The sequence below is a fragment of the Sipha flava genome, unplaced genomic scaffold, assembly GCF_003268045.1.
Source record: "Sipha flava isolate LNK unplaced genomic scaffold, YSA_version1 213_pilon_pilon, whole genome shotgun sequence".
NCBI classification, from domain to species: domain Eukaryota; kingdom Metazoa; phylum Arthropoda; class Insecta; order Hemiptera; family Aphididae; genus Sipha; species Sipha flava.
In genome coordinates, this window is record NW_020272828.1 from 1 (window position 1) to 133,469 (window position 133,469).

At 33.2% G+C, this 133,469-nt stretch overlaps 6 protein-coding genes and 1 non-coding gene across 12 annotated transcripts in view; 3 read left to right on the forward strand and 4 right to left on the reverse strand.

The window, feature by feature from the left end:
- Positions 1-1,875: 1,875 nt before the first annotated feature.
- Positions 1,876-17,496, reverse strand: LOC112682873. Its single transcript, XM_025553633.1, has 6 exons — positions 17,050-17,496; positions 9,187-9,266; positions 4,768-4,855; positions 3,617-3,738; positions 2,724-2,856; positions 1,876-2,657 (listed from the first exon to the last, which is right to left on the reverse strand). Exons 2-6 carry the CDS (start codon positions 9,259-9,261, stop codon positions 2,299-2,301), a joined length of 777 nt encoding a protein of 258 aa, XP_025409418.1. The 5' UTR covers positions 9,262-9,266; positions 17,050-17,496; the 3' UTR covers positions 1,876-2,298.
- A 71-nt stretch (positions 17,497-17,567) lies between these two features.
- LOC112682872 (deoxyribose-phosphate aldolase) lies at positions 17,568-20,753 on the forward strand. 3 transcript variants are annotated; one of them, XM_025553632.1, is made up of 7 exons: positions 17,926-18,128; positions 18,204-18,398; positions 18,457-18,653; positions 19,130-19,319; positions 19,380-19,676; positions 20,323-20,408; positions 20,486-20,753. In XM_025553632.1, the coding sequence occupies exons 3-7, from the start codon at positions 18,591-18,593 to the stop codon at positions 20,666-20,668; spliced, it is 819 nt and encodes a 272-aa protein (XP_025409417.1). In that variant the 5' UTR covers positions 17,926-18,128; positions 18,204-18,398; positions 18,457-18,590; the 3' UTR covers positions 20,669-20,753. The 3 variants fall into 3 exon arrangements, with proteins under 3 accessions (XP_025409415.1, XP_025409417.1, XP_025409416.1); XM_025553630.1 differs by lacking the exons at positions 17,926-18,128; positions 18,204-18,398 and adding an exon at positions 17,568-17,913; XM_025553631.1 differs by having other exon boundaries at positions 17,926-18,398.
- Positions 20,754-24,330: 3,577 nt separating this feature from the next.
- On the reverse strand, positions 24,331-33,299 carry LOC112682871 (probable serine/threonine-protein kinase clkA). 2 transcript variants are annotated; one of them, XM_025553628.1, is made up of 7 exons: positions 33,116-33,297; positions 30,039-30,515; positions 29,055-29,318; positions 26,471-26,506; positions 25,102-25,228; positions 24,938-25,005; positions 24,331-24,533 (listed from the first exon to the last, which is right to left on the reverse strand). In XM_025553628.1, the coding sequence occupies exons 1-7, from the start codon at positions 33,206-33,208 to the stop codon at positions 24,441-24,443; spliced, it is 1,158 nt and encodes a 385-aa protein (XP_025409413.1). In that variant the 5' UTR covers positions 33,209-33,297; the 3' UTR covers positions 24,331-24,440. The 2 variants fall into 2 exon arrangements, with proteins under 2 accessions (XP_025409413.1, XP_025409414.1); XM_025553629.1 differs by lacking the exon at positions 26,471-26,506 and having other exon boundaries at positions 33,116-33,299.
- Positions 33,300-35,868: 2,569 nt separating this feature from the next.
- LOC112682883 lies at positions 35,869-64,679 on the reverse strand. Its single transcript, XM_025553644.1, has 5 exons — positions 64,516-64,679; positions 41,041-42,447; positions 40,487-40,549; positions 37,045-37,172; positions 35,869-36,251 (listed from the first exon to the last, which is right to left on the reverse strand). Exons 1-5 carry the CDS (start codon positions 64,531-64,533, stop codon positions 36,092-36,094), a joined length of 1,776 nt encoding a protein of 591 aa, XP_025409429.1. The 5' UTR covers positions 64,534-64,679; the 3' UTR covers positions 35,869-36,091.
- Positions 64,680-71,675: 6,996 nt separating this feature from the next.
- LOC112682892 lies at positions 71,676-73,906 on the forward strand. 2 transcript variants are annotated; one of them, XR_003148555.1, is made up of 3 exons: positions 71,676-72,461; positions 72,523-72,895; positions 73,213-73,906. XR_003148555.1 is itself a non-coding variant. In XM_025553657.1 (2 exons), exons 1-2 carry the CDS (start codon positions 72,861-72,863, stop codon positions 73,610-73,612), a joined length of 435 nt encoding a protein of 144 aa, XP_025409442.1. In that variant the 5' UTR covers positions 71,676-72,860; the 3' UTR covers positions 73,613-73,906. The 2 variants fall into 2 exon arrangements, 1 of the variants encoding a protein (XP_025409442.1); XM_025553657.1 differs by having other exon boundaries at positions 71,676-72,895.
- A 4,438-nt stretch (positions 73,907-78,344) lies between these two features.
- LOC112682869 overlaps positions 78,345-133,469 on the reverse strand; it is a 131,191-nt gene continuing 76,066 nt past the window's right edge. For both annotated transcript variants that reach the window (XM_025553625.1, XM_025553624.1), the window contains 5 exons: positions 116,261-116,486; positions 111,184-111,552; positions 92,970-93,155; positions 89,796-90,062; positions 78,345-78,659 (listed from right to left, as the gene is read on the reverse strand). In XM_025553625.1, the coding sequence (XP_025409410.1) occupies positions 78,462-78,659; positions 89,796-90,062; positions 92,970-93,155; positions 111,184-111,552; positions 116,261-116,486 (1,246 nt within the window). In that variant the 3' untranslated portion in view covers positions 78,345-78,461. The remainder of the gene's footprint in view (positions 78,660-89,795; positions 90,063-92,969; positions 93,156-111,183; positions 111,553-116,260; positions 116,487-133,469) is intronic.
- Trnae-uuc lies at positions 107,203-107,274 on the forward strand. Its single transcript has one exon. It is a non-coding gene; the product is annotated as a tRNA-Glu (tRNA).

Below are 133,469 nucleotides of genomic sequence, written 5' to 3' on the forward strand. Positions count from 1 at the left end.
AAAAAAAGGCCTAGGGGGATATGATCTCCACATCATCCCCGTTGTATAGGCCACTGATCCTCTTAATATATAAAAGGTTTTATAATAAGTCTATTACTCAATATTGTGTTAGTGTTGCCCCGGTTTCGCTTTATAAATATATGGCAACCCTACATGTAACAATCGGTAACAGTACATATTTAAGTACATTTATAACAAATGAAATACTATGGTATAGTAAAATAAATACAATATTTAACAGGTTTAAGTACTTTACAGCACGACTACGATTAATAACAATAAGTATAGGTTTATAACATAGTGGGGAAAGGGGATTTCTTAGGTTGCCTAATGGTAAATATAACCATGGGTAGGTGCCTTAGTACATTCCGAGTAAATATTTTATTTTAATTATTTCTAAATGACATGATAAATAAGCTAATCAAATATAATTTTTGTAATCTTTAGATAAATGTAAGAGCTATACTCAATGTGAAAAAAGAACATTAGTTTTTAAATCATAACTGGATTTCAATCAATTAATAATTTAAGAGGTAGATTTCCAATGACAACCAACAAATGAACACAATACTATTACGAGAGAAAAATGGTTTAAATTTTTTATTATTATGAGCGTGTAAATATAATACGTTATATCTAATTCCATGAAATACACTCAATAACATAATACTTTGCATTCATCCAAAAACGGCAATTTATATTATATAAAGTAATAGTATATTTAATAATTGAAAAAAAGTATCATAGCAAGAAGAGTCAATTTAATATAGATATTATATAACACCCAGACAAATTATATTAAGTGAATACAAATTTCAAGTAAACCAAAACAGAAATACCATAGGTATATTAAATTATTGGAATTTACTTAAGTTATATAAGATGAGATTTCCATAAAAAACATTTTAGATGACACAAGTAAGTCTGACTATCAGAACAGATTAAATATTATTATAAATATTGTATGATATTATGATCACTTCATGGAATATACATTTACTCAGGCCCGTATTTAGAGGGGGGAGTGTGGCACAGGTAGGCATATGCCCGGGGTCAAAATATATTAGTAAAATTAATTTTAAATATGATGTAACTAATGAAAAAAAAGAAATATAATAGTACATTTTATTATATTATAATTTGTTAATTAAAAAAAGTATTAAACGATTTTCATTTAAAAGTTATATTTTAATATTAAAGATTATGGACAAAATAAGAATTATATTATTATTAATTTGGGAAGGGGCATAAATTATATGCCCAGGGGCATATAATTTTTAAATATGGGCTTGCATTTATTATTGCATAAATAACAAATAATTGCTATTTTTCTTCTGATAATGCATTCAAGTATTTAGGTAAAATTATATCTGTTCTTTAAACAGACTCATAACAATTGACAATGTGTCTAACACACAAATGCAGTAGAGTAAATTTTCCATTTAACATGTGAGTAAATCGATGATTGCAGAAATGTCACAAGTTACATATTTTATGAAATTAAGATATTAATAAAATTGTGTACTAGTCATGTTTCTATGCATTGAGTGAAAAAACATCATTAGTTATACATTTTTGTCTTATAAAAAAATAAAATACTTAGTATATGAGAAGTGTATACAGTGGTTGACTAATATTTATTAAGATTATTTTGAGACTATGAATAATTTTTATTGATTAAATATATTTATATTTTTTGTATATATAATACAAAAAAAAAAAAAAAAAAATAAATAAAAAAAAATATTACAATTTAGTTCTTAGACAGTCTTATACAACACATTGATTTACATTGTCATAAGATTAATATATTTTAAAAAAATACAGTCTTAAATTGATTTGACAAATAAGTATAAAAAAGTTTAAAAATATAACTACTGTGACACATCAAACTAACTTTATTTTCTTCCAAATTTTTTTTTTTTATAATTTTCTGAAAATTATCTTAAGAATAGCATAATATAATTTAAAATATAGCCCTTAATTTCAATAGTAAAAACTAATCTAAATATCATATTACTGTACAATTAACAATGTTCTTTTAAGCATGAATGAGATTAATATGTATAAGTATTGAAGTGACAATAAGTAACACACACAATACTTAACATAGTTCATTAAATTTAAATAAATAGAAAATAATATGTAAACATACGATAAACAATTTGTACTTTCCATCCACTATATGTACAAATTATAGTTATCTTGTAAACACACTATAATAAAATAAGTCTGGGATCATATTTTTAAGATAAGATACATTGGAAAATAGTATTATTTAATGTCATTATTTTTTGATTACTGTTTGGCTGAAAAACCTTCATGCATATTATAAGCAGGTGAATATGGCGGAGGGTTACAGTATTCTTGGGGGGCACGTTGATCTGGTTGAGATTGGGATGATGGCTGCTGTGTTTCATACTGATACGTTTGTTGAGGATAAGATGCTTGCATCACAGGATGAGGCCCTTGTTGCATAACATACGGTCCAGCTTGTACAGGATAGAGGGGAGGGGCCTGAACACTTTGATTGGTTATAGACACAATTGGTGCACATTGTATTGTAGAATGAGCTGCATTTCTAGCAGAAATGGCTAAGAACTTGACCTCGTCATCATAAAAACATTTTACCACATAAATTTGGTATATAACAACAACTAAAAACAATGACAAATAGTTAATATACTCGTATAATACATGTAAATAATGTTTTTGTTACTTACTACTGATAGGAATGGCAATAGGAATAAAATTTGAAGTTCCATTCTTGAGAGTAATAAAGCCAATAGTAAGGAGGAAGAATACAAAAAATATTGAATTGGTTACCAACCACTGGTTGATAATTTGAGCATTATGCTAAAAAATAAAAATACAATCGTACACTAAAAATTATTAAAATTTTAACTTGGACTAGAAGATTTAAAATAATAATTGTATTATTACTACATTCAACATACTTTTACTATTATTATGAATTATTAATCTAGACATATTTCAATCACTTGAATTATGCGAACATTTTTTTTTTTTTTAATTTTAGATCAAAGTTTATAGGTTATATAACAAATAATATAATTTATAAAAATGTATTATTCTCAGAGTGCACTTGCACTCACACTCACACTTGCAGTTATCAGTATAATAATAATTAATAACATTTGCCTTATGAGTCACAAATAATCATAAATTAACAATAATATTTAATTTATACTTTAATTATTTATAATTTCAATTATGACATTAATAACAATGATAATTGTTATTATTAAAACACTATTAGTATTAATATTTAATTTCAATAATGTTATTCATTGTTACTTGTTCCTTAACTTATAATCTGTGTTTGAAATATATAAATTTGCTATAATGCTGCAAGGCAAAAGCAAATAAAATAATAAATAATAACTACAATGTTAGGTTTAAATTAATTTAAAAATTCTTGATAAAAAAGTGTTTACCTTTATGTAGATAAATATGAATTAAGTTAGTTTTTAATTTTGATCTGTATACATTTATGACGCATTAAATTTCTCTAGATAAAATATAACTCATCTAATTTGACCACTGGCTATAAGTTTATGTATTTAAAACATTTAAGTATATACTTTTAACTTACTATATATGTTGCATTTTTCAGATTCAAGTTGAGATAAAAAAAATAGAATAATACACATAATTGATTAAATATGAGAAAATCATAATCCATGGGTGAAATATAATCCACAGTGACAACATCACCTAAAACAAATAAAATAGATTAGATACAATTCTTGAGAAAAAATGTAAAATTGTAGCAAATAAGTTGAATATTTTTTTTTAATTTTTTTATTTTTGGAACTAAAGAAAGTACATTATAGTTTAATACTAAATCATTTAATATTTATTAAACAACTATATTCAAAAAAATAATTTGTTTTATGCAGTAAAGGTTTTAATAAAATACATTTTAATAATTTATATTACAAATATTTTTCTGTTATTCTTATTTGTTAACATATATATTAATTTATCGAGAGAAAAGGAATTGTTAATTAAAAGCTATATAATATAATTCCATAATATTTGGTACATAAAATATATATATAATTTTTATAAAATTATTGATTGTGTAAGTTAATTAAGAATACACAATTTGAGAACAGAAACAAATTTAATATTTCTCTCAAATTGTAGTTTTCTATAATAATAGTAATATTATGATAAAGATAACAATAAAAAATATCTATCTAATAAATATCATTTTGAAGACTGAAGCAAACATTATAAATATCATGTTTAAAAATGTCAAGGAATCAAGGAAATGTAAAATTTTGATAACAGAAAGCTAATATTAAAAATGCACAAATGTATTCACTGACATATGGGTACAATTGAAGCCTTAATGTTATGTTCCCATATATATTTAACCTTTCTAAAAGTTTTAATCATAGTTCAACATTATGCTATTTAAATAAAATTATTTTATATGTTTCTTTAGTTTAAAATGATCTCAGAATATTTCTTTCTATTATAAGTTTTGTTACTCAATTAATTTGTAAATACTTGTACTATCAGTGTATACTAAAATTTTAAATTAAAAATGGTCTTATAACTAGTATACAAATATAAATATTTTAACATAGTAAAGAGCGCAATCAATATTTTATACTACATAGTATCTAAGTATTTGGAGCATTTTATAATATGTATCTTCTAGTTTATAAACATTTATTCTGTAATGTTAAAACAATAATAAGAGTAAAAAAAAAAAAAATTGTCAATCCTTACAATTTGAAGAATGGTAATTTGATTTGAAAGGATATGGTGAAACACTCAACCGTGAAAGAGTAGCTACAGCCAAAAATGAACATATCAACTGAAATGAAAAATTAATTACAAAATTAATCGTAGGTACACCACTAAAATTTGTATTGGTTTGTATTAACTCATCACCTATAATAATACATAATAAATATCATACATGCATACAAATCTGAGGGGAAAGTTATAATAAACCAGTACCCAAAAATGATTCTACATTCAATCTCCAACAATGATAATTATAAAATGGTTACATAGAGTTTCTGTACATTTTAATTGGTTTTGACTTACTAATTTGCACATTACACAAGAACATGATAAAATGTGTTATATGGTTCATGCATTGTAGTGCATAATAAAACACTTGAAAATCATGTTTATTAGATCTAATAATATTTAAATCCCTGGCGTTTTAACATTTTTTTAAACATAAATTCAAATTCAAAAATAATATAACATTGTATCTTAATACACTATTAATAAGTAAGCTTAATGTATGCAATTCAAATAAAAAGAAAAACCAGAATTTAAAAAAAATATAAACAAAATGTGTAATATACTTCGAAGTTAGAAATCAATATTTTTCTCAAAGTTTACTCATGACAAAATTAATTGGTTAGGTTAGTATTAGGTTACTTTTTAATAATATTTTAACAAGTTCTAATTATTAATAGAAAACTATAAAATAATGTTATCAACGAGATATAAAATGTAAGTAATTACATATACAGTTTAAACACAAGTTTTAAATTTTGAATAATTTATATATAAAGTGAGTTGTAGTAAATTATTTAGAAGGGAACTGATAATTTAATGCATTTATAATTACTAGAAAATTTTAGGTAGACAGTAATACAAAAAGTTGCCAATACGATAAGACTCGATAACACTATAATTAAAAACATCAACTTGTTCTCGCACACCTACAATGTTAATTTTTTAAGTGGACCATATTTTTGTTACCTACAGTCATTCGTAATCTAAAAACAAAAACTAATGGTTTATTTTCATATACATTTCGTAAAATTATTAATTGCAAGATAATATGAAACTGCAGTCTATAAATCTAAAAGAGTGAAAGTAAAAAATGAATACGAATATTGAATAATACATAGATAGGGAATGAAAAATAAACCCGACAAGTGTTGTGCATGTGAATCATGACATAACTATTATGATGATCACGTGCATGGAATTGAATATAAAGTGCGACATTATTGCTATACTTATTATAATTATACAAGTATTGAATTGGACCTATCTAACGATTAATCCAATAGATTACTAATGGATGAAGTGAAAACAATATTAACGATTTATTCACATATCGAATGTTTTAAAAATTTAGGCTTTGTACTTGAATTATTTTGTAAGGACTTAGGCTATAAATGCAGTCAAATGTAAAAAATAAAAATAGGTAAGCTGTTTAAAACCATAATTTGGGTAAACGTGGCAAAAAGAAGAATAAATAAATGTATTCACATACATAAATGTAATTCACACCAGATAAATTATGATAGTTTAATAATTACGTATAGCTAACATAGTTAATAGTTACCTATATTACCAAAATAAATTTTATAAAATTGTTATGGGTAAAACAAATTTCCCATTTACTGAGAAACTCCAAAATGCTTAATAAAATGGTATACAACCGGAAGAAAATCATGTTTCAAGTTAATTATACATTTTAATATTATTAAGAAATGAGGATTCTAAATTCTAAAAAAAAAGAAGTTTTAAATAAGATAAAATTACCAATAATGGAGAAAATTAAAAATATCCCACAAAATCAAACGATCGATCACAATTTACAATTTTTAGCAGTTGAAGATTAAGAATAATCAAGACGGTTTAAGAGGATGTCAGCGTTGCTATAATTCGGTATAAAAACATGTTTTTGAAAAATAGATTTTACTCCGAAAGTATTATACTTAGTGTAGTAAAACCTAATATACATATTAAAGATAACAACATTATCCAGGGAATGACATCCATTTCGGATTTTTATACGTTTTTAACAGAAATACGATCTCTTTAAGTTGTCGAAAATTGTAATTTTTTATTTATAAATAACTACCGTTTCAGTTGTCTACAAATGGATATGTCATAACCTAGATAATATTGTATTCTTTAATTTTTATTATAAAATATTTTTCTTTAAAAACACTAAACATTTGTACTAGCCATTTTTCGTAGATATGTTTTTTGTGGTCGAATTTAATTAATGGGTATTAATCGATTCAGTTAACTATACATAATTTTGTTAAATCGGTTGGAACATTATTATTACATTGCTTAATGTAACATCCTTAATTATTATCTATGTTAATACCAAATGTAACCAAATTTACGAGACAAGACTCTAGAGGTTTGCGATGAAAAATTGAGCATACAGAGGTCCGACATATCACAAATTTATTTTCAAGGGTGTTATTAACTAGAATAAGGGTTAGAACCATTAGCAGTAATAAAGGAAACTTAACAAGGCAGTACCGTTAAGTACGGTAAATTTGGATTATGCATACGTTGAAATGTCTAATATCGTGTGGGCATGGTGTGATATTTATAAATTATTTAAATTTCTCTAATTTTACTTTATTCATTCATCGGTGTATGCTTAATACATTTTAATTGTGGAATAACTATTTATTAATATTGCATTATTCTAAGTGTTTTAAATCAGACATAAGATTATTTATTATTTTTATAACTATTGTCTTAAATGTTATTAATGTATTTGTCTAAAATACAAATTGTAGTGTGTTATGTCTATGAGTATACTATTTATTAGATTTAAAATATACTAAACCGATTGTTAAATTAGTAATAATACCTACCTGGTAGTCAACAATTCAAAATATTTTAACTATTTCGAGATAAAAGCAATGATTGAATATACATTGTTATCATTTTATATATATTTTATCAATGTCTAGAGAACAACAGAACAATTAATTTCGAAATATTCATAATGAACAACGAGTTTCGTATATGAATAGCATGTGATTCAATAAATTATATTAATAGGTTAATCCAGTGGCCAATAGTACTGGCCCAGCACCGACCAAAATCAAACCCACTTGTATTTATAATATAATTTCTAACTAAGGATAAATAGACCATTAAGCGGCTCTCACACAACTATTAATGCTAACAGTATAATTATTTACTGTATTTACATCATTGACGGTGTACTCCTCATATGGTTAGCATAGATTATTATCAATACTCTGTTGGGTATTTGACCGGTGAAGGTGCACATTTCAATGAATAGCAGTGTCACGTGTCTTTATTTATTAAAAAAAAAGTTATTTTATTAAAATGGACGAAAGCGTGCGTAGCAATTATTTTAGCATTCTTTATTCCAATTAAACGGATTACTAATCGGAAGCAATGGGTAAAAGAATGAATTACCAAATGTTAGAAGTACTATAATTTAAATATTTTAAAATAAATTCAGCTTTCAAACCAAAAAGACTACCACAATTATTTTCGAATGAACATTATATTTATAATAAACTATTGGCATGTTTAACATGGTAGATGAGCGCTTAGACATTCATCGCTGTATTAATAATAATGAAAAACTGTCATTATCCACCTCACACGATCAATATTATAAGTAAATAATTACTGACGACTGATATCCAATTTTTCAATTAATCATCAGTAGTTTTACTATACTGACAGCACATTAATATTCACATCGCAAGATCGATATGTGTGAAGACCGTTTTAATCAGATTATTAATAGCCAAACAATTTTATAATAATAATATAATGATACATCTGTACAATCTATGCATTAGAAAGTGATTAGAGATTGTTAGTTATATATTTTAATCATTGATTAATATTAATCTATTGGTCCAAATTATTCGTTTGTGCTCATCACTAGTAGTCAAGCGTCTTGAAATAATTATAAATGATACAATTAATATTTATAGTCAAATATGATACAAATTCATATTAAAATATAGGTATATAACTATATCATCCAATACTAAATTGTTGGTGTTTTAAGTAAGTACTTAAATATTAATACCACGATTCATTTAAATTGTGTAAAATGTTCGTTGATTCGTTAGGAAAACATCGGGTATGCGTCGAACCACTTTTCTGGTAATATGAAAAGCGTAAACGATCAAAATTTTATTTTAATAAGTTATCCAGTAATGATGAACAACGGTAAACCGATTTTACCCCACTACCATTTGCATTTCGATATTACTGTTTTCAGATGAATAATTCAATCGTATCAACAGTGACAGATACTCCTTTGTACTTATAATATTTATTTATTAAACCGTCAAATGAACATAAAAAGTACACAACATTTAAAATTTTATTCAACTATCGGTAAATTACATTAAATTCACTCACCATGTCAAAAATAGATATGACCCACGTGCCGTTTCGCACGTTCGAACAACCAAAACAGCATTTGGAGTCTGCCATTGGGCCTGTAAAATCAACGACAACAATACGTTTAAATATCAAATGATCACGGACTCGATATTTATGCGAGAAAATCAAAAATAACACGAGTAGCTGGATGGATATAAATCGTATGTGATGACAAACAACGGACGACAACGAAGTATAGTAAGCAACGGACCGAACGCAAATGTGAAATGAGCAGTGAGCGTATTACGATAATAAAACGACGGTCGTCAGGTATAGCACGCGCAACTTCGTGTTATCTGCTGGTGTTGATGGTTGTACAAACATAAAACCGTAATAAGGTTTTCTAAATTTAATCATAGGTTTTCTAGTCTTTTAATTCCGCTCCGATGATTGTTGTTTATCATCAATACGGGGACGTAAATCGGTTCCTGGGAACAGTTGAATCTAGTTGATTATTTTTAGATAATAATATTTTCTATAGGTACTGATTGGTTATCAGCATAAGTGACACTTGGGGGGGGGGCTTGGCCCCGTTAAATATTTTCATAAACCTACCCCCAGATTAAAAATAATGAATTCCAGAATTTTGTGTTTGAGAATGAAATAAAAACTAATCTACTATGTCTATAATTTCAACACACATTATCAGGGCTCGGAAATTATGGCACTAAAAATGTTACTTTTAGCTTTTAAATATGCACATAAAAACGAAAATATGCGCTATAAATAGTACGAAAATCAAAAAATATGCATTTAACTTGAAAAAAATGTAATTTTACAAATTGTTGGGTTTATTAGACACAGTCTGGACTGATTGAATTATAAACTGTTAACAAAAACGTTAAATTACTTGAATATATTTGTAAAAATGTACTTATTATTAAATTATTTTATATATTTACCTTAGAAATTATTCTAGATTATTAAAATGTTTGATAATCTAATGCAATGATATAATAAGGGAATAACAATGACGTCACTAACTATTAATACGTTAAATTGTCGATGAAAACATAAAATAATATTTGATGAGGTCTATTTATTTCCAATAATTAAAATATTTTAAAAAACCTAACCAAGTAAATACAATTATTATCAATAAAATGTGATTATACCTACATTATGTAAAAATATACCGAAAAATAGCACTATAAACTCTAAATTAGCAAAATAGCAATAAAACCTGTAAATATACAAAAAATAGCAAAATTAAATTTTGTGTATGATAACCGTGAAGTGAGAAACATATTTGTATCTTATTTTTAATGTTATAAGATGAATCAAGAAAAATATGTATTTGCTAGAACTCTGAACCCTGCACATTATAATTATTGAATTTGACAGTATTACATTTTTCAATAATATTTTTCTAATAGAAATTTATTGTAGTATTACTTTTTTTTTTTTTTTGGGATGTTTTAATAATATATATTCATGGTTTAAAATCAGAAATTACTGTAGCAAGAAACTACATGAAAATTATTAAACTTGGTTTACATATAAATTATATTAGTAATATATATATATATATATATATAGATAGGTTGATCTCAATTTTTATAAGATGTTACATGTAGTAATAAGTATTTCCATAAGCACCTGTAAAAATCATTTTACAAATATCGAGAGGGATTTTTAAATTCGTTAAATAATGAAGATACTTTAGAAATGTACTGTACTTAAGACAAAACATTTGAACCTATTAAAATAAAATTTTAATCTTAGAGTTGAATTTGTATACATGTATTTTGCCTTTATGTAAATTAGTAGATTGGGGCGTGAGGGGCATAAACCCTGCGGATCTGTGTTATCTTGGCACTTATAACCTCCTCCCTCCATATGTAAGCTCTAGTTGCGCTTATGGTTATATGGTAATCTGCTAATAAAAATGTTTTCGCCTAATTAATAAGTGTTTATATTCAAAGAACTAAAACAATGTTTGCTAATGAATAATGATAGTCCACGTTTGGGAGGTGTTGGCAAATACATTTTTCATTTCATAGGTATCATGATAGTATTTATTTTATAATTAATTATGAATGGGAAATCTGATGAACATGATTAATTATTTTTCTCTTCGAATCCGTTTCGCGTATTATAATAAATATAATTTTATTATGAAGTCTGTAAGTGGTCACGTCATTTAGGAATGGACTGTTTAGAATTATAGAAGGGTACTAATTCCACACCTATTATTTACTACGAGCGAGTACAACGAAAAATCTAATTTTTAGGACTTGAAAATTTCTTGGATAATTCTGAGTGGAGTAGTGAGTAGGGGATCAACTGATTCTAAATAATTTACTTATCATTAGAAATACAATCATTTTTGTAAAGATATTATACGATATTGTATTTTTAGTGTTATTAAATTATTAAAGTAAAATAAAGAACTACATTGATTAATCATCATACACGAAAATAAAAGTTTAGATAGTGTTAGATTTGTTTACGATAACGTAATTTGTTTCAACGACCCACAAAGTAAAACAATTGGGGATATTTTTAAACATTAAAATAAACCGAAATGAGGCCATCGGATTTTTAACTTTTTAAGTGTTTTGTTATCAGTATTCATAAATATGAAATAAGAGTAATTAATAAATATGCATATGTATACATAGTAATAATTCACGTTTAATCTCCGGGCGCGTTTTGCGGGTGATCGCGATTATTATTATATTATTACTGTTAATAAACAGTACACGACTACTGTGTAGAAAACAAATTACAATTTGGCGGCAGTTAAGGTATGCATGAGACGATTGCTCGTTGCGTCGTATCATTTCTGCAGAGATGGCGCCGGCCTTAGACGCAGTTATTATTCATTATATAATAAAATTAACAGTCCATGATTTGACTGAACAAAAATTTGGCATTCAAAGGCAGTGTGCATTGAATGTGGAGTTTGGATATTAGTTTTAAAGGGATTTCGAAATATTTTAATTTTATATTATTTGAGTCTAAACGTTTTTTAATATTCAAACAGCTTACCGTTGCATTAGCAAAAAAAAAAAATCATTTTTTTAATTTTTATTTTTAATTTAAACAAATCATTTTCATCATTTAATAACATTGGATACGTAATCACTAGTTATATTTCATATTAACGCCACGTGTTTTTTTAATTTTTATTATATGACATGAAACGAGTTTCGAAAAAGTATTAGAGTGAAAAACAATTCGGTGGATTGGTATGCTGACAATTTAAAACTAATTTAATTGTGCTGTACAAATGTACAAAATATCAAAATTAGTGATTACTGAATGCAAACAAAATGATTTCTATGAATATTGTTAAAACTGATTATTATGCGTAAATCAAACTCACTACTAACAATTATTTAAAATAAATCGTTTGGTTAATGCAAAGTATAAGTTATATATTAGTATAATATTAATTAAAAAAAAATCGTTAAACTTTAGTTCTCAGTGTTACATAATTTATATAGGTTAAAGGTTTACAGAGGAAAATTTGATATATTTGCTGAATTTTTTGTCTTATCTTTTAAAAAGGAAGTAAATAAATAAATGTTAAATATGCAACTTCGTATAGTTTACAAGTTTGCTAATTTTTATTTACCATATTACAGTGCGATAACATTTTATAAATATTTGTACAGCATATACCTAGTAAAAATTGTAGTAATTAAATGATTTGCCAAAAGTACAGTCAAAACGAGACTTAAATAATAAGTTTTTAATGCAAAAATAAAATTCATCATAAAAATATTATATTATATTCCAAGATTTCGTTTACAAATAATGACTAATGACTAAACAATGTATAAACACATTTAAAACAGTAGTACATAGCTATATACTTATACAAAATATATTTACACAAATGTGCTTAAATAAACTAAATCGGAATGAAAGAAATACAATTGATTATAAAATACTACGTTTCATAATGCAAAATGATTACTTAATAATAAATACCCTGTGATATAGTAGCTGATATGGTACACCAGAATAATCAGAAACAATTTAACTTAACAATTTTTTTTTTATTTTGAGGTTATGGTGAAAGTAAATATTATATTCCGAATATAAATACAGAACAAAATGGAATATTTTGAAATAAACGGAAACATAATTGATAATATTTGAATATGTGGAACTTTTAAAAAAATAACATAATATCATCGGATGACAAATATTTATCATTATACATTTTGATAAATAAATGGTCAAGTATTAGGTACTTCAATATTTTATAATAATGACAAATAAAAGATAATTTTTGTATTCATATGAAGTTGTTCATGTATTTTTGACAGACACGTATAAGTATTTATAATTTATGTAGGTACTTGAAATAGTCTCTACTAGTGTTCTATAACAGTCTGGTTTTTTTCAATTGAACGTAGTCCGACCCCTTTTCTAAGAAAAAAAAAATTAATCCAGTCCGTTCGCTTCAATTCAATATAATAATAATGGCTTAATTTTTAACAACAATTTAATATGATTTTACATATATACATACTATTATTTATTATAGAATAAAGGTCCACAAATAGATTTGGAGTTAATGGTTGTGAATTGTCTTATCTGACATCTGTATTATTTCTAAATGTATTCAATATATATATTGTGAACAATTTTATAATTATAGGTATATGGTTTTATATTTTATTTTGAACATTTTATATCCGTCTTGATGTCGTGAATGAAAATTTAAGATTTGGTAAGCAATTATTTTAAATTATATATTCTCAATCCATAGGAGAAAATATACAATCTAGTACAGCGTTTCTCAAACTGTGGGTCACGAGTCAATTTTTTGTTGGTCGCGAGAAGTTTTATTAATTATACAGATTGTAAGAAATTTATGTTTTTTTAAATTCTATAGACTATAGACTATAGAACTAATAGAAAATATTTAAATATTTAAATATTAATAATAAAAAATACTTTATTATTATTATTATGATAAAGTAGTAAATAAGTAATAAAATAGAAAAATTTGTTTTTTGGAATTATTTTTATTGATTTTGTAAATGTAAAACCATGGGGTCGCGATAGATTTTTGGAAGAAACTTTGGATCGCTGCCCAAAAAAGATAGAGAACCACTGATCTAGTAGTTAGTACCTACTTAAAAAATTATTTTCAATAACTTATTGAGCATTAGTTTGATTTTTATAACGTCATAAAAAAATAGTATATAATTTAGCCTTTTAAAATTAATATATTAAATATAATAATTTATTTAGAGACTTAAAATACTTCAAATCTTGTTACAGTTTTATCTATAAAAAATTATTGTTTTATTTTAATTAAAATATAAAACAGTCTGTGCTTTGTGTAAATTATTATTTTACCAGATTTAGTCTTATCTAATCTTTTTTAACTGTCTAATTTAAAATTTGTTCTACATTAGTCTTATACAAAATATGTAAACAGTTTGGTTTATTTTCATTTTTTAACATTGTTAAGTCAGATCAATATTATCAATATTACCATAAATTAATATAAACTAATGCATTAACGTACATGTACATTGATTAAATATACAACATAGTTTATTTAATCAGTGCTTTAATCAAAATGTATAAAATACACATAAGTTATAAGTTGAATGAGAGTAGATTTTTAAATTGGTCAATAAATTGTAATTAATTTTTGCAAACCCCCCCCCCCCCCCCCCCCCGATAATAAGAGCTAAGTGCCGCCATTGCGTGCAGAGCTCTGTAGTCTTCATATATATCTAAAGTGTATTGTTTATAGTAAAAAAAACTTTTCATAATATAATCCAATAAAATAAATCTGTCAAAATTCATACAAAATGTTTGATTTTTATAACATTTAATACAATGAAATATAAATGTATTATTATTCTTTTTAAATTAATAAACAGCCATTGTTAAATGACAATAAAATTTGCAATAATTACATGACAAAGTGCAAATACTAAGTGTTGGAGGTGAACATTAAATTTTGTAGAAATGTAAAAATTTGAATTCACTTCTTGTTTGAGAAAAAATCATTGATGAAAATTAATTTTTAACTTTTTGTGATAAAAGCAAGAAACACTTGAATACATTGATATAGTAAATACAATATTTTGACAGTACTATCTACATGAAAAAAGTACTAAAAGGCTATTATTCTCTATAGCGTAATATCTGTGTAGATGATGTTATGACTTGTGGATTATTATGTTTATGCATAGTCCTATAATATTGTTATTCCAATGTTGGAAAATGAATTTTTTAATTAGTTTATTTAAATAACAATTATAATAGTTCAGTTGATGCGATTAGCAGAACCTACTGTGAAATTGGTTCAATAGATATTATATAATAATTTTATTTGATGTTGTACAAGGTACTTGTAAATTTGGTTTAATTTCAAAATACTTACAAAAGTTTATTATTTATTATTTCATTAGTAATTATTGTAAGTCTACATGTTATTGTGCCAATAAATATAAATATTAATAATACTAATTTTAATTTATCATTATATAAATAATATAATTAATAACTGATTACTAAAAGAGTAATTATTCTATGCTTTTTCGTTTAAAATTAAGTTAGATATGTGATTTAACTTTAACAAATTATAAATGTGTAAATATATGTATACTACAATTCATTTTTTAGAATAACAATAACATTAATAATATATATAATTTAGCATACAATAATCATGAAAGCTGTCAAAAAGAGGAATGTATTAGGTTTTACAGCATAAGCAAACATTAGGTAAAAAGAAAACAAATTACAGTTTGGAAACCACTGATATAGGGAATATATCTCTATATTTCATAGTTATATTGCTTTTTTATTTTGCTTTTAACACAGTTTTGGACAATAAATCTGTATCAAAACTTTAATACAGAAATTTAATAGGACAAAAATTGGTAGTTTTTAGATTTTCTTAGTACTTATAGGAGAAGCTGAAAATAATTAACTTTTGAGCTACATAACATAACTACCTACATAACATTTTTTAACACAATAATTTATATTTTTGATAAAACAAAAAGATATCATAATAGGTAATATTCAATAATACTATTGGATAATACCTCATGATTATTTTTAAGGTTTAAAGAAAAATTAATATATTTACAAAGATTAATTTTTTTTAACAGTCTAGTACTTATGTATTTTTTTTAAAAGATTATTAAAAAATTATTGCTAAACATAAACATATTTAGTGTGGAATACTAACTGAATAAAAGAAAAAATTTCTGAGTATGGTCAGGGCCGTGTTAAGGGGGGGGTCAAAGGGGGCAATTGCCCCCGGGCCTTGTAGTTTTTTATAAGTAAGAGAGCGCCCTTATCTGTACTTAATATGCTACCTGTGCCCAGTGGCCCTGGAGCACTAAAATGTTTGATACAGCTCTGAGTATGGTAGTAGAATTAAAAATGTATGATCAATTAAGGGTAATAAAAGTCAACCATATTTAACATTGACAACACAGATTTATACAGATCACTATATCAGTGTAATATTAAAGAGGCTTACGAAGCTTATAGATTTAATGTAAAGTAAACTAATGAACAAAAAGCTGAACTAATAATAGTATACCAGGTTAAAACTATCTTTGACCTGTAACTAATTTTTAGTTGATAAATCAAAAAAAGAATTCCAAATATAGATCAAGCTGGTAGAGGATAGGTCAAAATTGAAACTACTTCAACATCCAGAATGATTTTTGTAAAGGATAAAGGACTAAGGTCTTTTTATCTACTCTCTGTACAGTCATAGCGTTTGTAACATAATGATAAATGTTTAATATAACGATAAACAAATTTACAATTGATATACAAATATTAAACATGAACTTAACGTATGGTAGGTTAGCAGATGGTACTCTTACTTACCTGAACTGTTGATAAATCTACTATATATCTTGCTATTAAATAGCTAGTGAATTCGTTCTGTCTTCAGATAAATGAATATTCGTACGAACACTATGTCTTGTGAAAATTAAACGAATTTTCAAATCGGTCTCTGGCATAGAAGTTGGGGAGAAGCAAATGGCACAACGATTAAAACGAATAAGAGATTTGAAAGGCGTTCGGTGATTGATAAACGGTCTTAAGTAAGCGAACGGTAACGATTATATCAGGAACGTAGTGTTCAGACAATCGTTGTGATGGTACGTCGTTAACGCGAGGTAAGTTACTAGCTACGTACGTTATGGAACGACATGATCCTAGAAAAAACTAAATGACCATTATAATGATAGTGAAATGTAAATTAATACTTGGGATAAGACCCGAAGTCCTGAGTAAAAAATAACTGCGAGCGAACAAACACTATCACGATTATAATCAGTAGCAGTTCAGCTCGCGTATAGATAATGACTCGACGATGTCCGAACGGCTATTTCGGTTGTCGTCGTACCTAGAGCGTTATCGCTGTCACGTGACAACTATTGTTGTTGATAATAATTCGAATTTGGACTTGGGACATTGAAACGGCGAAGACGACCAAGTTCTAAGGTTCCCGAATTGCACAATCTTTCATTTCCTCTGCTTTCCTTCACGTTCTTGTCTTAGCTCCCTCACCCCGTGACGACCGATTCATCCTCAACGAACTATTGGAGTTGCAACAGCCTTGTCTTCAGTTCGGAGTGACACCAAACCTGTTTGAGAGCACTTATTTTCGTACTCAACTTCGTTGATACCATAGAAGCGCGACAAATCAACAGTTTGCAATGTCCAATCCGGGAATATTGTTCGGTAGAGTATAATTGTTCAATTATTGAAGCCGGTTCGGTAACTGGAGTGGAACACTGATGTCTTTAATAAAAATCATTTACGAAAAAAGAAATGCCATCTCGTTTTGGTTATACCATTACACTTAGAACATATGTTCAGAAGCGTAATATTGCTGCAGTGTAATCTCCAACCATGGCTGTTTATTTTATAATTATGTTTCAAAATAACTGCAAGAAGTATATCATAATAAGAATAAAGCTTATAACCATTTAGTTGAATTCATTTTAATATTTTTCTAACTCATTTCATAGCATTATTTTTCCAATTTTTACTGAGTGAGTATACACATTGATTATAAGACATTTTTACCTTGACTCGCTATAAACTCTGAAAACATGTTTGTTCTTGACAAAATATAATTTGGTAATGATTGAAAAATTGTGTTTTGATTGATAATTTATGTGTATCTAAATACATTATATGAAGAATTAAACGTTATACAAAATGTAATAGTCTAGTGCCTTTATTAATTTAATGAAATAATAGAATTTATGTTATTTTTAGATGATTCACTGTTGACGGGTCTAGATGTAGAAAAATCTGACATTGAATCAGTTGTTGATGACTGTGATAGATGCACCAAAGTTGGATTTTTACCAGAAATCGAAGCTTCTTATTTGGGACTTATATTGCATGTTATGGATCTTACTTCACTCAATTCTACAGATAATAAACAAACCATTGAAGCTCTTGTAGACAAAGTATTAACAAATTTAATTGAATTAAAAATAATAATAATTACTGTTGGTTTAACAAAATATTTCTGTTTATCTTTAAATTTTATTTTGTCATATTACTTTTTGAGAAGTGTTATATATTGACCAATTATACATAAAAAATAGAAGTGCAGATTATATAAAAAATCTAAATGAAACATCTGTGATTTTTAATAACTATTTGTAAGTTTCAACATTGATTATATAATTATGAATACAGTTGAATTATATTTAGTTAGCAACACTAAATACATTTGATTACTTAATAGTTTTAACACAGAATAGATAAATCTATACAGTGGTTTTGACAATGTGCAATAATCATAAATTATTAATATTTTCAAATATCAGTTATAATTTGGTGAAAAATTTTATTTATCTAAATAATATAGAAATATACCACTATAATGTACTGGTTTTATTGATTAGATATATAATTAACTTGTATATATTTGTTTTAGGCTTTTCTATATGCCAAAGAACTGTTAAAATCTGATATTGAAAAAATGGCGAACACTCATTCTTGTGAACTTCGTAATTACTTCACAACTAGTACATTAACTCCACAAACAGTTTGTGTATCTTCTGTGCGTATTTATGATGTTGTACAGAGATTAAGATTTTTAAAACAACACATAGACATTGCTTCTGGTGAGTACACATATAATTAACATTTTCTCATATTGTTTTTAAACTTATATTTCATTTTAGTTGCTGGAGGTTTTCCTATGGGCCAAGTTCCATTGAGTTGTCGAATAACTGAAGTGGAGTATGCTATTTCACATGGAGCTGCAGAAATCGACATTGTCATTGATCGTGGACTAGCCATTAGTGGCAATTTTGAAGAATTATATTATGATTTGCGTGCAATAAAAAGTCTATGCATTAAAGGAAATATTACGCTTAAAACAATTTTGTCAGTTTCTGAATTAGACTCTAATCAGACTGTGTATAAAGCAGCCATGACAGCTATGATGGCTGGATCAGATTTTATTAAAACATCTACTGGTATGTTTAATAAAATGCAAGTGTAATCGTATTCAACTAATTTTCTGCTAAAAAAAGGTTGTGAATTTATATTTATAATAAATATTGGTTATATTAGCTTAGGTACAAGGAATAAATTGATAATAAAATAAATACACATATGTGTATTCATATTATGCAATAACATGTACCTTTGTACAATGTATTACTCTATTACAATAACACTTAGTTTTTGAAACATTGACAAGCCAACAGGAATCATGTAATAATTTTTTTTATCTTTCAAGCAACTTCTACTTATCTTTTTTATTTATCCTTTTCTAGGGGGTTCTCTAATTTAGCTGATTCATTAATAGTTTTGATATCTTTTTTCATTAACAACATTAAATGAATCCTGTTTTCTCTAGCCAACTGTTACTTTCAAAACCTTCCTGTTACTTATTCCTGAATACATTTTTCACCATTGTGTTCATTAATTTTTCATCAACTCACCACACATGGTGTATTGCATAGTTGTTTTAGATCTACATTTTCTATCCTTTTATATTCGTCTGTATTAATATTATTTATGGGTTCATTGTTCTTATTTGATATTATGTGTTATATATTCATGTTAATATTTATTCTTTTTTATGTTTGATATAATTTTATTTTCTTATGTGCACAGGAAAAGAAGCTAAGAATGCTACTTTATTTCATGGTATGGTAATGTGTCAAGCTATCAAACATTATCATGAAAAAACAAGTTACAAGGTAGATAATATGCTTATCATCATATTTAGTCAAATTTAGTAATTTTTCAGTTTATTAAATAATATTTTTCTCAATAGGTGGGCATAAAAGCAGCTGGAGGAATTAAATTCAATGAACAAGCACTTAGTTGGCTAGTGTTAGTAAAAAACATTTTGGGAAATGATTGGTTACAGGCAAGTCTTTTCCGCATTGGTGCTTCCAGTCTACTAGAAGATGTAGTTAAAAGATTAAGTATAGTTTTGAAGAAATTTCATCAATAATCAGTTGAAACTATTAATTGTAATTTAATTTGAAACCATGTAATGAATATTTTATATGTTCAATAAATCGATAATATAATTGTGATGATAATAGTAAAAATATTTAAAATCAAGTCTATAAAATAAAATTATTTTTTTACATTTTATGTATTAGTATAATAGTTAAAAAGGTGTAGAAAGTTTCACATTTCAGTTTTCAAAATTTTTTAAAAAACAAATTAGATACCCAATTAAAATTCTATATTTTAATAAATTAATATATTATAATAAATCTATATTTTATTTGATTTGAACAAATTTAGATTATATATGTGTGTATGTGTGTGTATATATATATATACATAAATAAAAATTATTTATAATGATATTAAAACCTAAAATGTCCTGTTAAATGTACTTAATTATAAATTTTTTACTTATACATAAATATGTATTCTTTGATTGTTTTAAATTCTTAAATGAATAGATAACCAGTTAAAGAAATCTAATAATTTAATAACACATTTGAATTCTCATAGATTCTTAAAGGGATCATATAATTATACTGTGCCCTACTTAAAAAAAAAAAAAAAAATAATTTTATTTAAAGAGTATTGATATGTGGTATAAAAATTTAATATTCAATTTTAAATAAAATAAAGACTTATGTAACTATTTAATGCTTGGGGATTTTAATATATATTATTCATGGTTGCTACCTCCATATTAGTAATATTTCTTTGGATACAGTATTTATTTAAAATATTTAGTATTTGATTACTTAAAATTAGTAAATAGCCAATTATTTTAACTGAAAGAGTTTTTTAATTATATAGTTTGGTAAAATATAATGAGTATCAATATTATAGTAACATATTTCAGTTTTAGATATTCAAAAATGAAATATGATCATAAGAGTTAATTTAGGATGGAATATGGTTGTACATTTGTTACATTTGTACAAGTTGATTATATAATTATAATATATATAAATTTATAAATAAGGTATAGTTAAAAAATAATATATTTCAATGTAGGTTGACAATAAGAACAATAAGTTTGTAATTTAATATAGTTTATACAATAAATTGTAACCATAATCAAAAAATACCTATTAAGATTGTTGTGTAACAAAAATAAGTACAATAGTTTGTATAATATTAGTTGATAAAATTATTGAAATGAGAATAGTTAGGATATTTACTTTAATTTTGTATGTATTTAATGAAAATTGTTTATAAAAAAAAATAGACTTACTATGAATATATATCAGTGGCGCACGCAGAAGGGGGTTAAGGGGTTATAACCCCCCCACTCCTCGAAATTTTCTCCGATGTCTAGGTTAAATTAACAAATTTTACAAGTTTGAAAAATGAAGAGCTAGTTTTGAATACCTAGTATCATTGATTATAGAATAGTCTATTCTGTTATAAATGCTATTATTTAAGTCAAAATATATAAAGGATTTGCATAATTTTGTTAATTGTAAAATGTGTTATATTTTTACCTTGACCTTCCCGAAAAAAAATCCTGTGTGCCCCACTGATATATATGAAATAGGTATACCATATTATATGTTTTTATTGTCAATGTTATATTTATATTTTAACGCCCAGAAGGCAATAGTACAGAGTTTTACAAGTACCAAGTTTACAAATGTTAAAGTTTACAATCTACTAATTATAACAACAGTAATTTTTTTAATTTATACATATTATCAAAGAAAAAAATCAAAATTTTTCACTTCATTACAATTCATTAACATTCTATTGATAGGTCCATAATAACTGTAGTTTTGAGTGTGATGACTTAGATAAAATAGATCATAGTTTCTAGAATTAAAGGTTGGAACATTAATTTTCAGTATGGCTTCCAGTAAATATATATATATATATATATATTGAAGTACCTAAAATATTAATATTATAATACTACTTATATTTATAAAAATACACCGATTTAACATGTATATCTATTTAATTTTTTAATGGTTAAGAAAGTACAGATATTTTCAACTCTAGTTTCCCTTTTAATGAGTGGTGGCAAAGTTGGTCAGATCTTTAACGCTCTGTTTTCTAAATATGGTCATAACTCCAAACTAATAAAAATATCCATATTATATGATTTGTAGAAATGTTAGTTTTATTACCGACATTGATTAAATATACATTTATATATGTATATTTAATCAATGTTACCGATGAAAAAGTGTAAAATCTTTTTTATCTTAATTCAATTAATTTAGCTTGGTTAAATTGTAATTTAACAAAGTTAAAGAAATATATTGGTTAATTTTTAACTTAAATTAGTTAAATTTTTCTTAGATTAATTTAAATAGTTAAAAACAAATCTTTGACCTGGACAGTCTTGAATATATTACGCCCGATTATCTTTTAAATAGGTAAGTATCTATATTGTTATCTGAAACGAGTGGCAATAAAATGAAAGGTTTTGCTTTGATATACTGTAGTCTGCGTTATTTTTTTTCTTATAAATAATTAAAATAAAACAATAATATTATAATATCATAACTTTTTGACAACCCCGAGTTGATCGAGAAATTTTAATGTCGACGATTCTGAAGGAATTTTCGTCTACATTCTAATACAACTATAATAATTATAAAAAAATAATTATATAAAAATAATTTGATAAAGTTATCTTCGTTAATTATTTATACACCTATAGACCAATTTTCTAAGAACAATGGGTATAAAGTAGAAAATATATTCGTGTAAAGTGGGTTATCATTCCTCGAAAAGATTCTGTTTAAAATTATATAATTTTCGCTTTACGGCAATAATGTAGAAATGACCTAGGTACTTGAAAATGTTTAATTATTATATTCAGTATTGAGCATTATCTAGATGAATTATCTTAGATGAATTCTTGAGTTATATATCATAATTTATCTAGATAAATAAGAGTATGTTTATTAAAAAAGTTCGAAAAATGAAACTTGAAAGTTAAAAACTAATAAAAATTTAAAATTAATGAAATATTTTAAATATTATTGATTTATTAACTATATAATTAATTACTATTATTTTAAAAGTTGTGTTACTGTAATATATATTTAGTTATATTATTTAAATTGTGCCTATAAGTATTATTTTTAAGAATTGTTTACATAGGTATGTAATAAAGACAATTAAATTTGTACTTTCTAGTAACTTTTACACTATTTGATTCTCAAGAAAGATAATTATGTCACAGATTAAATTAACTTTTTATATTTTAACCATAAATATTACTCCATAATTTAGTATTATATAAATTGTAATGAATTGTTGTATAAAATTATAATATTCCTACAAATAATGTAATTCTTTTAAAATTAAATAGGTACTTATTGTTTATTACTTATTTCCCATACATGAATGTACATAATATAAATATTTTTTTTTCATTATTTATATTGGAAGGACTTATTAAATCAAAGTTATATTAATTAAAATTTAATTTAATTTTTTTAAGTATAAATGAATAAAAAAAAGTATAAATAAATTAATAAATTTAAAAAAAATGTCTTTTTTTTTATTCAGATAAATAGTCTTTATCTAGATAATTTAAATTTGAACTATCTTTTATTATTATCTAGATAAATGTTTAGTTATCTTTGCGCAACATTGATTATATTTGGTGTGTAATAGAGTGTGAAGCTTCTAAAAGTTGAGCGTCCATCTGAAGGAAAATCGCTTTATTAAATCAAAGCAATCTTGTAGACATAAATGTTTAATAAATAAATAGTTTAAATAATTTAATCAATCGCATTAAGATTGCAGAAACTTTTTCAATATCCTTTTTTTTTGTCTTGTTGGTTGTTTCCGTCTTGGGCGGAATTGAATCTGCTCGAAGAGGCGCTTTCATCCCAGTCGTCGCAGTTCTGAGATAGAAAAATAATAAGAATGACATTATTTTATTTAATAAATGCATATTATATACCTACTCAATGATATACAATATACCAGAGGCGGCCAAACTTTTTTCAGCCACGATCTACTAAAAATATACTTTACCTTTGAAGATCAACTTTCTTGGAAAATTTTTTTATAAACCAGAATAAAAGATAAAAACTATACAGATAAAATTTATCGACAGTTTATTCATAACCACCACGATTAATTTTCGTGCACGTGGCCTAAAAATAAATTTTAACATAATCGACTCTGAAATCGTCCGCGATCGACCGTTTGGCCACCCCTGTAATATATTAATATAAATAGATACCTACAACTGTTTTATACCATAATGCCTATTATAAACCATAATTTATTACAGTATATTTACCCTTTGCGCTTTATTCTCCATACACATCGCAAAGTTTTTAGAAAATTCACATTTATTATTATGAACGTCTATACAAAAATAAAGTCAATTTCAATAAATAGGATGTAAAAAAAAGTATTTGAATTTTCAACAGCTACTGTGATGTCATATTAATTAGAATTTACCGAGTTCGAGAGTGTCAAAGCATTCATCAATAGAGTCCTGCAAGAATTCTTTTAGTTCGACATCTTTTATTTGATTGGTCATAATGTTCACTATTGACGGTTTGTCTGGACGAGAATTTGAGTTCAGCTGTCAAACAGAATAAAACAATTTCTAAATAAATTACTGCTAAATGGATATTAATAATCGTCGGATTTTCAAAAATAATTAACTTAATGTTTTATCAGTAGGTATAATTTTTGCAGTTATCTCCATCAGCAAAAAGTTTAAAAAAAATGTAATAGCCCTTTATGTTTTTCTTACACGAGTGTCATTTTTTTGGGGGAGTGAAGGGTAAAAGTCTCAACGCCATCCTTAATTTCAAAATTTTAAAAATTCGTCTTTCAATTTGTGTTTCAATGTGACAGTGCACCGTTTATAGTTGACCTATTGATCATGTATCTATTTATAATAATTATTGAACTATATTAATATGTATTAATATTATTAAATTTTTAACAAATGTTTGGCTTGTTAGTATATTCAACTGAATCATTGTATTTCTAAAAACCGATTAGAGCAAGAGCCATTTAGGATTATGAAAAGCAAACATATTGGTCTATCTAAGAACTCAAACTTGCTGAAAAAATGAAAATTATACCACTGAATAGTGTACAGCTATACGTGAGCATTTTGATAAATGTATATATTGTGTATTAAATATTATTACAATGAAATATTAGCTGTTATATATGAAACTAATGATATTAAGTTGGAATTTTAATTAAATTTAATACTCACCACTAGATAGTATATATATGGGATGTATGGGGAATGTAGTAGCACTAAATAAGGACGAAAAACATTTTTAATAAAACGCTGAAAATATAATATAACGAACAATAATTTTATTAATTAAGTGTTTTTTTTTATCGCTATAGAATTCAGATGTTAAAAAAAAAAACGTTAATGATTTTTCGGCTATTCTCTTTACTTTTTTTTTTTTTGTAAATGAGTACTTTTGTAAAAAAATAATCAATGACAAAATTAATTTATGTTACGTTTTACATAAAAAAAATTCAGTTTTTAAATTCTTGCTATTCTATATAAAAATTATGAAAAACCATATTATGCCTCCTATCTAAATATAATTAAAATCGACGAGTCATGGTTGAGAGACCTTAAACAGCAATATATTATGTTATCAATATGAAAATAATATTTTTCTACATCTGTATTTCTATATGATAATATTATTTGAGCCGAGATATCAATGTATCATACTATCATAAACACTAACAAGACTAACACCAACCAGAACATATTTGGGTAGGTACATATATTTATAATTTAATTTAGACAAATAACCGATAGTTAAATTTATTAACTTACCATTTCTAATTGATTGAATACGCAGTGAATTGTGCACTGGAAAATTACACACATAGGAAATTAATTCAAAATAGGCAAACATTTAGTAGACATAACACATAGTAGAAAACAAATATTTTCGAGAGCAACAGCCAATTAATAATGGAATCATAAAAAATTAAATATATATATATTTCATATTAATATCTGTAGTTCTATTATTAATTGCATGGTTCGAGACAAAAATGTAGATGCTGGTCTTTTAGATATGTTCATAATATATTTCATAATTTATTAATATAGTATAGTTTATGTATGGTAGTTTTATACGTTAAAATATATTACAAAACATAATAATAATGTGTCTTGGATAACTATTGAATTAGTAGTGATATAGTATGGTTTCAAAATGCCTAGTGTGAAAAGACAGAAAATACATCATAAAGGCTTATTATTTAAATTATCGAGAAATTATTCGACCTTAAATTTTTGTCGTACGTATGTTGTGTATAAATTTTACATGTTAGTCAATGGGCAATGGCTATCAAAAAATAAAATATTATTGGTAATAAAATATTTTATTATTTTTAAACAATTATTATGAACAATTTGTAAATTCTAATATTATGATATTGCACATATAATATATGCGCATGATGTACTTATCGTATAAATAAATACATGTATATATATATTTTTTTTTTTTTGAGAAGTTTTTATTGATATATAAAGTCGTCGTCTTAGGTATACAGCCAGTGTACATGGGTTTATATGAAACGACGTGATGTCTAGAGAATCATATAATATATCCATTCGCTATACTATTATGTCAAATTCGGAACATAAATATTGCGCTGAGTAGGGTATATATGCTTAAAAAAGGGAAAAAAGCCGATTTCGACAAACTGAAAAGAACTGATGCATATTATTGTGCGTAATATAGGCACTATATGGGTATTCAAAATGTATATTTGTACCGTGGATCGAAAACGAAAAATGATTACCAAAATCGCACTATCTAAATGGCCGATATTCGTGTACGCACAAATCTACTACATAGATGGAAGATATGAAATAACAAAATCACCTATATATTTACTATTGTATTATAGATTTTATTGTTTATACATTTTTGTTAAAAAAAAAAAAAAAAGAAAAGAGAAACAAACATACAAAATATAAAACAAATCATAAATCCAATTGATGAACACTATTTATTAAAAACGGTATTATTATTATAATGCGGATAGAATTTTTTTATTTTCAATAAAAATTAATTATTTTAATTTGAAAAAAAATGAACGATGGTCGATTATAATAGTGATGATTTCGAGGATTAATAATTGTGATACAATCAAATTTAGTTGAGTTTGCGTATACGAACGAATTTATAATTCATAAACAAACTTGTACTGAGTTGATAAATAATGCCAAATGTAAAATTGTGAAAGCTTGTAACTGCAATAAAACGCATGAATGAATGCGGTCAATCACTCATACGATTAGTATAAATTATTTAATTTTCGAAAAAATGTTATTTATTTTTGTCTAAGATAACGAATATATAAAAATTATTGATTATTATATTAATATTTATTCGTTTCAGTTCTATTTTTGACGAAATTAATTAAATTAAAAGATGGTGAGGAGTTACAATTCAGTCGTGAGTTCTCTTCAATAAAAATTATATTCAGTTTTGTTTTACTCTTAAAAGTTTTAAATTATACAATTTAAATTTTTATTTATAGAACATTAAATTATTTATTATTATTAAATTCCATATTGGACAGTCTTAATAAATAATCCTTCGTTAAATTCAACATAAAATGTTACTATTAATGTTGATTATGGGATTGTTCAGTGATATTATAATTAAATGGAAAAATAAGAAATTTCAAGACTAATTTCATTCAAAATAGAGAACTTTTAGATCAATAAATATAATTTTTATCGTTCTTCTGATTATGCAGTTCAATAAAATTAAATTATATATATATATATATATACATGAATTTGAAGTTAATAATTAGTTTATATCATAGGCGTAGCCAGACTTCATGTTTAGGGTATGCAAGAAAGCTATAGAATATATATACAAAAGTGAACTTAGAAAGAAAAATAGTAGTCTTCAAAACAGTAGAAAATAAATAGTTATTTTCACTAGTGGATCCCTGGCTATGTCTATTGCTTTTATACTTATAGCAAGGAGAATGTACACGATTGATTATAATAGTTATAATTATAATAATAAATTATATTACTCCGAATACATCAAAAACTAATTATTTTAACTTTGGTATTTTTATGGTAATAAATGTTATCTCATTTTTATATTCATTGAGGAATTGGTTTAAAAAATTAATGGGTACGAAAAAGATGATCCCGAATAAGGTAAAAAAGATAAATGTAATTTTAAAATGTTAAAAATATTAAACAAATTATGTACAGCTATTCACCATTTTTGAATGATAAAATATTGAACCCTACGGGGACGTGTCCACTACTTTTCTAATCCAAGCTCGCATAGGACGCGTAATATTTTCTATATTCTATAAACACTCTTATTAAACAGCCTTCGAATAATATAATAAACAATACCACTTACGGCATCCATTTTGTCGAGGATTGATCCTCTTCCCTGGTCCACTCCGTTTTTTGTCACGTTTCTGAAACGATTGTTTCCCAAAAGTCTGTTACTGCTCGTTGCCGCCTTTATGCGACGGTTACTATTTTTATTGGCATGCCTACGATTCCGTCTCGTCCATTGATTATAGTTGGAATTCGATTGTCTCGCGTCGTAATCTACACTCGGATAATATGGACTTCCCTGTCGATAGTTGTTCTGTCGGTCTCCGTAATTTCCCTGTGCCTAAGTAAGGAATATAAATAAAGCTCATCAATATGTGTATTTTTTTCCAATGTCCATTTCCCGTTACAACAATGGGATTCGATAAACACGGCGATTATTTCTTCTCTTTTTCACCGTCAGTGTAGATTACTCGAGTTTCATTGATTCTTATCTTAACTAGGCTTAACTCTCCATTACTCTCCAATGTGTACAATAATCTAATATAGTCACATAGATCACAAAAAAAAAAAAAAAAAAACGCCAAATACATAACACCAGCTATATGTGTTTTCGTCGGATCGATTTGTTCGAACGTTTGTTAACCGAATCAGCACCCGACCACTAGCGCGGGTTACCATGAAATTCTGATCAAATACACCGCAGTCGAATGATTTTTTTTTCAATACAATTGCATAGTTCTGTAATATATGTAGTAGTTTCGCGTTTGGCGGGTACAGTTTGTAAACCGTTCTGTAGGCCACACTCTATACATATATTTTTAATTGCACGGTACGTTTCACACACACATGTATATACAATAAGATATGTTTACCAATGTTAAAATACGAATCCAATTTTTAATTGCTCAAGTTCGGCGAGAAGTGACGTAATTATGTTTCGGTACATTACGATTTAGCGGTCGCGTGAAAAAAAAAACATCCAAAACGAAATCGGACGACAAACGGATTATAATAATACTTAATTATAATTATGTGCGATCAAAGGCATACGCGCACTTACGGGATACTGTTGCGGCTGAAAGTCACACGACGTAGAGCCGCGGTCGCCGCCACTACCGCGATTGTAGCCAACACCGCGGTTGTAGCCATCACCGCGGTTGTAGACATCACCGCGGTTGTAGCCATCACCGCGGTTATAATTATTGTTACCACTTTCCTCGCGGTTGCCGTTACCGCTGAAGTCCTGTCGAGTCACGCTGAATTCCCGATTGTTGTTTCTGCGGACCTCACCACTTCTCCTGCCTCCCTCACCGTTTCTCCTGCCCTCGTCGTTTCTCTTGTCCTCATCGTTTCTCCTGCTTGTGTCCCTTCTGTTGCTGTCGCCGCCTCCGACTCCACCGCCCCCGGACTGCGACGAAGAGTAATCATTGCCCATCGTCCGGTCACCGCCTTTCGAAGTCATATTGTTACACTGTTCCGCCAAGTCGATAAACTCTCCTTGGCGGTTCGAATGATCCGTCGTCCTGCACTTCAATCCCTGTAACATTGTCGTACCAATAATAGTACAGTACCGTTTTCGGTCCCATCGAGGAAATGCGGATACACCGTTTTCAGTTTTTCACGAAAATCCTCTTTGTTCACCACCACACGCGTAAAGATTAATTTTCATTTGAATATTAAAGTTAAAAAAAATCATATCATTTATCGATTAGGTTTCGCAAATCGTTCTGATAAAATCCGAGTAAGACGAAGTGATAATATTTTCAGACGATTATACCCTAACGTTGATGATTGTATAAGACAAAAGAAGAATAGTGTCTAAGGTATATAGTTACCATAGGCGTGCGCAGATTTCTGCTTCAGGTGTGGTTTTTATTTTTTTGATCACCCACCCCTTATAAAACTCCGCCTTAAAAAAAATAGATATACAAAAAAGAGTAAGTAGAAATAAAGTTTATTAGAAAAATTGATGTACAATCCAATATTCAACAGTCTCAGTGCTCAGGATCAATATAATACTAGTGTATAATCAATATAATAATATGTGTTTGAGTTCATGTACTACTCTACTGTAGTGGTTCCTAATTGGTAATCTGCGGACCTCCAGGGTTTGTGTAGATCACGATTATGTATTACTGTAATGGTTTTTTTTATTTTATTTTAATGACATTTTTAACTTTGTAGTCGTTTGAAATTCCAGATAATTTTGGAATATTGAAACTCGATAATTGTAATCGTCAAATTAAAATAAATAGTTTTTTTTCATTAATTTTTTCATTAATTAAACAAAATTGAAAAGCAAGTATTTACAAAAAAAAGGGTCCTCGAAATAATTTAAGTTATAGCTAGGGGTCGGTGATTTCACACTAATTGGAAACCACTGCTGTAGAGTATACGAGAATTTACGTAATAGTTATTATATTATTACTCGTAGAATGTGGGGATTACATCACTGAAAGTACAAGATGTTCGTTTTTTTTACGATTTCTAATTAAAAAAAAAGCCAAGTTATTAAAAAATTAGCATCTGGCTGGTATACGTACATAAAAGTATAATATACTTATTATATATATATAAGTATTATGTAGGTACACCAGCATAGTGTGCATGAAAGCCATATTATTCTCCGGGAACAGTGAAAAACAAGTCCTTGGCGAAATTTTATCCTTAAATAATATAGTAACGGTTCATTGTTAATTCGGAAAAACTCGAAAATCTAACAACTGATCTGTTGAGATTCTCTATCGTTTTGTTGGGAAAAAAAGTATTTGTTCGCATACAAATGTATATATAAATACATTTTTTTTTTTTTTAGTTTTTTGTTTTTATGTAAATACTATACACGGATATTAACTTTATGCAGCACATTTTACGGGTTTCAGCGCGTTCCATACGAGGCTGTACCGACGAGGCTTGTGTACCCATTATAGTGTACGATGTATACTGACTCGGGATTCGTGGAAATTATTTTTTAAACGATTTAATGTTTATGAGGGTGTAGATCACGTATGCAATGTATATTGCAAGGGTGCGCACCACAGATTATATTTTCGACGTATGTTCTCGGTAAATATGCGTAGAAGGGTTTATAAGATGGTTATTATCGATGTTCGCGCGTAAAATCGTCTATTTTAATACGAAAAAACAAAACAAAACAAAATAAAAACTATTGAAATATTACGGCCGCGACGCGTTTCGTTGGCGTATAGAACGACGTGTGAAAAATATCATTCTTCAGATAGAAAGAAAGAGAGAAAAGAGAAAGAGAGTGGGAAAAATGTTCCTGGAAAAGGTTTGGTAAAAAAAAAAATATAAAAACCATAGAAAAAAAATAGATGATAAACCCTCGTCAAACACAGTAATAATAATAATTTCACGGAGGATACGCCGAGTGACGTAGCTAGGGTATGGCGAACTGTGCCTTACGCCAGGGGCTCGAATAGTAAAGGGTTATTTTCATATTACCCTTCAAAGCGACATTTCTTCATTATACTTTTTGAAATATGTATATTTTGTCTAATTGAATACGTGTGGATTGAATGATGAAATTATGAAAATAGTACAAGATAATTCACATAGAAAACTTTATATGAAGAAATTATAGATGAATACGCATGTCTTAAAGCGAGAACAGCAAATTTTCTAATTTAAAATCTATATTGTAATAATAACTTAAGAATATACATTGGGTTCTAAAAAATTAGTAAAATTAAAGGCAAAAAAAAAAATATCATCACATAACATTTTTAATCGGTTAAAATTAATTTTCATCCAAGTTTTCCAGGGGTGCTGGCGAGTCTTCCTACGCCGTTGGATACGCCGATGGACGGAGTGGGTGGCGATAAGTCTTATCCATATGTTAAAGCATGCATTGAGCACCTATATATCGCGCTATGCATATGTATCGTAACAATTAGGGCGGTTGGAATTTGCATAAAATTATTTTTTTTCGCGCGCAAAAGGGTATCTCGGTCGGAGGGAGATGAGTTTTAGCCTTCAGCTGACGATCGAGCATTTTGAAACGCAGTATTTATTTCGAATTTGTATCTTTAGTCGTCATTCCGACTTTCAGGTGTTGTCCGAGACGTTTGTACGCGTTTTACTAAGACGATTCCGATAGTTAACAAACATACTCACATGGACCTCTCCGGCGGTGCTGAACAGCATTGCGACGGTGATGATCGATACGATCGTCGTATGGCGATTGCGAAGCGCAAAATCTGGCCACATGATGCGCGTGTGTTTTTCCGTGTGCGAATACGGCCGTTGGTCGACGACCGCTCGTGTTTTATACCCTCGCGGCGGAAAACCGTCCTCGAAAAAAATTACATTTATTACTAATAACCGTTGATCTGCGCATCGGAACGTTGAAATATAAAATATGAATAAAAAGAAGCAAAATAATTAACAAAACAGCGGTAGCGGGGGGGGGGGGGGGGGGGGGGGGGGGGGGGGGGGGGGGCGGGCAAATGACCGAATCGGGTTCACACGCGTTTCCCAAAACTCCGCGACCGCCCGTCGTTAGAGGTGGGAGTAAAGGACCATTGCACCGGTCGGTAGTGGCTCGCACGGTGACACGCACGCCGGTCGATTTACCACATTGTATGTTATATTGTATACTATATTACCATTTACCATATTATATTGTCAGTACGACCACGCGGCGGAAGGAACGATCAAAAAATCGTATTGTTCCCGTGCCGCGTACTTTGACCGTGGGCGCTGCGAACTCCGTGTTTTCGCGCTCGACGGTCCAGGACGAATGCCGTTACGCCGCGGCAGTTCAATCCATACGGCCCCAACGCGGACAGTTGCCAGTCTTGTCCCTCGACCGACCGAATCGAGCACGTGCAGGAGATAACAATGCAACCGTATAAACTGTCCAACGGCAAATCGATTCGTAGTCAAACAAATGCATTTTAACGTGGCGTATGAGTTTTCGTTGCCGTCGAAATCGATCTTACGACAGCGGTAATTTCACTGAACCGAGTACTGTTAAGACGGTCATTTTGAAATTCCGATTCATTTATTCTATTTGTTCTTTTTTTGTTCATCGACCTTTACATAGAAAAATGATTTGCAATGATCCGTGATTTCAATGTATAGAAGCGACAATCATACCGTTCGGAGGCAGCGGATTGGTGGATAAACGGTATTGGAAATCGTCACAGCAGAAGAAAATAATAATTTTAAAAAAAATATACAATACACAGCAACAGCAGGTTGTATGATTTAGAGTTGCTTCGCGTCATGCGTCTCCACGGGCGCGATGACGACGACGCAAAAAAATGTCTGTTGATTCACGGAGTTCATCATCTTCACTTGTCCATCGATGCAAAACGTTTTCGCCGTAAACCGTAATGCTATGGCCGTGACAGATGAATATCAGCGCGTGCTGCACCGTGCACACGTCACACGTAGAAAGTTTCGAAACCGTCCTTTTGCGGGTATAATATAATCTATTTTATCGAGTTTGTAATACGTAATATATACTAGCTGCTGACCCTTTGCTATAGCTGTGTTTCAACGTATAACTTACGCATATTTATTTACCTTTAACTAACTAACTGACCAACTACCACGGTACTACTATTATTTTTTTTAAATGGTTACCGCATTCCCGATTTTTGTTTCGTACCAAAAAAAAAAAAAAAAAAAATACAACCTCACAAAACTTGATACATAACAATAAAATAACTGTAATAACGGTACGGATAATTTATTTTTATCCGTGTTAATAAGGTTTAAAAAATACCTAAGCCTTGATTTTTTTTGACCGGGATAGGGTAAGTAGTAGGGCTATCGAAGGCTCTCAGTGGATATAAACCTTTTCCGAACAACGCATATCGTTTTGCTAAAATATACATAAAAACTGGCCCAGTAGTTTTTGAATCTCGGTGGCGCCTATGGAGAGATTAATGTGTTTCATTGAAACAGGTATATTTGTGGTGGAGTGACCTCAGATTAAGTTGGAAAATTAAAAAAATTAGTTCTCTAATTTCAGATATATCAACATCCACTTACATACACACACAGTGCAACGGTTATTGAGATTATATATTTTGATGTGCACTGAATATCGGTTATTGTTGTCTAGATACCGTATGATATTATCTGTGGAATTAATTCAGGGCCGTCAACGTTTCCGAGATGCGCTGAGTAATAAGATGTGTTCGGGGGACCTTTTCAGAGGACTACGTCAGCGGCATGCGTATCCTATTGTTTGACATCCCTTTTGTGTATACATTGTATTATTATTTACTATTATTATCGCGTTATTCACGTTGCACGCAACAGTGTATATTATGCAAGTAGAATTCATGTAAAACTGTCGTGAAGTGATGGTACTTTTTGGGTGAAATCAATTGTTGTTGTTTTTTGAGATCGAAGAGCACGCGGTTCAAGTTTACGCAGCAAGCTTAAAAAAATTATGTTACTCGTATATTTTTAAGAACCTATTACGTGTCAGCGATACACTCATCGTCAGGTGTAATGTTGGTTTTCTTCTTTTGTACCTGTATTCCCAAAGCCGTATGGTGATCTTTCTACGTCCGGTACGCGACATACAGGTGCGAGTGAAACACGTCTCCTCGAAGTCCTGTCAATCGTTGTCCAGCGCGTAATTTGGTACACGATCACGCCGGAAATACGGTGGTAAGAGAAAAAGCACTTAATTCGAATGGGTCGCGTACTACGCGGTTCGATGTATACCGTTTAAGGTGTGCAATCGAACGTGGTTTGAAATGTATTGGAATGTTCGCGGAGATATTGTAAACATTTCGGGTACACAAAGCTGACGTTTCTATTACGAATCTCGTTTATTATCAATCTATTATATATTTATATGTACTCGTATATATATATATATATATATATATATGATATCGTATTTACAATAATATTAATAATTAATAATAATAATAATAATAATAATAATTATAATAATAATTACACGGGTATATTACGATTGTCTTTGGATCGACCAAGACATGCATACGATTCGCTCTTTAAGCTCTCGCTGTACGATATTTTACATTATGACGTGTTACACTTCGGATATTGTATTGCATCGAACAATACGCGGTCCATATGTACGCGTGTAATATGTTTTATTCACGCCTCGGGGGTTTCGGCCTTTTCCGAGTGAAAACCGAGTTCCGGATGCGAACCGTAGTTGTACACTTGCATTTTCCCGTCGTTGTCTAGGTACCCGTAATGGCCGTGGACGTTTCCACTGGAGTCCCTTTCCTCGTATCTGAACTGCCTGTTCGTCCTGTTACGATAATATCACACGCACACATACACATTTAATACATTCCGTCGTAATTATAATAATTAATATTATTACTAGCGAGTTCGCCGCGCGTTGTTATTATTGTAATCATCATCTCTCCGTCTGCGTCGCGTTGCGTAATAATAATAACGCGAGTGTAATTGATGATCGCCGCGAACAATGCGATAGGCGATGTGAGGGCGAGACGCGATCAGACGTGCATTGTACGCGTCGCGCAGGTATTGTGCACACGGTGCATTATTATAACGTGTACCTACACCCGCTAAACTATTCCGGTGAAAACGAACGTTTTCGATATGATTGATGTTACCGGGACCGGCGGCTGTCGATAGAAGAGTTTTTCGCGGTCGCGACGCGCGCGCGTCTTCACGGAAAATTAATGTTGGCAGAAAAAAAAAATAAATAAATAAAAAATTTTGAACGAATAATACACCAATCGAGTACGAACGCGATACGTAGTCGATTTACTAATAGGCACTGTTCAAGGGGCGAGGGAACGATGTCTGGTATTGACCACGACCGGTCGCTCGTAGTTCTGCCGTACATACATTTATATATACAGCGGATCTTATACCGATGAATGATTTCACGTCGGCGACACGACGCCAGAACGGATATACTTAGTTGAAGTATTTTCGAGAGCTCGGGCGAATCGTTTTTAATGATTTTCCAAACGCGTTCATAATCTTAGATTTCATCCCGTACGAGGCAAGTATGAGATGAAAAACGGTTTTATCGCAGCGAAATGCTATCAAATAATTTTATTACTTACCCTTTACCGGTGTCGAATCCGAATTTATACGAATCGGGACCGCCTAAGCCGTGCAGTTGGAACTCAACCCTCTCTCCGCCGGCTTCGTCGAAGGTCAAATCACCACCGAATTGTTCGCTGAGTTGAGACTGAAATATTGCACACGGATCGAGATTTGAAATACATTATATTAAATTGTAAACGCACATTATTAACCGCATACTGTGGCACATGCGATGCCTTAGTCTCAATTTATTTCAAGAGCAAACCCAAGCTTAAGATAGGTGAATTCTATCCTCTGCACGCTGTCCCAAAACAATTTTGGGTAACCGCAAAATGTATTGTACTTGTTATAAAAGTCTACCTTAAAAGTTAGACAAAGTGTAATTCCTTATATCGATTATGAATATTTTGAAGAATAATTTCAAAATACGAAGGATAAAAATAGTTGAGCGAGTTCCTCGAAGAAAATTTTAACGATATGCTAAGATATTGAATTCCGTGAATAACTAAAATCATATAAATAGTAAATAATTGTTAGCATATATCTGCTGTACAATGTATATTGTACAACGATCCTAGTGTTATAATTTCACGGACGAAAAATCAAATGTTGTCTTGAGCCACAGAGATGGCGTTCAATACATTAAAAATCGATTGAGTGCTTCAAATGTAGCACTTAAAAATATAGTCCTTCGCCGAACCCTACGGAACGGGGAATGATTCCATTTCGGTCTTTATACACGTGCAAAATGGCTGTGCAATAATACTGTTATGATTCAGTGCGATACCATGATAAAATATTATGTGTACGATCATCAAATAACACGGTCTATGTGCGACTACGGTTTGTTTATTTGAACGACGACGGGTGTACCACTCTGCAGTCAGAGCGTAAATTAAACAATAAATTAGAATGTGCACACCGTAACATCAGATCGTCCGTACAGACGTCGTTGCACGCACTACAAGTGTTTCACCCGAATTATCATAAAGAAAAATGATGTGTCTAGTTATAAATCGGAAAATACGTTAAAAAAGCCAAATCTAAGAGAAAATACAGAATACACGATTGATCGTCGGTCGACTGAACAAGTTGCACGCGACGATGAGAGTTAATCAGAAAATAGAAAAATGTCAATTATTTTTTTATAATTAGCTTCGTGAGACACTATGTTGTTTATTAAGGCTTGTATATTATTATAGAACATCAAAACCCGAGTTTATCTGGATATTGGTGACGCGATGGGGCGACGATTAAGAAAAAAAAAAAATTGCTAAGGAGGTATTGCTCTCTGATATTTTTTACTAGCTGCAGATGGAACCATCGTTTCGCTTCCATACGACGGTTTAATGACGAGCTTGAAATTTGAACCGACTAACGTAACGAAAGAGAAAAGTTTAAAATTCACCGTACAGATTGTAGTGTAGATACACAAAAATTGTTTAAAAACGTTCGGGTCTGATGTATTGTTGAGCATGTTAAAAATCCATAAACATGATTTCATAACGCAGAAGTATATAGACTTAAACGTATGGTTTTAATACAATTTATATCAATAAAACAAGCATGGACATTTTAAAACTAAATAAAAAATTCATAAATTTATTCTTGCAGTATATTTTTAAAATAACCGTACTATTAATTTTGATATAAATCAAGTCAAGACTTAAAAATATTGAAAAATCAAAACAATATTTGGATTAATTCTATATTGGAATTCATGTATCATAATATATATATTAGCTACGAAGAAGCTGATATAGAAGCTGCGAAGGGCCTAAATGGCGCGTGAAACAAAAAAATAAAAAAAAAATTATATATACATAAGTATAACGAAATCAGGTAAAATTAACATTAATCACAAACTTTTCACGAAATCATACCACTGGGACACGTGTTTCTTTTAGTTTATTCGAAAATTGATTAATTTTGAACTGCTATTTAAAATATAATTTTGAAAACGATTTTCTCTGAAAACCATCGACAAAGAACAGTTTCGTTTGGCAATGGCTAATTTAGCGGATTTGCGTTTATACCGAGAAATCATAATCTCGCAACCCTTGAAAAAATCCAAACATCATCATGTTTAACAAACAAATTATGCATAGCTAAAGTGCCGTTCTTAGTCCGCATAGTTAATAAACGAAATGCGTTGAGTTTTAAATCGGAGTGTAGGGATTTAAGACAGTGTATGGTCGTCAAGGGATGCTTATTATAGAGAGGGTGGTTCGTGTGTAATATTTATTTTGTTCGACGCGTGTCGCACCGATAATCGATGTACCGCATTGAAACGAAACACGTTCTATGAACGCTACGCTTCCGAGTGCCGTACTCGTGTTTGGCAATGCCCGTGAGACCCACGGACGTATATGGAAACGGAAGAAGAAACGAGGAATGAAAAAAAACAATCTACGGCTGAAGAAATGCAACGTTTTCGTTACCAGTGTAATTTATTACGATCAGTATGGGTCGTGTAATTTTAATTTTGTCAGATACGCAAAACTGAAGTAGGGCGAAACGTGAATTACAAGTGTCCACGATACCCATTCAAACAAAACCTTATTATATTTTGGCTATTGTTCAGAAATAATTACGGTAAGTTATGGCCAACGTCATTTAGACATGTATGTGTAGCGTTTGTACGTTTGAGTATTCCATCATACAGATTTTTAGCACTTGATACTTGGTACTTCATATTCAGTAAGTATAAAATTTCAGTAATACTATTGTAGTTAAATAATAAAAGAAAAATTATCATAACCATTGTATGTTATTATAATTTAAAGGTTTAATCCATCAAAGCCTCATATTTTAATATATTTAAAATATAAGCATCTTTTGATGAAGTGTAGAAAATAATTTGAATAAGAATTTTTAGCAACTTATGAATAAATACATAGTATATGAAAATAATGATTACACAATTTAAAGTAATAAAACATTTGGAAATGTTCTAACATGTATACGTATTTTTATTTTTTTTTCAAATGTATTTCATATTATTATTAATTCACGTATTTTACAATATTTAAATTTACAGGTGCTACAGATTTTGCTAAACGATGAGGTTATTCATAACACTTATAATTATTTAAAAGTTAAAACAATAGAAAGTATTCCACACATTTCGTAAACGCTATGCGTTTTATAATATTATATTTATGTAACACATTAGATGATCAGAAACCGCAAATTCGATAACGGATATAATAACAAATGTATCCCAGTGGCGTCCTTAAACCTTTTTACAGTGGGGGAGAACTTTATACATGTATTCATATTCTTAATGTGATATAAATAATAAATAACAAACATTTGAAGAAAATGGAGGTCACGGGATAGGACCACACCATTCCCCTCCCCTGAAGACGACTCTGTTGTAACCTATGGTACAACAGAGACCATTGAGTACTTCAAACTACAAGTTCACTCCCGGTACGGTGCATAAAATAATCTTACCGGTCCGTCTACTTCATTTGGCGAATCGGCCTCGGTCTCGTGAACGACGGTGCCTTCGGGTAGCTGAAAAAACATTCGGACAACGGTCATAAGTTATGATTCATTATAATTGGAGGTCAGTAAATGTAAAAGTTCTTTGGGCTCGGAATATGTTTATTTGATACGTACACAGACGTACTAAAACAAACCCAAAAGTTTCATCTAGAAAAAACGTATACGATTTGTGATGAAAATAAACCACCCGAGTCAACGTTTTTATAAGTAGAACAAAAATATATATATATATATTATTAGGTAATTATGAATAAACTGGTATATTTTTAATATATAATATCCGATAGTTGTACAAATTGATTTTTAAAATCTTTCTGAGAAATAAAATTATTGTAGAAACTATAGAAAATTGGGTCTTTTCAACTCGAAAAAAAAAAATGTTTTTAAGGAAGGTCGATAAGTATATATTCGCAGACGCGAACAAAACTAGTTTGTAATTTTATATTGATGACGCAGCCTAGATATTATGTCCTAATAATTGATAAATACAACGTATATACCTTTTCGCTGGTGTGCACGTTCTGCGACTCTTGTTCCTCGGATACGGGCTGCTCGTCCTCGATCCGCTCGTCGTCCTGTTGCTGGTGCTGCTTTCGTTGCTGATGCTTGTCCCTGTCGTCCTCCTCTTCCGGGTCCTCCTCGACGGGCGCCGGCGGCACCGGAGTGGTGGACGGCCGCTTCTTCTTCTTCTTCTTCTTCTTCCTCTTGGCCTTCTTCGCTGGCCGCGTGGTCGTTTCCTCGTCGTCGTCGTCGTCCACGGCTGTCCCGTCGTCTAGCCGGTCGTCCCGCTCGCGTTCCTTGAGCAATCGGTTGAATCGGGTGACCAGGTCGTACTCGGACGGGGCGTACGGTCGTTGAGCCGGTGGTGGCGGCAGGTTGTACAGGAACGGCACTTGGGTGTACCGCGGCACTTGCGTGCCGCCGCCGCTGCCGCCACCGTAAGCCGCATACCGGTGACGTTGGTGCGGCGGCGGAGCGTGGTGCAGCAGGCGGTGGGGATGCGACGGCAACGGCATGGGTTGGTGCGACAGCCTCTGGTGCTGGTGGTGATGGGGCGGCGGGGGTTGCGGCGGCTGGTAGAGCTGGTGAAGCGCGGCCGCGCCGCCGGCGGTCGCGACCGACTGCGGCTGCTTGACCACCTGGTGCTGTTGCAGCGCGTATTGCTGGTGCGCGGCGGTCGCGACCGGTGCGGTGGGCGGCGGTGGCGGCTTACCCGTGGCCGCGTGCTGCAGCGCGAACTGGAGCGCGGGCAGGTTGTCCAGCAGCGTCCGGTCGCTGGTCTCGGCCGCTATGAACGGCAACTGGTGGTACGTCACGGGCGGCGGTTCCGTGTACTTGATCAGCCTGGCCACCGGCTGCGGCCGCTGTTGCCTCTGCTTGAGCGGCGCGTACCGCGCGGTTGACGGGTCCTCGTACGCGGCCATCAGCGGATTCATCAGTAACGGACCGGCCGCGCCACCGCCGCCGGCCACGCCGTCCTGCATCAACGCGGCCGTCGGCTCGCCCCACGCCGCCGGCCGCCCGTGATGGCGCAGCTGATGGTACGCGGCCGCCGGCTGGCGGTGCGCGTACTGCTGATGGTGGTGGTGACGCTGGTGCTGGTGGTGCAGCTGCCGGCCGAACATGTCGACGGCCGCGCCGTGTATGACGGGCGGCGAGTAGAACTGCACCCCGTAGTAGTTGGCCTTCGACGACATGCTCTTGCTGCTGTCCGCGTACCGGCGGCCGGTCATCTCGTCCGCGGCCGTGGCCGTCGTGCCCATGGTCTCGTCGTCGTCCGCCTTCGATGACTCCTCCTCCGACGACGCGTTCGCGGCCGTGGCCATCGCCGTGTCGTTTCGCGGTGGTCGGGAGTACACGATCAACGGTTCGGCTCCGCGCGCGCACAGCAACAACACCTGCGCATACTTGAAAGAAAACCATAGGTGTTTTATTAGAAATGGTTTTTTTTTTTTTTTTAAATTTTTTACTATGTACGTCTCATGGTTTTTCTCGTTTCTCGAAGTCCACCTCATGAACAATACATAACCTACCCATGAGCCATCCGGGTACTGCCAAACCGGAAAAGGAGGGTGGAAAATCAATAACGATAGAACCAATATGTACGTAGAAGCATTAAATCATTTCGTTGGAAATTTCAATGATCACAATCGAATTGCGCACATTAAAACCCTTTACGGGCCGTGATATGCACATATTATTTACACTCTATTATACAAGACAGTTCCGACTACTTTGTGATGTCAGTACATCTGCAGCGATGTATTATTATGTTCAATTGGATTTTTCGTCAAAGACAATAATTTTGAGTTTTACCACAGGTTAGTTCAAAACTGTTCAAAACGTTGCTGGAATAAAAATCAAAACTATCGCTTACAGTCTTTCGCTGTATTTCTAGTATCTCCCGAATCTCTAAAAATTACAATGCCAAAGTACAATATTTGTTCAACAAAAATACATGTACATACAGATGGATTTCAAGTAGAAATCGTTGAATGTTTTCACGATTCGAAAAAATGTTTTCCGGTAGAAAAGAAAACACACATCACCTTAAAACCTATAAATTCTACATGTCCACTGAAACCATTTGATATAGTTTTAACAGAATGGCTAGCTCATATTATATGTTTAGTTTCTCGTGGGTTGATTCAGAAATGGTTAAATTTACGTTCACACCAATGATCATTTGTATTGTGATATGTAATCTAATCGGTTTCCGTGTGATTTGCATCATGAATTTTATACCTTCGTTCTGTGTTGCATATGATTATAGTAGTATCGATGGACAAGTCATAGAACATATATAAGTTATTTCGATCATGATTAAACCAAAAATACATAGAATACTAGAGTCAATGTCTCTAAATCGGTTCGCGCCGGTAATTATTGTAATGGCGGAAAACGTTTGAAAATTGAATTATAAAAGTTATAATAAAATCGTATAAAGGTCCAAAAGATGTAATACATTAATAATACCTTGTCAGCTTAAAATATTTTTAAACCAAAAATAAAAGTTATTATCTATTGTATTATCCGTGCATGAATGATAAAATATACGATTATGGTAATGAAAGAATAATTAATTATTACGTTCGAGCAAATAATGATGGGTCCGGGGGTCTGGATAATATAATATGTGTACGAATCGATAAGTATCACCATAAAGGTTCGGGGCAAAGTTCCAGGTAAAGTAAATTACTTTCAAAATGCAAATGTTGTAAACCCGGGAATAATTTTTTTTCGTAAAAAATTAACAAATTTAAAATAAAATAAAAATATAAAGGTTAGTTTGGTTTCATTAACATGTTCTATGTTCTCCGTATACGCGTTGTGCGATCCGGTAAATTGTTTTGAAGGAGGTTGGTCAAGAGCAATCACGACACGATTCTACACGGGACCGCGTTTAAAACATAATAAAGTATTAACAGCATAATCCCGGTGGTGTGAAACGTATAACAAAAAAAAAAAAAAATGGGGAATCATTGGCAGGACAAGTACCTAGTAGAAGTGCAGCCCATTTTTTCTCGACTGCTTGTATATCGACGACGTCGTACACGACAGTACGATGGAAAGGTCGAACAGTACACGACGAATAACATAGTTTTAATCAGGGATGGAAAACGTTTTTGAAAACGTTTATAATAAAACGTTATTAAGCGAAAAAAAAATGAAAAATGAAAACGAAAAAAATATAATAACAAAATCAATCAATTAATAAAACGAAAAAAAAAAAATAAAATATTATAACGAAATCAAAAACGAAAATAAATTGTAGTATTATATTATTATAATTTATTACGAAAAAAAATATATATACCTGTTATCAAAAAGTTAATAATTCTGATTACTAATAGGTAATTGTTGACAAATAAAATATATTAATAGCATAGCACAATAATTAATTATAGTCCACATGTCATATACACATTGCGACGGTAAAATTCTATTATTTTTCACGATGGCGGTCATGGATCGTAGTGTAATAATCTATAACATGGTTGCTGCTTCAATTATTATAATATGATTATATTATTATCAGTGGCGGATTTAGCGTTTTGGCGCTCCTAGGCTTAATCATTCTGCCCCCCCCCCCCTTATCACTCTACTAAGGAACCAACAATATTTGGTCTAAACCCTTCTCTTCATATTTTATTCAGTTTTTTTTATTAAAAAAAAAAAAATATTTAATATTAAATATTTAAAACAGAAAACTTCTAAAAATATAATATTTCATGTCTATTATTTTACTTCAGATACCATTATTACCAGTACAAATAAACAATACTTATATAGTTACATAACGGAAATATAAATAGCCAGATATGAAAATACCTATACTCGGATAGTCGGATGTTCCCAATAAGTACATAAGTACAGTGGAGCGTCGATTATCCGTACTAATTGGGACCGAAGGGGGTGCGAATAATCGATTTGTGCGGATAATCAAACAACCATTGAAAATTGTAATATAAGTTAAAAAGTAATTTACTAGATATAATACTAAATATAATATTCATACAAAATATAAAAAATTACATATATATATATATATATATATATATATATATATATATATATATATATATATTTATATATAATATAACAATATAGTACACGATATAACATAACGAATGATAAAACTAAATTAAATTAAACTAAAAATAAATTTGTACTCAAACATTTTGTAGTGCGGATAATTGACATGCGGATAATCGACGCTCCACTGTACTAATAAGTTATTAATAAGTAATAACTAGTAACTATCTGTATTATTTTATTACAAATGAAATATTTTCAAATTGTAATAATAATTGTAATATTCTTATTATAGCCTATAAGTATGCATCATACAATGTACATATTAATATATTATTATAACTTTTTAAAATTTTTTTATTTGTGTTCATATGATAAATATAAAAAAAATATATTAAAATAAATATACCTAATAAGTTAATAATAACCCTTAATTCTATAAAAAAAAAACCGCCCTTCCAAAAAAGTCGCCCTAGGCTATAAGCCTTTTAGCCTGTCCTCTAATACGCCACTGATTATTATCAATTGATTTTAGCAGTTGCATTAGGAATTGATTTTGTTTTATAATTTATTATATCTACTCACAGGGCCCCCACAAGGGGGGCTGATGGACTTTGAGTACAGGGGCCTGCTATTTTCAGGGCCCGTGGGCCCGTTGAAATTTATTTTTAATTTTTGAAATTTTAGTAGAAATACTTATTTTACATTAAATAATATTATAAATTAATATTTTATACATATATAGTTATTTTGATAGTTCAAAATGGGTATTAACCAATGATTACCTAGAAATGAATGAATTGGCTTCGAAATTCAATTTTGACGATATCATTACCGAGTTCGCTGAGCTCAAAGCCCGCAAAATAAAATTTTAACTTAAAAAAAATATATTAAATATAAATTAAAATATACTTGTTTTTTCTTTTTTAATTTAAATAATATTGTAATAAAAAAATAAAATAGACAAACGAAGTAAAAATGTTGAAATACTTATGAATTTTAAATTTGAATTGGTATAATGAAAAAACAAATGTTATTCCTAAAATTGTTATATTTATATATAAATAGTAAATTGTATTTTTGGAAGTTTTATAAAAGGCTCGGACAACCATTTAGTGTGGGGCCCCGAAATCGTGTGTAGAGGCCCTGCCTACTCATTATCCAATTTGCTATTATAGTTAATTGTAACAATAACACGACTTTATAGAAATCTGAGTGTTTTACTTTACGTCTTTACCGACCCTTTAGTATTTATTCTTTACCAATACACTTTAAAAAAAAAAAAAACGTTTTAATTTAAAATTTTGAATTTTATTATTTTTATAAAAAATATAAATTATAATTTTGATTTGAAATTTAAATTTTTAATATTAAGAATAAATAATTATAACTTAAGTGCATTCCTTAATTCAGTATATTGAATATTTATTATAACTATTATAAGTTAGGTATAAGAAATAAGAATATATATAAAAAAAAAATGATCAAAAACGTTATTTGGAAACATTAAAGAAAAATAACGTTTTTAAAACCGTTAAAAAAAACGATATTTTAATCAATAAACAAAAAACGTAAACGTTTTCTATCCCTGGTTTTATGCCATGGCAATTTGTTGAGTACAATACCACTACATGTGCGTAATATATTAATTTATACGCACGGAACATGATGCATCATATATCCGGGGCAGTGAACCTTTTCCGATTCTAATGCCCGGATTTGATAGTTGGAACTTTTAAAAACATTCATGTGCCATCAAAAATATTAAGTATTTGCGTTTGTTTAACAAATTATACCGTATACTAGTGCTCTGCATAGTCCGATCTTAATCAGTCCGGTCCGGTGTAGTACAGTCCTAACATACAAAAACTATTAAATCGTCGGTTTGGTCCAGTCCTTAGATCAAACGCATTATTTTCAGTCCGATCCCAATCATGATACTTAAAATCTAAATACAGATATTGTTATGTGAACAAATAAAACGATAAATAACCTACAACTTTAGGTAAATATTTATCTACAAAGTCGGGTAGTCCGGTCCAGTGTAATACTAAACGCATCATATGGTACGGTCTGGGCTAATACAGACTGAATCTCACGGACCGGTTGAAAATGTTTTAAGATCAAACCGACAGTCCGGTTCACGGTCTACTTTATTAAATGTTATTTAATTACTGGTCCGGTCCGGTCTAAAAATAACATGAAGCCGTCGGTTTGGTCCAATATTTGGCCTTTGATTAACGTTTAAGTGTGGTCCGGTCCGACTTCGGTCCCCTGGTAAAATTTGAAGTCCGGTTTGGTCCTGAAAATAACGGACCGTGCAGAGCACTACCCCGTATACAATGTATACTATACATGTATGCATCGCGTATCGCACGATATCGTTATTATATCTTATTGAGTATTTCGGTTTCGTAAGACAAAAACCAAACTGTTAAACATTTTCTTTCGGTAAACACGTTGGAAATGTCAGAAAATTAGAAAAAATTAGAAAGAAAAAAAAAACTATATCGTTATACAACATTACTACGTAATATTTCGTATTATTATGAACATCGCGAACGGTATTTATCACATAGGTACTCGCGTCCAGGAGTCCTGGAGAAACAGCTGTACACCGGTTCGAAGACGACATGGAGTGTTGATCGTTATGTACACTGCAGTGAACCCCGGGGAAGGGGTTACGGATTTCGTTGTTGGAAATTTCGTTAAGATGAATAATAGTGTTGTGCTAATTACTGATGTGTCTAGAACATAATACGGCCGAGATCGCTCGTCAATCGGTCGACCGGCGTCCCGAGACAAAGAAATCGCTGACGGAAGAATGACGCGCCGAATCGTTGACAGTATCGTCGAGTACACGCGATTTACGTACGGACACGCATCGACACGGACGTGTCTTGCGCACACAACACAAACGATCAAAGTGTAACCGTTTATCTAACAACGTAAGTTGTTTATCTAAAAAAAATGACGGGGGAAATTTTTATATTTTTATAGCTCTCTTAAATGTTTTATTTGAATAATTTTTTTTTATGTACACTATAATTTAAATAATTTGAACTTGACATTAGTAAATATCTTAGTATAACTCTACGGTCTTTAATAGTTACTTTTAATATCGTATTTTTCTATTGTCGGACTCTGGAACTCCCAGCATATCACCATGCGTCGGACTGCCGGTGTTATCGCTTTTTTCCGATTGTTATAATATAAAAATAAATTTTACAAGAATGATTATTGTGCCCCCTCTGTCAAAATATTCTAGATCCGCCGCTGAACGTAACCGTTGTCGTGAATTCGGAGTACAACCTCCTTGGTCGAATTTATTGAATCGACCGATCGGTTTTCGGTTATTGTTGATAAACCTATGCATCTAAGACTTTCGCTATGACTTTTCCACGAGTTGTTCGCGACAACCAAATCGGCGGTAGTGATTTTTCGTTTTTCGTTTGTGCTTTTCACCCGACGAATATGACATTTCGTACAGATAACGCAAACGTTTATCGAACACGAGACCGGTCATCAAATCCGGAATCGGTAAATAAACAATGATAATGATAATGATTTTGCGATAAATGCTCCTTAAATGCGCCCAGTAAATCATAATGTTACGACGACGCTGTATTCCTATGAAAACATTAACGCTATAAAATATTGAAATAATATTGTACGAAATAAACTTAGAGAACGTAAATCACATTTTGTAACTGTTCTATGACTTCGTGCAATGTTTTGACGACGCTCGTTTTTATTTCGTTTTTTACCGTCCGGGACCGTATTGGATGTTGTATATCCGTTGAAATAATACATGTGCTTGCCGGTTCACCCAATGCGCGGTTACGTCTTGATTATTCGGGGACACCTGTCCCCGCAAATTATTGTTTTGACCTGGGAGTGGAGCGATGTAATAGGATACACAGAGGCTTTTATTTGTTCATCGTCAGATGTCCTTCCACGCGAAGGAGTTTTGCCATCCCTTACCCTTTCACCGCGACACAACGTAAATATATTTATCTTTTACATTCGCGTTTGGTTTTTTCGTATTTATTTTCACTAACCCGTAAGCAAAATCCTCTTAAGGTTTTCTTAAGCGCAATCGATGATAATATTAAATAAATACAAAGAAAACGCAACATTCCGAGAAAGCCACCGATATTATTTTAGGACGACTAAATCTCCTTACCCAAAAGTCACCCCTGTATACGCTTTACCCAGGGATTGTTTTAAAGCTTATTACCATGCGATCCAATTTAATCAACTATAACTATAACACAAATATATTAATTTCTGTATCCATGGCTATTATATTTACTCTGGTTCTAACAATGGATTTCTAAAAAGTCACAGAAATCCAATTGACTTAATAATAACGCTACAAACCTTGAAGTACTATCTGATCTGAAGATTTAGTCTAGGTAACTAGGGAAAAAACGAATAATGAAAACACACGAATACATCTAAAATTAACTTAATACAGTCTAAAGTCTGATTGTCGTGTTCCATTGACCACGGCGGTATTATCGGATAAGTACGGTCTTTTTTTATTCCGTGGAGCTGGTATACCATGGTAGTGTGCACTAATGAACTTGCACCGCTGTCATTAGATAAATTTTATCGGTTGCGCTTTCGGTGCCCCGCGCGTACCACTACCGTGCGCATGGTGTCGCGTCGTTGTTAATTATTTTTTTATTTTTTTTTTTGTTCGTCGTCGAAAAAAATGTATTTATTTCCGTCGTTTACGCACCTCTCGCCGGCATCGAAACCTTGGCTTCATCACCAGCGAAGTACTTATCTGGTAATATTAATTTTTAATATTTTTAGTATTAAGTTTTTAAATTTGTAATTTTGATTTTTATTTATATAAAAGGGTCCTTTCGTCCCGATATATGTTTTAGCTGCGATTTCCGTTTTCTGATTTCTGACATGAGCTTACAGGTATAATATCAACAAAAACCTTCCTCGACAGTAGCAATCGTTCGAGTAAATGAGGGGGCATAACACAAAACGGGTATTTTAAAACAGTAGCAAATTTAATAACAAAAATATGTCTGGTTCATAGAATTAATAGCTAGAAAGAATATTAAATGGATCTTCGTTTTACAGATAAGATATGAAGCGTGATAGGAACTTAAGTGTTTTTATTGCATATAAATATGGTAGGGAATGGCAAATTATTATATATAAATGCGCAGCAGAGTGGTCCAAAAATGAAAATAGTTGGCCAAAAATCTAATTTTTTTAAAACTAGTTAAAAATAATGTACTATAAATTAATTAAATAATATTTTCATTTTTAATTGATTTTTTTGTAATTATGAAGCAATAAAAAAGTATACAATATAATTCTGTTTTATGGGGAATAAAATATTTTTAATGATAATCATAAAATAATATAATATTATTCCTTTTTAAATATTTTTTATTACGATATATTTAAAAATAGTTAATTTATGTAAATTATATTGTTTTGAATATTCATCACTACTATCATTTGTGTAATTTTAGGAATTAAAGCCATATTTTTAATTTTTTTTATTTTATAAATAAAATTTGTTCACAATAAAATGATTGACTCACCAAAATTCAACTGCTTACTACAACGAATTGCACAAAAATGCGCAGCTAAATATTACACATTTTTGTTCAATAGATGGTTAATTAGATGATACCAATATATCTGTGAAGCTCGGTGAAAACATTAATTTTATAGACTTTAAAAACATATGAATTTATCTTTGTAATATTTAGAAATGTATATATTTCCACTACTATTACGGGTCGATAATACTTGTTATATGATAATTGGATCGTTAAATAATATCAGTAATTCATATATTATATATATATATATATATATCAAACGAAAACATTTTGGTTGATTTTTATTTTATTTGGTGGGGACAAATTATTATGAACCAAAAATCGCAGTATTTGTTAAAATAATACATTTTATCTATTTTAAATGTTTTATTTATCCATGAATATATATAAATTATGCTATTATTTTTATACAGTTGTATAACTTAAGTTCTGTAAAAAAAAAAAATATATATACAAAAGAAAAATTTTAATTTTTTGAAACCCAAAAAAATCATTTTTGGTCAACTATTTTCATTTTCGGACCACTGTGTGCAGGTTACTATGTACTATGTATAGTTATTAAAATTAACAAATTAAATATATATTATAATTAGAACAACAGAGTTTTAATTGGTAATAAGTCAGTACTCTTTTTCATATCACTGAAATCATTGACTATCGGTTAACCAAAAAATATTTGAGATATTTTTAATGGTCGAATACTTAGATCCAATTCCATCAAAGTAATTCTATATGAAGTGTTAGCCATATAAATTTATGTAAATACATACTAAAACTACATAAATCGATATTGAGTTTCTTACGACAATTGTTGAGGAAAAAATATCGTTGGACATTATTATAATAATTTTAATTATCACAGCGCATGTCTATACTAGCATAGAAAAAACAAGTAACGCAGGTTGACAATTGGAATAGGTATAGGTTAGGTTGGAAAGTTTAATATTATTTGAAGGGGGAAAAAAATGATATCGCGATTTTATGACAAAGACACGTAATAACGAGATGTCGTTCGCCACGTTTGATTCGTGAACGGCCGCGCGTAAGAAAAAAATCATCAAATTGCAATTTAACCATCTGTCGAAATAACGTAACGACGATGAGGTCAACTAATATTGATGTCGGTACAATAATAGTATTTACTCCAATTAACAGTTTTGCGTTGCATTCGCTCGGTCGATGATAAAAGTGCGTGCGCGCGGGTAAAACGTGGAACAAATTGGTAATTATTCGTAAATATCGGGCAGCGGTACGGTGGGCGAGGGTTAACGGCTAACGTTCGATGTAGTCACTACTGATTGATTTGCAAACCGGAAGGAAAATCGTTTAGCGAACACGCGCGCGTTTATCGCATGCGCAAACGACGGTGCTATAACCATGGTATTGACCGTTGAATCGTTTTTCACGATAACGTCTCCAAAGACGTTGATGTGGTGATTATTTTTCGGGGTTTTCGTCTCGATCGAACGTACGGAAACGCTTGAACTGAAATGGATTTATAGTTTCATTGCTCGTGTGGTCAGATAATTTTTTTTTCGGTCAGTTCGCTGATCGCATTTAGTGGGTAAGACTGGAAAAAATACTTTGAACGGTGGGGGAACCATAAACTGTTGCCGGTGCGCGGAGAGGGTGCTGTGAAAGGGTCGTGACGATTGCTCTCGCTCGTCGAAGCGTACAATGTATAGTTTTGGCATATTGGCGAAAAATAAACGTCGACGCTTGGCATTCATCAAGATCAAGTCGCCAATTCCGTTATTGACGACTACCACCCCTCGTCAATAATAATATCGTTACTTAAAGTCACCACCGACCTTATCGCAACACTATAGGGTAGGTATTTCGTTTTATAATTCGACTATATAAAAGTGTTCATAAAACATTGCCAACATATCGATACGAAAACCATAAGTAAAACAACACATACTGTACATACTCGTACCTACATTGATTTGATAATATTATTGTATACAACAGTTGAATTAATCAGTATCGTCCGGAAGATATTTTTAACAGTTTTTGATTACAGCAAATAATATATTGATTTGAGAAAACATTTGGGTTGAAAAAGCGCCTAATCGTTATATACTCTAATGCTATCTATTTTTTTTTTTATTCATCTTACACATATCTGAATCGGTAATTATTGTTGAAAAAAAAAAAGAAACGTAAAAAAGAAAATATGCATCGAGCTCGGAGTTAAGGATGTTTCGCCCCTTATGAATTTGATTTTCAAAACATATTTTTTTAGTGCACCTGTACATATCAATGAGTATATTTCCTCAAAATTTCAAAAGATTTGATATGATAATTTTCACTCTATACCAGTGCGTATAGAATGTTGTTTGAATGAAAAATAGATTACCAATAAAAAATGTTGTTCATTTACCATATTTTACCAAACTGTATTTGTAACTTTAATGAATCATTTTTTCATTGCGTTTGAACGCGTCTCGGTTGAATGTCAATTGAATGTCGTTTGATTACGGTTTGTCACAAAAACTGCAGGGCTCGAATAAACCCGCACGCATGAACGTTCAATTGTTTCGTTATGAAATGTCATTGTTATGAAATGAATTAATACCCAAGCGTCATTATTTCGGTACACAAATCAGTACACGAGCACATTTTATGTACAATCGTACAGGTATGGAATTTTGAACATATATATGCGATTTAAAAATGTTATTCACGAACGTTAATCAAGACATAATGTTATACGATTTCAATGAACACGGATGCTGAACAGCGAATAAAACAATTTCCTTGTCATATCGCATAACTAATTACTCCAAAGCACATAATCAATTTGATTAAATGAATTACGTGACTTTGATGTGTCCAACTTTTGATCGACCGGATGACAAGTTCCGGTCACGGATTCGGTGCGTTTCAACCTTCGACTATCGTCATCAGTGGCGGTACTTTTACAGGTCACCCGTGCAATGTGCGCACGCATCTTTGCTCTTCTAACCGCATTTAATGAAAATTAGAAAATTATAATAATCATCGATTAGCGCATGTATAATAATACTATAATTATGTTTAACGAAAAAAGAGAAAGTCAAGCTAAGCTGATTTTTTTTTTTTTTTTTTTTATAAAACGAAACAGATAAATTAAAGTTATTAAATTTCATCGGATTAACAATAGAAATTTAATGTAATATTTTGATGAATAGCATTGTTGTATAGATACAGTACTTTATAATTCCATGAATACAATTACTATAAATTAGCCGTAACAGTTATCGTAAATATCACTGCCTAATGTTGGATTGTCGTTTAATGCAAATAAAACTGTATTCAATATTCCCGTGTTATTAGTATTCAGTTAGGTAGCAGAGAAGATTTCTGTCATCCCCGGAGAGAATTAGCGTTATTTCGACACTTATAAAAAAAATTCCATAACGAGATCAAAAAAGTTTGTTCTTAATTTTTTTATGTACAAGTACATTTTTTACAGAAATACATTTGAACGCAAATTTCAGAAACTTTGTACACGAATAGTAAGAAGCAAAACCAAAAAACAAAAAAATAATAATCATCATTCTAGTGATATATGCCATCGAGTGCAGTCGATAGCTATAACGGTGATTCTAAAAGAACAGAAATCGGATTGGGGACTAAAAGCCACTCGCAGTGAAAGCCGCATCAATATTTCCAGTCACACTTGGACGAATAGACCAGATAAACGTAAACTGTGATGCACAGTGTTCGCTCTTCGGATACAAAAATAATATATTATGACGTACTGTATATACATTGGTAGCGTATACCTATTCAATACTATTGGTACAGCGTAGTTTTTATAGCAGTTGTGTAAACGGATAAAATAGTGTAGGAAATTAATCAGAAGTCCGCGCCTATACATTTTGTAAATTACGGAAACGCTTGCACGTCATCCGTCTAATCATGCATAAACCGAGTAAAGGAATTCTAGACCGGAACTCTCCTTTTTTTTTTATGTAAAACACGCGCAGGCACACACGCGTACGCAACATCAGTGGTGTGGTTATAATTCGATTTGACTTGGGGGAGGGGGATGTATACATAATACGTCTTATAACAACAATTCGATAGCTGCTTCACCTTCGTTTGCACGAAATGGCGATGTAGTATCGCGATATTGTTTACATTTATGTTTTACATAGTTTTCGGGTAATGTTTTTTTATTATTCACGTCGATTAAAATATTTTTAGAGCTTGTTTTCGTCTGCCGTACAATGTGTGTACGAAAAATAATACCTACTACATACCTATATATACAGTAATCGCGCCACTGACACATACCAGCTTGCACACACGTGCTCATGTACACTATGGATCGGTGCATATTTTAAGGAATTTTTACTGGGTGAAAGACCATTTTTTTTTCTCTCCCAATAGTCAATGTATAATAATAGTACAATGGTAGTATTTGACGTTCGTTCCTCTGTCCAATATTTTGAAATACTATCAACTAGGCCAGCGGTTCCCAAACTTTCTTGGTTCATGCATCCCCAAAACAAAAAAAAACTTTAATCGCGCCTTTCATAAATAAATAAAACAACATTTTTTTTTATTATTTTAATAAAAGAAAAGTACTTTCGATTAAAAAATAAATATTATATATGATAATATAATATACAATATATATATATATATATATATATATATATATATGTATATTTGTCTTACGCCTCCCTAGGGAGGTGCGCATCACAGTTTGGGAATCAATGAACTAAGCGACAAAATATTTTCACTGGGCGAAATTTGTGTTGTCTAGTTGACTAGTTTAAAAAAAGAACCGCTATACACGGATACGCGTGCGTATTTTTGTGTTTGTTTACGGCCGTTATACACACAAGCTCTTGGGTAACGAAATACCATGACTATATTTTTTATTATTCTCTTAAGATCTGCATAAATAAATCGCAGGATTGGCAAGTGCTGACAGACATATGGGGAGCTGATTTAAATATGTTTTTTTTATTCCCTTTTCCTTTTCCCGTTTGTTTTCTGTTATACGTGTACTATATTCACAAGGGTAACATTTTTTTTTTTAAAATACGGAACGCGATATATTATTTTTTTTCCTTACTTGAATTACAAAATAAATGTGTGCTATACCGTGTGTTCAATTTTAAAGGTAACAGGAAATATTTTGAACGCAAGACCTTGAATTTAATTCGGGTTTTTTTTACAGGGTACAGGACTTATAAATACATATGTTTTTGATAAATTCTAATTTTTAACTTTTTTTTATCTGCGCATGCGCAGATAAATAAAAATTTCTTAAATAGGAACCACCATTATTGACACTGGATTCGGTTTACTCTATTTTTTTTGAGCAACTTTGATCTTTACAGTTTTTTAATGTGTTCAAAATTGACATTTTTAAGACGATTGAAAGTTTTAAACTAGGTAATTCATATTTATCGCATATTTCAAAGCATTTTCCAACAAGATGTTCCCGCCCATTATGCAATTATTGTTCAAGAATTCCTTAATCAAACTTTTAGCAATAAATGGATGGGTACATATGGCTCGCTAGATTACCTGATATAACACCGTTGGATTATTTTTTATGGAGACATTAAAAAACAGTAGTTTATGAAAATCCACTTATTAATCTTGATGATTTGAAAAATAATATAATCATTGCGTGTAATGAACTCATCGAAAATCAAATAATAGCAGCTACACAAATAGAACTACTTAGACGAATGGAAGCATGTGTTGAAAATAATGACAATAATTTTGAACAGTTTATGAAATTTTATTGAATTTATTGAAAATATATTTTAAGAAATTTTACTGCGCATGCGCAGATAAGAAAAAGTTAAAAATTAGAATTTATCAAAAAAATATTTATTTATAAGTCCTATACCCTGTAAAATCCTAATTGCGGCTGAATTTTTTTTTCTGAGCACCAATGAGTTGCGGTTCGATTAATATTTGGCATAACATTACTATAATATAATGACAGAATAGTATAGATACTAAAGTACACCCTTAGTCGTTGTTTAACTACAGCTAAAAATATTTCGTTGCTTTTTCTAATTCTGCTATACTAAAAGTACATGCATAGGCGTGCCCAGCGTTTCAAGTCGGGTGCAGCGAATATTTTTACTGATCCATTTTTTCGCGATAAATCACAATATTGACAACAAACGTGATTTGCTCGGCAAGTATATGCGAGACATTTTTCTTGCTAAAGACAACAACGCGAACTATACGAAAAAGTTGACCGTTGTGGTTTCGGTAGAATAGATCATTTTTTTACCGATTCGTTGTTTGTATGAAGAGATGAAAATAAACGGAACATCGACACACGACTTTTCGGATCGTTATACAGTTTTTTTTTTTTATTGAACGAAACAATGCAATTTTTGAATATCCATAACAAGTTTTTTTGAAATGTAAGTATTATGCAGCACTGGGAAAAAATTAGGAACATGTAATATCACTACTAGAATATTTGTAATATATAGATTTAACGTGCGTTCAAATTTGCCGTCAAATTTTATTTATTTATTTTTTTGTAACTGTTAATAGAATATTATATAATATGGATACGTATGATATGAAAACATTTTACGAAACAAGTTAAATAGAAAAAAAAAAAATTAATGATACAAAACATATTTTAATTTTTTTTTTTTTTTCCATTAATGTTAAATTGCTTTATATGGCGTTTGAATTATCGATAAACTTACGCCGCCGTGTAACTAATTACAATTACTCCAGAGTGCTCGTACTGATAGTACGTACGTCGGGGGCCGCGGGGTGGGGTAGAAATTGTTGTATTTTGATTTTGTAGTAACTCACGTTGAACGGATCCCGATTGTTGTAAGAAACTTTTCTTAAACTGTCTATTACAGTCGTCTCGTTGTCGACCAAAGATCAATCGGCATGACGAATGTTCATGTACCAATAGATTATTAATGACTGTAAAAAATGCGCAGATCGAAATGAATCAATTACATGATAACAAACATTTTTTTTTGCCTGCAATTAAAAAATTAAAAAGGAAAATCCCACAGAAAACTTATGAACCTGCTCGACTTCAAAATGGTGAAGATGAGAGAAGAAAAAATGAAGATCTGGAAATGTTATTTAGCAAGCCGAATATTAGATTATTTCTGAAAGAAAAACGTCTGGAGTGGACTGGTCACGTTTTGCGAGCTGCCAAAAGTTTTAAAAGAAACGTCTTATCAAAAAAACTACAAGAGGAAGACCTCGTTTGAGATGGTTAGATAGGGTGAAGAAGGATATTTTAGATGTCGATAATTCAAAACGACTGGAAGACGAGATAGACTGGAGTGGATGGAGAGACTTGGTAGAAGCATGCAAAAGGCCTCAACGCTCTGTATAGTATCAAAAAAAAAAATAATAAAATTAAAAAATTCATATTATCCACCTTTGCTCGGCTATACTACCTAACCGGAAGATTTCGTATAACGTTCGGAAATATATTATTATCTCGTTTTGTTATATTATACGTGCATCACGCGGATTAGACGCGATCTTACATTCGGTTTTTGTACATTTCGCTTGAGTTACATATTCATTTTTTTAAGGCATAAATAAATAGAACACATTTAAATTTTCACTCAAAGCTAGAAAATTAATCAACACAAGTACTGGTTGTAGTTTAATGGACTATAATACTTATCATGCTTATAATACAAGTCTACAATACTTCTAGGTATACTAAATTAATTGTTTGTTGATTATGTACGTAGATAAAGATTTATTTTTCTCAATACATATGTATATTTAATATATGGTAGAAAGTTATATTGCTGGATTGCTTCTTTGATATCTTTATGTTTTTTTATATTATATTATCATATTATCTTATTGCGCAGTAGCATTTATTGTTAATTTTTTTAATTAATACTGCTATAAATGAACTTATTGTAAATAATTATTTCATCAATTCGAGTAATTTTAATTAGGCATAATATATGTTATACAGAAGATTGTATAATTTAAAATAAAACCGTATGTCGATTGGATGAATAGTTTTGAAGACTACCGGATACCATCAAAATATCATTTAAATTTACACACATATATATATATATATATATATATTTATAAATATAGGTATTACCGGAATAGTTTGCGGTTATTCCATACCCATCAAATAATGAAACTAAAGCGGACATGACTTAAAACACGACCTAATTTTTCTAAAACGATAATTTCATGGCGTTTTTACGCGCGTAACACCTTACGACTGATCACAATACACACATTATACACTGTTAGTTTACACGGTACACTAGAGATAAAAACCGTTAAAAACGAATAATGTGTCAAGGAAACACGCATATTTTCGTACAAGAAAAAAATACATAAATAGAAAAAAAAAACAATTTAAATTATATATATTATGCGATAAAATTGACAAGTCGACGAACTAAGACCCTATTGCATATTCACGTACGTACATACTGCATATATGTATTATTAAATAAATATATAATATTTTATACTTGGATAACGTTTGATTAGTTTTTTTTTATGTTTTTTTTATACTTGAAATAATTAAATGTCTACACTGCTCGTATTGACATAGCATCCAACTGTTGAATATTTAACACGTTTATCTGAAGAAAATTGATGATATAATGATAAGAAAGTAAAACTGCAATAAAAAAAAAAAAGTTTTTTTTTACGAATAAGAGTATCGAGAAATGAGTTATTATGTTATTTTTATGTTAGAAGGATACATAGTAATAAAATATCATAAAGACGTAGAAGTATATTATGCATTGCAATAAGTTGATCAGTTTTAGAATTTCTGATATTAAATTCCACTAGTAATATTCTCGTTCCAGAGAAGAATAAGTGGGTCCAGTTCCGTTTGGTTAGGTTAGGTTAACCACAAAAAGTTGGTCCGAGTAGATACTCATAATTATACAGATAAAATATGTAATGGTGTAGTTACTGGGGCGAGCCCGTTTTCGACTAAAATCGTACCCTTCCCTTTTCGGCCGATTCACTTTTCGACCAAAAAAAAAAAAAATTATATAATAAATTTAAAATAATAAAATAATGATATACAATGTTTGATTATGATGGAAACTACTATAATATATTAATGACGATTCAAGGTTTTACTATCGTAGCGAGGTTTTAGGTTCACATACAGAGCATAATCCCATTTGTAATAGTATCAAGGTTTTTACAAAAACTAGGTTAGGCTCAGACTATAATTTCCCTTGGGGCAAAGCCCTAACATTTTTAAAATTAAAGTTCCGATTTTTCGAAAAAAAATAATGTAAATAATTTTCATTACGATAAGAGATCAAAACTAGATACAAGATATCTTTCTCTTTTATATTAATAGTTTAATATTTATTGAAAAAAATTGTAAATCATTATTTTATTATTTTAAATGTATTATATAAATTTTTGTTTTGGTCGAAAAGGGAAGGGTACGTTTTTGGTCGAAAACGGCCATGCCCAGTTACTGATATAGTCTTAACACGCAAGTGTGATCATATTATACTTGCTTATTTAAAATAAAAATTATTTTTGCGGAAATATTTGAATGGACTTACATGTTTTCGGTGATTAAATTGAATTAGTTTGTTTGTTAATTTCCCCGGAACTGTCCGTAGTAAAAATGCCCGGTAATATTGAAAAACAGAATAACAAATAATCTGTCACGGGAGATCACTGCCATTACCGTGTTCGCGCGTTGATGTGTGACCACGGGTTGACAGCTTCAAAGTGTGACCTTCCGCGTGGACATCCGTATCAAAGGGTTCATCAGACTCAGGTGTGCGATGTCAAGGCTCTCTTCATGTTGTTTGAAAATAGTAATATAATAATCATAGGACCTGTACAGTTGTTATTGTGGTATCTACACGGTACGCGTGTAAACATAAGAATGCGATTCAGTAATGGGGTGGCGACGTCGCATAAGATCGATGGTTTGAACGGAGAAGGGTGCTATGAGTACGGTACTTTCAGCGACGGAATTCCTGCTATGCCAAAAAGGCAGCTGGACAAGACCTCAACGATGGGGGGTCTTCGCAAATAATGACCCTAAATATCTCCATAAACATTCCGAAAAAAAGAAAAAGTAATATAAACAAATTAAATTCTACAAATTAACCGTAAAATAAATGTGATTCTCATAATGTCGGAGAAAACATGATAACAATTTTTTTTTCCTGAGTCACTGAATAGAATGTAAATATAGCGGTTGCAGTGGACTATAATACCTATAATTTTTGCACAATAGAAAGCTCGTCGTGTGGTTGATTTAAGTTAACACTTAATAATAATGTAATATACGCAATTATTATAACTTTTTTTTAGGTACATTTATTGTTAGTAGAAAAAAAAATAGATGGTTTTTTTTATTTATCTTTTATTCATTTTTTTTTTTTTTGTAAAATAACAAAGAAGGGCTCTACTTCGGTAACCACTTTGAGGTCCTGATTGCATTTTAAAAACTTGCTGTTTACACATTACAGATTAAAAAAAAGTATCGAAATTTACATTATGTAGTTCGAATTAATACATTTCATATAACTTTCTTACGCATCATTGGGACGGTGTTAGTCGACGATGATTAATATTTGTTTAGGTTTTTAAACATTCGTTCACGATTCAAAAGATTCATGAGATTAGAAGCGCCAAGAGCAAATACAACACGTTTATAATCATAATAGTACGTTTCGTGTTTCTCTTGACGGCTTTTGGGGTAGATCAAGCAAAACGATAAGCGAAATTTTTCACCGTCGGTTGGAAATTCACGTGATATATACGACTCGTTGGTCCCCTCGGTGCGTTTTCTAACCCTCGAAAGCAATGCCTACGGTTTACCATCACGCGTTTTGAGTTCTCGACATTTGGGTCGTTCGAGAGTACAGCGGACGACGACAACGACGATGAAGAAATCAGCGCGATTTGAATACGATCCTCAATAAGACTGACACAGTGATGGGAGAACAGCTGCTATGGACTACGTAGGCATATAAATAGACGGGCAGGTATAAGATGGTGTAAGGATACTTTATATTATTTAAGTGTATTATTTTGTTTTGGGATAGAAAACATTGCGCTTAGGTGACATTTTTTCTGGGATCCGTAGTAATGCACGGCGCGTGTATAATCAACGACAGCGAACGAAGACTTACAAGTTCAAACCTTCATCGGATCTAAAAGTGATTTTTGTCCCTATGCCTAATGGATTACGATTTTAATAACGAATACATTTTGTTTTTTTTTTCTCGATGCTCAACGGTGAAACGCGTTTCGTTCTCAGGCAATAAAGTTAATTCTTTAATGTATTTTTTTCCTCGAAAAAATCTCGTAGATAATAAATATATTATAAAATTTAAAAGAGTACGCCGTCACCAGTGAGAAAGAAAAAAAAAATAAAATGTAAAAAACTATATTATTATTATACACATATATTATACATTATTGTAAATACCTTATTCGAATTCACGTCTTCAATATTAAGGATTTCATAACTATCTGCTGCTCATAAATTGATTTTCAATTAAAACTAAATTTAAATATAAGTTTTCGTACGCAGTGCGTATAATACATAAGTATTATAATAAATACATGTAAACGCGTTACATAGAATTTAATGTGAGCCGTGTTTTCACAAATGTTCACTGAACGTGTTTTATTTGACTTTATTGTCTAAACAAACTGTAATTGCGTTTTATAATTAATGTATTTACGCACATTTACGCATACAGACATACACTTTCATATACTTAGATATTATATAAATATACACATACTGTAGTATAATTGTATAGCCATTACAAATTATCAAGTAGATAAATTTATGCTTGATTTAATAACTTTTTGTGATTATAATTAAAATATGACAAAAATGTTAGATTTTTGTTAACATAATGAAGTTTTAGTACGCTGTAGAAGTTTTTAATTTTAGATAAATCATGGTCAGAGAAGGGTTTAAAGGTAAAACTTTGATTAACGATGACTGCTATCACGTAAACTTTCAATAATATTTCTGTATATACATAATACTAATTTAAGAGAAAGTAACATAATTTAATTAATCTAATGAATCGCACTCATAAATATATTTAAAGGAATTTTTGTTCGAGTTAAGGGGATTTCAATTTATGTTTTATATAATTATTTATTGTTATACAATTATAAAATATGAAATGTACAAATAGGCATTTTATAATTTGTGTATAGTGTACTTGTAATAATGTATTTAAATTATAATATTGTAATTCGTATCGTACTAAATGTATTAGAATGGATCAAAAAAAACCTAGAGTAAAAAAAATGTATTTTTCATATACAAAAAGGAAATTGAGTTAATTTTTAATAACCTTCATATTGTAATAAATATCAATTTTTTTGTAATCATAATTTCAATTGGTTTAAATGTTTTATAATAACAAATATAATATTATGTATACTTGTAACGTTTAAAATAAATAATATCCGTGAAAATAATTGACGTAATAGGCGGTAGAAATAAATTAAATTGACGTTATTGATAATGTACCGAGAAAATTCCACTTCGTTTCGATTAAAAAACAAAAAACAAATAAAAAAAAAGTTTGCTCGTGTTATTTAAGACAAGACCCAAAGATGATTCTGAGAATAAACTCGGTACGATAATATCGTTTCAAGCATCTGATTTGTGAACAAAATAAAAATAAAACTAGCTTTTAATTAAATTGTGACAGCTCTTGTGTGAAACGTATCACAATTTTGTTTAAAATAAATCATTTATACACAAAAATACAGTACAATATGAGATTTAAGTTCAAATATAAATACCCCTATACAATGGACGATTTTCAAACTGTGTGTCCTGGACAGACTTTTAGTGGTTCCTGAGAAGTTATTTATTTTTAAACTAAACAAACTGTAAAATACCGAAAACCGTCGTAATATTTTGTTACCATACGTTTTCGTCCCGTAAAGCCATAGGAGCCTCGATAGACATTCGATGAAAAATTCTAATTGGGGTGCTCAAAACCTTGAGTAGTATCAGTATAATGAACATAAATATAGCATATGGAATTACATCGTGGATTTCTTGTAAAACCGAATATGAATAAAGGAAAAATAAAATGATGGATCTTAATTAATATTTGATGACTGTAGGTTTTACTATAATTTTTATAAGTTTTTCTAACCGTTTCACTTTTACGCAAATCAATAATAGTTTTCAGTTAGTTTTCTTGAAATGGTAGACCAAACATGGTACCGTTACTCACTCACTATCTTAATATTTTTACTAAAAGATATATTTGAGTAGTAAATCAATCAGTGTATGATTATTATTATTAATAGTTGGTATTTTATTTATTTTATCAGGGTCAAAAATTCCAAAATTTTAAAAACAATTTTCAATAACAAAATTTCATAACTTTTATAATTTAAAAATATCTATCGTTTTATACGAGGTAATGAAATTTCCTACCTTTCCAACGAAGAGACGAATTTGATAAAATATTTTATATACGTACTATCTCCGTTAGTACAAAATGGCCAACACGAATAATATAATGTTAATGCTGAGCGTTTGATGATAATACACATAACGTAATTGAAAATACTTTGTGTCGGTGGATATATATATATCATGATTCAATTATCGTTCAGTTTTTGGAAAAACAAACGAGAAAAATAGGCGAAATACGATTGCGGCGGTAAAAGAGCTTCACGCTGGAACGTTATGAAAACGCATAGAAATCAACGCGCGTTCCGCTCTGTCGTACAGCATCTTACACCGATGCAGTGACACGGGATGCATTGTTAACTAAGGCCTTATAATAAACGCATGCGAAAAGTTATCGAAACCGATATAGTACTTACTATGATAATTAGCACCATGTTCGTGCGGCCGGGTTACATGTTGGGCGAGTTAGATCCGTTCGGGCAGCGGTGTGCGTGTGCGCGTGCGGTTTGCGACCGGACGGGTTGGCTGCGCGGAACGGACTGGATGACGCGAGATTTATCAATATCGATCGATCGATCGATCTGTTTTAGGCGGATAATTGGTACTACTACCACTACTACTGTTGTAACCGTTACTTCTACTGCCGTTGTTACTACTGCGAACGATATCCGTCGAACATATTACCCACTGCTACGCAGGGGCGGGTTTTATCGCTCATCAAGGGAGGGGCTAACGGAGGTTCAAGAATTTAGTTAGTTGTTTTTTAAATCTGTATAAAATTTTAAATTACACAGTATGTTTTTGAGTCCCTCGTAAGAAAGTCATTTTTCTCCCAGTAGTGACACATTTTAAATAGTTACGTTATTGGTATCGATTTTAATCAGAAACCATTTTAAAAACATAGGTATACACATATAATTAACAATAAAAATAAGCTATTTATTTATAAAAATGTATGTAAAATAGGTATCATATTCATCAATGGCAATTGACGATAAATATTTTATAATAATTATTAATGTATCATAATATTTGGCTTTGTAAAATAGTTACCTTAGTGGGAGGGGATAATGCCCCTTAGCCACCCCTTTAAACCTGCCCCTGCTGCTACGGCAACGACTCGGCATTTTTACCACCGGGATGTCGGTAAGGAAACAACAGTTGTTACCGGGACGATTCGGACGTTTCAATAACCGAACCGAACCCAATGTCACACTATAACTTTAGGTTCCGGAGCCTGAGGACGGGACTCAAGCTTTGGTTCTAACCGTACTAACTCGTAGCCACCGCAAAATGCTTGCTATTTTTCGCGAAACGTCGAGCGTTCATCGACTGCAGCTTAAACTAAAGAATGTTCTCGGTTAGTACATGGCATCGGTATAATGTTAGGGTAAGAACTCGAAGCAAGGTCGTATTTTTTGTTCACAAAGGCACAGTTATCACACGGAAATCCATTTAGTTTCATCAATCCGACCCGATCAAATGTAAATATATATTTTATTCTCTTTTTCGTCTATATAGATATACAGAACTTATAAGGTTTTAAAATTCATTAACCACTAACTGCACAAATTGTGGGCGACCTTCCCGTGGAAACTATGTAATACATAATGTAATCATTTCGGGTGCCATTTATTTAGTGTTTTGTGCTCAATTGTAGCATCTTCCCGAGGGATCAGATTTCGAAAATAATGATACGGGTAAAACGTTTCCGACCGAAACCTGGACTCCCGAAATCGCAACAGTCGGAGTTAAGACTGCAGCTCGCGTTTAGAAATATTAAAAAAAAAAAAGTTTAAAACCGTTATCTCTGTAACCTCTTCGTCAGTCGGTATTCTACGAGAATAACATTTGATTTATTTTTATTTTTATACCGCGCTGTCAAAAGTATTTTTCTTTTAGAATGTCACGGAAAGCTCTTAATCTAACCACTTATAAACGGTGATGAAACGTACAGCGTGCCATGAGCTGCAGCAGCACGCTAGACGTAGACAAAGACCAGCCGAAATGACCAGACGAGATCTTAACATAATTGAAATCACGAGATAAAATTCGATAGAGCTAGAGCGGTCCCCCTTTTCGGTGGTTATCGTCCCCAGGTCTGTGGTCGTACGTGAGTCGTCACATTAATAATAGGTCATGCAACACCGCACATACTATTATTAATATTATTATTATCATTATCGATGTGCGTGTGTATAGTGGTCAGGAACGGTCGCCTGAAAGAAACCCGGGATCGTATATGTGTTATGTGCATCATGTATGTACGGTGTCTGACGGTCGGCGCGGTCACCAGCGTTGTTTTCGACGTGAGGATATTGTATGATTTTTTTTTTTTTTATCGGTTTTACGAAAAAAAAGCCCTTGAATTCGGTCGACCAAGGAAAAAAATAAATGAAAAACGGTCCTGCGCACTAACGATGATATATAATGTTGTATATTGTTATTAGGTTTACGAAAACGTAATCGCCCACAACTCATTGCTGTACTATTATACGTGCCCGCGGCCGTCTGATTCGATTACGCCGTGCGCAATGCGTGCACGCGGCTCGCTGATTCAACGTTTTTATAACTTCGCGTGCTTCAAATGTTTATATATTTTCTCTCTCCACTCGTAAACATACGTCCACTACAATGATAATAACCGACGACGATTACGAGCTGTATGGTGTCGTATGAAAATTGTAGAGCGCATTCGGAAATGCTAAGGGATTGTTCTACAAATTATTATGCGGTTAAGGTAAATACACGTTTAATCGATCTGTATCTAAAATACTTGAGACGTTAGCGAAACAATTTCATTATAATCGCTTAGTTGTTTAACATTTTTATTTATTAAAAATTAGAATCTGTGACATTTTAACAGTGAAAAGTTTTTAAAATGAAGACGTGAAAAAGAAGAGGTTCGTTGACTTCACCCAGGTAGTTTTTATTTATTTATTAATTTTTTGTATCCTTGACGATAATTTTTAAGTTATTTTATTTTACCCGCAGTGTTATTATACCGCACTACCTAGTAAGTTTCTATAAGTCTCTATTTAGACGAAATGTAGATTTATCAGGTATTTTTATGGCATATTTGTTGTATTTGCGATTTAGGATGGTAGTTTAGTTTATCATGTAATTTTTTTTCTAGTGATTCTTTGTTAACTCTCTCGCAGTTGGTAAATTAATGTTTGATTTGTTACAATCCAAGGTGCGTTTGTGATATGTCTCAAAGCTATTATACATTTTTTCAACTTTTATGTTGAATCGAACAAAACATAATATTTATAATGTTATGTAGACTCATACCTTGCGAGTACATTCTAAATTTACCAGTTTCAATAATAAAACGTTATCAAACAATAATATTTTATATCATACCATGTTCTATTCCGATATTGTAATATCGTCGTTAAATATATAATTTAAGTACGCCGTATATTTGGTAGGTAAATGTTTACCTAACTAGTAGCTACTGCAAGTGTTTAAACTGAGTGCCAAATTGTCAGGCCGAATAATTTGATGAATGATTTTAAAAATTCTTTACATCAAGTTATGTACGCTCTCCGTTCACGTCAAAAATAATCGTACTTCGGAAATTATGATAAACAATACATTTACGTACCATTACAAGTTATTACCATTCATCTGGGAAATACCTTATATGTGTGTTATATAAAGTATAATGAAGTAGTGTACGGGATGTCATCGAGTAAAGTTCCCGCGTGTCACAGGATTCGGATAACAGAAGACGTTTGATTCGTACGTAAATGCTCAATTATAATTATTATTCGTATACGCGCATGTATAGTCTTACAATACATCAACTAATAATCAACACGTGTTTTAAATTTTAAATGTAAACCGACGTTTGGCGAGAGGTAATACGTTAGGTGCTTTTTATTATTTACTAATCATCAATAAGTAGAACATATTAAATTTCATTGGTTAGAACTTCGCCGGTCATATTGCATCCGATCAATATATTTATATGCATATAATGTTATTAGTTTAATCGGATAAAATTATTTTAACAGACTGTATTATAATTTAACAAAACGTTTTTTTTTTTTTTAATTTTAAACTAAACATTAACCGTTTTTATACTGCATCTGAATGATTATTATATGGTCTCGTCATATTTTTAATTTATTTGGAAATCAGATAGTTATTACCATCGCTAACGTCGAGACAACTTGTGAAAGTTAAATTTGATCATACGCACAGGTATCTATGAATGTCTGTGTCGGACTTTTTTAAAAGTTTAACTGATCAACTTTTAACAAATATACATTGCACATAAAAACCTCTCGCGTTTCGTCGAAGCTTCCGCATGACATGTGCTCTCGTGTTGTTTGTTCGAAATTAATTAATATCCAATGTACCTATTGTAGTTTATTTATCGATTTCTATTTAAAACATGAGCAATTTGATAGCGTATATTATTTATACTACTCTAGTCGACTACAAATCAAAACAATTATATTTTATACTTACTCGATACTTACACTCATTGAATTTTTATTTGTTTTATAGTACATGTTGTTAATTTAATTATAAGTTACTTTTGCTTTTCGGGGTATGATATATATAAGTGTAAATTAAAATAAAACAAATAATAATAATTGTTAAAAACGTTCGAATTCAGTTGATCTGGGAAACGATTTTGTAGGAACTCCGACGATGATGCGAACAATTAACACGCGTTTTAATGAAACGTGTACGAAATCGTTTAATTGTTACACTTGGAAAATCATTGCATGCATAACAACTGCAGCCGCAAGACACTGGTTCGCATATTACGTCACGTTACGTGCGATGCATCGACAAACAGTGGAATAATTAAAAATTAATGCATTTTCACTATCCGTCGAATTTATAGTTTAATAATAATAATATAATAGAGTTTAGCTGAATATACCGATTTCGAGTTAGGAAAATCGTAACATTTAACTATAATGTAGTATAAGTAAGTATATAGTAAGTCCTCGTTTAACGTCGAGATTAGACTTCCAGAAAACACACAATAAAAACCGAAAAAACGTTGAGCGAAACATTTTTTACATACACCTTATTGCAACGTGTTCATTCTAACGAATAAAACAAAATGTACGTAAATTATAACTGTACGATTTAATAATTCTTTTTTTTTTTTTGTTTACATTATTATTAAATTATTTTGAAATCGGCGAAAATTCATAATTCGATTTACATCCATAGTTACGGTTAATTTCTTAAGAATTGAGTGTAGTGTTGACTGTTTTGCTGAATTTTTTTCATCATGATACAGTTCTCGGTTGCACGTTAAGCTGTTCAAACCATTTCGCTGGACCCACGAACATCTTTCATGATCCGAATCTTCATCTTTTGTTGTAATCCGAAGGCTTTCTTCGATTAATTGGAAAGCTTTAGGTAACCCTTTTATCCGCGGGTACTTTTTCATTTGGGTTTTCGCTTTCCTCCACTCGAACTTTGTCGTAATGCTATCGTAACGACCGGATTGTGCGGGGGTCGACGGTTTCTCGCCCACCGATCAACGTATTGTTTTCATAGACATCGATGACAGCGCGCATGACTGACGAGCATTTTATTTCCCGTACGTGCTGCGCACCGACTCACTGCCGTATGACCGTTGATATTTTATTTTTTATTTAAAGAGGTTGTAAAATTTTCAATTATTCTACGTGAACAACACGAAGACCATAATAACGGCAACAATGACAATTACGAAGATCAAAATAAGAAAGTAATAAAGATACAAAACGTTTGCAGGAAGCACGGAAAACTGTAAAGCTCATGCTGCCAAACGTTTCGTACCGCGTTATCTTACGAGATCGAGAGAGGAAAAAATGTAGTCGAGATACGTTCTTTTGATCGGTTGAACGCCGCCGATTCGAGAGAGCGGTAACAGGTTACGACCAGCACGTGATCTAGAATGTTTCACGTTATGTTTATTGTAATACATTAAATGTTATCATTAAGTATCACCAATCCGCAAAACAACGGTTGTCGGGAAACATTAGTGGCCGTTTACTGTTTTCCTTTTATTCATACGTTTGGAGCGCATACGAAGAACAAATGGTATTGTTTGGTTTTGAACACGTGAAACGCGTACCCTGCGGTGCCGCCCGGTTAACCGCCATCGCATCTCGCGGCAGATGTCGGGAAAATCAGCGGACCTGCACGTGGACGAATATGGCGCGTCATGTACGCGTTACAGCTGTGTAACGCACAGCGATCGGTAACGGTTTTGCCGGGCGGGTACGGATTTGTTCTAGGCGCGTAACACGCCGTGAAATCGGTTTTTAGAACTGCGAATATCGTTCGTTCGTTCGTTCGTTCGTTCGTTCGTTTTTTTTTTTTTTTTTTGTCGTTCGTTTTTTCCCGCCGCAGTCGTGCCGCCAACGATTTCGACGCGCGTACGTCCTATTGCACGGGTAACGGTGTGTACCATTTGGCATATTTCTTTTGCGTTTGATTTTCGTTGCGCGGAATGGAAATCATTTTTATTATTTCATTTCTCCCCCCCCCCCCCACTAAAACCTTACCGTCGTGTTCGAGTGGCGCCGCGCGCTGCACGTGTACACATTTTTCGTTCCGTCGCACCGCCGACACGAACGAATAACGCACGAACACCGCGCCGCACTGCGAACGTACGATGTTCAGCGCTTGAACGAGTCGTATCGGTACGGAAACACGTTTATGCGTCGATTTGCTACGATCACGTACCGCGATCGGTGCGGGTTAGGTTTAGAAAAATCACCTCTGAAATGGTAAAATTGAAAAACATCCTACGGGCACATCGATTAATCCGAAGGGCGCACACGTGTAGGGGGAAAAAAAATGTCACACTCTGTCATGAGATTACAGGGGGTAAGCGGATAACTCGAGAGCCACTCTAACTTTTGATTAAGTGAATTCCGTCATCATACCAAAGTATATACCTTTCAGAATATGATGTATCACGTGACCCGTATCGTCCATAGCTTTTTGGATTTACCACAACACAAAACAACCGTATGTAGTAATTGAAAATATCGAAGTGACGGAACATCACTGATATGCAATGGGTACGTGGGGGGGGGTCACTTGAAATAATAATATAAAATATTACCGACATGAAATGTATTTTTATGTGTACGATAATAACGACTGTGATAGTATAGTTGTGGCGAGCCCGTGAATACGTTTATTGATTAGAGAGAAATTTAACATTTTAATAATATTGTAGACATCATAAAAATAATGTATCTCAAAATTATAAAGCACTTTTTTTTTTTTTTTACTTGTAATATATATTTTAATATGATGAATATTTGATTTTCAGGCAAATTTCCAGTATTTATTTCAGTACGGAATTCAAAGTTTTGATTGATTTTAACACAAGATTAATTTAGTTTGGAAACAATAACAGTTTCTAATATAGAATTAAATCGATTCATAGATCTAAATTAATTAATAATTTAAATGAACCTTTTTAATGTCCGTAATATACGGTTTCATCAGCAGTTAAATTATTTTATTCATTCTATTGTGTACTTTTAATCGCTCACAATCGTTTTTCGAACTCGCTGGTTAATCATAGGTTACAAATTTAAAAGTCATCTGCCTCAGTATATCACTAAAAAATTCAACTGTATCCGATTGACTTAAAAAGATAATAAATTATTTTTATACTGATTGACACTAAAATTATGATACGCAGGAACGTGAAGATTTGGGAATAATTTTATTAGGGGGAAAAAAATAATGAACATAAAAATCTCAGCGACCCATAAAATCACATTAATCAAACGAATGAAAGCCGCACACTGTCAACTTAAAAGACGTTTGATTATGAATATACACCATCCCTGCCCGTTTCAGGACATATTTCGTTCGATTTTGATTTTATTTCAAACGTCATTCATACACCGACGTGGGATAAATAAATCATAAAATCATTTACACACTGGGCCGAATAAAAAGGGCGTACATTTAAAATGCAAGACATTTGCGATTGTTGACTTGAAATCATTGAAATCTTTTCGTCGTAATATAATACACCCGTGTATGACCGAAATCATGACATTACATCGATCATCGTTCAAAACCAATTCATCTGTTTGATATTCATATTGAAAGTAAACGAACGCGGCTGTGAAATTCTTATCGTGGTCGTGATATAACGATAATTTGATCACCGCTATTGGTTTCTATTGGTTTTCAGTGTGTCGAATTGACGCGCACGCGAATTATTAACTTTGTGTATGTCGCGCACAGTGGTGCGAAAACCGGGGTGGATGGGGCGACGTTTAACATCGGGGGGCCTTACCATAGACGTGAACTCGGAGGATATTTTCAACGCGAAAGAATCGAGTAACGCGTTTAATGATAAGTAAGTACTCGTAGTTGGTAGTCTTTATCGGGAAAAAAATAATTTACCATTACTTAAATAGTTACAGGGCCTCGGACTTACTATCGGAGCCCCAAAATCCTAGTTGCGTCACTGATCACACGCGTCTGAGCGAAGACGCGTGGCAGTCAGGTCCTCATTCGATTGCGAATACCGCACATGGTTCTGAATGTTTTATAAACATTTGCGTCGTTTCGCGTATTATATTTCGTGTACAGCGATCGTACGCGTCCAAGTATAATATCAAGCGAAACAGAACGCTAAGTCAGCAGTGCGGTAGTCGCACTGTTCGAGAGCACACATTTGTCAACGCTTACTTTCTCATCGCAGCCACCGACCGGTAAATCGTTGATCCGACGAACGTTAACCGCAGGACAAAACATGCGGTCCAAGGATCATCGAAACGTGCACCAAGTGTGAGCACCGATTTACAATTTTACGCGTGAATATAAATAATATTAAACGCATAGCCGTATCGAATACGGTTTTAAATTATAGGTCAAAACGTGCGTGTACTCATTTTAAAATTGATCACTGTCATCGTTCCGACTGCTAACTTGTCTTGTCCGAAATCTGGATGTAGTTTCGACACGGTCGAATATGTTCGGCTGCTGCCGGGTCCAGTCGGACTCGGTACGCAAGTCTACAGATATTAAATTTTCTCGAGAAAAAAAAAAGTCTACGGGCCAAAATTCTTTCGCGGGGGGTTAAGCAGTGCTTGATCTGTTTACAGGTTGATCCGGCGCCGGTTGTGCAATCCACACAAATGCGTTTCGGCGGTTAGTGTCGGAGAACGGTGTGTCGGCGAAAGGTTTTCCGCGAACAACTGCTGCACCGGATCTAGAACAGCGCTCCGTGTGCGCATGCAAATCAATCGCGTAAGAAAAACCACCGCGCAACGCGCACCAGACGTACGCAATTGCGTCATCGACTCCGATTCTTACCCGAGTCCGGACGAACGAGGGACGAACGAGGGACGATCGAGACCGGTTGGGGATGAGCTACGTGGAAACGGAATGATCTGTGTTTTCAAGGCATTATTGTTAACATTATTATTATTCGTCTTCGCTTCCGCAACGCTGCAGCCTTTATTCCGGGGACAGATGTCATCGTCTGAATATAAACGCCCTTAACGAGACGCTGACGGTTGACGGGATGGCAGCGGTGGACCCCCGAAGCGTTTATTTTCTATTCCATATATCAAATACTCGGTTCATCTGTCGCCGGCGCGTTTTTTCGACCGTCCGCGCGCACCGCACTTTGCTTCTACAAATTTATTTTACTCCCATCACACACTTCATCAAGGCTCGACCCACACGGGGTCCGGTGTAAAACTTTACATTCCAGATCTGAACTGCTGCAGTGACAATTAACGGTCTTTAATGTAAGACGCCCAGTGCCCCGATGACTTCAAGATTTAAATTACCCCAAATTTACAAAAATTACATTTTATTCGTAGAATATCATAATTTTATAGTTTTTTTTTTTTTTACACTAATATCGAATGCAAAATATTGAATAAAGTTGACTTTTATAAAAATAATGCAATTTTATCAACGAAAAAAAAACTGAGGGTTTCGCCTTCATATGACATGAGTGGATAGGGTTTAAATAAATCTTGACAAATTTTTTACCATAAAGGTGTACTATACGGCGGTTTACAATTTATGTGTTTTTAAGGCCCCCTTGATATATATTAGGGACTCACATCCCTTAAAAACGGTTCCGACGATATCTGTACGAGTAGGTAGGATAAAAATATTTGACCGAAATCGTTCAAATGCAAGCGACGAGGTAAAGGAATGTTACATGTAACACACATACAAACACGTATTGAGTGTATCGATATAATTTTATTACAAGGTTGTAAAATTTGAAGCTTTTCAAAAACGTTACCGATGGACGGTCTTTGAAAAAAGATAAAAATTAATAATACGGAAAAACCGTAATTATACTTTCGATATAATTTATCAGAACAACATTATAAATGACGTCGGACTTTTTAGACGTTGAATTATTATGCGTTTTCGTAAATACAGTTTACATTGGACAATTACATGGCTGCTTCGTCGAAACAATATTGGCTATACCTACGATTAAATTTATTTTCAAACATGTATACTATTTAGTTGACATAATAATAATTGTTGTTGTTGTTGTTATGATATGATTAAAATGCACAATATATAGAAACTTACGCACAAAAAATTCTTGACAAACGGGATGGGTTTCGTGATTTTCATCGTTTTAAAATATAAATATTAAAGTAAAACGTATTACGATAAGATGGTTTGGAAATAAAAACTTCAACTTAAGTACTCGTATTTCAAAAATGTTGCTCCATATCGTATGTACACGAATCTTCTGACTATTGAAAAGGTAAAAACAGTAAAACTAAAAGGCAACTTTTAAATGTATTTATTTACAATTTAATATAATTACACTATTTTATAAAAAAAAAAATAAAAATTCGTTTAGTATTTTAAATATAGGTGTTTAGAATTCGTTTTATTTTGTTCATAGGGAAAATAATGTAATAACAATAGTAAAAGTTTTTTTTGTCCGATTTGCTGCATAATTATTATTCAAATTATTATAAAATATTATACAATATTAATTTTCAAAAATGTATAGGGATCGCATAATACAAGAAAAAAAATATATTTGTCTCAAATAATTGATATTAAAACATGTATTTATTCCTTGGGTGGTGGATTCTTTGCTGGTATTCTAGAGATCTGTTCCATAAGGAAAGGTTTTGCAATTTTTCTACTTCACTACTTACTAAGATGAGTAAAAAAATGGAAGAACAAATAATAAAAAATAAATTGAATAAAAAATATGATATTCTAATAATCATATTTTTTATTTTAATAAAAAAATAAATAAAATGAATTATTTAATATGTAAATTGATTATACGAGGGAGTCCATTGGTATTTTCATACCTATATTACTACCTTAAAAAATTCTGGGAGATCAAACAAAGGTTAAGAACCCTACTCTATGTATATATTATGAAGGGTTAAATCAAACGAGTTAAAATAAGAAAATATTTATCAAAAAGAAATAATCTCTCGCTAGGTATACAAGAACATTTTTGAAATTCACGTTTCTAATGAAATTATCAATTTATAGAATAAATCGAATCACACGATTTTCGAAAGGTATTAAAGACGTTAAGATTTTAATGAATGACTTAGCATACAATTAATAATTGGTTTAAACGTGTTATAGTATATTAAGTTATTAAGTATTAAGTTTCGGTACAGCTGTATCGAATTAAAGTGTTTTTCATGAAATATGTTTTGTTACATAATGATTTAGTATTACAAATCCACACGTTTGAAGGAATTAATAAAAAAAAAAAAGAAATGAATGCATCATTTGCTAATGATATTCGCAGATCATAGAAAAATACTTAACTTATGTGTACGCATATACGACGTAAAAAAACGTTTATAATCATATAATTAAGGAAATGATACAAATGTTCGATTCCTCCGAAATAAATGAATTTCGATTAAAATATTACGTAAATACCGTGAACAGAATTCAATTATCGGATAGTAGTAGACCTCCAAAGCGATAAATCGTTAGCCTAACCTTACGTGGCGTTGATTGATTTCCGCGCGATGGTCGTGTCGTAAAAATCAATTGTCATGAAGTGTATCGACAGTTTTCGCCGGGTCCGCTGTGCAACGAACACATTTTACCTAATAGAATTTGTCGTTCGCACGTATAAATAAACGTATATATTAAACAGTCGGAGGTATTTGTTAATTATTATTATTACTATTAATATTATTACGTTTTTCTTTTCCGTTCCTGCTAACCTCGTTGTCTATTAGGGAAGAACGACGTTCGAATCTCAATGGATTACCAGTGGCGTATTTATGGTGCGGGGCATACGTGGAGGGGGGGGGGGTGCGAACTCGTTGAACTTAAATTTTAATATCCTACGAAAATTTTTCGATTTTAACTTGAAAACTGGAAATTTAAAAATGAAAAATCCTTAAGATTACGATCGAAGCCAGCTAGCGTTCTATCATTATTTTGATTGAAATTACGTTACGACGAAAAATGCATAAACAATGTGCGTTACCACGGAATAATTAGTCAGCGCTTGCCACCCCTTTTCCGATCCCTAGACTGTTCCAAAAGAATCCCGAACACGCCACCGGCAATTGCACAGACTTGTATAAGGTATATACGTACCGTTACCGCGTTTCAGATGTCAGTCGTGTTCGAGAAAACAACGGCACTGCTCCGAACATCGGTGCCGTTGTGTGCACAATAAAAAAGTTAGCGAAGTTTTGCGCGCGAAACGTGTACAAACTTTCGGCCCCGGTAACGTAACGCGCACGTCCGTGCAAGTTTTGACGTGTACAACGTGGAGAGCGTATCGATCTTTGTCGAGCTGGTTTCGCTCTGCGGACGAATGGACGCCGCGCGCTGGCGGCGACAGCGCAACCGCTGGCAAATCGTGCCGCGCCGTAGGGTTGTTGTCAAAGTCACAAATAACGGATCGGATGTTTGAGTGTATACGTGTATGAAGAGAGGGTGTGTGTGTGCGAGAGAGAGAGAGAGGGAGAGAGGTGTTTTACTTTGTCGTTTCGCAAAATATGAATCGATGGACACAAGACGTACAATAATAATAATAATAATAATAATAATATTTATATGGTACATGGTTTTTTTATGTAATAAAAAATAATGACGAGAACGTGTTAGCACAAAAACGTATTTGAAAACGTGCGGAACGCCCGGTGAGTGGTTTCCGGGGGACGACGGTGACGGTTGGCAAAAATTAGGCCAAAGTGGATGCGGGATGACGACGAGCGACGGTGATGGGGGTTGTGGTAAACGGGGGATGCGCAGAGCAAGGTCGTCATCGGCGGCGTCGCGTGGAGTAAAAAAATTCGAAAAATAAACACACACGCACCGAGACAGAGAATGGACAGAATGGACGTCGGTTACGGAAGATCGGTCGCCATGAGAAATATTGCGCGAGAACAAACGATCACTGACGGACGTACAAAATAAAGGATGTGAAAACCGTATATGGCAAGGTATGGGATTGTTCATGGGCCAGGAGCAAGTGTTTTTCGTCATATTTATACGTATGCGAAATATTCTTATCTAACGCTCTCGAACAAGGCTATGGGAGGGTTTAGCTTCTCCTCCAAAATTTTTTCATAAAATAAAATTGAATGATTTCGAATTCCTATTGTTTTTGAAATTTTAAAATTTTTTCAAAAGAACATATTCATACTCTACGTCCTTTTTTAAATATCTTTTGCTGACTATGCGTCCTTGCGTCCGAATATCAGTTGTTGTTCACGTTCTGTTGTATAAAGTTTATTATTCACGCACAAGGAGAGTGAAATTTAACTAATTGACAGTATGTGAAAGAGGAAAATGTATGTTGTAAACAAGTTACCGCAAAGTAATCATATAATACAATAAACAGAAGTTCAAGACAATTACTTTTCGTTTTAAAACTGTACAAGTGCTTGGGAAAAACAAGGTCAAGATGTGCGGTGGATTGGGAGATGGTTTGAGGATGGTGGTGGTGATCGGTAAACCGCATCTCTCGTCCTCATCACGACGACGCTTACGGTACACGCGTACGGATAGTCAAGAAGAATTTATCAGTGATGAGGCCGTGCGTTCGATATGTCATCATCCTCCTCCTCCTCCTCCGACGCGATCGTGGGGGTAAGCGTCTCTAGCCGAGACCAGATACCCTGTCAAAAGCTTGCCCCGACCCTTGTTCCTTATCCTTATCCCTTATCCCGCTCTGCTGGCGACGCGCCGGTTCGCTGAAGAGTTTTTTGTTTTTTATTATTAGGTTTTTTTTATTGGGTTTTTTTTTTTTTTGGTTTTTTCGTCGTTTGGGTACAACGACGTAATGGTCCCACGACGGTAGCGTTGGCGGAACGCGCGGACACACAGGTAGTTGGACGTCGACGACGTGAAATCATTCGGGCGACGAGCACGGTGGCGTTTCCCGATGATGGTAATAGTGGTTGTAGCGGCGGTAGTCGTTGGGCAGGTACTCGTGACTGTTGTACAAGCGGCCCATGTTGAAGCCCGACATGTCGTGCAGGTTGGGATGCGACGAGTGGTAGTCGTAGTGCAGATCTCGGTGCGCCGGGAAACGATTCATCGACCGTGTCTGTAAAATCGAATCATCGGTTATTGCGTTAATCGTTGACACTTTACAAGGGACAGAAAGGAATGGGGTTGACGGGGTAGCTGTTGGGAGCATATGAAACGATTCAAATGTTAATGAACGTATTTTTTCAAGAAAACACAACGAAAACTGTTTTTATCTTTTCTGAAACATTAAGATCGGTAAAAACGGAGGAGACGCTAAAATTTTTAGAAATCAAACAGTTCGTTTTGTATAGGTTGTAAGATTTTTCTTTGGTGTTTCGAGAATTGAAATTTTTTTTTTTTTTAAATTTCAATGCGTGTGGTATGATCCTATACAATTGGAAACACCTTACTTTCATTTTCTATTTATGTTTTTAGACACTAGGTTTATGCACCCGTTTTGCGTGAGAACTCGCGCAACACCGATGCACTAGAAATTTCGTGATAATATCGCGGTTACCAAAACCATGTTTTGGTAACATTGCGATTCATGATAATCAACCATCCGTTACGATATAATACTGTTACGCGGGCGGTAAGCTTTAACGATGAACACCTGATTGTGTACATGAATACATACACGTACACCATACATACGACATATAACATTCATCTCATCCACCACATTACACAGGTTTTAAGATTTATTTTTATATATACATTATTGTTATTATATTTACAAGCATAATACACAGTTCATACATCGTTACATCATCCGATGTTGGTTATTTTAATCGTAATTCATTAAAATAAGGCTTACGTTTTCAAAATATTTCAGTGAAACTAATGGTTAAAATAAAATATGTAAAAAGATTTGAAAACCTAACGGATAAGGAACAAAATAAACTTCGTTTGGACCGTAGGGTGAAAGGGTCTATCTACCTGCAAGCTTACGTGTGCTTTTTTACGGAGGAATTTAAGCATGTTGTCCGATGACCGTGTAAAAGCTCGTTCGCAGAGCCCCTCCGAGATGTAGCGTTACGGTCAAATTTTTTGAAAATATCTTTAATTCTTCGGTCCGTCCCTTATAATTTATTATCAACGTATCGAAAATATGCGAATCGATGCTACCTCCGATGAAATCGAGTTTTATCGTACTGCACAGAGTTTCATAAAAGTTCGAGTAAAGTGCATAAACAATTTCTAAAAAATTATTATTCTCCATTGTATGTTCCATCGATTTTCATGTGGTCCATTTTAGGGTTGGGTTTAATATATGTGAATTCCACTGGTACGTTATTTTTTACAGGAAAATAAAAGAATACATGTAAATTCTACCAAAGGTAGTTAACTCCACCGATTACAATTATTTTTAACTGTTATTGTTTTTAATTGTTTAACGAATTTAGACTGTTTTATCGAGATATTAACGATGTATGTGTACTTGAAATTTACTTACCGAAGGGCCATTAAGTTTTTAATGTAGTGACGAAACATTAGTGCTCACGAATCTCTTTTTATTTTCTCGAGAAAAATCATACACATCCAAACGTAAATCTTATTCGAAAACTCTTACAGCATTTTCAAATTTTTATCTACCCAAAGTTAATTAAACGGTAGGCGAATATATAGACGAATGAAAAAGTTCAATATTACAACAGCACAATTCTTTGTATAATGAGAATAATGATAATGATAATGATAATAGTCAGAGCGGTATCCAAATTGCCGTGATAAGTTAAAAAGTCACCGACGTCATTCAGTTTTTTTTTTTCAGACGACATAACAAATATTGGTATATATATATATATATATATATATATATATATATATATATACATACATATATATTTTGCTACGTATGCTAAATCCCTATGCGTAATTATGAAATATATTTCAATGGAATTTATTTCCGATTTAATTGTTGGAAATTCTCAGTTAAAAAATATTCCCTAGTCGAATTTATAAGAAAAAAGTTCAACAAATGTCAAAATCAGTGACATTTACATGCGTCTATACTAGAAACTAACTATCATAAAAAAACCAATATAATACATAAATAAATATACCTATATCAACGAATAATCGTATAGAATAAACTCGTGTTATCGCATGGATATCAATTAGAGCTTCTTATTTCACGTTTATACGCTTTCACGTATCCCCGTGAAATTAACATACGAGAATATAAAAAAGTGCACTTGAAAACTCTGTATACACGTGTAATTATTCACGTGCACAAGTATATACACGTATTTTAGTCTTAATATTTTCTTTAAATTCGTAATATTTGTAAATCAACAAGTTAATACTCGTGTTTATATATTTTTTGTTAATAACGATGTTATTTTTGAGGTTAATAAGTTGTATTCGCACTGCAGTACAACGTCATAAGTAATACTTAAAACAAATATTCGTGAATACGTGAACACGTATACGAAACGTGTAATAAATATACGTGAATACAAATATATCATTCACACGTTCATGGGTTACGCGTAGGTTAGACATCAATTCATGTTTCCAATAGAGACCTCTGGTAGTACCAATTTTCTCCATTGAATCATCATTATCGAGTTCAGTTAGTTGATTTAAACTTTTCTGCGTACTGTTGTGTATACTTAGGCGTGCAATATCACTTACTGCATTTAAGGATAGTAATCGAAGTGCAACGAATCGCGCACGGATTTTTACACGTAATCCAGTTGCGATCATACGAACGAGTTGAACGAGCGATGGTGAAACGTACAAACGGTAATGGACTGCATTCCATATGGAGTTATTTTTTTCGGATTACACTTAAGGAGCGTACAGGGATCTAAGCGTTTCGTGAACTTTGCGTGATATTTGATTAATTATAGACACATATGGAGAGAACTCCATATGATTAAAAAATCATATAAGTAGATGGTTAGAATATGAATTCGCGGATCTCGAAATCTGGGTCTTCCGATTTACAGGTGAGGCTATTGCTATCGACATATATACATTTCGATATTTATGCGGTCTTTCGACATTCGGAGCGATTTTGTTCATGTGCAGTACTGGAAATAAATCAACTATATCGTTATGCAATATTTCCTTGCTGCTTTTAAGAACGGTTTCGTATTGTTTTACTAATCAAAATGTTAATGACGGTATTTATTGATTATAATATGAGTTTTTTCGCGTATAATACCTGTAATATATGCATACCAGTAAATCGGCCATCTGTATCTTCATTACGTCCATATGCTAAAATAGTGTTGAACGTTTCAATTCAATATCAATCGATAGTTGAAAATTAAAATACGATTGATATTGTGAACGATGATGAAACGAAAACCATCAAGCCAAAAGAAAGAAAACGCATAGCGAATTCACTTTTTAAACGTAGGCATAACGCGTGTACGATAAAAATGAAAAATAAAAATAAAAGTTATTTTTTCACCGACTTTTTTAACCGTAACCGTAAAAGATATTTGCGTTATTTATGCGATATTCGTTATTTATTTAAAATATTTTATACGAATTTTCGATGACATCATTCGTGTATGAACAACTGTTGTAGCATTACTAAACAGCAACGTTACGCTGGTGATTTTCATGCGAAATAATGTTGATTTCTGCAGGATCGACAGAAAAAAAAAAGAAACGTGTTTTTTTTTTTTTTTTTACAAAATCAACATTATGCGAAATCGTGTAAAATGGTGAAAAAATAAATCGTGCGGAATCGGGTGTTACATACCTGATGTAACCCTAGGGCCGCGACACTGCGGTCGTACTATGCGTGGTTATCGTTTTGCGGTGTTTACCGCGGATTATTTGCCGTCACGGATTTTCCGTGACATCAAAAAACGAATCCGTTCGTAAGATCTATATATATATATATATATATATATATATATCAGTACTAAACATGAGTTACATATATATTTATCTTACCGATCAGCGTACAGACAAAACTATTACAGCGATTCATTTGAATTGTTGATTATTCGAAAGTTGCGTTTTTAAGGGTCGAAACAGTTTTTGACTATGGGCCGATTGTTAAAATTTTTTTAAACTTTCTAGTAAGTAATATTTGGTTTTAACGTGTTGATTTTTATAATAACTGATTATTTTGGTATATTACGTATATTAATATGGAATAAGTAAATGAAAATAAATATAATTGCTACCAACGTACGGATTTGTTTTTTATTTCAACAAAGTTGTGATAAAATTGCTCTAATCCATAATAGTCTGCTTTCCTAAAATGTGCGCATGTGCTCGAGTATATGTTTTTATTTTTGACGAAACGGTAAAAGTATGTTAAGTTTCATAATTTAAATTCCAACAGACCGTACACGCGGGTGCATGGCAGTAATTCATATGGTACATGTATGCATAGCTACCCGACGCGATTAAAAACATCACTTAACACAACGGCTGTTCTCTGGGGTTCAACAACGTTGTTCAAAGGTTTTACAGTTACAGCGGTGCCCATTATTACGTGATCCTTTTATAAATTTATTTTTACCAGTTAAACATTTAATTTTGCTCTTAATTATGTTTTAAAACAAAAAAAAAAAAAATATACCATTTTTATTTGACCTATATGTGGTCCGAACTAACGAATAGTGAAAATAAAAATTATTTGAAATCTATGTTTAATCCGATCAAATACCATGACAATGGATGCACGCATGACGGAAAAGAACGTAAACGATCGCGGTGGCAAGCGATGTTCAAGCGATTGATATCCAGGTCCTTGTAGAAGACCGCCGTTTTACAGGGTACACGAGTACCGACACACACGCACGTCTCCTGTCACCGTACCAGGGTAAATTGTCTCGAAACATCCCGAACCGAAGTCTATTTTTGCGCACACTCGACGATAACGGGTGATTGGCTCGTTGTCGAGTTGCGGCGTATGCAGGTCAACGTACGTCGACGGTGTGCCAACCGTGCGGTCTAGATTCGTCAGCGAACAAAATTCAAGAAATGATATTGATGGCAACGGGGTCCGGGTTCGAATCCTCCGGTGTTGGTGAGTTGCGACCCGGGTTCATCCCGAGCGATTCAGTTATCCCTGAGACGTTATTATACGTTCAACGTAGGTTTTCCGCGTGTTTTCCGAACGCCGCCGCACCTATCCCGAAACTTTGTTCGCACGGCAGACTTGTATCGATGATCCACGTAAGCAACTTTTTTTTATTTCATCCGCCAACCCTTTCCATCGACGACATTTTTCCGTTATTTAGTAGCTCTCTTTTTTTCGTATAACAGAACTACAGCGCGTACGGATCGTGCAATAAATTATTTTTCGTGGCGTAAAAACGTTCAAAGACGTTTTTATTTCTTAAAATAAAACTCTATTTTTTTTTTTTTTTTTTGTTAAAAAATAATTGAACAAAGTCGTTATTTTAGATTATGAGCGGAGCGGAAAAAATACGTAGTACATCGTACAATATAATGTATGTTGGTGTGCGCGCGTGTACGATTATAGATTAATGTGCGACGGGTTATTTGTTACTTTTTTCCGATTAAAAGGTTTTTTTTTTTTTCGTATAATAAATTCGTTCGGTAGAAATGCTGTGAACGTTTTGTGAGAATGCATTATTATTTTCAACGGATATTTAAAAATTAAACATAATATTCGGCGTCGACCGAATTTCATTAACCCTATTTAATCGTACACGCACAGTAGTATGTACTTTTTGAGTAACGTTAGCAAATATGATTTAGGTTGTAAGTACGTGCGTGGGTGTGTGCGCGTGTCTTATGAATATTTAAAAACGGGAAACGTTGTGTATGCAAACGCACATACATTATGTAACTGTGAATGTGACTTTTAATATTTTATGAAAAGCCAAACAACGTAATGATAAACGTACAACAGGCGCACAAGTGGTCGTCGCAGGATTACACTCAGCCACAAGTCCTGAACTAATTACGTACGTTTCGTTCGAACTGAAATCCACGTGTCGCTCGTTAAAATTAAACCCGCTTAAATTTGACGTCGAGAAGACGTCACTTAGTCGCGACCGTTGTTCTCTTCTCACATTCGCTACACACACACGAGTATGTATATATAATATTTAGTTATAATATAAAATGTACGTTAATATAGTGTAATACAGTGGCGCCGTGCATCGTTGTTTCATATTATCACAGAAAGTTGCGTGCGTCGAACACATCACTAATTACGTGCGTTTATTTGATATTAAATAAATTTTGACGTGATGAATGCGACTATATGTTATGATATGTGACCGTGTAGATAAAGCGAGAAAAATTGGGGCGAAAGTTTTGTGGTCGATTCGAAGTTAAAAATTACGCGGGGTTTCAAAGATACGGACGCGCACACGTACCAGGTACGAATCCTTTGCCGGAGACAGCACTGCAGAGTATAAATCACACATTAGTCATCAAAAAGTTATGATTAACCGATAACTATATTTGAACACGGTTCAGCAGTGGCGCTTATCGTCTAATCTAGTTATCCAGTTGTTCTCAAACTTTTTTGTTCGCGGAGCCCTTATATTTCTAAAAAAAAACATTGAAGCCCCAAAATCAGGAATATTTATTTGAGACAATAATAATTGATACAAAAATAATGATGTAATAATGTTTCATCAATATTATCATTGGGCGAAACTATATATTTTATGCCGAGAAAAACATATAGACCAAAATTACATTTTTTTTTTAAAAGCTCGGAATTTGTAATTTTCTGTGAAAACTGTGGCGAATTTACCTTGTGTTAATAAATGTATTTCATTTAACTCTGTGGAAATATAATTGAAGTAATGAAGTCGAAATAACCAAATTTTATCAGTTGGTCTGATTTTAAACTAAATAGATGTTTGGCGAAAAAAACGTACAATTCATTGCGCGATCCAAGTAATCCAGTGCACCAGTGTATTCCTTAATAACTAAAATAATATAATAATAATATTATTATATAATAGAATATTATATTCTAAAAGAATATAATAATATTTGAATTTAAGTAATTCAAATGCGCCCTACAAAGAAGCCCTAGGGCTCTACGGAGCACAGTTTGAGGACCGTTGACCTAATCTATCAATGACAGATATCGTACTATATTTTGTGTGCGGTGAGCTCACGTTTGGGCGTGAATCAGAACGTAGCAAAAAATAAACGCATTTAGATATTTTTCCGCTAAGTATACAACGCATTATGCTGGCGCTTTGATTTGCATCTTATTGTTACATTGAAAAAACATTTTGGTGACTGATAAAAGGTCGTGAAGTCCCCGCCTTGATGTACGATGTCATAGTATTTTTTAAACACTTCGGCGCCACTGCGGCTTAACGTAATGCTTATGCGTTGCGACAACAATAATTGTTATCAGGGGTTAACTGCAAACTACTGATGAAATTTCTGACAAAGCGATAATAATTTGTTAGCCGTTATAGATAAGGGTAACAGAAGAAAAAATATAAACTAAAATTGAAAAACAAAAACAGATTAAACGGTTTGAAAAAAAAAAGGACCACGGCATTAAATTATCTTCATATCGCGATGAGTATAAGATTCTCGTAGAGCTTCCTAACTGTTTCCTAAACAATATAGTTTGTGCGTATATTATTATTACACATCTGTGATAGTAATTATGGCTTACAAATTATGAAATAATTGATTTGTACGCACGTCAAACACGTATTTTTTCTAATATTACCCTTGTCAAAAAAATTACAACAATGCAATTATAAATATATGATGAAAACAGATATTAATATTAAATTCAGATGGTAAAATTAGGAAGCCAGCGGAATTCATAAGACTAACGATGGAACGAATAGTCGGAGTGGAGCGAGAATTAAGAAGAAGATAGGGAGTGAGTAGGGAATGAGTTAATCTAGGGGAGATAGAAATGAGAAAAAGGAGTGGTTCGCTGGGTAAAATGGAATGGCCATTGAAAGTTAAATGATTAAAATCGCAAATTGATTTCGCGTGGGATTAACTACATCGGTGGGAAAGTATTGAGAGTCAAGCTTGAAAAATGATGGTTAAACTAAATACTCGTATATACCATATTTCTAAGGTGGGTTATTGTTTTTTTTTTTTTTTTATTGTATTATTATTTTTAATACAAAGAATTTATTAAAATCAGTCATTTTTTTATGGATTATCTCTTTTAAAATGTAAAATATTACCCCTCCCTCGCTACCGGATAGAAGAATTGAAATGAACACTGAATTAGGACGTGCGATAGGTATTGCGCATTTCTACAGAATTGCTGATCGCTATGTTGAGCCTACGACGAATAACCGTGTCACAGCTCACCGAGGATTTTCGGTCCGTATCCATCACTACTGAATCGTACTGCCTAAAGGACAGTGAACCGAAAGGTTCGGGCAGGAAGGGCCGTACAGGGCCGAAGGGGACTGTGTGCATTGTACGCGTGCGGGCGTTTCCAAATGACGAGGACGCGACGATGTGTCCGTTTCCGTAGTACGAACACGGTTTTTCACTTAATAATCGACTCGGACCGTCCTAGCGTCCACCGTTCCTGCGTGCGGATTGGTAATGCGCCGAGCGAGCCGGACGGTGACGGGAACGGCGTTGTATCCAACGACGTCGCTTGTTATCTGCGAACAGCGGTCTGTCCCACCGTGGGGACGAAGCACGAGTATTATTGTAGAAATCTGGGCATAGAGGATGGACGAGACTGTTTTCAAAAAAAAATAAAAAAAAATTAAAATAAAAATCACTTTATCCTTGTATAGTTTCTATCCTCGAGAAAATGATTTTGTACAAATTAATACTTCACGAACAATCGAATTCGCAAAAGAAAAACCTTACGGTGACTGCGGTTATGTGGTTTTGAGTAAAATTGTATGTGATATGTTGATGACATACCTGCGTGTCTTACATAAAACTCGAAACGAAATTACATTCAACTTGATTCATCACAGCAAACGCTGCATAATGCATCATATTTATGCTCTAACGTCCCTCGGGCTTAGACTGCGATAGCGTTCAATCATTGTATTATAACGTAAAATATAAATGCAATACAAAATATGAATATACAATTTAATAACATTATATATTTTAAAATTGTATTCTTTACAATTAAGGAAAATAAAAAAATGTGTAAGAATTTAATTATTTATAGCTCTTGTTTTTTGTTTCGTCGTTTTCACCAATAATAATCTTAATCCATCATTAAATTCATGTTCATCAATTTATCTTAATTAAGGTAAACTGACGAATTGGACGATCATAACAAAAATGTATGTTGTTAATAAAAATTTGCACTATTTACTTAAATATATGCATTGAATAGGTATGCAAAAAAATTTAAAAAGTTTATAATAATATGTGTAAAAAATAATTGAAATTATTTTAATAAGAATGGTTTAACCATGCATATTAATAATCAGATTTCAAATACTGTATTCTTTTGAACGTATTTGTATTTACTTTTAAATCAGTTTCTTAAAAATAGTTGGCACACAAGTAATTTAAGCGTAAAAATATGTAATACGCAGGATAAAATCACTTGAGCAAATTCACAGAATAATAACTTTCTGTTGTAGCGTTTTAATTTTTTTTTGCTAACAAAAATTGATTCAAGGTTATAAACATTGTCCTGCGCAATATGGGTTTTCCTTATTGTAAATTATCGTAAATAAATAATTATTTTATCATTAGATCCACGCATCATTCACTCGGCTGTATGCGCCCGTACAGTAGTCCCTATCAAATTTTGTACTCTTTGAACCCTTTACACGGTACGTTTTCCTTTGTGCGATCGCGAATGTCAATTGCGATCTAAGATCGAGTGCTCCGATTACGTGACCGCTGATACAATGTAAATTAAATATGGTTGACTTCACTTGCGCCGTCGTGATCAGCGATGTGAATTTGTTTGCGCAGCGATCGACTTGTTGTTTTAAAAATTAAAAATAATGAGTTTATATAAATTTATGATCGAATGCTCGATAACATCCGATTTTTTAAACACGAGTCATGGAACGTTCAAATTAAGTAAGGACGAAGTATTGGTTGAGTGTGTAGCCAAATATCCTCAAATTAACGATTATAAAGATTTAAATATACAAGATACAATTTGGAAGGAACTTTATTCGATTATATTTATCGGATGGCCGTTGATTAGTATTTCATGATAACCTTCGATACTCTTTTTTTTTTTTTTTTTTGTTAGTAATAGATGTTTTCATTTCCTCTTAGAAAATATCAGAACATTGTCTCATCATCTTCTTCTTCTTTTAGTGAAATTTTTAAGTTACCTTTTTCGACTGTATACATTATAATAATTTTCAACAGTACGCGTGTACCGTGAACTCAGTGCTTGAAAATATTGATTACGACCCATAGTTAAACGATAAAATATGAATTGTAAATATATCTCTATCGCAATGCACGAGTAAAATCGCCCAGAGCAAACCGAATGGACGCGAACGCGATTTTAGTTTGTGGTTTGCGATCGCGTAAAGGATAACGTACTTGTAACACTATATTCAAACACGTGGTAGTTACGTTAGTATAGGATAACGGTTCCTAAACCGTGAAGCGCGCCTTCTTTGGGAGGTATAAGGCAAATATTTATATTGTTTATTGCATTGCCATATATTGGTTTTTTGATAGACAAAAATTTGCTTACATTTAAATAATAAAAAGAGTGTATTAGGAGGCGTGATTAATTTGTGTTTTTTTTTTTTTTTTTGTTTTGGTGATGTGTCATCCAAAACAGTTTGGGTAAAGGAGACATAGACGAGTCACAGCAACCGGTGGGAACTGTTCGAAATCCTAAGATCACCGGGGAAAATCTACAGTGTTAGTCCAGTGTTAAGACTAATCTAGATAAAAATATTAATTTTATCTGTTTATCTGTCTCAGACGAACAGTTTTCTTGTCCACCGTCAATTCGTTTAGATATTTTTTTTTTTTTTTTTTTACGTACAATATTTGACTAATATTTCGAGCGCTTTGGAAGCCGGAGGATTTTCCCGCGCATCGCCTGGGTAGTAGCGAAAACGGTATTCGACGTTGATAATGTACAGTAAAAAACGATTACGATCGGAAAAGTATCACCTACGTTTTCCTCGACCATTTCGACGAATATTTATTACGCCTCAACGAGCGTTAGGGGGTAAATGTGCGTGTAAAATAACGCGTTGGGTGGGCGCGCGCGCGTGTGTGTGTGAGGAGAGGAGGGGAAACATCGGTAAACGAAGTGAATTTCGTTTCTTACCCTCATCGAAGTGTGCCGAATGGTGTAGGCTGGCAAACTGGTGGGCGGCGGCGGCGGTGGAGCTGCTAGCACGGGCTCCGGCGACGCGCCCGGCACGGAAGCGTCCAGCGTGTACGGCTCCGGCGACCACCCGGCCGTCAGCCACCTGGCCACCGAGGACATGCTGGTGCAACAGGCGTCCGCGGCCGCTTGTCTGAGGCCCCGGTGTAGCACCAGGAACAGCATCGCGTTGACGAACGAATGGCCGTTGGCCACGTGTAACGTGACCTGCAATAGTGAGACCGCGTTCTCGTATACAATTATAATAATGAATTCATTTATAACTTTTACAGTATTTTTAAAAGTTGCACGCTTTATGAAAGACCCTTTATATATATACACATATATATATATATATATATATATATATATATATGTGTGTGTGTGCATTGCTATTGTCGCTAACCAGTCCCTGAGTCCCTCTCTTCCCAATGACGGCCCTGCGTCGTTGCTACTACGTCCCGTCATCAAAATCCGTCCCGCGCGCGGTTCGATATACGATCGATATGATGTCGACGACATCCGATTGCGGAGTGGTCGGTTTGCACGGTTAGAACTGCCGGATCGTTGAAAAGGATATGATACGGTGCGATACGATTAATTTGTAAATCGCGATAGCACGATCGTACCAGTCGTGAAAAAATTATAAACATTAAAACGTTTACGATCGTTTATAGTCGACGTGATATTCCGTGTTTTGTTCCCAAAAATTATGATACAAGTTATGGATTAAAAAAAAAGAAAAAACAAATATATATGAATATCAGCTTTGAAGAAATTTTAAGACAATATTCGATGGAACCGCTTGTCAGGGTTCAAACCGACCGCCTTAGATAAAATGTAAGCCACTTGTTATAGTACAAGCTGACCGCGCGACGAGACACATTTGACAACGACAGACCGTACGAAATGAACCCAACTTTTTATCTCACAGGTCTGTTGATCTTAAGTTTATCCGGTTTCACCTAGCGCGTTTTAATGCACGCATTTCGGACCGATCAAGTCCAAAACGTGTTAATAGAGCTTTCGCTCAACACTATACTTGTAGGTTTGTATACTTTTTATTGTCCACCGATGTACGACAACAACTGATAAATAACTATAACAACCATAATGAAATACAATAAGACTTTTTTAATTGGACAATGGTTGACTGTTGTTTTCGACTTCATACTTAATTATTATTCGATACATTTCTCATGACCAGCAGTAGTTTAATTTTTATGTTATTTTTGCTAACGTGAACTACAACGATAATTACTGATTTTGTATTTGGGTTTCGTACCAAAACGCGTACAAGATGTCAATTGTTATTCGCTGTTGAATTGTAAAAATAACCGGTCTGATAGGGATATTATAAATAATGCAAATTGTATAGCCAACGCGATCCTCCCCAACAAGCTCAAGTTCGCGTACCCGGAACACCGAGCGGATATAATATTCATACGTCCACACTTCATATTTTTTTACCCCACATATTGCATTGTCGCAAGACATATTATTATTACGTTCTCATTCTGCGGAAAAGGATCACTTATGACGTTTTCGAGGATATTTCGTGATATTGTTGTGCAAATGTAGCCCCTAAGGCCGTCCGTACAACGGTGCACGAATAGAATTTAATTTCCCGCCGTCCAATCCGTGGTGGCACATCGTACATTTTTACCCTTCAATAAAGGATAAACCGACACCGGTGTGGTGTACGACTGACAGGGATGGTGCACGCAGGGGCCGGGTTAAGCGCGAAAATAATGAAAATTAAAAAACCCACGTGATAGTCGGAACCGCGCGAGCAAATGCATGTTGCAATACTTTTTTGAGATGCCCACGTAAACGGTTCGCGTATATTTATCGTAGTTCACAAAATCGGATAGCCGTCGGAAAGCTTCACTAGTGTGCTCCTAAAAAAAACTCTTCCGATATACTAGTAAGATTAATTGAAATTGAAATCAACACGTGCAAAGTGCGACCATTCATAGTGTTGGTATTGATCGTGAAGTTGATTTTGAAGTTGAAAATTGAGTAAGTTATTAAAACACTGGCGAAACAAAACCGTCATACTGACTTTATTTTATTACTATGTATAGGTAGTATATTTATTTTATTTTAAACTAAGTCTTTATAGCATTCCCTTAGAAAACACCATGTTCATCCTTAACGTTTGTAATAGATCATAACAAAGAAAAAAAAACTATTTTATTCTATATTTCGCTATCTCTCCACTGTTTCTTATTTTCTGCGCTCATTGAAAGTGCGATAAGAAAAATGCAGCTCACAATATGTAAATGTAGAAAAGCGTATTTTAACTGATGATAGCAAAATCATTTTTTCATTTACCATGAAGTCTCGGTCGAGTTTATAATATTTTGTTGGCTTACAGAAAATACAACAGTGTTTTGATGATATCATTTTATCTAGTTTTCTGATAGTTTCACAACACTATTATAGTATCGAATATAACACTGTTTTCCAATAAGCCATAAACCCTATAAAATGAATATCTTAAAATTTCTTAGAAATAAAAACAAAACGTAATGCTATTTTTTTACCGTGACATAAAAAATGTAATAAGAATATGGATGCTTCTAGTAATTATTCCTGCGAGCCGTATAGAAAGAAAAAGAGAGTTTGATTACCGCAAAAGATATCATAACGATCACCTTCGTGGGACACCTTATATTATGTAGGGTCATTTTTATCCAATCCGTTTGCTGCGGTTCAACAGTGTTTTATTTTCCGCGGGTTCATCGTGCTACCGTACACGCAGAGGTGGAACTAGGAATTTTTACGCCCGGGAAAAATATTAAAATTACGTCCTATCATAGACCAATACTCAAATACGCTTCTCGAGGATTTTTTTTCTAATAATTAATTTACAATCATACTTATTGAGTTTTAACCTAATATCAGTATTTTAAAAATTTAAAAATATCAAAATAAATTAGTTGATAAAAATCACACCTACAAACATTTTACGCCCGGGGATGAATCCTCGTCTTCCAACCCCTAGTCACACCCCTGCGTGCACGTGACGTCGTCTGTTATTCGGACACGCATTCTAATTCATCATGATAATAATAATAATAGTAATACGGTCAAACGATACGGTTGCTAAGTTACTTCGCATTTATCTACCTCATAGTCGGAACGATTGCCGGACAATGGGTGCTGTACCAGCGTGACGAAAAATAATGGTCCCCAGAAGATCACATACGCCGCAGTGATGACCACGAACATCTTAACCTTTTGCACGCCTTCCCTCTCGATGCGCAACAAGTAGTTACGCATCCTCTGGTGTTCCTCCACTGCGCCCAAACTTCTCTGTGAACAAAACGTAAACATGATGTAATGACGTGTCAGCTCGGCATTCCGTAGCGGTTTTTATTCGCGCGCGCGGAATACGCATTCGAACAGCTGGTCAAAAAATGAATCGTCTCTTACGCCAGTAGGTACACGGATTCTGTACATATTTTTTGTTTCTACAAACGTTTACATACGTTTTAAACACGTTTGTTGCTTGGTGTATACCCGTTCTTTTGGGCCGAAACAGTCTCGGGCTGGATAAATAAATGTTTTCTCTTTTTTGATGGTTTAGAAAAATATTTTACTTTGTTTGGTATGTTGATTTTAAATTTTGACCAATGCCTATTGAGGTGCATCAGGTTCATTCAAATTAATATAGCTAGTGAATAAATAAAAATGAATAATTATCGTTATCCAAATACGAATGTTCTTATATAAAACGGGATAATATCGTTCCGTAAATAAAAGGTGATTTAGACTAAAAAATATAAGCTCTATGTTTTATAAAGATAGTTACACTGTGTATGATATTTAACCGTCCGAAAAACTATAATCGTCCGATAAACTCAACAACTGTTAATTTTTTTAATTTTTTTTTTTTTTATAATATTATTTATAGCGTATAATTATACAGGCTTCATAGTAGTACTATCAAAATAAGCTATAATTTGAGTAATAATACTTGAAAAATTCTATTCTGATTCGAAAGAAAAAAACCCAATAACTTAGATAGAAAATAAGAATTATAGAATTAATAATTTCTCTTCAATTAAAATAATTTTTTAATTGTTTTTAATCCATTGCATGTCAATCACGGCTATAGATGTGTATGATGCCAACTAGTAAACCAGTAGCCGAATATGATAAAAGAAGAAATTATATCACTTGACAATCAATTATAAATTATTTTCAAATATAATACATTTATTTGTATGACGTCTGCTTAATAATAATTTGACTTTAAGTATAAGAGACCTAATTTTTTTTTTTATTCTTCTAGTATATTTTATTAAAATGTCTTTTCTTCTCTACTTCAAGTTTTACCTTTCAATAGAGTTTAAGTTAATTGTCTTTAGCTATTCTTTGACTCTGAAATACTCTCGGTATAGTTGAATTTGGCAATATAAAACCATAAACTACAAATTTCAAAGGACCACTTATTGGTGACAGTTTAACGAAGTTAAGCTGTGTGCTTTAAAAGGCTTTTAAAGTGTGTATTTTATTTATTTGTACAAGGTTTACGTTAGGCTTTGAAATAAACTTTTAGAGAAACTTTGACTTCTTTACTAGCGTACTTGGAATTTTTTTTTTAATAATATTCAAATACAATATTATAATGAGAGCGAAAAAATTATACGTATACAATACACTCATGTTCTATAAATAGAATTCTGTTTTGGAAGTATTTTATCGTTTCTTTTTTCATTAACTCGTGACACGTTTTTGGTTACCATTGTATAGTTTTTATGAATGAATGACATAATTACTATGAATAATTCTATAGAATGTAAGAGTAAATTGTTAATTTCAAAGTTTACTTTATTGTTGAGTAAAAATTGTTTTTTTGTGTCTTAACTTTCTTGAAATTAAATTGTGTGTCATCTCGAATATCTTTTATAATATTTTAAGCTATACGATGAATTTAATTTACAAATCAGAAACATTTACAGTTAATTATAGTTTATTAAGACATATATAATAATTTTATAAATCAGTTCATTATATTTTATTAAAGAAAAATTTAATTTAATCGGCTTATCGATTTTCGAAGTTTTCTGAAAAATCATTTGTTTAATAAGTACAATAATTGGGCTTATAATTTTTAATTATTAAAAATTATATACTTTATCAGTTATTTATTTACTCATACAGTACGATTAATAACAAAACATAATATAATGTATTTGTGTACTATTCTTAGAGCCATTGTCATGAAATTTTATTTTCATTAAGATAATATATATATATATATATATATATATATTTAAGTTATTTGGTATAAACTTAATAAAAGTATCCAATAAGCTGCTTGATTTCACTATATCAAAAAGAAAATAAAAATAAAAATAAATCTTAACGAACAAATTGAAAAATGAATGATAAAATAAAATGAGAAATAAGAAATGTCTTTTGAAAACTTGTTTAATAAGTTAGTTATTTGTTTTAAAATTATTTTCCGAGATCAATTCGAGAAATAAAATTCAACAAAAACAATTCATCAATTTATACTTGAAGTTAAAATTCTTATATATATATATATATATATATAAATGTTTATACACAATTTTTTAATAATTTTGTAGAACAAAGCGTCTAAAAGTAACAGTTGAAATTCCGATGGTAAATTATGGTGTAGATATATTTGTTACAACTTCACAACTTTCAAATAGTTTGAAAATAATTTGAAAATATCATGTTGCGTTATGAAATTGACCAAGTCAGAATATAAACTTACTAATTGTATCAAAACAACAATAAGTCATTTTGGATAACAAATAAGTTTTGCTAATAAATTTAATAAATAACTATTAACGCAAACTAAATTAATAACAAAACTACTTTGAAATCTAATTTAACGAAATGGTAAATTTACGCATGAATTAAACTGTTTTCCATACATCACAACTGTTATAACAACAACTTTGACGAATGATGTATTATGTTTAATAATCTCACGATTACAAATATGGCGAACACAGTACCATTGTAAAAGTACGAATCGAATAAGGTTTCATTTGTAACAACTCGTGGAAGTCAGTCTGCACCAGTGATAAGTACGTTTGTTTGGAAAAAAGAAACGCGTCGTCGGCGCTGCAATACGATTGCACTCGTTTTGCCTTTTAACATGAAAAAGCGTGACGCGATTTATTATTTTACACGCAAGAAATACAACGCGAAAGCGCTCCATGAGGTATAGGTCTTAAACTATTAAAAATTTTCAAATATCAACTCAAAAAAATTGATTACAATTGTTTCCACGCTTTACAAATGCTTACAAATAAAAAAATCCTAGTTAAGATTTCGTGGCACAAAACCGTGGCCCTATAATATTTTCGAATATTCTTGTACAGATATTTGATTTTCTTTTAATTTTTTCTCAAAGTTTGCAATATAAATTTTAATTGGTCTTCCTGTTTTTTTTTTCTTCCTGAGATTTCTTTACACAGTTTTTAATTATTAATTTTAATTTCTAAAGAAGTTCACTTATTATGTCGAACAGTACATGTTTATGACTTAATCAACAGAAGGATGTGAAATGTAAAAATATTAGCAATAATGTCGGTAGAATGATTCTAGTCCATTGGTCGTTCTAGCTTCTTCCGAAGATTTACCGATCCAAAAAAATTTGTAGAAAACCGTACCATGGCGTACATAATTGTCAAGTTTACTATCAACAATTTGGGAGTCATTGGTAAGGGTATTTTCGATCAAACACGAAAAGGCATTGCCGACCAAATTTTCGGGTAAAAAACCGATGGCCAAAAGATATTTTAATCGAAGATCTTTTTTCGACTTTGCATTGTATTCATTAACAATAAAACAGGATTTCGATTACTGGAGCGCCTACATATTTATACGCACGTTTAATTAAATTCCTTGTTATTGTACAACCAATAGGGTATTGGTCTTGAAAATTGTTATACGGACGTAGGTTTTATACGTATTGGAAAAATACATTTATTATGAAAATAATAAAAGGACAAATGTTTATTTTTATCGTGTCACGTGCTAATACTTTTTAACAGTGTATTGGGAAATCGTTAAAAGGACAACACCTATATTTCATGGAACGCATTTCGATTTTTTTCAGGTAAAAACGGCGCGCAGTCGTTTTACAGCCACCCACGGCGTCGTAGTCGTGTCGATTCAGTGCCGCAATAACCGATTGTGTTGCGTGTGTCAAACACATGGGGTCCAGTCTGTTATGGGGTTCAATGATAAAAATTGAAAAATACGTACAAAAAAAAAAAATCAAACCATTTTGTTATAATAATTATTAATGGAGAAATTCAATTACAATTGATCGATTTTATTTTGAACACATTAACGTGCATCAAAGTTTCTATTGTGGCCTGTATAATCGAAATTAAAAACGGTTTGGTTACGAATGATCAAAGGTACGGTTTCCCAGCAGCGTCAAGACGCGCACGCGGGGGGGGAGGGGATTATTTTTTTAATTTGCACACAGGCCCTGTGTTAGTGCAGTTGTGGCACTGCGGTGACGATCGATCCCCCGCGCAATATTAATAAAAATATAACATTATCCTTTGGTACATTTCTACGGCTGGTCGTTTCACAGTGACCTTAACGATGAAACGATCGGTGATGTTACATCAAACCACTGCCAACGATGTTCCACTCCAAACTGTACAGCATCATCTCATCATTGTAATATCAAAACACTGATTTCCGTTCAAGTCGAATAGAATATTTTACCAGAATTTATTCACCCCCTCCCGTTTGAAAATACGCTGGTTAAGGGTTACATTTAATTCAGAATAATATTATAACGTTGTACTCCTTAAGAGTTCTGTTGCGGGACAGTCACGCTCCTCATGTTCTAAAACTCATGCAGTGGCATGCTCAGTGGGTAGGTCTGGTAGGCCTGGACTTACTCTTTCTTCAAATGGTTATTATTGATATTTCTTACCTCATTATTATTTATTTTTTAATATTTTTATATATTCTTAACAGATTGAATAGGAGGGATTGTGTTGTATTATATTATATGATCATTTTACTAATTCAATTTAAAAATGTTATGAAAAGTCTACAAAAAAGAAATAATGCGTACCTACGTAAATCGAAACAATTATTACTGGTCCTGTCCCATATTTTGATCCTGGGCATGCCTCGTATCCATGTGTCGTAAAATATTTCCCTGGTCGCGCATTAGTAGGTACATATTGTTCTAGGTATTAGTTTATATTTTAAAAGGTAAAATTAAAAATTAAAACTACATCATGTTTTTGGTCACAACACAGTAACGATTGTATCGTAACCGTGACGTAAGCGTTGACCGTGTGGCGAAAGAATGTGTCGACCGTTAATAGAATGACAAACTTATGTGCTAAAACACAACAACAGAAAGTACCTAAAACAACGAAAATAATAATATTGGTTAAACCTATCGCACTAATTATACAAAACGTTTTTGTCCGACCGAGGGTAGTATTATAAATTAAAAATAAATAAATTTTTATCACCATAATAATATTCCCGTGATGTTTATGCATTATATTATTATTATAGAATACAATAGATGAGGCGGCGGCGAGACATTCTGTTTTTAATCGTTGTGTTTTTGAACATTAAAGAATAGATATCACAGGGTCTGTTCTAAGGACTTCAAACATTTAAATATGAAAAATTATTGTTCGACGATGAAAAATAAAAATATCCGGTAAACATCTAGTAGTATAATGTAATTTCCTATTACACGATTACTTGTTATTTAAGACGTATTGAGCTTTTCATTATTATAACCACGTGATTATTAAAACATAATCATTTATTGCACAAAAGTTTAATTAAATATGAATGCTGTACAATTATTAATCTTTTGACCATTTATTGTACTGATTCATAATGATTGTGAACGATGATGAGTAGTTTAACGAGACGGTTGATGTTGTATTGAACTTATGAGTACGCCAATATCCCAATAAACCACAAAACATTGAACGCTGATGAAAATAATGCGACGAAAATCAAATTGAAAAATCACTTCGCGTTTCTGTACGTTTGTGACGTTTTTCAGATGTTTTTTCGCTGTTTAGACCGTTTTTGATTAGAAGGCGAGAAAAAATAATCACTCGACAATGTTTTCGCAACGCGGCGTAATTCGTTACGTAACGCATATAACATCGAACTGTTAACGTTGTTCCTTATCGAAGATATCGGTTTCTTCTGAAACGTTGCGGTTTTACGTAAAAATCACGTACTGAGCGAAATCCGAGGCGAACGCGCGCGTCACCGCCTACTAAGTGCTCTGCATGGTCCCGTCTTAATCAGTCCGGTTCGGTCTAGTATGGTCCTAACGTACAAAAACTATTGAATTGTCGGTTATGGTCAGGTTCAATAATTTTTAGGAGTAGTTCGGTCCAGTTCTCAGATCAAATGCATTATTTTCAGTCCGGTTCGGTTCAAAAAAAAAAAAAAAAATTAAAATCAGTCCGGTCCCAATTATGGTACTTAAAATATAAATTCAGGTATTGTTATGTAAATAAATAAAACAAAAAAAAAACTACAACTTTAGATATATATTTATTTATTAAATGATTACTAAATAAAATAAAAAATAAACTACATAATGATTACTAAATGTCGGCTGTCCGTAATATCATAGGGCATCACCCGTCAGACGAGAAGGTCGAAGCACGAAGAACATAGTTTTATTTTTATTTATAGAATTCATAAACCATAATATATAATCTTGGGAAAATAAACAACATTATACCGAATATATATTATAGCATCTAATGTGCAATGTATTAATATTGGTTTCAGTGTGTTACATGAATCAAAAATAACTAATAATTTGGATTTTACGTACCTACTACCTACACAAACAGTATGCTAAAAATAATGCCGTCGGTCGTTCTTTACGGGACAAATTCATAGAATCGTCAGTCATGCAATACAATAACGATAAGCGATATTATATTATTAGGTATTATTTAATATAATATTATAACCGTAATATATTTTACTGTGTTCATTATTTTTCATCATTCATTAAAACCGCGACATTACGTTCTATGTCTTTATTATTTGCACTCTACATAGTATAATTTTCATTTGTGAGTTCGTGTTGAAAACAGTAAAACTCAATATTTCGACCACCTACTGACAACTGGCTACTACATCAATTGGTATTAGTATGTGTACTATAATTATATTTTTATTATTTTTACTATAGGTACTATTATTTTTATATTTATTTTATTTTGAAATAATTGAAAACGCCCAGCATAGGACGTAATATAAAGTAATATAATAACTTTGGACAGTTATATTATATTGTATAGATAAGTGGTTTTCATGGATGAATTAATTTAAACATTTTTCTTATAAAACAACGATAGAAATAAAAAAAAATGTACTAGGTAGTCAATGTAGTTATAGTATGACTGTGAAACTTGGACCATAGGTCAGTACGAAAAGAAACGGCTAGAAGTTATCGAAATGTGGATTTGTGGGAAGATGAACAAGATATCTTGGGTTGAAAGGAAGACCAACGAAATAGTGTTGCAAGAAGTAAGAGAGAAAAGGAACATCATGTCTCACATTTTGAAAAAGAAAACGAAACTCATTGGACATCTAATAAGACACAACACCTTCATCAACAACATTTTCAAAGGAAAGGTCATGGAGAGAAGGGGAAGAGGACATCCTAGAACTCCAAGATCTGATGCTGCTGATGAACACAAGCTCATATTCACAACTAAAGAACCTAGCAACCAACAGGGAGACATGGCTACACTACAAGGCGCTGCCTTTAGATAAAAAAAAAAAAAAAAATGATAAGATAGTCAATATTGAAAATGCCGCCCCTACGAAAGTACCGCTCTAAGCAAGTGCCTAGCCTCACCTATACCTTGAGCCGGCGTAGATATACCTGACCCTGCATACGACGTTTAGTTTCGTCCGGTTTCGATCGCTTTTCGACCACGCCGACTCCGAAATCCCGGACTGATGTCTCTTTCGTATGTATTCTAAACGTTTGACGCGTATCCACGGTATTCTAAAACGAAACTATTGTAATTCGTGTGCACTCGCGCCGAAACGTACCGAATTCATATCATTGCATTTTACCGTGCGCTTAATTTACGCGCGTAAGATGTGCGTGCATTAGAAAAACGAAATATTAACCAATGTCAAATCCCTTCGATTTTATGACCTAAGAATAATTTGTGCTGTTATCGATAGACGAAGGCAGAAAAATGTAATTAAATTAAAGAATAGAAATTGAACACCGGTCGTATGATGTATTGGAGATCAGGGATGTAGTATTGTTCTCTATGAAAAAGTAACCGTTAGCGTTGAACCGGTCGCCTGCGCTTTCCCGGCCCCTTTATAGTGACTCTTAAAGTCTGTAGTTTTCTTTTTTTTTTTTTTTTATATACTTTCCTACGCCAAAGGCTTTGAAGTGTCTTTTTAGTTTACAAATTCTGAACTCGAGTGAAATGGTTTTAGTTTGTACGGACCTCGACGGAGCAAAGTGCTGTTTTTGTTTTACAGTAATGCTGAATTGATGATTGGCAGAACTTTCGCACACCCTATCGAAAAACTCAAGTGGCGTCACGGGTTGAAATGTCTGTTGATGCTATTCGTACACGATTGAAAACTATGTGCATCGAAACTCGAGAACGTACGTCGGGAATTCATCTGATGTCAGTGGTTATTACTAAATCGAAGTATTGTACAGTATGTCCATTTTTTGTGGTAATCCGGATTGACTTAATTGATTCAGGTTTTCCTTTTACATCTTCTTGTTCTTAGTTTTTCATTAATTTAGTAAAACGGATACATTATGTGACTTTTTTTTTTATATAGTTTTTTTTTTTTTTTTGTTATACGGTGAAAGAAAGTACTGTGTGCAATATTAGTTAATAGTTATTTTATATACGTATTAGTATATAAAAATAAAAACGATATAAAGATAGAGTCAATACAGATATAAAAATGATAGACGGACCAGCAAACATCGAGACTACTATTGACCGTGGCATGTGGAAGGGATTAATAGAAGCTGTGAAAGGCCGCAATGGCCCGTAAAGCAAAGAAAAAAATAAATCATAAATCTAAGAGAAAAATAAAAGCAATAGAACTATTGTAACATGTAAACGGTTTGGCATTTTAAACACGTAGTTAACCAGAAATGTTCTACAAACAACCGATGTAAAATTTCATGACGAAATACCAAGTACAATAATAACGTTAAGAGACCCAGTGAAGAGACATTCGCGATTTGGAGGGCGGGTTATCAAAAATGTTTTTGCAAAACATCGTGCAAGACAAATAGATGCGAAAGTCGGAAAAATAATGTTCTATGTAGCTCGAAATGCCACGAAAAAACCACATGTAACAGTAAGTAAATATTTTACACATGTAACATTTTAAAGTAATATTTTTCGTTAGTTACATAAAATAAAATCAGTAATACTGTGTAATAGATACCGTACTTATTCGGTTTACATGTAATAATTGTATTGCTCGCGTTTTTTTTTTTTTTTTTGTACAAATAATAAAATACCATTAAAATAAAACAAACGAAACGGTTATTACTACATAATATTTGTTGTTCTTAAGAGGCCCAACCGCTGTTAGTCTGCATGCAACAAGCTTGAAAAACAACAGACCGTTCGGAAAAACATTATAAGTAGTTCGCAAACGGGCTAACCCGATGCGAAGAGCCATGGTTTTACATATTGCACACGTTATGCTGCCAACGAAAAGAAAATTTGTCGGTAAAGGTAAAATATTGTTTAGTGAAATTGAAAAAAATGTTAGGTTAGGTTTCCGATGAAGGACGAAGGTTTCCGATGAAGAACTGCTGGTGCAACAACCAAACGGACCGATATGTTGCGATTACGATGCTCGGCCGGGTGCACGGCGTACGCCTACCCGTGTCTCGTTTTATTTCGTGAGAAACTCGTACGCGTCGAGAATCACGTATACGCGAACATGCGATTATAATAGATTTGTGTGTGTGTGTGTATGCGTATTATACTAGTATATATATATATATATATATATATATATATATGTAGTATTATAGTATTCACATTTGATGTAGGTCAAGTTTATTCGATTACACTAGTACGCATCACGCACACGGTTGCGTACTTACAGATTTCGCCCCCTCGCTTAAAATTCTTAAAAGTATGATGGATGTAAATGTTTTATCTTAATCTTGCGTACCTTGATCGAACTAGGTACGTTACGACTAAACGTATGTAATGTCTAGAGTAATTAGCGAGTATATATTCCTCCCCCTAAAAATAACCCTAAACACGTCACTAACACATACACGCGCGTGCATATTTACGCGTACACATAAATTAATTTTTTCCCAGCTTAAATTTTGAAGTATTGTCAGTGTATCTATCGTGAACATTTTTTTTTTCCACTTTCTTTTTCGGTATCTGTTTATTTTGTACGCGACAGCTCGTTTGTAATAAAAATTAATGTGCTCTCAATATTCTAACGTAGACTTTTTTTGTAACATGAGTTTTTCAACACTGTTGTGTTCTAGTTTCGAATAATATGATAAAAAAATTGAGACAAACTGTATACACTATACTTGTATACGTATAGTAACACTCGAGATTTACCGATACCGATACTGTTAAAGCGCAACATAAAATTTGCAAATATAAATAAAATCCCTTAGCGAGAAATGAAAAATAATGGTATCTATATTTACGTCTATTTTATTATAATGATCTGTTATATTAGCAGTATTTTTATAGAAAAATAGTAATAATAATAAAACGTACCTACGTTAATGTTGTTTTCTGCACATCATCGAATTTTGTATGCTTCAATCGTTTTATAATAAATACATCATGGATTAGATATTCGAACTTGAATTAAAAATAGTTTACGTATAATAATATTGTACTCGTAATTTTTGTTTTTCGTTAAAATGTTGTTGTAAAATTTGTAAAATATTGTTAGTTAAAACGTTCAACATTTTACACCGATGAAGAATCGTCGAAATATAATTCAGTTATTCAACTCGGTATTGATTTTAATGAATGCGTACCTACGCAAACCACGCGGGCAAAGTAAATTATTGTTTCAAATTTAACTCAAAAACACATATTGTTTATCATAAATGTGAGTAGGTTTATAATACCCACAACTTACGCCTTGCGCTCGTATACGTATATTAATTCAAACATATTGTTGCTTCTTGTTTTAAATATGTAAATTTCGTGCTGGTAGGATTTAATTACGGTTAATTAAGCATAAAGATTCGTCGGAATTGGTTACCATAATACTTTATCGGTATTAATAACAACAATGTCATGATATGCACAAGGATAAACTAAAACATTATCTCACAAACATATTTTATAATAAAAATATAATAATATATACGTTCGGTGGATAGCGAAATATTTGCATAAATATTTATTATTAAGGTACACGGTCTGAATCCTGATCGTGAAAAAAATTTGTACCGCTATGCACTAAAAATATTTATTTTATTATATTATGTAAATGAAACATGACTTCGTAAATCGTAGAAAAGATTTAAGGATAATATTGAATTATTATGATATGATGGTCTTAAATTTCGGGTAATGACGCAGACGCTTTTCAAGTAAATACCAAATTAATTGCAAAAAATAACGTTTTATTAAGATTAAGAAAGAAATAAAAACACATTCAAAATAATTGCAAATGGCACTACATTCTCGTTTTAGTGCAAAATACGTTTTATGTATAATTAAGTTGAGTAAATTATTTTTTTGTCGAGCGAAAATGTTCTTATGTATTTTTGAGTTTTCTTTTTTTTCATTATATAACCACCCGCGTGCGAAATGTACTGAACACAGTGTTAGTGGATAACACTTAGAGCATAAACTCTGCACACCGATCCAACGTGACTGCAGTTGTACGTAAGGAAATATTGTGATCGTATAGCAAATACTTATACGTATCGTATGGGTATTTTAATGCGAAAAACTTTCAAGTATTACATTTGTCGGAAGATCTTTGGCTCGTTACGTTGTATAGTGCATCAAAGCGATTTTCTCCGGAGCTGCTCCAGAACGTGTTTCTACTGATTTTGTTTTTGCAATGTGGTAAAAATACGTGCAATACATTATCATTATATAACACACTAGGCTCGGAGAAAACGTATTCTTTTTGTGCGCGACTATTCTTTGGCGTAATCTACCGCGTAATAGAATCGCGGATCCGTAGGTATTTTTGAAAATGGATCAATTTTCCGACTTCGATGGAACCTAGCAGACAGTTTCAATTCGTCGAGATCAATGCAACGCAGGTTAAGATAATTAACTCCGCGTTAAACCGATTACCAAATATTAGATTTTATTCGTGCGCAATAACTTTGTACTATGAGCCCGTGTTCACGTCCAGAATCCAATTTTTTCAAATCTTTCGATCGTATCTAACTAAGGTAACTCGTTCTCGCCGACTGTGCGCATTATGCGTTCGCGTCTCCATTTCCAAGTAGGTACGAGTATCTGGTATTATAGTGGTTGCCGCGCAAAGCATGCACGTACCCACCCAAACGAACTAAGTCTGCCTCGACAAAGTTTGTTTAAAACGTAATATTCGACTGAACACGTACAGCCGAACGGTAGATAGGTACTCGGTAGTTATTGTTGTAGGAAATATCCGGTCGACTGCTCTTCGCCAGTGCCAGATCTAGGAAACTTGACATCCGGACCTAATAAAAATGCACCGCCCTCACGTAGGTGGATGTACGGGGTGCGTTTTCGTGGTTTTTTGCATAAGCTTAACAAAGTCCTTATACCGGCGGCGTCCAAGGCAAGCATAGCCCCTAGATCCAGCACTGGCTCTTTGATCGGGCCACAATCCAAATACACAGGTAGTAGGCAGGGGCGTATTTAGGTTTACTTCTAGGGGGGGGGGGGGGGGCAACTCAAATTGTTGGTAATATTTAAATCCGGTAAATCTTTAATATTTGCGGTTTTTATTTTAATCTAATGCCGGATTCACTTAGAATCAACGTTTAAGTTGTTCTGTCTTAACACCTGTCTGTGTTAAGTACGGACCCGATAAAAATCCCGATTCAGTATTCGTAATTTGATTTCGTTATAAAATGATCTAGTACATTAAAAAAATTTTAAATGTGTATCTCACATATAGACGATTCCTTAAATACGGATTCAGGGGCAGGGTGATCGATCTTTGTCACCCCCTAAAATACGGCACTGGTAGTAGGTAATCGACTGCCGATTTGTCGTCCGGAAGGACTAGCGGGGAAGAGTTGGTGTATACGTTAAAACCGTTTCAAAACCGCACCCGCGTTCGCAAGAGGGAATGGTGTCGCGCGCATTGTAGTTCGGTTAAGTTTACTTTTAAGCGAACTCCGGTAATCTTCGACGTACGTCTCGGGGCCGTGCAATTAGGGTTGTAGATCGCGGGTGAACGCGTACAACATGTTCAACGACCCGATTTTTAGTAGTTCCCCCGTCGCCCCTTGGTTGACGCGCACCCCACGTATTCCGGTGCCCGGATTTATTGATGTTCACGGCCCGTCGGAAACGTTTCCTTACTTCCTTGAATAATGTTGAATGAATATGGTGTAGTCGTAGCGCAGCAGCGCCGTACGGTTTTTTTGTTATTGAAACAAAAAAAACTGGATTTCACAGAAGATATCTATGTGCGTAGTTGCTTGCATGTTGTGTTCATAACGGTTCAAGAAACGGTAAAAACGGTATTTATAATATGCTAATATTATTTATGTTATATTGTCCTTTGTACAATTATTGATTATAAACATAGTAGATCATAGGCGTGCGCACGGGGGGTGCTCGGGCACCCCCTGAAATATTTATTAAACGGGGCCTTATAATTCAAGTCTAAGAGTAATGGGCCTGTATTTTAACTGATGTTTAAATTTAATGTGATTTTTTCTAAAATATTTATTTAAAAAATAAATGATTTTTCGTAATAGACAGAATAAAACAAAATGTTCTAAACTTTCGTGGAAAAATTTATTATGATAATATAACGGTTAGTGTGTATTCAGCAGTAATAGACTACGAAAATACAAATTATAAGTATATGAAGCCATCCAGGAAAAATTTACGAGATTCAAGGAAAAAATATTCGTCGAGACTAATATTTGGTACTGTAATTATTACAGTATTCAATAAAAAATTAAAGTGATGTCACACGTATTGTTAAGATAGGGCCCAAAAGAATAGTAAAAACCCCCTGAAATACAGGTTTGCGTACGCCCGTGTAGTAGAATACTTATATAATCAACAATAAAATAATTAGATTAAATACTTTTATCAAATAAATGTGTTTCTTCCACTGTTATCACCAATCCGGTATGGTCTAGTGGCTAGGATACCTGGCTTTCACCCAGGAGGCTCGGGTTCGATTCCCGGTACCGGAATAACTTTTTTTTATTTTTTTTTTCCATTACTTTATTATCATTCCGGAATGATTTGCGTTATTTTTGCGTAGGTTTACGTTATGATTTTTTTTTTTAACTACACCGATATTTCAAACGAAGGATTTCGATTTACTGTGGCGGTGCTAGCTCACGTTTATCTCCGAAATAGTATTTTATTGCGAGATCTCGAATGTGAACGGACCTTCAAGTAATGTTTACTCGTCGCTATTTTGGTGGTATTTCGGTTGTACCAGATCATGAGATCTCGTACATAAAGTACATGAATGTTGTGTGATTCGTCCGACGTATTATTTCTCTGCACCCGGTGGCCGAATTCCTACGGGCATTCGAAACGTACCGTGGACGAACACTTCCCTGATATTTGATGGGTTTTAATCGACTTTTAGAACACGCGCAATGGCGATTGATGGCGATTACAACGAATGCGAATTCATCTGGTGCAAAATAAATGTAAGATCAGGTTCGATGCAGCGAAACCGCGTTCGATCGGTAATAAATGATTTGATCAAAATCTTAGTTCGTCGAGTGTTCCGAGTTCAGATCACAATTATTTAGCGCATGTTTGTCTGTAACGGGTATAGGTGAAGCGGTTTGACGCCGAAACTTTGATTCGTTTTGTTTTTCCTGTGGTCCAATCGTCTAAGCTCGCGCTTATCATTTTAAACAGTTATATTTATCTTTAATGCAATACCGGGATAGCGCGATCTTATGGGTTACAATAACGTGGAAAATCAATGCCACGAAAAATTAACCTTTTGCGACCACCAAGCTTCGTACAATACTCACGTGTACAGTGGCGCCCAGACAGGTTACCATGGGGTGCAATTGCATGTGCTCTCATCGGTGGTGGGTGTATGGGTGGATTGGTGGGTATATAATTGGAGAATTTGGATACCAAACATTATGGAGTATGGTAAGCAAATAACATTATTATTATTACACAAATATTATACCTATACGGGTAGTGTACTGGGTGTAGGACATCTTAATTTTAATTAATTATAATAAATCTTAATTTCTTAAATCAATAGCTGTTTTAAGAGTTAATTACAGTTACAGACAGCAATTTAAACGAACGTTATTTTTGTTAAAAAAAAAAATAAATAAAAATTGGTGAGTGGATGGGTAACTTTTTTTAGTTGCATGTGTTTTCAAAATACTTCTGTGCGTCACTGCACGTGTAAATGCATAACATCGATCTGGTGCGGCTAACTGCCTGCGGACCACGAACAAGGTGCACGTCTGCTCACAGAGAGTGTAATATTCCGTGACAAATTATTAATTACGAATCACTGATAACATACGTGTTAAGCATTCAATCGTAAACGCAATTTATTATTACTATTTATCTCGGTGTTATTCGTTCGCGTGTCCCGTTACTGACGGGCAGTGGGTTGCAATATTATAGGAACTTAGAACCAACACATTATTTCGCGTTCCGGTCACAGTGAGAGCAGGGTCCGGATTTCAATTGTGCCCGCGGGATCTGTATCGATAATCGTTGTGACGTTAAACGTGCCTTTGATCAGGAGGGCCTTTTCAGGAGTTTGCCAAGAACAAAATGTTTCTATCCAAACAAGCGTGGCGGTATGAAACCATTTAAGAATACACGTAGTACAATCAGCCCTTCTGTGTTACGTTCACAATTACACGTTCTCGTACCCCGATTATCTTCTCGGTCGATTGCATACACTTGCACCGTTTACCAGATAACCATGATTTCAACGAACTCATAATTTAAAAAATTATATAATATTCAACTATCGTTTTTTTTTTTTTTTTTAGAAAACGAATTATATATAAATCGACGTGTTACCGAAATATTGACACGCGTGTCAAAACGTTCGCCAACCTTGCCCTGCAGAGCGGCGTAGAAGATTTTATGTGTTCCACACGCATTGATTCCCGATGGAACGTTCGGTTGTCCTCGCAACTCTTGTGCACGACCAATGCCGTTATTCGTATCGATAGCGTAAAATCTCGTCTCGTTGTATAATATACCATGATTCATGTATATTATGTATGAACCGCGGTATCTTATACCTCGGCCGGACGTATTTTCCGTGCGATCGTTTTGGCTGCGGGGGGAGGAAGTTAGCCTCTCTCGGCTGTGTTCCCGGCATAAATCGACCGCGTCCCGAGTATTATGTTCGCGTGTACGTATACGCGAACGAACAACTTGCGCAATAGGGAAACGTAAAAAAGTAATAAAACCTTTATTATTATTTATTTTTATTTCGCGAAAACCGAATCAACTCCGCGTCAGTAGGTAGTGATTTAGTGTACGGTGTGAAGACAGTGCTACGGGAGTTATTACCGGTAAAGGGTAAATCACTCGTGATACGCTCTCGGGTGTCGGTGTCTTACACCGACACGCCTACACTATGTGGTATTTTTCCGAAAATTGGTTTTCCGAAAGAAACACAAGTATAAAACCATTGATAAATGTTTATATTATAAAAAATGCTGTTAGATAAAATATCTGTCAAGGGATCGAACTAATGTTTTTAATTTTTTAGTCATGAACATAATCACTTATATCAATATAAAAAATGATTTTATTTTCGTGGGACCGGCCGGCTTTATTCTCTTTTAAAAGACCTCTTAAAAATCGAAGCGTCAAACTGCGACCTCACATAAAACATTTTGGGTTGTCCGATGAGTTCAAATTTATCATTCCACGGATTTGCATAACACTCGTTCAATTAAAGCGATTATTCGTCATCGACGTCGTTTCAATTCCGTTGATGACGTCAAAAAGTCCCCAACTAAATTTAATCTAACCGCACGAAATGTTGGAAATATTTTGAATAGGACCGGAAGACCATATCTGTCATTCATTTATGTCGTTTTTGATAACACCGAGTTCAACATTCAAACCGAACAAACTTCACTTCAAGTTCATCGTTGCAAAACCGAGAAAGGTTTGCCATGTCAGCCATTACGGATTATGCATTGTGCATTTGATGCCATCCATACGGGAACGCTCAGAGATATTGTATCCATCCTTAATGCTGCATTAAATGTAGTCAGGATTACCTGACAGAAGGCTGTGATTTTTTGCACGATTAACCGGCAACATTGATTTCGACATACACACCGCTAATTTCAACGCCGCCATATAAAAAAATTATTCTGTTTTACGACAAGAAACATCCTCTCGATTCAAACGGATACAAAATAAATCAACAGCTCAAAACTCTAAAGGTCAGTCAGGGCTCTAGACACTCGCGTCCAATCATGAAAGAAAACTCGTAAACAAAAACCGAGCTTGTTGTTGAGGTTAATTTCCGAGTTCTTAGCATATCATCCATGTATGTGATCCCTATCATGTTCCTCAACACAACGCAAATTATGGCCGTAAACACTCTCACTACTGAATGTTCCGATTATCAAACTAGAACCTCATTAGCTTATAAATGTGTAATAATACTTATTCGTATTATTTGATATAAGACTGTTATATTGTTCTTAATTATTTCCTAAACCGTACGTTGGCCATTAGCCCGTAATGTAATGTCAAATAGAAATAACACAATTTACATGAGCTATTTTCTTTGTTTGGTTTCCTGGAAAATGTTTTTGAAATGTGTAAGTGTTCGAACGATTTGAAATGAAGTTTTATCCCGAATTCGTACACGGAATCTTTCGCGAACGCTGTGTCGTGTAGCCATCCGTAAACGTACGCGCACGGTTGCAGTGCATGAGATCCTTTTCCTGGGCGCGAAAAAAAACCGGACCGTTCGTGGTCCTCGTCCTGCGAGTGCGCGCATGACAAATATCGGATTCACGTGTCGGGAGATTTGTTCGGATCAGTTTTTTATTTTTATGAAACCTACGGATACGGTTTAACTATAGTTAATCATATGAACAGTGCGTTATGCTCACCCGGGTCGCGTGTCGCGGGTCCGAGTAACTGTTGCCGGTGACGTTGACCAGCGTGGTGACGAGGCCGGCCACCCGGACGGCTTCCACGTTGGCTTTGGTCAGGTCTCTGTGAAGCTTGCGCAGGTGAAACAGCGTGAGCAGCACACACAACAGGTTGATGATTATCCACAGGGCGTTGAGTATGTAGTGCCGGAATGGCCCATGCACGAGCGGACACCCCGGCCGGTCCCTGGTCACCTCGGCGCCGGCGGCCAGCGCGCCGCTCATGAACGTCGGGCCCAGGTTGATGGTGATGGCCGCGAACCATATCATGAACGTGCCGAAGACCACGCACTGCGGTGAGTCCAGCAGCAGGGGCACGGAGGACACCTGTGTACGAGAACGAATAATGCATTAATTGTGGGGGTGGTGGTAGTTGAGGGGTTTAAATCGGAGAAGCGCGATTTCGGATATTCCTAAGGAAAGCGAAAGTCGTAATTCACTGATTAAAAACAATTGTCAAACTTTTATTAAATATTCCGTGATTTCAGATTACAGACATAGATTATTAGATTTTATCTCAAACACAAAATTCTGAGATTCATAAATTTTAATTCGAGAGGGCTATGGAAATGTTTAGAGGGCTAGTTCTCATTCCCAACCTCTCCTCTAGTCGCGCCTATGTAATCCATTCTTTCCCTTGTAAAACACTAGTCTGAAAACATCACCGTTAATATATGCATGTTAGATGTAATGTACACATTTTGTTCTTTATTCGTTCGGCAGAGCTGCACCAAAGTCCGTTTCCGCGCAACGTCCATTCGTCGATCAGGAATAAATACGGACATTAATACTTCGGAAAAGTAGTGGTTTTCGAGGGAAAAACACGGGACACGACTTCGCAAACGAAAACGGGTCGTGTATAGCGTGTGAACGTACCGTTCATGTGTACCATACACATTTATGTTTTATTTGATAAAATTAATGAGTTGAACTAACTTAACGGCACGAAAGCTTAATGCGTGGCTTGTATGCCAGCCGTAATATAAAACCGCGAGCTTAAAGTATTGGAAGATTGTCCGGGTAAGTTTTATTTTATGGACTTTATAGTTACAGCTTAAGTAATTAATCTTACGAATAATGACGGTTATATTTTATGCATTTCAGTGCGTACGTTCACGAACTTTAAAACGTCTAGAAGACCTGAGCATTAAATGTAAGCTTATTATAATAATACGCTCGTGTAATTATTCTTACTCGAATTTATTGGACTACGTTAACAACACGGTAACAACTTCACGAGGTCGAATGTAAATTTTGCTAATAAGTTAATTGATAATAAGAATGAGCGGTTTAACATTTAGAATTCGACCACAAGAATATACTTGTAAAAAGTTTCACGTATCCGCAATGGCGACCTACACCGAGTTTGGATTTTGTTCCACGTCGTGTATTCACGTGTTTGCCGCCGGTCAAGTGATGGTACACGAACGACTGAAAACAATCTTCAGCACGGTTTCTTATCGACTTTTTCCTTTTTCCTTTTTTTTTTTTTTTTTTTATTCGAAAACGTGCAGGATTATGCGCAAGGACTTGGAGTTTTTCTTCTTCGTTGCACGTGCGAGGCGATTTAAAATTCTCGGCGTAGATGCTGCTGGATAGGGATAATTCTCTCTTTTTCGCCGTTCGAAAATACTGTATCTATATGTATAAATGTATATATAAACACACCTGTCGAGCGCAAGGGGGAAAACGGCGGGTACCCATTTTATTCTTGTCCGGTAAGTGATTTTCGAGTAATCGTACTCGTGTAAAATGCTCCCTACAACAAGCGTTGCGCATTCACGTCGAGCACCGGAAGTATTCCCCCCCCCCGTCTATTTTCCGCGTGCAGACTAATCGAGATATCCTCAGGGTCTTATCCCGTTCTTAGAATTCCTTAGATCGCATTCCGGCTTATACGTATGTATGTGCGGATTGCGCGGCGGCCAATCGTTTCGAGAGTATGTGCGAAATAAGGAACTCTTTATTCGGACGCTATTGCAACGGTTTTACACCAGATCTCAACGTGCACGTCGACGAAATAGCATTTACTAGTTCGGTGAACGTCTTCGGGGACGGAAATATTATTTGGAAAATCGTAAAACCGTCTTAAGAACTACGATTATCGCACAGTATTTTTTTGTTCGCAATTGTTGTACTACAATCATTTTTAGCCTGAAACTAGAAAACGGATGTACAATCGATGTTTATTAGAATTTGGTACTCAGAATGCGATAAGATACGTGCACGATTTTAATCGTTCTTGTTTTGGATAACAACAAATGTATTCTGTATAGTTTGAATTTTTTTCGCAATTTTAATGCACGAATAGTACTAAGTTTAGTTAGTAGTGCTAATTTTGTTCTAATCGCCTAGTGCTAAAAGGTGCATTAATATGAATTCGAATAATATGTTTTAATTTTACTATTTCAACTGCGGGTAAATTTCCTCAGTACTAATTCACATTGACAACATTGTTAGTAAAAATAAGAAATATTATTGGTTAAGGCCACGAAATATAACAATGAGAGCAATAAATAATCAAGTGTTCTTCTCCCTTATTTCCATAATAATATCTAATAAAATTGATTTTTTTCGATAATGAGTTTATTACATTTAAAACTCATGTTTAAAAATAGCAGTAAAGTATTTTAAGAAGCATATTTTCAGGGGATAAAGGCATTTAAATCCGTCCTCTATTTATTAAGTTTCTTGTTTGCAAAATATTTATATTTTTTTTTTCACCTGTTTTATTGTATTATAATATTTATTATTTCGAATCTAATGGGTTATTATTCAATTTCGATTTATTTATTTATACTTTTTAAAACGAAAAATTATTTTTTTCCAAAATGTTTTTGTGCGTTCATGTATATGTTGCGATTTGTTTGAATATAATTTTGTGGTTTTATTATTATTATTATTTGTTTTTTTTTTTTTTACGAACGAGCAAACCACAAAAAAAAGGACAGGGTAGACTCTAGCCAACTGCTGTTTTTATCTCAACATTGTGAAGAAATAATATTTCTTTCGTTTTCTCTATTAAAATGCCAGATTGTTTGCGATTTTGTTTATTATAATATTTTAAATATTATACGTAATTGTACCATGAATATATTGCACGTTACACGACGGAGAAATTCAAGTAAATTGGAAACATAACCGGTTAAAATAATAGGTATCATTTCATATGATTCAATTAAAATAATTCAATTCTCATAGTATTTATTCGTACAACAGGATTGCTAATTACTCGATGGCTCCGAGGGTTGTTTGATTAAAACAATATTTAGAATTAGCATCACTGAAGGGCGAATTCCTTGGGATAATTTCCCAGCAAAACATGAATTTGTTCATTAAACGGAGTCGGTTAAAAACTCATCTCGTTTTGTATCTGTTTTCGTCTGTATTTGATATTATGCTTATTATTGTTTGTATAACTGTCGGTCACGAACCGTTAGTATACATTTTAATATGGCCCGACGTCTGCACTTGCTGAAAACAAACTTATCACAACATTTGAAAATTATGATGAGCCGGTGTATGACTTTTTTTTTTCGTCGATAGACGAGTGTATTATATTAAATTTAAATCGTGCACGCTATAGTTTATGTTATTAATTCAATTTTAATTAAAAAAGTTATAATTAATAACTGTATGACGGCTGTATGTGTTTTAACTCGTATTTCGTGTGCACATCTGTCATTTCAAAGTACATCGGTTCAATCGAACGTCATTCAAATGAAAAGGGCAAAAGTACAACGTTGCGGTGTAGTATTACAAACGTGCAGTGAATTGCATCAGTCGAGAACAGTGTTCAGTACTGTTACGGATCGAATCTCGAGTGACACGAAGTTATACAGATCACTAATTAATAAACTCGAAGGGCCTACGCCTTTCGTGCTACACCGTTCTACCGGTTCTAGCCACTGATTTTAGGTTATGCGAATTAAAGTACAACCGTCTTAGATGGTCGGAAAAGTCTCTACGGGAAAAAAGTTCCTGCACATTATCGTGAACCGGTCGACAGGTACGCAACCAGGGGATCGAAATATTTGTATACCGGTATAAAAAAAATCATGATCCTTATAATTTGTTATTAAATAAGTGTTCGAAAATCAAAAATATTTTTTCGTATTGTGGTACAAAAACGAACCACTGCAGAATGGACGAATTTCGAATATCATTAAATCGCAGATGCAAGTGATACGAAGTTTTACCCAAACATAAATATTTTATTAAACATTTAGCAACACTACCGGATTTCACAACAGCAATTGAACGTTGGTTTCAACACTAAAGCGCTTAAAAACATTAGTTTGTAATAAAACTGAAAATGAGCGTTAAACGAGACTTGCACTTCTGTCAATACATGAAGTGATGTTCCTGTCTCTAAAGACGAAGTATCGGATATGATTGTTCAAAAAAGCAGAATATTTATGAAATGGACATTAGTTGAAAACATAAAAACAATTATAGATCGTATGATGTTATAAAATATTTATCAGTATAAAGATTTTATGAATCAATCATATATGTAAATTGTATTAAAATTAATTTCGACCGCCCCCCAAAAAGAATAAAATCTTGCCATGTGTCTGCCGGTCGATCGAATAATATGTTGACCATTTCGGCTTCGCTGAAGCGCCGAGATTGGCAAACAAAATGTATGGGTTTGAACGGATGTTTGTGCACGAATCGTCAATACTTCAATAAGTTTTCAAACGTCATACGAAACAATCCGAGCCAACACTTCGAATATTTGGGTGAGGGTGGTAGTGGAGTTGTTTAGCGGGATCTTTCAGTTCTCCGCTCTCCCCGTACGATCGCGTTACCCAATCAAGTCGAACCACCGTACAAAGGCGCAACAGGGTTTTTAGCACCCCTGAGTTCAAATGTAGAACTCCTGTATTTTTTTTCAGATCTATATAATCTATAATAATTACAGTGAAATACCATTCAATTTTATTTTCAGTAATTTTAGCACCCCCAATATTTGGACCCTAATTGCGCCCATGCCGCCGTCCCTTCGTCGCATCACGCATCTGCCGCGTACCTGATAGCCGTCTTCCTCGTCGTCCTCCGGGAACACCGGCGAGTCGTTGAGTACGATAGTCAGCATGTTTATCGTGGACACGGTGACCAGCAACAGGAACGCGGTTTCCACCAGGCTGCATTTTTTCACCGGCACGCAGTAGAGGAGACTGTGTGCCAACGGTATCAGTATGGCCGCCCTCGCGCAGTCCACCATCGCCTGGTGGAACAGTAGTCCCTGCGACCACCTGTATACGAAATTCATCATCATTATTATAATTACTATATTTCGCATACGTGAACCCGAGTTTTCGGGAAACGATGATTATCGACGGGAACGTCGCGACCGTCAAACAATTAGCAGACATCCAACGCGTCAAAAACTGGCTGTAATACAACAATAGCCGACGGCGAGCAAGTTAATGATATTCCTCAACTCAATCAAGTCAAGTTTAATTGGTTTTCGATCAAGTTGATTCAATTTAATCGATTCCCGTGTTGAACAGATCGATAGAGTTAGGTCGACGCAATAATATCGTTAACTTCGGATTGATCAATAAGTCACGTTGATTTATAAGAATCGTATCTTATCAAGTATCAGAAAAAATAATATTTACTCAGTTTACGAGATAAATTAATTTTACGTGTAGTTTAAAAAGAGTAAAAAATACAGTTTGTAAATTATTTTTAATTCTACCTTTGATTAAACATTGATGTCATTACAAATGGATTATATTTATGAATAACGAATTAATGGTTTTTGCGTTATTATTAGTTGCCATACGAATATTATGTCCGCCCGTCGCGTATACAAAACCGGAGTAATAAGAATGAGCAAGTGCAGAGGACATGAACTCGTGTTGCTATGGCCTGGCCCGTGGTAATGAACGCGTTCGCAGTTGTCGTCGATCAATGTCGTTCGTGGGTTTCGTTGCCCGCGACGTTTCACCCAAGCTCGAATATAATATTAATGTTGTACTCAAACTTAAAACGATATTAAAATATATGAGATCAACCCGTCGATAATTTTTAACAACGTTCACGTAGCAGTCCCAAGTTTTTAAACATTTACTCAGACGAACGATTGTTTATGTTTTTAAATTCACAATACACAAGCCAAATAAATGTATAAATGTACCATGTGTATCCATGTCGGTGGGAATTTCATTTTGCTTTTATTTTCCCGTACACGAATTTTCACTTATTTTATACCGATCCCCGTGGACATAGTAATAAAATTCGCGTTACGCGTAACGGTATACCATATATGTCATGTAGACATTCACTTACGAGTTATATAAATACGCGAATAGTTGTCATAAAATGATTGCGAATAAAGTATGAGAAAGGTAATGAGACAACATGTACAAAAATCGTATAAGGGCTCAAGTGGGAATATTGATGACGAAAAAACGATAATAGAGGAATAAGTTTGGCAAAAATATTTTGTACGTGGCTTATGCGTGTGTAACGTGTGTTAACGAAGTCGAAATGTACACGACCATGATGTGCAGTATAGGTGTCGTGATATCGAGGGAAATTTCGATAACGATTTGAAATGTTTCCAATAGTCGTAATAAGTATTTCATGTTTTTTAAAATCGTCAGGAGTTATAGACCATTAATCAAACGGTTTTGTTTGAAGGTTGAAACCGAACGCGTGTCTAATAACTGACGGACCTGCAGGATAATAACATCAGCGTACGTCATTTGACTGCGGAGTGAAATGAATAAGATATTAAATAATATTTCATGTTTTGTGCGCGGTCATATTTGCAGCCAAGTTTGCGATTTGTTTAAAGCTTATGTACACAGCTTACACAAATATACCGTATAAAATAAAACGAACTGGAGTTTGTTTGTTTTTTTTTTCGATGCTATGGATAACATGTTTGTCATTTAAAATAGGTATTTCTAAAGAAACTATATTATATGTATATAAACGAGTTTATAATGATTTGTTTCTTGTAGTCTTTTTGATTGGAATTAATATTTAAGTCGGAGGGAAATGAGTTCGTATTATTATTATTATTTAAGTAATACAGCGCACGATTTCTCGTTGCACAACTATAATGAACAAATATTTGTATTTATTTATCGCGGTAGATTTAATACTGCGATAATATTGTAGAAATAGTGTATAATAAATATATACGTATAAAGTCGTTTGGAACGTTTTTTTAATTTTATTAGAATAAACGTATATTTTGTAATTGACTTTTTTTGGGAAAAAACAATTTGGTAGTCGTTTATACGTAGTAAGTACACAGAAATATGTAGGTACGCTAGGCGAAAGCATTTTACTTTATTTTTATAATAAGCTATTTGAAATTTTAAAACAAACTCAAACCATGTTTTTTATTGGTGTACTGCCGTGCACGTAGTAGTATATATGCGTAAGCGCACTCACCGGAGTTTTTCCGTTAAAACGATGGAAATCGAATAAATTGTAATTAAAACTCAAAATCGATATAACAGTTCTTAATTCAGCTCGAAAAGTAGCTGTGCCATAAATATTGACGAGACGTTAAAACTTTTCTGGAGAACAAGTTCGCATAAAGAAGATGTGCGTTTTAAAAACCGACGGGCAGACGGAATAAGAAAATAATATAATATGGAGTGATAAATGTTTTTTTTTTCCTCCGCATAAAAAATGCTATCGAAACCTATTAACCAGTGTTTTGAAGATGGCATCGCGGTAATTTCTTTTTCTGTTTTTCCGTTTTATCGCCGTCCGCTAAACGGTTATCTCATTGAAGTCTTATGTCGTCGTACGTATCGCCGAACGCGTCGCGGACGGTCTTTTGTACATTACGTGTAATAAATACACATTTTGATGTAATTGAAAAAAAAAAAAATGAAAAATGAAAATAAAGAAACAGCCGATGCGGTCGTCCGCCGTTTGTGAGCGGTGAACACGAATTTTCCGACGCAACAACCGTACAAAGGTACGTGCGTTATGGGTACGCGTATACGGACGTAAAATATCTCAAACATTCTCCGATCGTACACTGTACGCGTTACATACATTCGAATCGGGACCTGTGTTGCTTTCTTATTAATTTTTTTCCGCATCGGTTTCATGCACATGCTTTTCGCACTACGCGCGCTCATAATCATTATCGTCCGGCGGATTTGGTCCACCGGTTAGCGAAGGAAATCCGTCGGCTTTTTGTATTGAATATCAGGACCTCTAGTCTTTCGAGATGTTCCGAAGAGATCTCCGGATTTATGAGATGGATTACAGCTGATTTATCACTTGTTATTATTGAGATGTTATGGATTTATGATAATTAAATGTTATTTTATCCGTATGCGTTTCAATATGGAAAAAAATTATGAATAAGCATAATATGCCTTTGAGAAAGAAATAAATTGAAAGCTGTTGCAGGATTGACAGTCGGGTACCATTATATCTCAAAAAGGAAAATGCATAGGACGTGAGTAGATAAAAAACTGGCTCGTTATAAGGAACTTGTTTGGTCATAACCTAACAAAACATATTTAATAATAATAATAATAATACTAAAAGAAAAATGATAATCAATAAATTTAAATTAAAGAAATGTTTTCCTCTAAGCTATATTGTGTGTACTCGAGATCCGTAGTAACGCACGTATGCAAACCTGGTCTAACACTCAGGAAGATGAAAAAAGATTATAGATTTTCGAGAGAAAAATATATGGACCGGTATATAATAACGACGTGTAAAGTTTCCAAAAATTAACAAATAAAAACCTGCAACAGCTGTATAATAAGCAGAGTCTACGACATTTCTTGGTCAGAAAAAAAGCTGTAATGGTTAAGACACGTCTGGCGATCAAAGGTATCAATCATTAAAAAAGTCACCAAAAACAAATCAATGGGGAAAAGACCAAGAGCCTAGACAGAGATGGTATGATACAGTTATGAAAACCTGAAGGAAATCAATATATTGCTGAATATGGAAGTGGCGTTTAATAGGGAAATGTGGGAGACCGTTGTAGTCCATTCATAATATCCATTAAGAATTGAAAAACAAAATGTTGAAATTTTCAGGTTATCACTGGTTAATCGAAGCTTTTGTAAACGTAAAAGTTAAGTAGAAAAAATAAAGATTTATTGATAATTCTTACGTTTGATCGATTACACTCGTAAGTAATTAAATGATTATACGCAAATAATATTTTTAATGATTCTGCAAGAGTCAAACGAATTTAAACGCCTTAAAGCTTAAATAAACATTTATTTATGTTAAACTTATAATAGCGTTTTCAACAAACCACAAGTATAATATAATAAATATTTGTTTATTTTTTTCTCAAACAGTTTCGGATTACATACGATTTAAAATGTCATTTTTTACACAGCCCAGAGATATATTTTCTTGTTATGTATGCGATGAAATTAACATTTTTATGGTTACTTTTACATCAAGTTGATATTATTTAAAATCCTTTTTCGCTAACATGAACGATTTTTTACCATACAAAAACTATAGGTAGGCTGAAAATACAATAGGTCGTTATAAATCCTGGAATTCGTTAAACTCATCTCCGGAATTAAATCAAATTTTTACTGCCTAAAACGTTTTTTCCATCGTCTTAAACACTAAACTCGATTGCTTTGGTATAGCATTACGCGCTTTATACTATTATCGTTGCGATAGTGCGAGCGAAGTACTATAAAATTTCTCCGGACCATTGAAAACTTATCAATTGAAACTTTTGGTTGTGTCGTCTGCGAAAAAATACCAAACAGTATATAGTTGCCCACGCTATAGCTGATTTATTACGTGAGCTTTTGTCGTTTTAAGTAGTGCGTATACTATCGGAGACCGTTGTATGTACACGCTAAAATAGTTAATCGAACACTATGCCACTACACGAAACGGAAGGGAAATTAATAAATCATAATTTCCCTGTAAGGATGATCATACTGCGATGCAGTTATTTGGTTGAATTTTTTAGAATCCAGGACCTACACTTTTGAAAATATTTAGATTTCAAAATCACGTATGAAAAAAGTACAATTAGAGAGTTGGTCGTTTTATATCGTTTTTATACTCGTAGCTTCAAAATTACGCAAATGTAATGTAATGCGTAACTCGGTACGTATGTGTATAGGTGATGCACATACTGTTACAGACATACATAAATTTAAGCCTTTATGATTACCATTACTCGGAGGAGGGGGGCGGCGGCACGTAAATAGTATTAAGAGATTGCATTAGAAATTTGTTTAGATAAGAATATTATCAATAATTACCATGTTTATGCATAGATTTTGACTACGTGTTACATAAAAAGTACCAGAAAAATGAACTGAACAATTATTCGCGTAAAAAAAGGCGTTATCATTTGAAAAACACAAGTTGATATTGTCACAGGATATTCGTCGAGAGGTGAAAAAATGTACGCATTGGAAAATATGGTAGATAGATACTCGTAAATTTTTCGTAAACTATAATTTGGAAAAATGCACAGTTTAAGCGTAAAAAGAGAGTGGCCACGTTTTAAAGACGGCCTGCGTATATACATTAATTAGGCGAGGCCTCATTACAAATTATTAATATGCTGTGGGATTCAAACATTAATGGTTGACTTCCGACGTACTTTGAACGCTGTTATGCAGTCCAGCGGCGTGAGTGAGCACGCCATTACCTTTTAAGTCGTATTTGCGTCGAAAAATGTACTCGAGTTACTATGACGTATTCGGGAGAGTTGTAACTTTTTATTTATTTTTACTCGTATTTTACTGAGAACACTTTTTGAAAAAGTTTGAGCCAACCTTTTGTTAAACGGCTTTATGCATAAGCAGCTTGATTGTTCGTGATTTGCTCTCGGTCGTTTTAAGTACAAGGTACAACATAATTTCGTGACGACGAACAATTATAACTATGGTTAGAATGATTTTGTTTTAAAATATTTTTTTTTCTGCTCCTGAAACATTGCTGAGATGTTTTCGTGGAATTTTCGAACGCAAGAAACCTGATTGGACGTAAAACATATTTTAATGAGGTAACGCCGTGAATAATAACCCTAAATACATAATAGTAATTTTCTTTACCCCGTTAAATACGTTAAAATTAATCTGTCAATACACTTGACACATTTCCATAGTAGTTTTTTAAAAAAATGTATTAAGCAATAACATGTTTGAGCTGTGGAAATGTCAGTACTCGAAACGCTAATCCGGTATGGTCCTAGGGAGGGGAGTGAAGAAACATTAAGAAGATTGAAAACAGGTCATTTTTTTTGAACCGAAAACGTTTGATAATAATTCAAGTGCTCCCTGCAGTATATATGGTCCAAGATTGTGTCTAACACAAACACAACTTTTTTTTTTTCAAAAAAAACAAAAAAAAAAAAAAAAGGACATAGATGATTGATGAACAGCCGAACAAGTAGTACGGTATAATAATATACGCCTGGTTAGGCTGTGCCGATCGATGCGCACAAAGAAAAACGCTATATTATGAAATGAAATACGTTTATCGTTCTGACGTCGCCGTCGACGACGTTCCAGTAAGCTTGGGGGACATTACGCGCATCTCACAATACCAGAATACGTAAAACCACATCCCTCGCGGGCATCCGACGCTACATTACATAATTTATATACAGCGGTTACCGCTTATTAGTCTCATTTTGGTACCAGACCGTTTGAGTCGATTAACCGAATGAGTCAATAAGATGAAAGGTCTTCAAAACAAATAATACATAGGTTGGGTGCAAAAATTGAAATTTTAAAATATTTATTGAGAGATCATAATGAATCGTAATGCAAATAATTTATTAAGTAATCGGAGCAAAAAATTATACCTTAATCTTTTTTTGTATAAAACTAAACTGAGTTGATTGAGTTTTCCCGTAATCGATAATTTTTAAACCAAATCCTCGTAGGCTTTATGCTGCGTCAGAATCGCTTCTTCGCTGAATCCTTCGGCGCAAAATTTAATATAATCCTAACATCTGTTTTTTTTTTTTTTTTAGGGTGGTTCTCATTTGTCTTCGTCCTCTTAACTATCAGCAGCATTCATATCATTATTCTCTTTTCGTTGTTTCGACTGAATTTCGGTAAAGATATCTCCCTCTAGTGGCGGAAGTCTTGTCACATGCATGTACAGTGTCGGTCATTTTTTTTGTTTTTTTGTGACAGTGAATGGATTTAACACCGGTCGAAACGCATGGTAATATTATTGTTTTCAGAAAACAAAAAGTTTCAAACGATTTCCGGGGGAAGGAGACTTTCGTCTGCAAACGTTCATGGATATTATTACGTTACCAACGGGGGGAAACGATGTATCATTACGCTGGTATATTGTGTGTACATACAGTAAAACCTCGTTAAAACGCTCCCGCTTAATACGCGGATTTTTTCCGGTCTCAGATAGTTGTATATCTTTTAACATCTTTCGCCGATAACGCTGTCCCGCATAATACGCGGTTTAACGATTTCCCCTTCGAGAGCGTTTTAATGAGGTTTCACTGTATTTCAGTTAGCGATCGTTTGACCGGACTGAGAGCACAATCAGCACTCGCTAGGGATGGGAAATCAAAGCTGGGGAGGAAGCTTATATATGAAAAAAAAAAAATCGAATCGATATTTAAAAACCAATAATGTTACGAACTCAATACAAATATTGTTTAACATAGAATGAACTTATTTATTTTTTAATGTAGGAACAAATACATACTATTTTTCTGAGGTGTTTTTAACGACTAATCTTTTTTTCTCTCCTACGAGGAGCCTGCCGTTGATGATACATCAGCTGGTCAAACACTCACGTGACGGATGACGAAACTTTATCATACCGAAACATATGGAGCCCTGGTCAGTGGACGGTCGTAAGAAACGTATTTATCAAAAATCAGTTATAAGACGAAAAATTCCTTCTCGGTTCGCTCCTCCCTCCCACGACATCGGTAACCTTTCGACGCGCCAGACGCGGATCGGCGCGACAACAGCAATCGCACGCGGCTTTCGAACGGATCACGCGAAAACCACACGCTCGTCCGGCGCTCTGCGACCAGCGGTCGATGAAAACGTTCGATTCGAACTGAAATCGTGTTCTTACGTTTTTTTCCCCTTCCAAAGCTTGCGTCGAAACGAACAATTCGCCGACCGAGCGCACGCTGTACACACGGACAGGGCCGGCGCTGAGCGAAACTTATTTAACCATTGACAATAGTCAACTAAACAAATATAGTCGAACCCGTAGGCCGTAATTAAATACGATAATACGTTATCGGACTCAGTGACAGGTGTTCGCCATGTCGGGTAACAGCTGATCAAATTTAAGAAATGCGATAAGATAAACTTTCTAGGTATCACGGTTTTCATACCGTGCTGCGTGCCATACGGGTCGTCGTTGGTGCATTCGTGACGTACCAAATATAATGTAATATTGTTTTTTTATATGCCAACGGATTTCTCACGGAAATCGCCATCGCCAGGCGATCCACGCGTTTCACGTTTTATTTTATGAGATTTCCGTACAAAGTATTTTTCCGTTAAAATTTTAAGAGCGAGGCCCTTGACAAATGCCCCGTTTTGCCTCCCTCTAACGCCGGCTCTGCGCACGGAAACGGTTCGCGACCACGGGCCACGGACTGGACAGACGTACGAACGTTCTCGGGGCCGTGATTAGTAAAATCCGGATACTCTAAAAATATTAAATATCTTAAGGTATTTCTTATTTTCTTCTGTAGCGTTCATTAAATAATTAATTTAGTTTAATTTTTAATAATTTTTAGTACCTAATTTCCGGGCACTCAACAAAATTCCGGGCCCGGGGGGCGATCATCCCTTCCACCTCTTGCAGTCAGGTCTGAACGTTCTGTACGAGAGCACGCGCGACGCGCTGGTCGACGGCGCGCGCGCATTGTCGTACGGAACGGACGGGGTCGTCCCGAGTGATAAACGACGACCGGGCGGGCGCCGCGTGTGATAAATGGAATTTTAAGTACCCTGTCGGTTCCCGCACCATTGTTGTCCGGGTATTCGTTCCGTAGCGCTTTTGTCGGCCGCGTGTGTCACACACCGTCCGCGCAACAATAGTCGACCACTACTAATGTGCAACTCCTGTGTACGTGTTTCGCGGAGTGAGACGTGCGTAGCAGGATGTCGTACTTAGGTGATTTCGTCATGTTGTCCGTTGAACGCGTTACAAGATCGACTTGAAAATTTCATCGATTCTTCAAAATTAATGGTTTTTTTTTTTTTTTTTAAAGGATCAATGTAACTTACAAGTCACACTTGGGAACAGGGAACTACGCAGTATACGTTCAGCGAATAATATCACGAGATCATTTATGGAAATACATTTACTTCGCCTTGTACACGTCGTAATTGTTATTTTTCCCGTCACCGCCAGAATGTCCATTAGTCCGCCACTTCCGACACCCTGGGCTTCACGCCACGCGGCGAGATATTCGTGGCGACGATCGGTGTTCGTGGTCGATGGTGCCATAGGCAGAGAGCCGTCCTAAGAATTTCTAGGGTCTGGAGCAAATTAATTTGAGATCCTCTCAATTATCACAATTACATACGAGTGTAATGAGAAAATACACACCGAGCTTGCCAAATGTTGGTAATTATAGTTTTCAACCGATCAAGGTCATTTTAATGCATCGATATAATTAATTAAATTTCTAATAACTTCTCAACAATATATTACCACATTTAATAAGAGTTTAATTTGTTCCTAAATAATTTATAAACAGCCGTAGAAAATAAGAAATTATATGTTGTCGCGTCAATACTTGCCATAACGAATTTCTATTATTAATCACACTCCGGCAATAACTATAATAAACTACAGTTATAACTATTTAGGAATTAGAATAACTAAATATATTTTTTTCAAAAAAAATGTTCTTTGACTAGGGCCTGATGCAAAATAATCCTGCGCATGGTTACGCGGAACGCGTGGTAAATCACGAATTTTTATTTACATTACATTTAATGATAATCTCTATTTTAATTTGCAGTTTATTATCATTTGGGTCAATTTTTAAAATATTTAAAACATAATCTCACTCTTTTTTCGTTTATACTATGAGTCGCTCTATTATAAAAAATATATTTGTGGATTTCTTTACGAGTAGTTTGTAGAACTAAAGCCATTATAATAAAAAACAAAAATATATTTAAAAAAATATTGACTGTAAATAAGGCGTTCAAACTCTTCAAGTTTTCACTAAAACAAAAAAAAACCCCGATTAAATATGAGCAACTAATGATGATATTTTTTTTAATCAGCAGATTGTGGTCTAAGCGGTGGCGTTGTAACTTAATGAAAAAGTTAATTCAATTTGTATGTACATTAAAACGAACAGGTTTATTATCATATTATTCGTAACATTGTACATTTAATTATCACCTACGGGGTTAACCAGCGGCCGAACCCTATGGTTGGGTCAGGTTAGTCAGGTTATCCGAACAGTGTTTTATACGTGACTCGTCCATAATAGATCAAAATTGATACGTTGACGGAAATAACGATCGCGTAGATCCATTCACCGACAAAAGTGGCGAATGGTATAATGACATAAATTATAATTATTGCGGTGTGATCAAGGGAAAAAAACCCGTAACAATTTATGAGCTGAAAGTTTACGATACAATAAGAACAATAATTATTCCATACGATTGTGACGTGCACAGGGGCGGCTCCAGAGCCTTGGTTAGGGGGGGGGGGAGCAAGTTATAATCTTACAAAATCCTATAACAAAAAAAAAAAAACAACAATTTTCACAACACAAATTCAAGTAGTCTATTTTTAAAATTGGCAAAAATATCACTAATATGATCTATTTGATATAGAATATCTACTTTATGATATACATTGATTAGACATAATGCTGATAAGTCTATCTTTAGTCATCATTGAACGAAGCCAGGTTTTTAGTCTCCGAAGTGTGGAGAAACTCCTTCCGACCGTCATACCTCTATGGCTCTATCTACGTACTTGTGCGTGTCGTATAATAGTACATATTAAAATATGCATTTTTTGTTAATAATATACATTTTTTTTATAAATACGATACGGGCTTGGGAGGGGACCGCGAACCCTTAAGGACCCTCCCTGGACGTGCACAAGGGAGTAACCGAATTGGTTCCCATTTAGCCGAATTGGTTCCTTTTATTGGTATTTTATTAGGTATAGCCGAATTGGTTCCCGTTTAAATAAGGCATTTTATTAGGTATAGCTGAATTGGTTCCCATTTGTGTACAGGTAAAATAAGGACAATTTTAATTTTCAAGATAATTTACTTACAATATTAAAAATTAAAATCCAGTGGGCCAGTGCATAAAGAGCAAAAAACAAAATTTTAAAAACTATATTTATGACATAATAATAGTCACAATCATTATACCTATAAGATAGAGTATAGAAATATAAAAGACTATAGATTACCAGAGACTAGCAAATTATAAGCAAATAGGAAAGAAATAACAAATACTTAGAAAATTGTATGACAGATTACATTAATAAGAAAATTACGGGAATAGAATATTTAAAGAAAGTTAGCTTCAAATTTGCAAATCAGTGGTTTTAAATTGTATTTATTATATTTTATTATTTGTATTTCGTATACCTAAGTGATGACTAGTTGACTTCCAAATCAATGATTTAAAATTGTATATATTTTATCATTTTTTTTTAACACACATTAGCGCACATTATTAATCAAACCTACTTTTAAGTTGACAGTCCTAAGCCTATAAAATTAAAAAGGAAAATGTGCGTAATTAAACGGAAACCAATTTGGCTATACCTAATAAAATAGCTTTTTCAGGCGGGAACCAATTCAGTGCGTGGGTTTGGAGCTCGGAAATCAATTCGGTACCAGCCGTGCACAATAGGTACACCGCGAACATGGAACGGCAGATGAATATATCCGGCGAGAACTAAGTTACCGGAATCACTTTCACACGGGTGTATTTAGTGCGGTTGCACATTTGATTAAACGGCAACACTCTGTACGCGGCGGAATCACGCGAACGGCTTGTAGCGCACGCGAGGTTGATGAAAAATGTATATTTATTATTTTGTATATTTATGTTTTGTACATAATAAACGACACCGCATAATATCATAACGATCGTGTATAATACATTTACAATATACTAATATTATATGCGTCTCGATCACCGTCGTGGCACGCGGGTTCACTTTCGTGATTGAACATTACGTACAAACGATTATTCGTAAATATAATTTACGAAGTTACCTTCGTGCGTTTCATGTCGGATGACGTGTGCCAACTCTTGGGGATCCCGTGTTGTGCGCAAGTCCAACACGGAGCATCCGAGTTGGGTCCCGAGTACTAGGGGCTAATCGTAGGTATTACTCTAATTAGGTCCCGGATTTTTACAGGTACTACACTAGTTGGGTCTTAAATTATTTCAGATAATACACTGGTTCCTGAATATTTTTTGGGTAAGTACTACATTATACTAACATTTTTCTTTTCATTTTATTAACAGACTTAGGACTGCCTAAGATTTATTTAGACCACAGGTATGGTTAAAAATGTTTTTATAGTTTTTTTTTTTTTTTTTTTTTTATAGTTTCTTTTCCATTAAAATATAAATGATTAGAATCGTGTTGGTAAAAATATTAAAAATATTAAAATCGTATTAATATTATTATTACTTAGTATTACTAATATTTCATTTTTAATACTTTTATTACTTAATATGATAATACTTTATATTATTATATAAATTATAGAATTTTAAAAAAAATGTGGTCCTGTGGTCTAAATAGATCACATAAACAGTCCTCAGTCTGTTAAAATGGGAAGGAAAATGTTAATATAATGTATTACTTACCAAAAAATAATCAGGAACTTTGTGTCAATCTAAAATAATTCAGAACCCAACTAGTGTAGTAATTTTAAATTCGGGACCGATTCGGATGCAGCCGTTCAACAGATGAATACGTTAGCTGCGGTAGTTTCCCCGACTCGTGAACGAATCCCTTTGACCCGGTCAATTATCGTAATTACTTTTGCGAGTCGTACGTACGTTACGAGTGCCTGTACATGAGTGTGTGTGTGTGTGTGTGTGTGTGTTTGTGATTGCACATCAAGCTAATTGCATTGTCGCGATTTCCGAAATGCGCGGGAAACTCGTGATGGCAATCGATATTCAAATGTACTGATGATTAGTTTTTTCATCTATTACATGGAAAAAAAAAACTTTTATCACATATATTTGGATAGTTGTGCAACGGATTGTCCGTTGCTGGTCCACGCGCCCGCAAGACGCAGTAATAATAGTAAATGCACTGCGGCAGTGCAGGTCGAACAGTCCTAGTGCGCACTTACACACACGAGTGCATAATACGCGTATTATTATTATTGTGTACGAGTAACCGACGCAGAACGGCACGCGCACGGCAACGTAGAAGAAATTGACACGTTTCCAAGTCTCGAAGAGTGGAAATGAATGTGCTGACATCGAAATGGTCGTCGGCAATCGGTCGACTACTGTAATCCGTATTCGATAGAAATCCGATTCGCCAATATTTCGTTTTTCGTTCGTTGCACGAAGTATAAAATATCACGTTTATCGGATTAACTTTCGTTCGAACGTCTGAAACGAAGGGAATTCAAATCGGGACATCTTGTTCGTTCATTTTTTTCGGGACACATCTTGTCAATATTGGCGTACGTGTGTTTTCGATAAACAATTATGAACTAGGTTTTGTTTCATATACCTAATTGGTTATAAGTATGTGCTTTTATTGGTGAACCATTATTTTTTTTTTACCGTTCTTTCGTTATCTAGTTAATAATCGCTTCGAATATTTCAAGACCGACGATGGACCGAATAAAAATGTGTGTGCACTGCACATCGGACTTGTTATATATCTATTTCCGTTCCAAAGGATTAATAATAAAATTATCATACTACACAGAACACACGTTGAAAGCAAGTAAAATTTTTTTACGCGCCTTGTATTAAATAAATATACTAACATTATTTAATACAATATTATTACGATGTTTAACGTACCTTATTTTTATGAAGAACGGAACATTATTTATCACCATAATGAAATGAAACCGATGGCGTAATTTAGAAGGAGGCAATTGGGGAATTTGTTCCAGTCTAGTATTAACTTCAACGAATGGTGGGACCACTTGAAAAATATAAGTCTTCAAGAGGCGAATTTCGTCAACAAATATTAACTGTGGGTGGGCTGACCGGAAGCACCCTAGATCCACTTATGGTTATGACCAGTGTTCGGGTAAATGGTGTACCGAATGTGAAATACTGGATATTAAAATTTTATATTTATTAAATAATCGTATATGCATTAATCGATGTTTAAAAAATAAAAGGGTAATATGAGGATTTTTCTAAACATTATAGTCACAAAGACTCTTTCCCGTGCGACTTTTGATTAAAACAGCAAGATTTATGAAAAATGAAAAACAGATGAAATTAAGCGTACGCATAAAAAAAAAAAAAAAACAGCACAAAAACTGGAGAAATAACACTAAAAACGCTTGAATTCCAAAAATATGCAAATAAATACGAGGTACAAAATGTTAGATTTCATAACCCAGTCGGCGGATGTAGTCACGGTGCGTGGAACAACTTGTCGTTGGACAAGGGTTGAATGGTGAACAGGGGAGGGAGCGTAGATAAAATAAAACAAGTGCACCTCAATAAAGTGCCGTAATAGTCCGCTTCTGTGTGTGTGTGTGTGTGTGTGTGCGTTATAAATTTAATTTTCGTCGACTAGGTCTACGGCGGCGGTAAAGTGTGCACTTGAATTATGTTCGGCATGAACGTAAAAAAAAATAAAAAATGGAAACGGAAAAAAAAATGTCAACGGCAATAATAATTATTGTACGCGTTTTCATACGGCCGCCTCGTCGCTATAAAATTCCCGTCGCCGCCCTTGAATCCAGCTCGGTTCCTTCTGCTCTCTCATCCTCCACAATCGTCTCGACCCCCTCGACACAACGTACTTGCGGAATAATAACGCTAAGTTACGAGTTTTCCTGATTTATTCCCCAGCGGTGTATTTTTTTTTTTCACGGGTTTTCGGGAAAACAAAAGAAAAATGCAACGGAATTATGAATTTATCAACGTTTTAAACGAGAACGTTTCATGGTACCATAATACTATATTATTGTTACCGTTATGCGCGTCGGCAACGCAGAGTCAGTTCGTCGTCCTGCTCGTTTCGCGTATTTATTTTTTATTTCTGCTTCCCATCTGCTAAATTAAGACAATAAATCGCGATCTACCAGCCAGCGCACACAATAATAACTGTTATGTAATAAATCGGCTTGGAAATTTAGTACCACCAGGGCCAACACATGGTCAGGTTCCCGCGGTACCACTCCTTCACGCCCCAAGACCCGCTCTGTTTTACGGGCGATTGTAAACTCCATCAGAATATCAGTTAAGATAAAAAGGTAATAAAAGGACTAGTGTAAACTCCGCCAATTTTTTTTTACCCGCTCAGTTATCATTGCATCGCTAACGTGGGTTCTCACATTAAATACGTTGACATCTATCGCGATGATTTTTTTTTTTTTGTACTGCCATTAAAATATTTAATATGGACGATTTTTAATTATTATTATGAAAAATATGATTTTATATTATTAGGTATAACGATTATTTATTATGATTTTTTTACTATGATTTAAATATTTTATGCTAACAATATGATATTATATAATATTATAATTTTTGTTTGATAATATATCATATTAATTGTATACTACTCGATTTTCTTCACTGGTGGAGTTTATATTTATTCAATTTTACATGATTTTTTTTTAGCGGTGGAGTTCACATGAACCAAATCTTACCTGTTTTATTTTTCTGGTGAAGTTTACAGTAAAAATAGGTACTTGTGGCGGAGTTTACATGCGCCCTTGTTTTACTCGTATTAGATTGGTGGCGCCGACCCTATGCGCGTACACGACGAATCGGAAAATCGAAACGATTTTGTATTAATATTAGGTGCAGCGCCCACCAAAGTAACATGACGTGTAATCTGACGAGTGATATGACCAATAAATATCAAGTGATTTGCGTGACTCACACCAAAATGACATGATTTTCTAATGACAAGTTATTTCTGTTTTTTTTTTCATTTGCCAAAATGTCGTCTGAGGGTGAAGACGTTCTTGTTGCCATAAATTTAGTAAATTATTTAAAATACAATCTAGGTTCTACTGTGCGCAAGTACTAGGTCCATCCATTTTGGCGTAAAAATTGCTATTCCCGTGGTGTATATTCCGTATTTAAAGAGCTAGATGATCCTGATCGTTTTAAAAGATTTTATAGAATGGAAAAATCGACATTTGAAGAGTTGGTTAGGTTAGTTGGAGCAGATATTCAGAAAAATACTTTTTACTTTGTAGCACACGTCATCAACCTATCGACACCTATGCACTTCTCCACGTGACAAATGACAAAAAGTACTATAAGCTCTATTATTTTGCGCAACAAGTAACAACAATATTACACATGATCTAACATTTCGAATTGGTGAGCGCGATTAAGTGATTTTCCGTTATAATTATAAAGAACATTTCAAGAATGACACGTTACTAATACGTTATTTGTCATATCACTCGTCATGTTACTTTGGTGGGCGCTGCACCTTAGTGTTATAATGTGTCATACTGGTTATCACGCGGGTCTCGAGATTTCGGTTAGGTACCTAACCTAACCAGCGGACGGGTTTCGACGCGTGCATGGGTACAATGTGTCTCACGGTGTATTCTTAACTCGCGTAAACATTTTTTTCGGATCTTGTAGTTTTACAGTTGTCGCCGAAATTCTAAATCGTCTTGCGCAAATGAGTTTTTTATGTACCTTAGAAAACTTTCAAAAACACATAGGTCGCGTGAACTAGACGCTATCGTTCTCCGTGTAAAAGCCTTTTTCGGGTAGGTTCTTTGCTCCAAGTGATCTGATATTGCACATCCTACTGTTACGCGCCTCCATAAACACACTCGATCGTTTGTGTTCGACCGCATTTTACGTGGATCTATCGCGGAGTTCTGGCCGTGGTAAACGACGATTCGGTGGTGCCGAAAATCGCGATTTCTGTTAAAGCGCTGCGTGCACTCCGCTCGTTCGGACGAGCTGATGATTCTGGTTATATTTCCCGAATCATGATGATACGACACCGATAGGTCGAGTTTGGACAACGAGCACCTGTGCGTGTGGCGCATCCCTTGGTGGGGGTTAAACTTT

Coding starts and splice junctions, on each gene's coding strand:
- LOC112682873 (XM_025553633.1), bottom strand. CDS start 9,261: ATGGCAGACTCCAAATGCTGTTTTGGTTGTTCGAACGTGCGAAACGGC. Junction 4,856..9,186: donor TCATATCTATTTTTGACATG/GTGAGTGAATTT, acceptor TTTTCATTTCAG/TTGATATGTTCATTTTTGGC. Junction 3,739..4,767: donor AAATTACCATTCTTCAAATT/GTAAGGATTGAC, acceptor TATTTGTTTTAG/GTGATGTTGTCACTGTGGAT.
- LOC112682872 (XM_025553630.1), top strand. CDS start 17,889: ATGTCCAATCCGGGAATATTGTTCG. Junction 17,914..18,456: donor CAATCCGGGAATATTGTTCG/GTAGAGTATAAT, acceptor TGTTATTTTTAG/ATGATTCACTGTTGACGGGT. Junction 19,320..19,379: donor ACACATAGACATTGCTTCTG/GTGAGTACACAT, acceptor ATTTCATTTTAG/TTGCTGGAGGTTTTCCTATG.
- LOC112682871 (XM_025553628.1), bottom strand. CDS start 33,208: ATGTGGCCAGATTTTGCGCTTCGCAATCGCCATACGACGATCGTATCG. Junction 29,319..30,038: donor TTCAGCCGCAACAGTATCCC/GTAAGTGCGCGT, acceptor TTCCTTACTTAG/GCACAGGGAAATTACGGAGA. Junction 25,006..25,101: donor CTTTGACACTCTCGAACTCG/GTAAATTCTAAT, acceptor ATTTTTGTATAG/ACGTTCATAATAATAAATGT.
- LOC112682883 (XM_025553644.1), bottom strand. Junction 37,173..40,486: donor CAAATGAAGTAGACGGACCG/GTAAGATTATTT, acceptor GCAATATTTCAG/TCTCAACTCAGCGAACAATT. Junction 36,252..37,044: donor GGATTCGACACCGGTAAAGG/GTAAGTAATAAA, acceptor TTATCGTAACAG/GACGAACAGGCAGTTCAGAT.
- LOC112682892 (XM_025553657.1), top strand. CDS start 72,861: ATGCGGTCCAAGGATCATCGAAACGTGCACCAAGT. Junction 72,896..73,212: donor CATCGAAACGTGCACCAAGT/GTGAGCACCGAT, acceptor ATCTGTTTACAG/GTTGATCCGGCGCCGGTTGT.